The sequence below is a fragment of the Brassica napus genome, chromosome C7, assembly GCF_020379485.1.
Source record: "Brassica napus cultivar Da-Ae chromosome C7, Da-Ae, whole genome shotgun sequence".
Lineage (NCBI taxonomy): Eukaryota > Viridiplantae > Streptophyta > Magnoliopsida > Brassicales > Brassicaceae > Brassica > Brassica napus.
In genome coordinates this window covers 44,042,799-44,180,888 of record NC_063450.1, presented here as the reverse complement: position 1 = coordinate 44,180,888, position 138,090 = coordinate 44,042,799, and the positions used below count along the sequence as shown (strand labels likewise).

The 138,090-nt window shown below is 35.0% G+C and overlaps 19 protein-coding genes, 1 long non-coding RNA gene and 2 pseudogenes across 26 annotated transcripts; 13 read left to right on the top strand and 9 right to left on the bottom strand.

Annotated features, from left to right (window-relative positions):
- The first annotated feature begins 470 nt into the window (after positions 1–470).
- Positions 471–1,177, top strand: LOC111207455. The gene is made up of 3 exons (XM_022705501.2): positions 471–679; positions 775–932; positions 1,023–1,177. The coding sequence occupies exons 1-3, from the start codon at positions 541–543 to the stop codon at positions 1,038–1,040; spliced, it is 315 nt and encodes a 104-aa protein (XP_022561222.2). The 5' UTR covers positions 471–540; the 3' UTR covers positions 1,041–1,177.
- Positions 1,178–1,310: 133 nt separating this feature from the next.
- Positions 1,311–2,815, bottom strand: LOC106411619 (vesicle transport protein SFT2B). Of its 2 annotated transcripts, none has more exons than XM_013852411.3 (6): positions 2,586–2,815; positions 2,452–2,505; positions 2,283–2,356; positions 1,971–2,088; positions 1,771–1,829; positions 1,311–1,665 (listed from the first exon to the last, which is right to left on the bottom strand). In XM_013852411.3, the coding sequence occupies exons 1-6, from the start codon at positions 2,691–2,693 to the stop codon at positions 1,584–1,586; spliced, it is 495 nt and encodes a 164-aa protein (XP_013707865.2). In that variant the 5' UTR covers positions 2,694–2,815; the 3' UTR covers positions 1,311–1,583. The 2 variants fall into 2 exon arrangements, with proteins under 2 accessions (XP_013707865.2, XP_013707866.2); XM_013852412.3 differs by having other exon boundaries at positions 1,311–1,662; positions 2,586–2,814.
- A 1,927-nt stretch (positions 2,816–4,742) lies between these two features.
- On the top strand, positions 4,743–8,420 carry LOC106412326 (structural maintenance of chromosomes flexible hinge domain-containing protein GMI1-like). Its single transcript, XM_048764289.1, has 19 exons — positions 4,743–5,084; positions 5,200–5,232; positions 5,331–5,417; positions 5,500–5,555; positions 5,631–5,714; positions 5,895–5,967; positions 6,072–6,127; positions 6,200–6,308; positions 6,401–6,469; positions 6,586–6,672; positions 6,780–6,830; positions 6,911–7,022; positions 7,115–7,170; positions 7,273–7,401; positions 7,470–7,548; positions 7,665–7,699; positions 7,773–7,848; positions 7,935–8,123; positions 8,204–8,420. The coding sequence occupies exons 1-19, from the start codon at positions 4,743–4,745 to the stop codon at positions 8,389–8,391; spliced, it is 1,911 nt and encodes a 636-aa protein (XP_048620246.1). The 3' UTR covers positions 8,392–8,420.
- A 60-nt stretch (positions 8,421–8,480) lies between these two features.
- Positions 8,481–9,424, top strand: LOC111211847 (structural maintenance of chromosomes flexible hinge domain-containing protein GMI1-like). The gene is made up of 3 exons (XM_048761984.1): positions 8,481–8,677; positions 8,764–8,880; positions 9,007–9,424. The coding sequence occupies exons 1-3, from the start codon at positions 8,594–8,596 to the stop codon at positions 9,379–9,381; spliced, it is 576 nt and encodes a 191-aa protein (XP_048617941.1). The 5' UTR covers positions 8,481–8,593; the 3' UTR covers positions 9,382–9,424.
- On the top strand, positions 9,408–13,118 carry LOC125575487 (structural maintenance of chromosomes flexible hinge domain-containing protein GMI1-like). The gene is made up of 14 exons (XM_048761983.1): positions 9,408–9,511; positions 9,594–9,768; positions 9,878–9,986; positions 10,144–10,238; positions 10,335–10,433; positions 10,572–10,638; positions 10,720–10,805; positions 10,881–11,162; positions 11,243–11,509; positions 11,623–11,737; positions 11,824–12,040; positions 12,119–12,277; positions 12,355–12,672; positions 12,787–13,118. Exons 2-14 carry the CDS (start codon positions 9,724–9,726, stop codon positions 12,986–12,988), a joined length of 2,061 nt encoding a protein of 686 aa, XP_048617940.1. The 5' UTR covers positions 9,408–9,511; positions 9,594–9,723; the 3' UTR covers positions 12,989–13,118.
- Positions 13,119–26,670: 13,552 nt separating this feature from the next.
- Positions 26,671–30,985, top strand: LOC106413915 (GDSL esterase/lipase At4g10955). Of its 2 annotated transcripts, none has more exons than XM_022705700.2 (4): positions 26,671–27,071; positions 28,123–28,221; positions 29,523–30,145; positions 30,337–30,985. In XM_022705700.2, exons 1-3 carry the CDS (start codon positions 27,037–27,039, stop codon positions 30,067–30,069), a joined length of 681 nt encoding a protein of 226 aa, XP_022561421.1. In that variant the 5' UTR covers positions 26,671–27,036; the 3' UTR covers positions 30,070–30,145; positions 30,337–30,985. The 2 variants fall into 2 exon arrangements, with proteins under 2 accessions (XP_022561421.1, XP_048617939.1); XM_048761982.1 differs by lacking the exon at positions 26,671–27,071 and adding an exon at positions 27,088–27,702.
- Positions 30,986–31,444: 459 nt separating this feature from the next.
- LOC111207542 lies at positions 31,445–32,073 on the bottom strand. The gene is made up of 2 exons (XR_002659803.2): positions 31,667–32,073; positions 31,445–31,570 (listed from the first exon to the last, which is right to left on the bottom strand). It is a non-coding gene; the product is annotated as an uncharacterized LOC111207542 (long non-coding RNA).
- A 1,139-nt stretch (positions 32,074–33,212) lies between these two features.
- Positions 33,213–36,348, bottom strand: LOC106415491 (phosphatidylinositol 4-kinase gamma 3). Its single transcript, XM_013856222.3, has 3 exons — positions 36,096–36,348; positions 33,885–35,479; positions 33,213–33,804 (listed from the first exon to the last, which is right to left on the bottom strand). The coding sequence occupies exons 2-3, from the start codon at positions 35,226–35,228 to the stop codon at positions 33,424–33,426; spliced, it is 1,725 nt and encodes a 574-aa protein (XP_013711676.2). The 5' UTR covers positions 35,229–35,479; positions 36,096–36,348; the 3' UTR covers positions 33,213–33,423.
- Positions 36,349–38,336: 1,988 nt separating this feature from the next.
- LOC106412403 (calcineurin B-like protein 4) lies at positions 38,337–42,168 on the bottom strand. Its single transcript, XM_013853323.3, has 9 exons — positions 41,905–42,168; positions 39,859–39,990; positions 39,659–39,741; positions 39,475–39,534; positions 39,265–39,373; positions 39,122–39,174; positions 38,947–39,027; positions 38,724–38,836; positions 38,337–38,584 (listed from the first exon to the last, which is right to left on the bottom strand). The coding sequence occupies exons 2-9, from the start codon at positions 39,944–39,946 to the stop codon at positions 38,506–38,508; spliced, it is 666 nt and encodes a 221-aa protein (XP_013708777.1). The 5' UTR covers positions 39,947–39,990; positions 41,905–42,168; the 3' UTR covers positions 38,337–38,505.
- Positions 42,169–54,308: 12,140 nt separating this feature from the next.
- LOC106415214 (structural maintenance of chromosomes flexible hinge domain-containing protein GMI1) lies at positions 54,309–64,942 on the bottom strand. 2 transcript variants are annotated; one of them, XM_048761981.1, is made up of 39 exons: positions 64,691–64,941; positions 64,150–64,198; positions 63,110–63,445; positions 62,871–62,903; positions 62,709–62,795; positions 62,401–62,456; positions 62,243–62,326; positions 61,939–62,011; positions 61,721–61,776; positions 61,533–61,641; positions 61,380–61,448; positions 61,158–61,244; positions 60,850–60,900; positions 60,631–60,751; positions 60,469–60,524; positions 60,260–60,388; positions 60,057–60,135; positions 59,933–59,967; positions 59,774–59,855; positions 59,517–59,693; positions 59,153–59,311; positions 59,035–59,056; positions 58,842–58,956; positions 58,634–58,750; positions 58,230–58,559; positions 58,044–58,147; positions 57,786–57,963; positions 57,574–57,682; positions 57,400–57,494; positions 57,218–57,316; positions 57,035–57,101; positions 56,854–56,939; positions 56,498–56,779; positions 56,178–56,405; positions 55,960–56,074; positions 55,472–55,691; positions 55,218–55,382; positions 54,798–55,121; positions 54,309–54,695 (listed from the first exon to the last, which is right to left on the bottom strand). In XM_048761981.1, the coding sequence occupies exons 3-39, from the start codon at positions 63,443–63,445 to the stop codon at positions 54,476–54,478; spliced, it is 4,755 nt and encodes a 1,584-aa protein (XP_048617938.1). In that variant the 5' UTR covers positions 64,150–64,198; positions 64,691–64,941; the 3' UTR covers positions 54,309–54,475. The 2 variants fall into 2 exon arrangements, with proteins under 2 accessions (XP_048617938.1, XP_048617937.1); XM_048761980.1 differs by having other exon boundaries at positions 58,842–59,056; positions 62,709–62,903; positions 64,691–64,942.
- Positions 64,943–71,020: 6,078 nt separating this feature from the next.
- LOC106425111 (glutathione S-transferase T3-like) lies at positions 71,021–71,911 on the top strand. The gene has a single exon (XM_022706582.2). It carries the CDS (start codon positions 71,021–71,023, stop codon positions 71,909–71,911), a length of 891 nt encoding a protein of 296 aa, XP_022562303.2.
- A 6,275-nt stretch (positions 71,912–78,186) lies between these two features.
- Positions 78,187–80,956, bottom strand: LOC106416062 (annotated as a pseudogene).
- Positions 80,957–81,478: 522 nt separating this feature from the next.
- Positions 81,479–85,579, top strand: LOC106415281 (starch synthase 1, chloroplastic/amyloplastic). Its single transcript, XM_013855937.3, has 14 exons — positions 81,479–82,094; positions 82,517–82,947; positions 83,031–83,233; positions 83,317–83,398; positions 83,496–83,669; positions 83,757–83,838; positions 83,917–84,008; positions 84,079–84,141; positions 84,236–84,325; positions 84,414–84,538; positions 84,669–84,777; positions 84,864–84,919; positions 85,024–85,063; positions 85,174–85,579. Exons 1-14 carry the CDS (start codon positions 81,845–81,847, stop codon positions 85,330–85,332), a joined length of 1,956 nt encoding a protein of 651 aa, XP_013711391.1. The 5' UTR covers positions 81,479–81,844; the 3' UTR covers positions 85,333–85,579.
- Positions 85,580–86,374: 795 nt separating this feature from the next.
- Positions 86,375–89,530, top strand: LOC106412188 (protein ABIL3). Of its 3 annotated transcripts, none has more exons than XM_048761978.1 (11): positions 86,375–86,546; positions 86,621–86,694; positions 87,696–87,847; positions 87,939–88,021; positions 88,102–88,252; positions 88,330–88,429; positions 88,494–88,589; positions 88,674–88,719; positions 88,797–88,897; positions 88,977–89,098; positions 89,188–89,530. In XM_048761978.1, the coding sequence occupies exons 3-11, from the start codon at positions 87,752–87,754 to the stop codon at positions 89,371–89,373; spliced, it is 981 nt and encodes a 326-aa protein (XP_048617935.1). In that variant the 5' UTR covers positions 86,375–86,546; positions 86,621–86,694; positions 87,696–87,751; the 3' UTR covers positions 89,374–89,530. The 3 variants fall into 3 exon arrangements, with proteins under 3 accessions (XP_048617935.1, XP_048617936.1, XP_013708541.1); XM_048761979.1 differs by having other exon boundaries at positions 86,376–86,546; positions 88,497–88,589; XM_013853087.3 differs by lacking the exons at positions 86,375–86,546; positions 86,621–86,694 and adding an exon at positions 87,157–87,254.
- Positions 89,531–90,685: 1,155 nt separating this feature from the next.
- BNAC07G30130D lies at positions 90,686–95,222 on the bottom strand. Its single transcript, XM_048761977.1, has one exon. It carries the CDS (start codon positions 95,084–95,086, stop codon positions 94,862–94,864), a length of 225 nt encoding a protein of 74 aa, XP_048617934.1. The 5' UTR covers positions 95,087–95,222; the 3' UTR covers positions 90,686–94,861.
- A 248-nt stretch (positions 95,223–95,470) lies between these two features.
- On the top strand, positions 95,471–96,793 carry LOC106415415 (protein PLASTID TRANSCRIPTIONALLY ACTIVE 7). The gene is given in 4 exon segments (XM_048761976.1): positions 95,471–95,530; positions 95,662–95,731; positions 95,734–95,849; positions 96,300–96,793. Coding segments are annotated over 4 exon segments (567 nt in total). The 5' UTR covers positions 95,471–95,485; the 3' UTR covers positions 96,636–96,793.
- Positions 96,794–96,929: 136 nt separating this feature from the next.
- Positions 96,930–100,564, bottom strand: LOC106415414 (uncharacterized WD repeat-containing protein C3H5.08c). The gene is made up of 8 exons (XM_013856117.3): positions 100,224–100,564; positions 98,849–99,913; positions 98,571–98,661; positions 98,327–98,484; positions 98,194–98,245; positions 98,039–98,118; positions 97,867–97,960; positions 96,930–97,777 (listed from the first exon to the last, which is right to left on the bottom strand). Exons 2-8 carry the CDS (start codon positions 99,878–99,880, stop codon positions 97,269–97,271), a joined length of 2,016 nt encoding a protein of 671 aa, XP_013711571.2. The 5' UTR covers positions 99,881–99,913; positions 100,224–100,564; the 3' UTR covers positions 96,930–97,268.
- Positions 100,565–109,731: 9,167 nt separating this feature from the next.
- On the bottom strand, positions 109,732–111,314 carry LOC106414923 (histone-lysine N-methyltransferase ATXR6). Its single transcript, XM_013855506.3, has 6 exons — positions 110,991–111,314; positions 110,843–110,914; positions 110,523–110,755; positions 110,326–110,426; positions 110,016–110,231; positions 109,732–109,936 (listed from the first exon to the last, which is right to left on the bottom strand). Exons 1-6 carry the CDS (start codon positions 111,244–111,246, stop codon positions 109,777–109,779), a joined length of 1,038 nt encoding a protein of 345 aa, XP_013710960.2. The 5' UTR covers positions 111,247–111,314; the 3' UTR covers positions 109,732–109,776.
- A 304-nt stretch (positions 111,315–111,618) lies between these two features.
- Positions 111,619–121,538, top strand: LOC106414921 (MAG2-interacting protein 2). 2 transcript variants are annotated; one of them, XM_013855503.3, is made up of 13 exons: positions 111,619–111,775; positions 112,027–112,172; positions 112,264–112,315; positions 112,751–112,924; positions 113,133–113,331; positions 113,500–113,717; positions 113,992–114,928; positions 115,279–116,213; positions 116,310–116,395; positions 116,553–116,912; positions 117,034–118,234; positions 118,357–118,622; positions 118,702–121,538. In XM_013855503.3, the coding sequence occupies exons 2-13, from the start codon at positions 112,086–112,088 to the stop codon at positions 121,303–121,305; spliced, it is 7,119 nt and encodes a 2,372-aa protein (XP_013710957.2). In that variant the 5' UTR covers positions 111,619–111,775; positions 112,027–112,085; the 3' UTR covers positions 121,306–121,538. The 2 variants fall into 2 exon arrangements, with proteins under 2 accessions (XP_013710957.2, XP_013710958.2); XM_013855504.3 differs by having other exon boundaries at positions 111,642–111,775; positions 111,920–112,172.
- A 690-nt stretch (positions 121,539–122,228) lies between these two features.
- Positions 122,229–125,631, top strand: LOC106414922 (serine/threonine-protein kinase/endoribonuclease IRE1b). Its single transcript, XM_013855505.3, has 6 exons — positions 122,229–122,544; positions 122,722–122,950; positions 123,016–124,331; positions 124,411–124,586; positions 124,671–124,917; positions 125,015–125,631. The coding sequence occupies exons 1-6, from the start codon at positions 122,411–122,413 to the stop codon at positions 125,463–125,465; spliced, it is 2,553 nt and encodes an 850-aa protein (XP_013710959.2). The 5' UTR covers positions 122,229–122,410; the 3' UTR covers positions 125,466–125,631.
- Positions 125,632–126,486: 855 nt separating this feature from the next.
- On the top strand, positions 126,487–130,324 carry LOC125589671 (annotated as a pseudogene).
- A 281-nt stretch (positions 130,325–130,605) lies between these two features.
- On the top strand, positions 130,606–133,991 carry LOC106412086 (metal-nicotianamine transporter YSL2). The gene is made up of 6 exons (XM_013852976.3): positions 130,606–131,451; positions 131,532–131,704; positions 131,781–131,878; positions 131,965–132,099; positions 132,185–132,492; positions 132,879–133,991. Exons 1-6 carry the CDS (start codon positions 131,106–131,108, stop codon positions 133,817–133,819), a joined length of 2,001 nt encoding a protein of 666 aa, XP_013708430.1. The 5' UTR covers positions 130,606–131,105; the 3' UTR covers positions 133,820–133,991.
- Positions 133,992–138,090: the final 4,099 nt, after the last annotated feature.

The following is a 138,090-nucleotide window of genomic DNA, read 5'->3' as shown; positions in this document are numbered from 1 at the left end:
CCTGAGCTGGGATGAGCTCCTTTCTTGGATTTGAGCTTCACCATCAAGCAAGCTAACTCTCCTTCGTAAGCTTGTTGTGCAAACGGTTGTTTTCCACCTGTGGAAGCAAATGAACAATCTGATTCATAACCAGACATCAATTCCCCCGGCTTCAGTCTTCTATGGCATTGAAAAGGAAATGAGAAACATTCTATCTGCTAGAAGACTAAGCAAACAGTTCCACTCGCTTATGGTGATGTTGTTAAGATAGTGCTTTAGGCGTATGAGTTAAATCAATGACCCATCTTGTTTTTTATTTTCTTTATGTCAAGATGGCTCAAACTAGATTTTCTTGTAAATTTTTTGTTTTCATTTAGATAATATATACAGTTTAGCAAAAATATTATGAGAATATAGTTTTTGTTATACTGAAAACTGAATATTTCCTTTTTTAGTAGTATCCAAGTTGTATTAATTTGTACAGAAAGACCATCATAGGAACACTTGTTAGGCCCATTAGCCCATTAAGTTCAGGATAAAGATAAGAGTTTTGGTCCCTCTATGGACAGAAAAAAATCAAGAACAAAAGGCAAAGTATCTCTCAACTCAAGAATCAATAGGAAGCAGAAGATGAAGAGAATTCCTCGTATCAAATTTCCTCAGAGACATTCTTCATCTTCCTCTCCTTCTACTTCATCAGGTTAACATCTTTTCTCTTTCACTGCACTTTTTTATATTTTGGTTCTTGATTTATTAGATGCCAATTACACGTCACTAGCTTTTATTAATTCTCAGGTTCTGGACCAGCGTATGGATCTGTTGCCGGCGGAAAGAGGAACGTGACGGCGAGTTCAGATGTCCCGGCGGCGCCGAAGAACATTGCTGATGGAGGGAAAGCATCACTCCAGCCGAAACGCACTCCTGTATCCGACAAGGAAATCGAATCCATAATGGTTAGATACTTTCATTACAAAAAATAAAAAGACAAGAAACAGTATTACTAACTCAACTCTTGTTTTTTTGTTCTGCTTTGAATCTTGTAGTTGGGAGGTTGCATCTGACGTTTTGACGTTTGAAGATTTGATAAGACTTTGGGCTTCGGTCTTTTTCGGCTGGTGAACTTTTATTATATGTTTTTTTTTAATGCAAAGAAAGAACTAATAATGTAAGAGAATATGATGCTGTTTCTCGTTGTCAAGGCCTATCTTGTATCTAAGCATTATTGCCTTGACATTTTTTTATTGGGAAAATTAAACTATAAGGTAGTAAAAAAATTAAGCATATTCCAGGATAATGTGTATAAATTAAACGTAAGAAACTATAGAAAGCAATGGTAAATTGACAACTCCGAGGGATTATATGAATAAGTAATCTCTTATCAAACAAATGTCAAGTGACCGTTAAGTCTGAAGCAGCAAAAATACACACACAGCTTCAAGTCCCCAACCAAAGAAACTCAATTTGCGTTACTTCTGATTCATGTACAAACCACCGGATCAGATCAAACAAAATAAAAATCAACAAGTATTGAAGAAGAATCATATCTCAAATTCTTGAGACCAGTAAAAAAGGGAGGTCGTGTCATGTGTATGCCTCTTAGATGACTATAGCTCGGTGTCACAGAGACGGATCATTATTTCAGAGACCATTCTTCGTGCAAACGGAATATAACTGAGGCTGTACCTGCTAATTATTACCATTGTGTTAATGAATAATGTGTTTGAACCGAACTCAAGAAGACATTGTAGAAACAAATCGTCTTTTGGGCTGAATATAAAGCATTGAACTTACCAAATAAGTGCACAAGTCTCGCATAAGATCGCAATCACTGTCAAAATTTTGCTGTGGATCTACAGGAGACAAGATAAATGAAGTTTCAAGCTAAGAGGTATTGGAAGAAAAAAACAAAGTTGCAGACTTTGGAGATTACTAATTTTAGATCTAGCTTTGGAACTAAACATTGTATGAGAAAGGGAGAAAGAAGTTATTACCAAGAGAGCGCAAATGAGTGCAAGAAGGACGCATCCGCCATAGATGGAAGTAGCGTAGATACGAACAGGGTCCAACATCATGTTTATCTGTTGCTCAGGTCCCATGAGGAAGGCTGTGCTGCCAAAGAAAAAACAACGTCAAGGTCATCTAACTGGTTATTCCGTAATTTCATCCTAAACACAATAAAGGAAGGATCTTTGAGAGAAATGAGAACAGAAGAACCATTCAAAAACCTATTGATCTCAAGAACTGAAATCGCTAACAAATGTTTTTTAAGACAAAACCGCAAGTTCTTGTCGGACACAACATACCTTCCAATAGCGAGAACATTTCCGAATGTAAAGAGCAGCGCAAACTTGATGGGGATAGCAAACACGATCATGGACTGATGAAGAAGAAAAGAAACATGAATTACTTATTACAGATTGGTCACAAGACTCATTCCAAAGAGGGCATTGGATGTGTGAAATCGATATTTACCAGAAACATGAGAAGTAAACCAGCGGCCAAGGACGCGGCGAATCCGTACATTCTCTGCAAAAATCGTAGAAGAGATTCAGCAAACAGAGAATAAGAAGAAGAACGAACAAAAGAACACAGGAGGAGGAGAAAACCTGAGTTGTGGAGAGAGAACAGAGACCCTCCGATCCATCTTCAAGGAAGCTATCGTTTGCTCCTTCGCCGTCTCCGCCGCCAGAGAAGAGTTCGTTCAGCTTCTGCATCTTGTTCCGATGATTGATCGGAGGATATGATAAACAACAGTTCAATCTAGGAAGAAATGTTCGCTGCTTTGCTGGCTGGCTTTGAGACCAAAGTGGCCAAGTGCTAACCAATCATATTCATTTTTAAATTTACTTTGTATAAGTTTTGTTGACGAATTTTGGATAAAATATAGGCCCATCAGTTTCGGCCCATCAGGACCCTTGTAATTGATGAAGCTGGCCCACTAGAGTACAGAAATTTCCTAGTCAGATTCGAAAGCAGACAGAGGTAGAGAGCAACAAGTGAAATGTTAATTTTTGGCTGTCTCGGCGTATTTCCGAAAGTACATAAAGCTCTAGAGTACTTGTGTATTTACTCGTCCTGTTTCATTTTGGTTAGGAGTGTTCAATCCGGATATCGGTTCGGTTTCGGTTCGATTTTTTTGGTATTTCGATTAGTAAAATATAACTATCATTTTAAATCCATATTTACTTTGGTTCGGTTTGGTTTATATACCGTCGGTTTTCAGTTTATTCAGTTTTATACCAAAACATACTTCTTTAGTTTGAAATCATATTATATATATTTTCAAATAAAAGAAAAAAATAAAATAAAAACGCTTATACCTTCGGATGAAATAATCAAATCTAGAATTAAAATCAAAATTCAAAATTTTGAAAATAAAAATAAAAAACAAAAGAGAAGTACGAAAGAAAAGTTTTTCCACTCTTTCATATTTAGTGTTCATCAAAGTCATGCTTATTCGAGTGAAACTCTGTTCGTTTATAAATAAGAAAAAAAAAATTCATAATTTTTTTCTAGTTATTATCCATCAAATTTATAACATTCACTTCAATTTAATCAATGCTAAAAGAAAGCAAAATTTTTAAAAGAAGAAGACTAAGAAAATAAGAAGTCTCAGTTGCGATGAATTGTTATTTAATTATATTTAAGTGTTTTTCAAATTAAGATTATTTATTACTATAAAAAAAATATGGTAATAATTATTAACAAAAAAATAACTTATATAACAAATAGATTTTCATGTGACGTTAGAAAATATGTACATATTTACATGTTTCTACTTTTGATCAGTTTTGTTCGGGTTTAATCGGTTATAAACCAAACTATATCTAAATCCTACGGTTTTTATAAAATCATATCCATTCGGTTTATATGGTATATACCAAAACCACACCATATTGTCTATTTCGGTTTGGTTCGGTTTGGCACGGTTCAGTTATAACATATTGGACATGCCTAAATTTAGTTTTAAAACAAAAGTCGTTTTAAAATTTTAATATAATTTATTTTAACTTTATATGTTATATACTCCCTCCGTTCCATTAAGATATACTTTTTAGAAAAAATGTTTGTTTTGGAAAAATATATTTTTTGTGTTTTATATGAAAAAATTGTAAAATTCAAGAAAATTAATTGACTTTATTGAATTATTATTGGTTAAAAGTTATTGAAAATTGAAAATTACAGAAAACGATACATTCATTATAGTAGTTTAATGTGTTTTCTTAATATATGTAAAAATAATAAAAAAATATATCTTTATGGAACGGATGTAGTATATTTTTTATGGATTGAAACAAGATTAGATGAATAAGTAGTGATGATTTTATTTTAAAAATATTTAAAATTAAATATTTTATTAATCTGTGTGCATGAACATTAAATTAAATTAAAATTAAAAAGAGGGAGTAACAGTTTGCTTCTCTTGGGAAACATAGCACCTAATTAAAAGCCAATAAAATCTCACTTTTTATTTCAAAAAATTATATATATTTTAAAAAAAAATTGCTGCATGGAAGCGTGTAATATACGTTTATAATGAGCCTCTTCACTTACTCTCTCTCACACCACGTCTCTTCATCCTCTTGTTTCCAATACTAACTCGCTTCTCTCTCGTCCTCTGCGTCTTCTTCTCATCTGGTTGCGTTTTTACAGTTCTTTCTCTGCATTTCCCCTCAAAAGGTATATTAATATTATAGTTTCTCTTCTTCATCGTGAAAGTTTTTTTTTTCTTTTGTAGGTTTTCTCATGAATTTGTATTCCAGATGAGCAACCGGAGACCGCCCAAGAGAGCACTGGTTCAAGTTGATGATGATGATGAAGAAGATAAGTTTTACAAACTCAAGATTCTCTTACCAAACGGCACAAATGTGACACTCACACTTAATAACCCACAACCTGAAATGTCGATAAGGAATTTCGTTAATCTGGTGAAAGAGGAGTATGAGAAAACTCGGAAGAGCTGTGTGTTGTCAGGAAAGATGAGGAAACGTATTGATTGGAATCTGGCTGCTGAATCTTATCTTGACTTTAACGGTGAGAAGATTATAGGAATGGTTCGACTTGAGACTTTTAAGCCTGATTCGTGCAATATACTACGTCTTGATGTGAGCTGTTTACTTTTCTTTTGTTGCTTTCATTTGATCTTCTCTGATGTGTTGATTCTGATAACTATGATTTTTTTCTGAATGTATTTTCCATCAACTTTAATCTCTGGATCAGGACGGGTCTGGTGAAGCTACCACTATGTATGAGGTCAGTATTATTATTTAGTTCTTTGATATATGTATGATATCATTGACTTCTTAACTTGTGTTGGTGATGATGATTAGATTCTATGTTATTTTTTGCAGAATATGTGGGATTTGACTCCTGATACTGATATGCTGAAAGAACTACCTGAAAATTATAGCTTTGAGACAGCTCTTGCGGATCTGATTGTAAGTGTTCAGTTACAATTACCTTATAAAATAAGATTTCCTGATAAAGAACACCAGTTTTCATTTTGCTCATTTTTCACAGGATAATTCTTTGCAAGCTGTGTGGTCTTGTTCCCCTGGTAACAGAAGACTGATTAGGTTTGTTCTTGTCATAAGAGTTCATATGATCCAACTTGAGTTTTATCTCTGAATGCAATGTGACTTCTCTTGCAGTGTGGATGTTCTCGAAGATCGGATTTCAGTCTTTGATTCTGGTCCTGGAATGGACAGTAGCAAGGAAAACTCTATTGCTAAGTGGTGAGCCTTTTTCAAATGCTCTGAATACATTGAAGATGTTGTTACTATATATTAATATATTACTGAGACAACTTGAAAAACATAAGATGTTCTTTTTTTTTGGTCAAAACGTAAGATGTTATTATTTGCTTAAGTTGATACTGCAATTTTGAGCATCTTGCTTATTGTCAAAATGTGCAGGGGAAAAATAGGAGCTTCAATTCACAGGTCCTCCAAATCCAAAGCTATTGGAGGCAAACCACCATACCTTATGGTAGCTAACTATTCTTAAGAAAACTCAGGACATTTTCTGCTTGCATCAATCTTTATACACAAGAAAAAGTATTACTGCTGAATATTCAATCTTATGCTACGTAGCCATTCTTTGGGATGTTTGGATATGGAGGTGCATACGCGTGTATGCATTTGGGAAGGTGTGAGTTCCTGTTTTATCCATCAATGTTCCTTTCCTTATCATGTGCATTTAACTAACTTTGCATGGTTAGGCGTACTTTAGTGTCGTCGAAGACGAAACAGTCCAAGAAAGTATTCACCCTGCAACTCAACAAAGAAGCTTTGATTGACAATCGTTCTACCTCCGGAAAGAACTGGAAGGTTATTTATCATATACATTCATCTTGCAACTCCGTTTAGATTCTTATTACTTGTTAAAGTCTGAGTTCTTAAACAGTGTCTTTTTTGTAAAGGTCGACGGTGGAATGAGGGATCCTTTGGACGAGGAAATGAAGTTATCTCCTCATGGAAGCTTCACAAAGGTACATGTCATTTTGATATTTATTTTATTCATCTCTTTTTAATACTTGAGTTCTGAAACTGCAAGTTAAGATGAGTATATGCTTTATCTGAAACTGCTTTTCTATTTAATTTCTAGGTTGAGATTTTTGAATGGAAATGTAAGATCCCAGAGATATATCAACTTCAGTGCAGACTTAAGGATATTTATTTTCCTTACATCCAGGTAATTGTTTAGCTGAGACTACTGACATTATGTAATAAAACTAATCTCTTTATTCTGGTGGTTCATGGACGGAGTAATGTTTTTTCTTACTTTTGTCAACCTTGTAGTATGATGAAGTATCTAAAACGGGAAGGACTCTGAGGCCTGTTGAGTTTCAGGTTTGATACTATCATTCTTATTTTCGTGCTCTTAGTTACATTCATTGCTTTATCTCTTTTCTTTTTTGACATTTTCAAAGGTTCATGGAGAGGATTTAACTGAGATAGTGGGTGGAGAGGTTGCCACCACCAACCTAAACTCCAAGGGTGAAGAGTTTTGGTTTCAGATTCGTATCTACGAAAAAAGAAAAGGTACTAATAAACCTTGGACAGTTTAAGTTGCGCCTGGCTTGCTTTTGCTTCATCATGTGGTAGGTAAATTCATCTCATTGTTTGTCATGCAGGGACATCACAAGAGGCAAACGCTCGTCTCAAGTTTGTATATTTTCCAATCGTCCATGTATGACAAAAAATTTTCAAAAGAAGTGAACCCTGTTGACCTCTTTGGTTACCTTTCTTGAACTGAAAAATTTGTGAGCTCTCTTAACTTTGCATGCTGTAGGGAAAAGAGAGCACTGATATAATTATGGAAAGCTTAGAGAAGGAAGGATACAAAGTTTCTGAAAGCTTCCAAACTTTTGGTCGTGTTTCAGTAAGAAGGCTTGGCCGTCTACTCCCAGAAGTTCCTTGGGTTAGTCATCTCTAGTCTTCTCTTCTCTTAGACAAAGAACATTTTGACCAATGCTATTTTCTGTGTAGGCATCAATTCCGTTCATGGAAAGAGGAGCCAGAGCCTCTACTCTGCAGAAATGTTGCCAAAGAGTGAAATGTTTTGTCGGTATGTCAAGTTATATACATGCTTTTATTCATATAATGTTTTATGATTGTATGTTTTGTCGGTATGTCAAGTTATATGCATGCTTCTTTTCATAATATGTTTTATGGTGGTTGTAGATTTGGATGCTGGTTTTGTCCCAACACCCTCAAAGGTGAGCTTAAACACTATCCTCTAACTAGTGCCATCTTTGTTTGATTACTGATCATGCTTTTTTTTTTTTGCAGACTGATCTTTCAAGCCAAAACCTATTCTCTGTGGCTCTGAAAAACTTTGGTAATAAATCCAAGGAGAAGGATAACGGTTAGTTACAAAAAAAAATTCGAACTTATAATTATTTTTTGCTATTCTTCTAGTGACTAGAGTAGACTTAACTCTTGGTTCTACAGATGTTAGTATGGTGATTCATAGAGAAGGAACAAGTTTGACTTATGGGCAAGTGGAGCAGAGTTATCATGATTGGGTTCTTAAGATGCATAAGTCATATGATGAAGAAGATGCCATGGGTGAAGATGAAGCAACCGTTATATTTGATTCTTTGGATAAGAAAGCTCTTTGCATTTCTCATGATTGTGAAGGTATGTTTAGCCCCAAACACTTTATCGTTCTAACATATAAAAAATGGTTCATTTGTAATTGAATTGCCTTTGAGCTGTAGCTGTGAGGGTGCACAAGGTAATGAAGAGAAAAGGGAAGTCATGGGAACGTGGACAGAAGATCAAGATTATGAAAGGAGCATGTGGAGGAGTTCACAAGAACGATGTCTATGCAACAATTGACTATTTCCTTATAGAAAACTTTGAGGATGAAACAGGAGGTAAAGTTAACTGTCTCTACTACAAATGAGTATCGTGCTTTTTGTAGTCGTTGTGGATTGATCTCTTTCAATGTGTCTTCTAAGCAGGTGATGCTCGGATTATTTGCAGGTGACTGATTTAAACTAAGTTCTGATTTGTCGATGACTTCTCACTATTGTTACTAGTTATATTCTGACTTTTTTTTTTTTTAAACATGTAGGCAAATAAATTTCTGTGAGGAAGAAGGATGCATGCTTTCAACCATTAAAGGAATCTCAAAACTGAAAATCCGAAAATCTTCATCTTTCCCAATTAGTATTATAGACACTGAAAAGGTCAATAGCTGAACCTTGAAACCATTCTTTTCTTTTCTTCTGCATACTCTTTTAATATAACTCTGAGATGTGTTTTTTGTTTGCAGTGTGTACTTATTGATGATAATGAATGGAACAGAAAACTTGTCAAGCAAAAAGAAAAGGATCCATCAAGAATTGATTTGCTGGATGAGAAAGACTGCAGAACATTGAAATTTAATGGGGTAATAGTGTTTGATGTTATAATTTAGGACATAGACTGCTAGACTTAACTCATCTTTGTTCATTTTAATGCCTTTATCACCATCTACTTGAATCTAAGCACTTGTATTTCAATAATTATGTTACAGGAAACAACTATTGGTGCATCAGTGTGTGCTGGACAAACCCTACCACAACAGATTGTTGCAGTTGTTAGACCTGCTAGCTACACATCTTCAAAGCTGTCTAAAAAGTTGGACCAGAAACATTTTGTGAAGATGGATAGAGAGATGCTCATGGAAGTAGAACTACAAGGCACACAAATGAAATCAAGGGAGAAGAATGCAAAACCTTTGTATTCGGATCGATGTTTTCCTACAAACCGTGGAGGGTTGCATGGTCTTTACATCTTTCAACTTGAGTCCAAGATCCCACACTTGTTCAAAAAGGCTGGCACTTACATTTTCAGTTTCTCTGTTGAAAGTCTTACATGCCACTTAAAATATCTACAAGATATCACATAATCTAATTGATAGAATATATATTTTCATTTCAGGGTAATTCAGTTACTTGTAAAAAGAAGGTGATTGTTAAACCATCTTCTAAGGTGGGAAGCTGGAAACTTGGTGGTAATCAAGAGACCATTAATGTTAGGTAAGACTCATAACTGCATTGCATGTCAGACATTTCTTCACTTACATCCTTCTTTTGATCGATAGTAACTGTTTATCTACAGGGTGGGATCGTCTCTTCCACCTTTATCTATCTATTGTTTAGATGAGTATGAGAATCAGATACCATTCACTTCTGTTCCAAGTCTGGAAGTTAGACTGAAAGCCAGCCCAGAATTTGAAGTCCCGGTTTACATGATTGAGGCTAACCTGACAGATAGTGGAATTCTCAAACTCAAGGTATCTTAAGTCCTAATGTTGTGACTATACTTTTTTTTAATAAATAGATACTATATACAAAGCTTCTGGTGGTAGTCTATGATTATCTCAATTTCTTACACTAATGCAGAATATGGTCGTTGAGACTGATGCGTTAGATGACATCAGACCAGATTATGAAGCAACCTTAGAAATATGCTCAAAGGATGAACCATTTTCCGTCTCTGTTGCTTGTATAGGTAAGCCTTGTGCTTTGAATTTTTTTTATAGAAACATGTATTCATTTGTATGGAACTGGGAAACAGGAAATGTATTAATATACAACATAACCTGATTTACAAGTGTACTTCTGTGTAGAATTGATATTTTTGCTTAATGAGCTTTTCGTATTTTCAGTTAAACCTGGGCCTTTGAAGTGCGTTGTCGAGAAAGATGCACAGGCTTTAGAAAACTTGCTTCCGGATTCTACTGTTGAAAACTTCATCTTGGAGGTATGCATATAAATATGATAAAGGTTTATGCATGTAATTTTTTAAGTAATTAGTTTTTCCATCAAGTGAAGCTGAATGCACTAACTTTTTGCGCAGATGTTCGATGAATATAATAACCATGTTGCAGAAGGTACCAATGTTCCGATTTGTACTAGTGGCCTTTTTATCCAAGACAGGATGTGCTTAGACTTAAAGGTGCGATACGCTTATTTTCTTCAATTATTTTTTATTAAAGATGATCAATGACTAAATTTTTGCATGTACACGATAGAAAGAATAAGTAAACAAATGTTCGTTTCATTTAATATTTTAAGTTCTTTGATCACTTCATAGGTTGATAGTGATGGCTGCATTGATCTGTCTGGGATTCTCAAAGTCACAGCAGGCTATGGCAAACCCGGTATAAAATCTGGTGGCATTGTTTTGTAAGATGTAATAAAATGAGGTCTTCTGATTGTCTAATATCTTTGTTTCTCTGTAGTGTCACTCTCTATAATGTCTGGCAAGGAAGAGATCTTCAAGAGAGAGTCTCTAGTTGAGATAAGAGAGCTCAGGCTGTTAACAGAGGTAAAATATTTGTAACTGAGTTTATCTCCCTTGTTCTCCCTAAACAATTATCATGTTTTGTTTTTTTCCGATCAGCTCCCGGAGTACTGTACTGCTGGTACAAATCTTACAAACCTCAAGTTTAAAGTGACGGATTCATATGGAATTATGGATACTAGTATCAACAATGACGATAAATCCGAGTGTTTCCACACCTTGAGCATTGAATCCGATTCATGCAGCGTTGATAGTACAACCAGATATGCCTTTGTTCATGGCTCCTGCAAAATCACTTCTCTTTCCTTACCGGAGACTGAGGGTGCCTTCTCTTTCAAGGTTTTCCATTCTAGGCATCCAGAGCTTCATATGAACTTAAAGGTAGTAATTTATCTTGAAATATGTTTCTACCAATGAGAAGAAAATGCATGTTGTTAATATAATCTTCTATTAATTTTCAGATTCAGCTAACTCCTGCCCAAACATTTGAAAGAGATGAGATTCGTTGTTATGAACCTAATCCTAGGATATATCTAACACCTCTATCAAAGATGGGTTCAACTACAAATCCATTGGTGGTTCCAACTCAACAGACTCCATCTTCAGAGTTTCTAACTCAACAGACTCCACCTTCACAGTTTAGAGTTTTGTCCATTAGAGATATGTCATCGGCTATCAATAGCCAAACTGACCCAGTGGATATGGCACAGTTCAGTGAGTACACTGAGGTATGTATGATCATATTACCTATTTAAGCCACACAAAAAATGTAGAATGATGTAACTTGCATTCCAAGTTCTTGCCTCAGCTACTTGCTTGAAAATGCTTCTTTTTCCTGCAGATACTAAAAGCAAAGCTCAATAGTTACACTGAAAGGATATCTGAAGCAAATGAGTGTCTAAAATGTTTGGAGGCTGAACAAGAAGAGGCTGTGCAAGAGTTGAGTGCCTTGCAAGGTAACTATTAGTTGTTTAAACTTGGTTTAAGAGCTTCACAAATTGTTATTTATAACATACTCTCATTCATGGTGCCTCCATCTCAGCTTCTCTGGAACCTCACGGTGTGTCGTTCCCAGAGTGCCTATCCAACAAAGAATCGATGATGAAACACATAGAAGAGAATCATCATAACACTGCTGCATCAGTGTTCTGTTCTTTGTACAGAAATGCACCGGCTTCAAAGTCTATGCTTCTGTCAAAGGAAGGTGTGTTCGGCATCGTAGCGCTTCTTGGTTCAGTTGCCTCAACCCCTCTAAGCAGGTGATATCAATAGCTAGAGTTGATCATATTGTCTAAACTTTGTACAAAAACTTCAGTAACTTGATATGAGTATGACAGGGTATTGTCTGAGTATTTGGGAGAAGACACAATGCTAGCTTTGGTATGCAAATCGTCAAGACTTGGACCGAACATTGATCCCATGCTTCAAGCCGAAGCAGCTAGGCTCGAAAGATCAATTACCAGTCGGTTTCATGTTCTGTGCCTTGGTGCAACTAGGTAACGTGCCGCTCAAGTTTTGTTTTGCTAAACCCTAATGTGTTGTTTCTTGATGGTCTTTTTTTCCAAAGATGTAGTCCCTGGACTGGTGGAATTGTGGAGAATGATCCTCAGAGGAAACTAGCCATGGATGATCCAAAACTACCCGATGGAGATCCCATACCGGGCTTCATAGGCTATGCAGTGAACATGATCAACCTGGCTGAAGAAGAGTTAAACATCAAAACATACGAGGGCCACGGGCTTAGGGAAACGCTGTTCTATGATGTGTTTGGGAAGTTACAGGTTTATGAGACCCAAACACAGGCTAAAGAGGCTCTTGAACACATCAGTGGTGATGGTGCAGTATCGTTAGATGGATTTATAGCAAAAGGAAACAAGTTTATATGTTCCCGGTACAGATACTTGATCTTTATAACCATTGACACTTCCTTTCTTGCATTTGTTTGATCATTTGTGTATGTGACTGCTGATATGATTTTCGGTTTATTAATTTTGTTTTATGTCAGTAAACCGGAGATTCATTTCCCGATTACAGTAAGGGAAAACGAAGAAGAGAAGTGGAGCAACTTAGAAGAAGCAAGAAACAGAGTGAGAAGGGTTGAAAAGAAGATAGTGAAGGCGAGGTGTTTGTTGAGTAAGTTGGAGAAGAAAATGAACAAGGCTAATGAAAGATCTGACAGTGCAACAAAGCTTTCTCTAGAAAGCTAATCTAGAGCATGTCAGTCGACTTAAACCTTTGGCCTTTAGGACTTATGAGTTGAATAAGATTTTTAAACATTGGCTGACTCGTTGGTATGGCTATTTATGACTTATGATAATCGGTTTGGCTTTCTGTGTTTTTTGGGTAGTTTCTTTGTTCTCCTTGTTTTGGGTGCTAGCTGGGTTGACCGAAGTGGTCCTAACCAATCATATTGAAGAAAAGAAATTAAAGTTTACTCAAGTTTTCAACGAGAGTAGGCCCATGAGTTTACCTACCCATCATGCCCCTCATCATTTAAGATGATTGATCACTAGAATGCAAAGATCAAACCAAACTCTTCAATCCTTCTTTCTTTCTTTTTCTGAGAAAGACTATGCATCCTTCTTTCCACTTACCTAGCAGATGGCATGCACCTAACAAGAAATATACCTGCTCATGCACAACATAATCGAGACGTCCAAAGTCGAGCACCGACCAAAGTCAAGCACCAAACTTCTGTTTTATTACGTCTTTTAAAAGTCTCAAAAGGATTTGATCCAAAAAAAAAGTCTCCAAAAGGACCTCTTCGAATGATAAATTGTTCTTAATTACTTTATGAGTTATCATCCACATTAATGTTTAAATTGTACTTTCAACAAATTGAGAATCATTATTTAGTTTCTTAGTAGTGACTATCTTGACTTGAGCACAATCAAGTGAAGCTAGGGCTTGCAGCCCTAATATTAATATACGATTGTCTGTCTTGATTTTTACAAAACCTTTTGTTAATCTTGTGGAAAATCTTTTCCAATTGTTTAACACATCATGAAGTTTGGCAAATCTTCCTTCATTAATTTATTTTTCTTGACTTTACAAAACCCTCTAAAATTTTGCTTCCCAATCTATTTCCTCTTAAAGTTTTAGCTTCATCACTATATCCCATAAATTTATAATTTCCATCATTAAACCACACAAACTTTATTTCTAATTAGTTCCACATTTGCAACCATATCTGTGACATTGTGTGATGATTTTTTTCTTTTTGTGTTTTAGCAACTGCGCGTTTACACAAAATTGGTGATCAAATGTTCAATGTTCCAAAACAGTTTTTATGGGAAAATAACCAATCTCATTTAATATATTAATGTAGCATTAACAAATTTTTGATTTTTAATCTGGTTATCTTATATATTAAAAGAGAAGTCACAACCTATGAATCATGTGTGATTTTTTTTTAAAATGGACCCTCACTAGAAATCAGTTATCATTCATTTATTACTAATAATGTGGATTAATAATATATCATTCCTAATATAACATCGACTCCTAAAAACCTAGATTGGTTAACAAACTCACCTTGATTCATGTGTGATATTTTTATTTGGATCATCATTTAAATTTTTTAAATGTATTTCCTTAATGCTAATATATAATCTTTTAACTACTTAAATCATAATATAATTTGATATCTTCTAATTTAAAATATAAATATATATATTTAATTTTCTTAACAAATGTGTTGAAAAATATTATAAAAATATCTTAATTATCAAAAATTGTATATAAATATTTTCACTAATTTTTTAATTAGTGATGAAATTAATTTTATTATACATTAATATATATATACTCAGTTATCTTTTATAAAATGAAAAAATTATATCAAATTTTACTATTTTATAGTTATATCTATCATTTTAAAATAAAACATTGTATTTAACTAAATATGATAAAATTATTTTTAACTGATAAATTAATATATTTTATTTTCACAAAAATTAAAAATTTATGTTAGAAATATAATATGTTGGCAGAACGGATTAACATTAGTAAATTAGATAATTCATGTATAAAATTAACTTATCTTAAACTTTTATATATATATATATAGTTATTATCTTAATTAAATGAATAAACATAAAAAATATTGATAAAGGAAATCTAACGCTTTGAATTATGGACCATGACCATAACAATTGATTAAAAAATAATTCTAAAATATATATAATAAAAAATACCAAATATATGTGATGATTTGAAATAATCAATTAACTTAGAGCATGAAAACTATCAAATTGTTATATTTAAAATAATTATATATAAACATTTAAATACATAAGCAACTTTAAAAATATATTCTAATTATGCAAAATATATATAAATATGAAAATTAATACCCGCACGGTTGTGCGAGTCCAAATCTAGTGTTACTATTAAGACTACTATTAAAATATCATTAGGTAGCCATAAAAACATAACAATCCACCTTCTCTACTTGTCTTCATTTAGACCCATATTCAGTTTATCCAAATCTATCTTATTAAAATAGAAGTACTTTAAGTTTTTGTTCGGCAACATGGATAAAAAATAAAAAAGAGTAATCATGTTGTTTGGAAATATTGATATTAGTATATAAAGAAAAAAAGCAATGGGCTTATCTTATTAAGAAAAATTAGAAGGCCATTATGTTATATTAAAAAGTAATGAGTTTATGTTACTTGATACGCATAGTTCAAATCAAAATAAGAATTTAAAATTGATTTATATCAAAAACTTATTCGAAAATATACATATATTCAAAAATTGATTTTTACTAAAATATTTTCAAATAACCATTATAATTTTTTTCAATATATATAAGAAAAATACATTACAAAGCTTAATTTCAAACACCAAATTAAATTATGATTTTTATATTTCACATGAAATTTTAAAAATATAATATATGTGATTACTTATACGATGATACGTATAAAATACTATTAATTATATGGTTACTTGTATGATGGTAATTATAAAATACGATTAATTATATGATGACACATATATAATAGTGACTAGGGATGAGCGTTCGGGTACCCATTCGGGTTTAGGACGGGTCTGTTTGGGTTTCGGTTTTATGGGATCAAATATTTCAACCCCATTCGGATATTTCTAAATTTCGGTCCGGGTTCGGTTTAGATCTTTGCGGGTTTGATTTTGATTGGAATAACCCATTTAAACTATTTTTAATTTTTTAAAAATTCATTATATACTCTAAATTTTTCAAAATCTAAAAAAATAAATAACATATGTTAGAGTTCCTAAACTTAACATATAAATTGGTTTGGTTTAAATATTTGGACAGAGAATCAATAATTATTTTTAAGTATTTTTGGTATTTTGGGTATACTTTAACTATTTTATACATTTACTTTTGACTATTTATGTATATTTTCAAGTATTTAAACCAACTTAAAAGTATCATATATATTATGGATGTTTTTATGTACATTAAATCTAAAAATAATTAATATATATATAAGTATGTAAATTTATTTCTGATACATTCAGATCCCCGAAATACTTTGGTTCGAATCGGATTAGGTTTCAGTTCTCTAAATACCAAAATTTTGAATAATTCAGATATTTAATTAATTTCGATTTGAGTTTAGTACTACTTTTTTGGATCGGAATCGGTTCGGTTCGGTTCTTCGGATTCGAGTTTTTTGTCAAATCCTAAATAGTGATATAAAAACAAATAGCAACATATTTTTGAAAAATATATCAAAATTTAGTAACTAGTATTAAACTTCTAACACAAACCCATATATTTAGGATAGGAAAATGACTAACAAAACATGCTTAGTTAAAAAACAAGAACTAACAAAATATGCCGTATAACAGTTTTTTTTTTTTTAAATTTGCTGTTAAATTTTTTTACTGCGTCTACGGTGCATGTTCTGAAGCTTCTAAATTATGTTCTCATTTACAACTTTTGGTGAAAACGCAATGCTCGGATCTTCAAAGTCACTTCGATGACTGAGCAGGCTTTCTTCAAAGTTGTGGATTGTGCAATGAGAGACAGGTTGCTGTTTTTTTCCTTTGATGGTTGCGTTTTCGCCGTCTTGTTTGATTTATATTTTTGGTTTATATATCTTCATAGTTAATCTTCTCTCTTTTTTTGGTGTAAATGTTAAGTAGTTAATCTTCTCTTTATCTTCCTTTACTGTTTTTCTATTGTAATTAACTACTAGGTGATCACCCGCGCCCTGCGCGGAGTGAGAAAACTTAAAGAAATTATAAGTTTGAATATATAGATATTAGAAATGTAAAAGTCATAGACACAAATATTACATGTTATTTATGTTAAGGGATTCAACGAAATTGTGGATATGTAAATAAAGTAAGCTTCAAAGTTTTTTAAAACTTGTGTTATTTGTTTTGTGTGATTGAAGTATAGTTCGTGAAAATGAATCTGAGTAAACAAAAACTTATATAAAATTAATTATGAAATAAAGATAAAACGAAATATATGCAATATAATATTGCTTTCAGAAAATAAAATATGAATATAAGATAAAACGAAACATAGGCGATAAAATAAAATAAAATGTGAAAGCATATCCTATATAATAAGGAAACAAAATAAATAAATAAACTAAGAAAACTACGACTGCTGTGAAAAGTATCTTCAAAACTCTTCGTTTACAATCCTATAAAGTCCGCCATTGGTGTACTTCTGGTTTTGTTAATGATGATTCAGAAAGAGTGATGTGGTGAGGAGTTGTGTTGCAGACACAGCGTATTTATATAGAGTTTTAATGATGAAAACAAATAGCCAAAATTATAGTAGCAAATATTTACTAATTAATATTTCCATACTTGCCGTACAATTTACTTTAAAACTGGTATTTTCACATGTTGTTTTAAAAAACGCAGCTCTCAAATTAGGCAAAATTTGGATCTTGAATCGTATATGGAAACATGTTTCTCAACGACTATAATTGAGGTAAATTACTTGATGGTTTTAAAAATTCATTTAGTGAAGATTATGAATTGATTATAAACTTGATAAATAGTATTGTACAGCAAGGTTTGCATTATGGCGAAAGAGAATATTCAATATCCATATTCTTAGGTAATCCCAAATAAATTTAATTTGTAAAATAAGAAAATTTGAGGAAATAAAGTTAGCCGATGGCATTAATATGTTCGTAGTATATGACCAAATATTCACATTCCCTATAGCTTATAAATTACAAATATTTATACCATAAATAAGGAATTAATTCAAACTATATAGAAGTAGCTTAAATTTGGGACATATAAAATAAGGAAATCTGAGAAAGTAAACCTTGTCATTCTAAGCATTAAACTGTTTGTAGGCCAAGGGAAAAATATTGACTTGATTTTCAAAATCATCGGAAGAAAATCAATTATGAATTGATTACACACTTGACTCCAAAATTTAAGATCTGATTGGTACGTTTGTAAAATCTAAACTGGCCAAATCCTTGATTTTCTTCCGATGATTTTGATAATTAATAGTTTGATTGTATCAATTATGCATTGTTTACGGAAATGATAATTAATCATCGGAAGAAAGACATAATCAAATATTATGAATTGTTTACGGAAATTTAATGTATTTTCCTAAATTACTGTCGATTTTAATTGTTTTTCTAACTAAGATTAATAATTTTGAACATATATGTAGTTTCAAATATTGCATAGTTTTATGATTGGTCGAAATATTGCATAAATTTATGCATAATTTGATCATGATCTTCGAAGTATTAAAATATTTTTAAAAAATTGATTTTAAAGAATTCTTAGTTTAATATTGTTCACTTCATAGCTTTGTCATAAATATTTTTAAAGCAATATATTACATGTTTGAGAATTATTTTTCGAATCTGATGTAAAACGGTTGCACTTAGTCTGTCACAAAATCAAACGTGATGGTCACGCCAAAATCAAACGTGATGGTCACTCCTCCTTTAATACCGTATATACCACTTAACTAATTTTGTTATTGCGTGATGCGTTTTCGTGAAATAGGTATTATAAGATCCGTGATGGTCACGCCAAAAATATATCAGAAATATTCTCCTATCGATTAAGGTAAGTATTTCGATTCTTTGAATTTTGTTTCCTTTTATACGTTAACAATATTATTGTGTTTCCTTAATATTTTGACCAATTAAGCGTAGGTTATAATTTGGAATATCGAGTTTGCATCGAGTATATGAAATTCAATTGTGTTTCCTTTTTATTTTGACCAAATAACCAAAATATATCTGATATCCGTAACGTATAATTTTTTTTTTCAACGTTGACAAAAATGTTGCCTTTTACAAAAGAGTTAATATTGCATTATAATTAACGTTGACAAAAATGTTCATAAAACGTTCGATTATAATACGTGTTCCTAAAATAAGCATAAAATTATTCCTGTTTCTTTAGTTGCATTATAAAGAAATTTGATATTAGTTTAAAAATGTTCATAAAATGTTGCATAAAAATGTTCATAAAATATTGACTCAGTTTCAAAAAGGTTCATAAAACGTTGCATTATAATACTATTTGATATTAGTTTAAAAATGTTCATAAAATGTTGCATTATAATTAACGTAAACAAAAATGTTCATAAAAAGATTTGATAGATGTCGAACTTATTTTGTTGCCTTTTACAAAAGAGTTAATATTCTGCCTGTCATAAATTCCCGTTTTTTTTTCAAACCGGATTGTAATCATATAGTATAATGTATATGACCAATGGCATTTGGTTGTAATTATTCTAGTTCACAAAGGGTTTTTTTTTTAAGTTAGTGAGAGTGCATGAGGTGATGACACATAGGAAATGACACTCATGTAATAAACACATGAGACCAAGGTTTATTTCTATGAATGTTCTTCCTTTAATAAGAAAGAGATGTTTTTTTTTGACATCATTTTAAACTGACTCCACGAAGACTCTGCAAACCAAACTGCTAACTCTGCATCCATATGAACAACGAAAGACGTTTGTTTCCAGGCAGAGACTGTCCGTCTTTGTATTCAGCGTCAGGGTGATATGTAATTAACTGTGTTTTAAAGCTCGGAAAATTGATATGAATTTTAACATTTCGATTCAATTTTTTTAAACGGCTGCTTTAAGCCTAAATTTTGTTTTACAACTGATGCATGGCTCTTTTCCATGAGTGTTTTTAGAAAATGATAATAAAAGTAAAGAAAAGATAGAGAGAGGAAGAAAAAAAAGGCGAGAAGGCTAGAATCGATTCTTCTGGAAACTCAAAATCTTTTCGTGGAAAAGTTCAGTCAGGTCGTATTTTGGTCAACATTAATTGATAATCAAAAATTTATTCTGAGAAATTGTCTGCCATCAGGCATCAGCAATGGGCTGGTATCGAAAGAGTACGACTTCGAATGTTTCAGTCCGTCTCGCGTCGCACCGCAGTTAATAGTAACAAAAACTTTTACATATATCGTATATTTATATATTTTTATAACTGTTAGAACCGCACCGCAATTGTACTGCTTGTCCCGCACCGCTCAATCCGTTGTTATCATTCGGAGCCTATGTTATATATTTTAATTTTGTTATTACATTTTAAAATAGAAAAAGCTTAATCAGTAGGAGGAAAAAAAGACAGTTATAAAAAGGCATCATCTCGACTTTCTTTCGGTCACTCTGCAGAGAAAGCTTCTACAGGTTTGTTCTCTTTGCTTTTTTAAAAAAAAAATATTTAATCCTAAGAACTCTATTGAGAGATTGTCACTAATTATGGCCTTAAGTCAACTCCAAAACTGAGTTGATGATGGGTTCTTAACTAATTTAAAAAAAAAACAAAATACAAGATAAAATGTCAGAAAAGTTTCTTGCAGAACAACTTCAAAGAACTCCTTTGGAAACATTAATTACATATGTCACTTGTTAATTGAATATTCTTTTGTACAACATACAAATATTAAATGAAAACTAAATCATTATCAAAAAAGTTAATATTTTTTATCACTTCTATTATATTAAAACAGAAGTCACAACTTATCTTCATGTGTGATTTTTTAAAATGGACATTTCCTAGAAAATTATATTTCATTTAATTCTAATTAACATTATGACATTATTAAGATATCACATCTTAAATAATTGACATATATAACAACTCACCTATAAAATTGTCTTATTTTTTAATTATAAAAATATGTTGAAAAAAAATCTACAAAATCTTATTAGATATGTTAAATATTATTATAAAATGAATCATTGATTAATTTCGTGATTAGTACTCTAATATTATTATAAATTAATGTTAGTTAAGATTTTATTATAAAAAAAAAATTGTATACTATTTTCTTAAAATTTCTAATTATAATCTATATTATCTATTAAACTAGAAGTAATGAATTCTTTCATGTACTGTTTTATAATTTGGACCATCCTTTAATTTTTTTATTAAATATATTTTATTAAGACTAATAATATATAGAATCTTTGAACTACGTTAATACAATATCTTGTGATATCTTTTTATTTTTAATATAAATATATATTTTAAAAGTTCTAACAAGTATGTTTAAAAGATTTTAACAAGATCTTAATTTTCAAAAATTACATGTAAATATTTTCATTAATTTCGAAATTAGTTATGAAATAATATTATGCATCTATATATTTTAATATATTAAAAAAATAAATTTTATCATTTTATCAATTATATAATCATAATCAATCATTTTAAGAGAAATTATTAATTATTATATTGCGCTAAACATGATTAAAATATATTAAATTGTTCAATTTATATATTTTATTTTTTGTAAGTATTTATATTCCAAATGTAATATGTAGGTAACATGTGTTAATATTAGAAAACTATATAATACACATATATAAATTAACATGTATTTCATCAAAGTTAATAATACAAATCATTTTTGCATGATATCTTTTTTTTTAAATATAAATAAATATATACATATATATAATTTTTTTAACAAATATTTTGAAAATATTGTAACATTATCTTAATTTTCAAAAAATTTATGTAAATATGTCAACTAATTTCGTAATTAGCAATGAACTATTATTATGCATTAATATATATATATATATATATATGTATATATATATATTTAGTTATCATTTATAAAATAAAAAATTTACCTTTTTTATCATTTTATAATAATAATAGTTCATATTAAATGAGATTATTATATTGAACTAAATATGATAACATTATATTAAATTGATAAATTTGTAAAAACAGTTTTTATAAATATAAAATATTTATGCTAAAAATATAATACGATGATATAACAACTTAACATTCAAAAACTATATAATACATGTATAAAATTGACATATCTTAGAATTTTGTATATATAATAATATATTATCTGAAATAAATAAATGTAAAATATTGCTAATAGAAAACTTAGTTTTGAAGGTCGGTGGGTCAAAACTGAATATAAATTTAATACAAAAATAATATTTAATATGTTTTTAATGCATATATTAATTTTTAAAATAAATATATATATCATAAATGATGTAAAAAAATATTTATGTATATAAAATGAAAATAAACATCCGCACGGTTGTGCGGATCGAAATCTAGTCTAAACTATTAAAACAGAAGTACAATTTTGAATTAACCCTAACTTTTACCTAATATTTACAATCAAATGTTACTAGCCTTAAATACTAAACAACCTATTTAAATTGACAAAATTAACCGTCAATGACATGTTACAAAAACAATTAAAATTAAAATAACGTGTTTCAATGATTGTCTTCTCCAGATTCATGGGTTGTTGGTAGATGCAAATTATTTTGGCAATGTTGTCATTTTTACGAAGAAAGGATTCTCTTTTTTTTTTTAACACAATGAAGAAAGGATTCATCTTTTGTTTTATATGTAGTTTGGGCGTGAATAAGTAGCACAACAAATGCGAGTTTGTTCTTATTTGTCGAAAGAGTTGAATGTAGATTCGTGTAAAGTATGCCTGATTTTAAATGGTCTTTTAGGTGTGTAATCTTTAGCTTTATCTGTTTAGACTCTTGGGCTGTTGTTCTTACATGCAGTTTGGGCGTGAATGACAGGCCTGGGAATTTAAATCAAAGCCCGCGGGGCCCGCCCCATTTGACCCGCCGCGGGGCGGGTGCGGGTCGAGCGTTTTGAAAAAATCAAGTCGCGGGTGCGGGTGCGGGTTAAGACTATTTTTTGCGGGGCGGGTGCGGGTTGGTAGATTTTGATTTGCGGATACCCGCCAACCCGCAAAATAAAATAAAAAATAAAAAAAAAATTTTTTTTTGTAAAATTCGATTTTTTTTAGAAAAATAATTAATTTTTTTTATAATAATTAAATTTTTTAAAAATAATATAAAAAATTACTTATAAATATATTATTTTATAGAAAAACTAATTAAATAATTATTTTTTTAATTAAAAATATAACCCGCGGGTTACCCGCAAAATAAAGCGGGGCGGGTGCGGGTATTAGTTTATTTCTTTGCGGATTGAGCGGGTCAAAATTTTAACTAAAAAAAAAGAAACGATCCGCGGGTTGGCGGGTCGTGCGGGGCGGGTTGACCCGCGAACCCAGGCCTAGTGAATGAGTAGCAAAAACCTATGAGTTATTTTTCTTATAATTTGAGTTAGCCTTTTTAGATTCAACTATAGAATGTTCGATTTTAAATGGTCGCTGAGATGTGTAATGTTTGGCTTTAACAGTTTAGGCTCTTGGGTAGTTCTGTATCGCCACATCACATCGATCTCTTTTTTGTTTTGTTTGATATTTGAGGCTTGGATGTGAAGCGATACCTAGCTTGCTTTAATAGTAAATCTTTATTGATATGTATTAACTATTAGCTTTCTAATTAATGGTGCTCCTGCTTCTGTTTATGAATGAAAATGTTGCTTTGAAATCTTTCTACGATGGTGACGACTTAAGATTGTTTGTTTATATTTCTTCTTGAATTTTCTGGATATTCTTTTTTCCTGAATATTATTGACCGAAAGAAAAAGCCTTTCCTGGTATATTTTTACGATTAGAATACTAACAATTTTATATATTAAAAAAGAAGTCATAACTTTGATTTATATGTGATTTTTTTTAAAAATGGACTCTCACTAAAATTCAGTTATCATTCAATTAATACTAATAATATGGATTAATAATATATCATTCCTAATATAACATCGACTCCTAAAAACCCGGATTGGTTAACAAACTCACATTTATTTATGTGTGATATTTTTATTTGGATCATCATTTAAAATTTGTATTACATGAATTTTCTTAATGCTAATATATAATCTTTTAACTACTTAAATCATAATATTATTTGATATCTTTTAATTTAAAATAATTTTCTTAACAAATTTGTTGAAAAACATTATAACAATATCTTAATTATCAAAAATTGTATATAAATATTTTCACTAATTTTGTAATTAGTAATGAAATTAATGTTATTATACATTAATATATATATATATATATATACATACTCAGTTATCTTTTATAAAATGAAAAAAAATTATATCAAATTTTACTATTTTATAGTTATATCTATCATTTTAAAATAAAACATTGTATTTAACTAAATATGATAAAATTATTTTAAACTGATAAATTAATATAATATGTTGGTAGAACGGGTTAACATTAGTAAATTAGATAATTCATGTATAAAATTAACTTATTTTAAACTATATATATATATAGTTATTATATTAAATGAATAAACATAAAAAAATATTGATAAAGAAAATTTAGCTCTTTGAATTACGGATCAGGATTATAATAATTGAATAAATAATAATTTTATAATATATATAATAAAAAATACCAAATATATGTGATGATTTGAAATAATCAATTAACTTACAGCATGAAAACTATCAAATTGTTATATTTAAAATAATTATATATAAACATTTAAATATATAAGTAACTTTAAAAATATATTCTAATTATCTAAAATATATATATAAACATAAAAATTAATACCCGCACGGTTGTGTGGGTCCAAATCTAGCATTCTTTACTTCCTAAGATTTTTCCTAATATTTATAATATGGTTAGTGTATAACTGTCGGATTCCTAAAATTTAGCTATACCTTAAACGTTATCTTTTACTTATCAAAAGAAAATCTAACATATAAATAAATAGAAATTTAAATATTCCAATACTAATAGATACATATTTACAAACACGCTATGATATACAATAATTAATAATATTATCATAATAGGAAATTGAAATAACTTGGATACCTTTTCTAAACCTTATACATACAGTTTGTATATTATATGTATTTTCTAAACCTTATGCATACACTTTGTATATTCTGTAAATACCTTTTCTAAACCTTATACATACACTTTGTATATTTCTGCAAATAGGAAATGAAAATAACTTTATTCTGCAAATAGGAAATGAAAATAACTTTTGTATACATTTCTTTTTTGACGTCTATAACTTTGTATACATATATACTCGTGAGTGATTTTATTTTTGGATATTTTTCCTGTCTTAGAAAATGGAAATAATTGATCAAAAAATATTCTTTATGGTTTTATAGTCTGCTCGTCATTATTTATTACTAATAACTTAAACTTTACAAACCCATGTAAATAATCAATTTTAGAAAATTATATTAAATAAAATGACTGTTTACATATATTATTTCATGCATATTTTTTATATAACTATATGCCTAAGTCTAGACATAAAATCCGTAACCCGAAATGCGAACCGAACACGAATCAAAAAACCCCATCTGTGCCCCGTCTGAAATGTAAAAGATACTCAAATGTCCAAATTAATATGCAACATAAATATGTGAAACATAAAATATGTACTTAAAATATTCAATTTCATATTTATTTTGATACGATATCTAAAGATAAATATTTAAAATATAAATAAGTACCTTAAATACCCAATGCTATATAAATAAGTATATATTTTTTATGTTTTGCTTTAAAAAATTACATTTTACTTCGGGTTATCCGAACCGATCCGATATAACCTGAATCCAAACTATATGGTTACTTCATGGTTTTAGGATATGATACAAATTAAAACTGAAACCGATGTGTTATATCCGAACCTGATCCGTAATTATAAATTTACTAGAATGGAATCTAGAGTGTGACACAAATTAGAACTAAAATCTGAGAAATTCCGAACGCCGACGGATACCTGAATGCCCATGCTTATATATACCAATATAAATTAAATAATTATATTTATAAATATATATATAAACAACTAATTCCATTAACGGTTAGATAAATAAATAAAATTACTCTATAAGCAACTACAAATTTTTTGTATAAATATTATATTAAATTATTATTTAATACCGATAAATATCAAAAAAAATATTACCAAAAACTATATAAAAATATTGATATATATAAAAACAAATACCCGCGGATATCCAGGTCAAAATCTAGTATACACTGTGGATATCTCCACCGTTTGGAGGTGCCTTTAGTGACCAAGAGTAGGCGTGAGACTTTTATCCGAGATCCGGATTCGATCCGAGATTCGATTCAGATCCGATCCAAAAATTCGGATATCCGAAGGGGCCGAATCCGGATCCGGATAGTAAAATGTTGGACCCGTCAAAGCCGGATCCGGATCCGGATATCTTGAATTTTTTAGTCCGGATATCCGGATCCGTAAGTTTTATTAATAACTATTTTAGAAATAGTAATATATATATATAAACTAATTTTTAATATATTTTCATTTTTATAATAGTATACGTAAATTTTTATGTAAATTTTGTAATATTATACGTTGAAATCACTAAAAACATTATATATTTTTTTATTTTTAAATTATTTTTAATATTTTTATATATATTAATATTATTTATTTATTTATTTTAAGGATCCAAATCCGGATCCGGATATCCGCCGGATATTACAATTTTTAGAAAGATATCCGCCACCCGGATATCTGAGAACCCCGGATCCGGATAAAGATAGTAAAATTATGGATCCGCCGGATAAGGATCCGGATACCTTAAAGTTGTCCGGATACGCGATCCGTCCGAGGCCTAACTAAGAGGGGCTACCAAAATTTCTTTATAGTTTTCCTTTTTTCTTTTTTATCAGCATTTCTTCATAGTTTTCTTTTTATCTCTGTTCAGCGTCTTCTTTATTCTGCCTGAAAACCAGCAACTTTCTTCGTTTTTCTTCCCCGCTCATGTTGTGACTTGTGTTACTGGTAATTATCGCAGCTGTCACCCAAACGGAAAGTGCAAATGGGCGATGACTAAAAAAAATGGGTGATGACTGGCTACGAGCGATAGTTTTCAGGTAGCAAGAGGTTTTAAAGAATCGGTTAAAAAAAAAAGAGGTTTTAAATCGTCCTATTTTCTTTTCCTTTTTTTTTGAAAAAAATCGTGCTATTTTTTTTCCTTGCCTCATAGTCATGAAAAAGCAAAAAATAGTTCCTACACTTGAAATAGTTTGCCTTTTCTGGGTTTGTTTTTCCAGTTTCCAACAACGATTTTCCCACTTGTGTGGACTCAATACCGTCTTAAAAAATTTATTGACATTAGGCGAAATATAAAATAAAAATCTTTTTATATGTTTTTTTCTCAACTTTTATTTATTCCATTTTCATGAAGTAAATAAAAAATTGTGGTATTCAAACAAAAAAAATTAAAAATGAGTTTTTGTGTATAAATTAGATTTTGTTAATAGAAAAACTGAAAATGGTGTAAGTTAATTTTTTGTTCTTGTTGATTTAAATTATATTTAGTTAATCATATATTTTTTTTATTGTAATTTCACCAACTAATTGATATTTAACAAACAAAAATAGATTTTTTTAATTAGTAAAATAACATAAAAAAAAAATGGACCTAGAACCCATGGCAATTGTCCATGTTGCCATGGGTTAGAGCCGGCTCTGGTGGACTTCATCCCTCGTTATCCAGTGTGGGTCAGTGCGACCGCCCATGATCCACTTCAAAATTCACATTTTTTTTAACTTTTTTGTAAACATATAAATTTAGATGTAATATTATATTTAAATATCGATAGTGTTATAAAAATATGATAAAATATTTGAGAAAAAAATCAATAAAATAATAGTTAGTTTAATAATAATATTAAAACACTGACAAAAAAATAATATTAAAACATTTATTTTTTAAATAATAGTTTTAGAAAAAAATCTGCCGAAAGAGTCCTGAATTTTATCGAGCCAGTCATGTCGCTATCATTTTCACAGTGCAAAATAGATGACTTGCTAAGATGATAAACGTATCCATATTTTATAGATACATTTGCATTTTGTTATTTTTTGCATTTTTCTTTTGACCGTTTAACCCTAATACTAGTTTGGTTTTGTAATTGGCAGCGTAACATACAGGAAAAGAACAAGAAGAAAAATGGGAAGAGGAGCTACAAGCGATACTTTCAGCATTTCTGGCCCCAAGCTTCTTAACCCTATTTGTTGGTAACATTTTCTTTGTGTTCTGTATAATTCTATGGATAAGAAATATTGTTTTATCTTTTCGTATAATCTTAGAAAAGAAAATGTTAAAGAATGTGTTTCAGAAGATTACATAAAGCTAAAAAGTTTGTTTTCCTACTAAAATGAATTTGTGAATTAATGCAGGAACCCAAATTATATAGAACGTAAAGCGTTAAAATATATTATGACAGACGATGGAACTTTTTTGTGTGTAAACAGGAAGTTTTTTGTCAAAATTATACGATTTCATTTTAATATACGATTTCTCTCTTTCCTTTTGAGAAATGACTTTCATATTGCAGTGCTCTAAATAAAGTTATGACTATGAGTCTATGATTTTAACATCATAATATAGTTGTCAAAAAAAAAAAAAACATCATAAGGATAAAAATAAAGGTTGTGAAATAGGGACTGTTGAAAATGATTGACAACATCATAAAGATATATAGATTAACAACATCTATCCTATTAAAACAAAGACTTCATTTGAAACCAAATTTTTATGTGTTATTTACAAAATATGCCATTAGAATTTGTTGTTTTATATAGATTTTTATTAAGAACAATAATGTCAAATCAATTATAATTAATTAAAGAAAAAAAAATTTTGTTGTAAATGTATATTGATTTGACTATTTTCTTTAACTGATTAAAGAATAAAAAATAATTGATTCACAATATCTTTCAATAATCCCTCCGTTTTTTTTATATAAATCGTTTTAGAGAAACTCTTATGTTCCAAATTATATGACATTTTCAATTTTTTATGTAAAATTTATTAACACTTAGTGTTATATGACGAATGATAATATACATTCTATTTTATTATTGTTGATTTGTGGTTAGGTAAATAATTAATGATGTTTTTGTTTAGAAAATATAAAAAAAATAATGATCTTTTAAATCTATGTGCACAATTCTAAAACGACTTATATTAAAAAACTGAGGGAGTATCTTTTTAAAAACTTTTTTTTTATGTGTCAATTTTTAGTGGTTAACATTTGAAGTACAACCTAATTATACTATAAAATTATTCTATTTTGAAGAAAAGATAGAGTATCCATGGGAGGATCCGAGCACTCTCAATGTGTTTCATAATAATAAAAAGAGACATATATGAAAAAAAGTTCAATTTTATAAAAAAAAAAATCATTTTCCACTTGTCAACAATTTAATAATCTAATAATTAAAAGTATTAAAATTTATTACTTTCTCATATTTAATAATGCTTTTAGTTTTTTTTAGTCAGAATCTAAATATAGTAATTTCTTTATTTTTAATAGGAACAACTGGCACGACATAACCGTAGTGGTAGCATGTTTGGTAATGGGAGTCTCCACAATGCAACGGGATAAGGCAATGAAACGGGAGGCACTAGCCAACCCCTGGTATGAATCCTTCGGTTTCTCTTTACTCGAAACCTTGATCAACCCAGATGACAGCTCCATATACGGAGCCGTTTACATGTACAAGCACTACGACAGTTACCAGAAGACCCCTCTTTTGGGGAAACCTCCGCTTTACGTGATTGCGTTTCGCGGCACGATGCTAAGCTCAGTAACTTGGAAGTCAGATATGAAGCAAAACGTTCGATGCTTACTCAATATCCTTAACCAGGGAAAAAGGGCTAATAATGCCAAACGAGCAATCGAAAATGTGCTGTCCTATCCCAACGTCGATACAGAATCTGTCTGGCTCGCGGGACACTCTCTGGGAGCAGGCATAGCGTTGGTGGCCGGGAAGAACATGGCAAGATCTGGATCACCCCTCAAGACTTATGCATTCAACCCGCCCCACTCGGATTTTCCTGTAGAAGGAACTATTAGATAGCGAGAAGCTTAAACGCAAGGTTCGGATCGCCAGGAGTTTCATCAAAACCACCTTCGCCTCGCTCTTTAATCTCCAGGTAAATATGTATGACCTTGATACCGTACGTAAGAAGTTAAAACTTTTGTTACACCAAGATGGTTCATTTTGTTTGAAAATTCTCTTTAATTTGTCGGCCAGGAAAGTTATGACTTTCGTTTCCTTTTTAAACAACATTGTTAAAAACAACTAAACGGGATCTACTCTTTTAACATCTTTTAACTATAACAGATTCAAGAAGACGATCCAAGGACAAGAGCGTGGACACCTTACTTATATGTGAACCCAAGAGATCCAATATGTTTAGGATACATTAATGATTTCATACTCAAAAGTGAGAGTGGCCCTGCTAGAATCTCAGTTAGGAGTCGAGTTTTTGGAAGACGACGAACACCATCATCACCCGCAGGGGAACCTATTCAATTTCTTTCATCAGCAGATATGACGGTAAACAAGACGGCTTGTATTCGGACAGCTCATAAGCTTAAGCAATGGTGGAAGCCAGACCCAGTCCGTAGGGAAAATTTGGGAATTATACTGCCTGGGCAATTTACCCGATACCCGAAACCGCACCCGAACCCGAACCCGACCCAAAAAACTCAAACCCAAATCCGGACGGAAGTAGCAAAATATCCAAATGGGTATTGAGTCAGGAGAGATTTGGATATCCGTCCGAATCCAAACGGGTAATCGAACTCGAATGGATATCCGAAGATAACCGAACATATGTATATTTAACCTTATAAGATCATATAATATACATATAATTATGGATTGCTACTCACTTGAAATATATGTCAAGCTTCTTGTTTTGTGCATTAACAAAAATTGTATCCAAAATTTCAAAACAATAATAAAATTAGTATCTTTTTATTTTAAATTTTTGTCTCCAATTATATTAATCATTTATTCTATTAAAAATTAAAAAAAACAGTTAAATTAAAGGTATATTTTTTAATACAAAAAAACTCGAGCAATGAAGAATTTTTTTATTTTTCTTTCAAAATCTAAATATCCGAACCCGGTCCGAAATAACCGAAATCGAACTAAAAATACCTGAACCTGACCCGAAGTATAGAAATACCCGAACGGGTTCTATACTCTTATACCAAAAATTCGAAATACACGATCCGAACCCGAACGGGTATCCGAACACCCATCCCTAATTTGCAGGATTGGGCCCTATATCTAGTTCTATTTGTTTTGGTTAAAATGCATTTTCTACCTGTTAACATGGATCTTCGCCGTTTGGGAACCTTCTACCCACCCTTATTCGGCTTATTTTACCTTGTTTCTGGTTGTTGTTTTCCACATTTTTGAATATTTGTTGTCAAACCTCTTTGAAGCAATTGTACTATAGTTTTATTTAAAGTTTCTGTACAACTATTAAGATTTTTTTTTAATGAAAAATTACTTCCAGTAGTAGCCAGAAACTCCTTGATCTTCGAAGCAAAATCGTCTAATCCTGTTGATGTAGCAACAAGAGCACTGAAGTTAGCGAGGGAATGGATCACAGGATTCACAGCACAAGACTTCAAACCAAAAGTGAATAGATACCTACCGGATCTGACAAAGAACCGAGGAACATCGAAGAATCAGAAACAACATGCAAAACTGATTGTGGCGTGGAACAAACAATTGAAGCAGGCTGGTCTCGCTTGGATCTTCTCAGGAAGAGGATTCAATCGTCCTCTCCAAGGATCGAGCTCCCAAGGCTTCGTAGACTCTCCTCTAATGGCGGAAGCTTTAGCAATGCGACTCGCCATCATAACCCAACTCTCAGGATGTTCTCCGACAACTTAAAGCTCATTAGAGCTATCGATCATGATTTACAGGTGAAGGAAATCCATGGAATCGTGTGTGACATCCATGGAATTTTCTCTGCATTAAGCCCAGTTCTGGGTTGACATGGGCCTAGGCCCTTTTAGATATTAAATGTAGCTGTTCACAAAAAAAAAAAGTTGTGGTTCACTTTATCAAGTTTGAAACAAGTAACTAGGCCTGCGACTTTTGTCCTAACCAAACGCGCCGAACCGAGCCGAACCGAAATTTTCGGTTTTTTGTTCGGTTTCGGTTTTGGGTTCGGTTTAGTTTCGGTACGATTTTGAAAAGTAATTCGGTTTTCGGTTCGGTTCGGTTTTTCGATTTTCAAAAAAAAAAAAAAACCGAAAATGCCCGAAAATATCCGAAAAACCGAACCGAATTCAACCGAAAACATCCGAACTTAACCGAAAATAGCCGATTTTTTGGGAAATTTTGACCGGAATTAACCGAAACAAAAAAAACGGTTATTTTCGAAAATAATTTTGAATACCAAACCGAACTGAACCGAAATTTAATTCGGTTAATTTCGGAATAGGTTTTAAAAATTTCGGTTAACCGAAAACCGACGGTTCGGTTCGGTTTCGGAAAACCGAAGTCGCAGGGCTACAAGTAACATTCAGGGGAGCACAATAGTTTCTCTCTTTCTTATGTGATTTCCAAGCCTCCGAGTCCGAGTACATCCCCTCGAGGGATTTTAGAGGAGCAGGCCGGTTGTGAGGACTCTGTCGGAGAATAGAGTCAAAAGATTCACCGACTGATTCAGAAATCTGTTACAATGCATGCACTGACATTAGATAAGAAACACCGAGTTTATTGGTTTGAATCTTACTAGCTCTAAATATATTGACAGGGCCAAGAAGACGATTCGTTTATGAAACTAGCATCATGGATACCTTATTCATATTGTGAATCCTGCAGATCCAATCTGCTGAGAGTACATTGGTTATTTCCAGCACAGAAACAAAATGTTTAAGATTGGGACTGAAACAATAGAGAGGATCGCTACGAGGAACTCGCTTAGGAGTCTCTTGTCCGGAGAGGGAGGAGGAAGCTCGTGTTCGAATTCTTCATCCGAACCTCTTCATCTTTTACCATCGGCTTATATGACGATAAAGACTAGCCAATCTCCTGATTTTAAGAGAGCTCATGGGATCCTATGTTCCATGGTGAATATGTTTTGCACCAGTTTAATCATTGAATTCCACTTTTGTAGCTTCAAATGCTTAAAAAAGCCAACTCCAATTTTTGAGTTAAACTAAACCAAAAAAGAAAAAAAAAAACTGTGACCAACATCAAACCGTAGTTAAGTATATATGTAAATGACTTGTTCTGTTGTTCATCATCCAGAACTAAAATAAGTAACACGGGAACGTTATTGACCCAAAAACACCAAGGTTGAGTTCAAGACAGTGACACTTATTTATTATTACGGACACTGGATATACAACTCTTTAGCAGTCATAAAGAAATCCAGAGGAAACGATAACGATATTATTAGTTCCGAGAATATTGGTCGAGGCAGCAATCCATAATAGCAGAGACGGTGCTGATAAACTCCTCTTCTGTTGTCTCTGGGAGCACTATGGCTTCTGCGTCATTGATGATTTGTTCGATCACAGATTCTTTATTGAGTGTTTCTCTGCACATTATGCTTCCGATGGCAAAAGGTGTGAGACCCTTCACAGCACCTTTCTTGAGAAGCATGGTCGAGATGCGGAAGACACGAGCGCATGAAGGCGGAATCTCCCAACCGTGGATTCTTAGAAGCTCAATGTCTTGCTCAGCGTCCAATGATTTGATGTATTCCAGTGTCTCTGGAGAGTATGGCTCTTTTGCTTGAGGCCAGTATAGCCACTCGAATGTGCAGTCCTCAAACTGGACAAAAGTAAAGTGGTGTTTAGTCTAAATAATAGTGTAGCTAATTCCAATATTGTTTGGTTATAACAGTCGTTTACCTTATTTGGGAAGCAATAGCCGTGATCGATAGGAGTAAGCACGATCTGGCCATATTTTCCTTCTCGGCTAACCAAAATGTTACCACCGTGACGATCTGCATTAGCAAGCCTAATGTCTAGAACAGATATCTTGTGAACCTGATCAACTGGGAAGACTCCGTATCCCATATCTTCACAAGTTCCAACATTACTCACAAACATCTGCAATGAACCAATCTTTGTGTTTTCCGGAGAGAAGCTGTAACCATTGGGATGGTTGAAGTCTTTGTGCAAGCATTTGACCATTGTTGTTGGCGGAACTCCAGCGAAACCGGATTGGTCATGAGGAAAAGCTCTTGGTCCGGTCATGGGATAGTCCAACATGTAGGCTGCTACTTCTCTAAAAGCTCCCTCCCCAACCTGTGTGCCTTTCTTTAGTCCCTCCCCGTCAATTGAAACAGGCTGTCCGTGCGGATTGTTCACCGCCATTGGCTCCTCGTCAATGGGTTTGAAGACGGATACGTATTTGTTTCCGGATGGATCTTGCATGAAGTAAGCTCCCCCTGATCCATCGGATGATTTGATCGGGCCGTTTCCATTCTCCAAGCCCTCTATAGTGGAGCTAATAAGCTCTTTGAGCAGTGAAGGCAGTTCAATGTCTTGGTTAACAACAACAGGCTCCACGAAGAAATCCTTAGGCGTTTCTTGTGGTGAGATGAGTCTTCTTCTACCATCCACTGAGTTGTGATTGTGAGTTACATCATCGATAGAAACCTCAGAATCCTTCCCAACAGGTTTTGCTCTGACTTTAGCGGATTTCCTAATCAGCAAATGAATCACACTCTCCCCGTTTTTACAGAGATCAGTGATGAGTCTCTGGTCATCTAGCTCTTCACCATCTAACGTGAGTTCATGATCCCATGTATCCCCAAGCTCGCTCTCCCTTAAAGCTATTTTCTGCTTCACGTGACCAACGTTTCTGCTCCTCTCAACAAAGAGCTCAAACTCCTTCCCTCCCAAAGTCTTGACGGAGATTGCCTGGAGATCAGAAAGCCTAATAACCAAATGCAACAGCTCCCCATCAGCAAGACCACAATCTCGAACTTGGGAGTCATTCCGAGCTGGCTCCCTACCGTCATATCCCAGCTTCTGCTTCTTCACAAAAAATCCCTTGATACTCTGAATCCTCAGCTTCACAGATGCTATCAGATCCGACTCCATGACCCGCAAGGGGCTCAGAGATCCGGAAATAGACAGGAATATCAGGATTGGGTCGTCTAAGTCCAAACCGAACCGTCCAATAAAACCTGGAAAGTTGACAACTTCTTCCAGGGCTGGACTGAGAGCTACACTAGCAATTGACATACCAACTGTACAAACTTCTAACACTAAATCCTCAAGAGCTGGAGAGAAATCTAAGAGCTCAACAGGAATAAGAGGCGGAAACTCAACCTTTATCTTCTTCTTCCGTGTAGTTAAAAAAAAAAAGACCCAAGTTCCTGCACGGATTCAGGAACTCAGAAACGAAGAGCTTTGTAAATCACATCTTGCCAACTGAATTCATATTGAAGCTAAACGAATCCCAAAACCACCTACGCCTTCATTCAGCAACGAACCTGAACAAACGAAAGTAATACAAAGGGAAAGGTCAAACACACAGCAAAAGAAATCGTCACAGTTCACAGACATTACTCACTAATCAAACCAAAACTTATAAAAAATGTAAATTTACTCAGATCAAACTCAGAAAAAAAAAAGTTTATACCAACCTCTTCTCTCTCTCTCTTGTATGGATCAAGAGTTCTAATTATATCTAAACTATACAACCTTTTAAAAGCTTAAGGTCTCTCATATATATAATTAGTAATCGTCAAAAGCTAAAATTAGCTCAAAAAAAGCCTAACCATACAACGGCCACAAAAGTAAAGTTCCAAGTCAACAACGTCTTTATCAAAAAGCCAAACAAACCAGGCTGGCTTAAGTTTTGATCTGACCAACAAAGTTAATTATAGATTAATCCATTATCAACAACAGCACTATCCATTGTTTATCGCTAAATAACAAGTCTCCGATCATCTAACGAATATTCAGAACCGCTACAGAAGAGAAAAAAATTGGATTCTAGATTCTACTCACCTCTCTCGATCATCGAACCGATTCAACTACTCATTCATGATCGGAAGAGATAATAACAAACTAATCGATCGGAGCTTAAAAAAACATGATTCATACCTCGGAATCAAAATCCGTGAAGCCGATGGATCAATCGAAACTGGTTTGGTTAAGATCTAACCTTCGAGAATCTGGAAACTCTTTTCAGAGTTTTCCCGAGAATTCTCGAGAAAATTTGAGCGTGTGTACCCAGAAAGAGAGAGAGAGAGGCACAAACAGTATCAGCTAACGAGTCTTCTTTGAACAGCGGCGAATTTTCTGGGGATCTATTTATAGTCTTTGACCTCGCTGACTTTTGACGGAAGTTTTATTGCCATCTCTAACGTCGTTAGCTCTTCTCCACGGCGGATCTTGTTTCCGTAACGGACGCGATTTCCTGCCGTCTAAGAAGACCCTATAAGTTTAAAAAGACCCATTGGGTCTTCAGTCCTGGGCCCTTGTGTCGTTTTTTTTTTGGGTTAGGTTTGGCTTGCTACATATTCCTGAGAACCGACATTAACCGAGATACTTCACATGAACTAAACCGGTTTATTACAATGGACTAGCCCATTTTACCATAATGATTCAAAGCACCAATAACCAAAATTTTGTACAACCAGAATGTTTGAAGGACAAAAGAAAATAACAATTTTTATTATATCTTTCATACAAATAATATTATCGTCAATGAGTTGAATCAATATTATTAGTTTAATTTCTTTTGTGATGTATAAACAATTTAAATAGATAAAATGTTTCTAATTATATACTTACTCCGTACCAAAATAGATAATGTTTTGGAGAGTTTTTGATGTTTCAAAATAGATGATGTTTTGATATTTTGATATTAATCTTACTTTTATTGAAAATTGCGTGATCAATGATGTTTATACTTATTTTTAAGGATTAACTAAATTAATTTTAATTTATATTTTTAATATTACTTTTTAGAAAATAATGTATATCTTAATTATTTTCCATACATCCAAAACATCAAGTATTTTGGAGCAGAGGTAGTAATAGATTAAACCATTAACCACATATTGATATTAAAATGAAAATTATGACCAACTTGAATATGCATTAATTGTAATGGCATAATAAATCAGCGTTAAAAAAAATAATTTTTCATGAAAAAGAAAAAAATAATGTGAAAAAAAAAACAGAATAACAAAGTTTTTTTTTTATCAACGAATAACAAAGTTAACTTCATAACCTCTGATCTATAAGCTCTCGTATCCACAGTTTCCAAGTCTTGCCATGGCTAAACAGGTAAGTGATCAAACAGTCATCATCACTTGAGCTGAATGATGTTGGTGTTACATCATGATGATTATAGAATTTTTTTAAAAATAAGTATTTAAATCGTCCAACAAAAAATACAATTTATCAAAATTAACAAATAGTGGAAAATGCAATCAATCAAAATGAACAAACAACAACTCTATCCTTAACAACAACAAAAGATATTAAATTTGACCTAAATACGTACAATCTATCATTAAAAAGAACCATGTGTTATAACCAGTGAGAATCTTATAATTAAAGTATGAAATGAGAGTCACATAATTCTTCATGATTCTTACTACACAAAAATATCAAAAGTGAAAGAGGGAGAAAGAGTTTAGTATTGAAGTTTATCGAAGAAAGAAACAAAGTTTAACTCAATCTAGAAATTTCACTAGATAGATGAATTTAATCAAATGTCTTTCAAAGAATTTAAACTATAACTTGTTGTTACAAAGCCAAAACTTTAGTTATATAACCATCACTAAAATTCCTCAGCTAATAAAAAAACTAAAATAAAAAAAAATAACAATTAAAATAAGTCCAGATGAGGAAACGATAAATACGGAACTGAGGAGATTCTCTTCGGTTTAGTGATCTCACATCAACAAGCTTTACTTTATGGTATTTGTTGTTGTTGTCTAATTAGGCATAGTTTAAGTTGGTAGAAAAGCACTAACCGTATTAACCTATAACCACACCGTAATTTATTTCGGTTAATTTAAGCATGGTTTTAGAAAACCAAGCTAACCAAAAATCAAAAGAACCGACCAGTTTGGTTCGGTTTATATTTAATTTGGTTCACAACGCATTGGGTCTATTTCTTCAAACCCAAGCTTCATACCAACACAAAACAACACCACACTCTAACCTCCTTCAACTTAAAATTAGCTCTTTCTGTACAGCAACAGCACTGAAGCAACCTACAAACTACTTATAAAATATTTCTATGTGTGAATTGAAAGAACACTTGTTCACTCCACAAAAAAAAATGTATTGAAGCTAGCTAAGTATGCAAATATATACACAACAAAAGACAACTCCAAGATTGATTTATTGCAGCCATTTTTCAAATCCTAAACTTACATCTCTGTCGTCAACTTTACTATTTCTATACAAAAATATTTAGACAAGAAAACCAGAGAAGAAGGCAAAAAAGGTTGGGGATTTTATAATTTCTTCATCTGCAATCTGCATGGATTACTCAGAAATATAGGTTTTGCAACTCCAACTCTTCCTCTTCACAAGATGAAATGAAACTTGGAAACGTCCCGTGTATGTCCCTACATTCACCAAGAATCTTATCATCAATCCATATGTTTTCAATGCATCAGTTAAATCAGTTGGTTTGGTCAATCTATACGTGTAGTACCCAGCTATACCGAAAATAAAAATTTATTGAACTATTCAGTGTAGACTCACTTTAAATACGGTAACGTCATGTTCTTGATGAGCGACGGATTCTTGGACACAAAATCTTTCCATTCATCTAGATCAATCTTCCCGTCGTTCTTACGATCTGCTTCAATAAACGCCTGCAAAAATTACCACACATCTCCTTATAACTTCTTTATCACTAAGATAAATAACGTTCAATATCAAATTAACATATAGAGGTGTGGTGGTCGGTGAAGTAAAGGACTACCTTATCCACCATTACTTCGATTAAATCTTCAGAAAGAACGAGTTCAGATTCGTGAAGAAGCGCGATTACCATCTCTTTTAACTACACGTAAGAACAACAACCACACTTTATTATGAGCAAAAAAATGTAAATTAAAATCTCAAAGGTTGTAGGAAACTAGTGTACATAGACTCACTTCTTCTCGCTCGATGAATCCAGTTTGCCGCAAATCATACAATTTGAAAGCAACTGAAAATTCATGATAAAATATTGTCAGTTAACTTAAAAGATACAAAGAATAGTAAGTACCTAACGTAGAATGATTGTGAAGCAAGTTACATTTTATTTTCTCATGGACAGGTGCATTTGGATGGAAGACGCCTAAAGACCTGACAAACTCCCCAAACTCGATCACTCCATTTCGCTTCACATCAAATACATCAAATATCTGCGGATAACATATTATAAACACAAAACTTCATATAAATACATACGCATGTTATCTTTAAATGTAACTTGTTGTAGGTATAGTTAGTTAAATATACTTACCCGATCAGCGAAAAGGTTCTTCCGGTTCCTATTTCTGAATAACGCCAGCTGAAACTCTTCCTACAACATCACACTTAAAACTCTAAGCCATATACGACCATAAAAGATCTCAAAAACAAAAACAGTGGACTCTGTTTCGAATTATATTTGAATGAAATAGATGAAAAGGAGTGCAAGAGGAAACCTTATGGATAAGACCATCGTCGATAATCGAGCTGCTTAGCTTCTTGAACAGTTCATACAGCGCTTCCACTTCCTTTACCGTAACTATTGTCCCACCAAATATCAAAAAGTAGGATAAAATTAGAGTTTTCTCTAAAGTTTAGAACATGTTTTCGTAACATTTATGGTATATATTGATAAGATTACAAACTAGAAACTGACATGGTGTAACTGAGGCAAGAAGGTCAGGATCCTCATATCCTGGCGGTCGTAATGCATTGGTCTTCTTCTTCGACGGAGCGCAGCCCATACAAACACACCTTCTCTAAACTCTTATTAGTCTTTGCTTTCACTCTACAACCAAAACCACAAAAATGTTGGTTTATAAATATTTGTGTTTGTAATAATAAGGTGAATTAATACCCCGTATTGCAAAAACGTCAAAGAACACACCAATTATAAACGAGTGCAATTTATAGTTTTTAATGGGAATCGACAGCTATATGAACGAATTGTTTCATTGGCTTACACATAACAAATACGTAAGATGTATTTGGCCAAGTTACCCATTAAATTAAAGATAGTTGTAGTTTTCTCGACAGCTATATCAAGCTCTCCCAAACATCAGCTCACGTTTAATATAATACACGAATAACCAAAACTAGAACAAAATGACATTTTCATATTTAATCTATAATTTAGCAAGTGTTCCAATAAACAAAATGAAACCAACACAAAAACAAAAAAAATATAATTCATTAAGCCATAAAAATGACATATGAACAGACGTATAGATAAGAGATAACGTTTTCTCCTAGTTATCTTATTCGTAATAACAGAGAGATAGCTTATCAGAGTCTCCAATGATATATGCATGTAAATAATACATTAATACAAATTTTAATCGTCGTTAGTCCACTTTTATATATGCATAAATGAATCAGTCAACGGATTCTTGTTAATAGTTCCAAAGATGAATGTTTAAAAATGATTTGCGGTTGTGGGTAAGGATTTATGACGAAGGATATAGAAAGTTTCAAATGCAATAATACAAAGAGATGCTTTATTGAAAATCACGAAATTTAGACAAGATCTTGTTGCTTTATTCAGTTACTGTAGGAAGGGAGATTATAGGTGCCTTTTAAAGATAGTAAAATGATACTAGGGGTTTAGCTACACTGCTGTCTAGAGTATTCACTCTCACTCAAATACAATATCAGGTACGGTATATAGAGGAATCTATACATATGATACATATGACTCGAACACAATATGCATACGTAAACCAAGCTGCACCTATATAATTTAGATGCAGCGTTTTCATCTCGTTGTTTACCTTTTCAATCTATTTGCTTGCGTAACGACAAAAAGGTTCAATATTTTGTTGACTATTCAACGGACATGCAGCCAAGAAAGATGACTTTTGTGACTTTGTCTATTATTTAATCTCTCCAAGTATTTTATATAGAAAATGTCTTACATGAAATACAACTTGCAGGTGTTGACTTCCTATTTTATTTATATTATATGTAAATATTTGTTTTCTTGCACGGTAATCACGTAATACAAAACGTACGGCTCTTTGATTAAATCGATTTTTTTCGGAAAAAGGTAATTAAACACACACCACACCAACCCTCAAATTCGATATCCTGACTGAAGCTCAATACCAGATCGAATCGAGCTAGACCGCACATCTACCCCCACTAGATTTAATTGAACCAAACCGAATTTGACCCAATTCGCACCCTTCTTCTATTATAAAACAATTTAATGTATTTAATAGAACCAAACTAAAACCATTGCAAAATCAAATTCCATTTAATTATAAATTAAACCAGGCACTCGGTTCAGTTCGGTCTATGTCACTAATTGCCGCGTTAAATGAATGGTTTGTTTTTTGTTTCATTTACATTGAACCGGAAATTTGGTAAATCGTATAACTAGATTCCTTGAGAAGCGGACCTACGTTGACTCTATTAGAGAAGAAGAAAACCCAAAAAGGGATAAACTTCAAAGTTTAAGCCTCCATATTGCATTATAAGTCAGACTAGATCCATTGAATGTGATTATGTGAACTAAAATGGGATGTGAGAACAAAGAAAAATGCCATTGGAAAGGGAAGAAAGCTATTTCTCAGCAGCTTCCTTTTGGAACTTTCTGTTAAAGTATATTTTCTCGGGAAGAACAACAAAAAACACAGGGAAAGACAGGTGCATTCACCCAGGATCAAAATTAAAAAAAGGGTAGAAAACACGAAAAACTAACCAGGAATGATCGTGTGAATCTGGGTTCTTCTCGCCTCTTCGGTTCTTGGATCCTGAAAACTTTGGTGCTGTTTTGTGGGGAGAGGAAAAGGGCAAAACAGAAGTAATTAAATAGTGCGTTGGGCTTCGCAACCCCGGTTCGGCTTTTTGTATCTATCCATGCGTGTTGGATAGATAGCGATGTGATGTCAGTTTTCAAATCGCCTTTGATGATCTCTATAAAATAATTAAATATCATCGAATGGTTATGTAAAAAAAGTATAATACTGTTTTCATGTCCCACGAGTCCCACTGGATCTTTTCTCCTTTTCTCCTTTTCTCCTTTTCTCCTTTTGACAGTTGTGATTGTGAATGCTGATTAGTGTTCTAAAATATGTCAGGCCCCAGCTAGATAAATGGTTGGTTATTTATTTTATTTTTTTAAACATCGTTGGTTACTTTTTTTTTTTGAAAACATCTAAATGTATATATAAATATATGGCATATACATGGTGGATATTTTCTGAATATATATTATAATGTTATTTATAAGGTTATATATAAATTAAATAATTTATAATTAGTATAGTTTACGAGTCTATAAATTAGAATTGTTAAATATGAATAACAAACATAAGTAAGTCATATACTCCATTAGATTAGTATTTAGGTCATAACTAGACTTTGTATATTAAACAGCAAAATGGTGGAAAATAAAGAAAAATAACAATATAAACAATGAGAAGCGATTCATAATTTTCCTACTGATACTATTAGAGTAAATTTTTAAAAAAACTCAAACAACATAATATTGATCCTAAGACAAAAACATATTTTGTAAAAGTAATTTACAATATTAATAAATGTTCAATACCTGTTTACCTCAGTAGCTTTGCTCATACCGGCCCTACTACAACTTAATTTCTTTTTAAAATGCTGACATTTTTTTGTTTTGAAAACCATTATGTTGAAACTTCTAAGCTTGTACAATGGAGTTTTGGCCCATGAATAGAGATGCATCATGCCTCCTACTCTTTTCTTACATCAAAAGGACATGACAACACTGAAACTAGTGCTTACCTTTTCTTAGTTTCGTCATGATCAGCTTTTCTCTGCTTTCTTAAACATCAATTTTTGTTTATGTCTCACTTTAATTTAATAGTATTTCTTTCATTTAAAGTCGACCCATCTTTTCATTAAATTATTTCAAATTAAAACAAAATTAATTTGTAGTTCACATAGACCAAGATCTCTTAACGGAATTCATAGAGTCAATATGAATCTGTAATGCTCATGATAAAAAAAAAAACCAAAATTAGGTTGTGAAATCCCCAACTTAGAACATGATTACGGGGGTACTTTTTGGGAATTCTTACCAAAAAATAGGGGGTGGACCCCACCGAAATGCACAAGAATCGGTTGCAAAAATGCTGAAATAAGGACCGAGTCTTGCACTGCTCGTAGACTCCATTGACACGTGGCGGCCCGCGATTAATTTTTTTTTAATTTTTTTTAATGTTTTTTATTTTAATCAGACCAAAAAATAAAAAAATAAAATAAAAAATAAGAATCCCAAATGAGTTTTAGCGTTATTTATGCTCTTATATCTGCCTCTTCCCTTTTTCTCCATTGATCTTTCTTTTTGTCGAATGGACTGATACGTTTAAACGCCGAAAAAAACAAAAAAAAGAGTCCATAGCTGTGAGCCTGTGACCAAATTTAAAGTTTGGTGTCACGCCATATATAGGCTTTCAATTTAACAAGAAGTTTAAGATTTTATAACTGCATATTATATTATCATTTTAGTTGGGAGAGTGAACCGAAGCATTTTATATAAGACCTGTTGGATTTGGTCAGCTTGGTTTCGTTAATTCTATTTTCGATAAAGTCAATTTACTTTCGTTCAGCTTGTAAATTCATTGTCAAATTAAACTGAAAGTTGTGGTTTTGGTTAAATTGTAACTAATTTTTCTTAAATTTATGTATTTTAATTTATCTCAATTAAATTCAGCTAGTTTGATTTTTTTCGTTTGAAATCTTCTATATAATTTCAATTTTGTTTGGCATAAATCAATATAATTTGGATATATCTCTATTTTATACGAGAAAAAAATCAAACTAAAAGTAGAAGGCCTAGATTATATGCATTAATCGCAACAAACCATCATAAACCCAAAACAAGGAGAACAAAGAAACTAACCAAAGGATCCCTCATTCCACCGTCGACCTTCGCAAAAAAAAGATGTTAAATCATTGTTTAAGGACATAGACTTTAACAAGTAATAAGAAGTTTAAGGACATAGACTTTAACAAGTAATAAGAAGCTAAAACTGAGTTGCAAGATGAATGTATGATAAATATAAACCTTCCGGTTCTTTCATGAGGTAGAACTATTGTCAATAAAAGGTTCTTTTTGAGTTGCAGCCTTGCAGGGTGAATACTTTCTTGGACTGTTAAGTCTTTGAAGACACCTGAGTAGGCCTATAAGACCATCTCCAATGGTCCACTCTAAAATAGAGTAACTCTATAATAGAGTTGAGTTATATTCTAATGGTATTCTATTTTACAATAGAATCATGCACAAAGAAAAAAGAATTTAGACCATCTCCAATGGTTCACCTTATTTTTTCTCTAAAATAAAGTAACTCTATAATAAACTTAAAATATACTCCAATGGTACTCTATTTTAGAGTAAAAATAGAGTGATGAACAAAAAATAATAATTTACTCTATATTTAGACTAAACTCATTTTTACTTTATTATAGAGTTAAAAATAGAGTACTATTAGAGCATTTTTACTCTAAACTCTATTTTAGAATGGAAAATAGAATGGAGTGCGAGATTTTTTTCTACGTAAACATATTTTTTACTCTATTATAAAGTGAAAAATATAGTAGTATTGGAGCATTTTTACTCTAAATTTTATTTTATAGTAGAAAATAGAGTGGAGTTGGATATGTAAGTAAGAGAAGTGAGTTAATATTGGAAACAAGAAAATGAAGAGACATGGAGAGAGAGAGAGAGAGAGAGAGGGAGAGAGAGGGAGAGAGGGAGGGAGAGAGAGAGAGAGAGAGAGAGAGAGAGAGAGAGAGAGAGAGAGAGAGAGAGAGTCTCATTATAAACTTATATTAGACGTTTCCATGCAGCAAATTATTTTAAAATACAATTTTAAGAAATAAAAATAGAGAAAACAGTGAAATAAATATTGAATTTGCACATTTTTACAAAAAAATACAAACTTTTCATTAATCCCAAAAACACATGAATACACACTTGTGTTGACTAAGTCAAATTATGTATAATTTTGGTCAACATTAATTTTCACTTAATCAACATTAATTCTTTAACGAAATCAAAACAACGTCATTTTGCTAAACAAAAAAAACTAGTAACACTCATCGTAAAATATTGAACTTACACATTTTTGCTAAAAGCATGAACTTTTTACTGATCCAAAAATATAAGCTTGTTCGGTTCGAATTTTTGATTTATATATAATTTGTCTCAACCAAAATAAGTTTATATTTTTGGATCAATGAAAGTTGCATGCTCTTTAGAAGAAATGTGTAATTTAAATATATTTACTGTCAGTTTATTAATTTTTTTTATTTTAGCAAAACAAAGTCGTTTTAATTTCTGCTAAAAAGAAATGTTGGTTAAGTGAAATTTAATGTTGACTAAAGTTATACGTAATTAGGCTCGGTCAATACAAGTTAATATGTTTTTGGATTAGTGAAGAGTTAATGTTTTTGGCAAAAATGTGTAAGTTCAGTATTTATCTGATCGTTTTCTCAGTAAAAATGAGATTTTACTGGCTTTTTAATTGATGCTCTGTTTCCCAAGAGAAGCAAACAATTTTTTTTTCAACGAAGAAGTCAACTAATATTTACAAAAGTACTCTACAGTTTTCTGTACTTCCGAAAATACCCAGAACTTCACACATTTAACTAAGAGTTTTTTACACTGCAAGGCAGTTTCCAAATTTTTATTACAAGATAAGTCAATTTCTCCTACTGGGACAGTTTCTGCTAACTTGGGATTGGTGGGATGTGACTTGGTTCGTTTCCTTTTTGAGTCTGGTTTCTTTTCTCACAGCTAGTTGGGCTTTCTAGTTAAGGTTTTGAATTTTAAATTTCAAAAGTTTTGCTGGACCCGATTTTAAACCAAACCAGATTTTGTTTATTTATTTTTAATCTCCATTACACTCCGACAGTAGCTTGTGGTGGTCGTGATGCTTGGAATCGGCTGCGGTAGTCGTCGCTTCAGTTGCACGATGAAGCTCGAGCAACAATGGCCAAATCTCACAAAAATTTCAAAATCTAAAGTTAGAAATTAGTTTAGAAGTGATAAATAAACAATCTTGAAGTGTAGTCTACACGTAAACGAAAAAGAATGAAAAATACATGAAAGAAATCAATGGTGGCTGCAATGTTTGTTGCAGGAAACCTTAAAAAATCTGGAGAATACGAAGATATATTTACTAAAATGCCATTCATTAAATGTACAACATGTAATATATGTACATGTGTACATGATTACATGTGTACAAAGACAACATGTGTACATTGTATATTACTAAGGCAATGTATTGTAGAATCATGTATTCTCATTAAAATATTAAAATCATGTTTAATTTCTTAAATGCATTAGAAAATAAATAAAATGAACTAAAATCAAAGCTAAAAATCATTAGATATGAATAAAACACAAAATCATGTGTGCACCTATTGTCATAAACACCATTTTTAGTTTGACTTGAGCTATTTGTTATGTATTTTGGTATTGTTTTAGTAAGCAACCACCAATCCACCTATATTGGTTCATTTACGATGTACACGTGTACTCGTCAAAAAGTATACACAAAAATAACCTATATGTGTACAACCTCTTCACATATATTAGTTCATTTTCGATGTACATGTGTATTCGTCAAAAAGTGCACACAAAAATAACCTATATGTGTACAATGTTTACATGTGTACATTATATATTACTAAGGCAATGTATCGTAGAATCATGTATTTTCATTTTGTTTACAATTTTCACATGTACAATGTTTTAATACTATATATGTGTATATCGCTTTACATATCCACATGTACAAAAGAGTATGTGCCAACTGGCTGTACAACGGTTTACATATCCACATGTACAAAAGGGCTGCGCGAATTGGATGTACATCGATTTATATATCCACATGTACAAAAGGGCGTTCAACTTTTCTTCCTTACAAACCATTTAAAACGATGTAATCCAAATTCTAAACTTCAAAAAAATTAATCTGAAAATTAACTCACAACAATGAGCGACAAATCAAAATTAGTGGCTAACTAGTGACATCACGCCACAAGCATAAAAATCACCATTTTTGTTCTCAAGTTTATGGAGACAGTTGGAGGCACGTCAGAAAGGAACGAAGGTCATGACGACGATGAATTACCACGAGGAAGCTTGAGTTGAGACACAATGAGGATAGAATCGAACTGAGAATGCGACGAACTAGTTTCAATCACAACAAAGCACCACAAAGAAGACAAATGTGGTGGCTCGAAAATCGAGCTTGACTGAGGTTTGCCAGCGTTTTCGGAGCAGAAGCAGAGGACAGCAAAAGAAGCCAAAGTCGCTATAGTTGAAACGACCTCCTTCGTTGATGTCGGTGAGGTATACATCACCATTACAACACTATCAAAGATGTAGCTTGACATATATCAAAAGATAAAAAAAAATGTAAATAATAAGTAAATATAATTTTTTTAGAAAATATAAACTGAAACAGCAAATTTCATTTTACAAAAAAGATGCAAAGCTTAGGAGGAGGAAGACAATGAAGAGAAATACATGGGCCTACTTTATTGTGGTTGTGGTTAAATTCCGACAAAAAAGAAAATATATATTAAATATAAGGAGTGATTGGTTAAGCTGTAACTGTAGAAAATTTACTTTAGAATTTAGTCCGTATGATTTTTTGATTTAGCTTTAAAATTTCTTACAGCCAAAAAGATGAGGCATGTTATAAAAGTAATGGAAAAATCTCTATTTATTCAGAACATAGAAGTTCCTTATATAGGAGATTACACCGTCATAGATAAATGGAAAGATTACAAATCATAATCTCTTGGTTATGAGCCATCCACAATCTGGTTCATAACACTCCCCATTGGATGTCATAACCATTTAGAGCTTGTAATGTGCTTTAATGTTGCCTCATTAAAACCTTACCAGGAAAACCCAATTGGGACAAAACCATGGTGAAGGAAAAAAAATACAACACACATTACTCCCCCTGATTTGAACATCACTGAAAGTCCCTTGGACCTTTCAAATTTTCTGCAATCCGTGGGTGATGAAGATCTTGGGCAGAATATGCTTCGTCCTCGAACATGATAGTTGGTTCTTCTTTACCATCGGCCATGCCACAATCTATCGAACATATTGAGTCATCGACCTCAAATACACACACACGAAATCTTGGATGATGTTGCTGTGATATGCGTGTACCACCATGTGTAAAACATAACCTATTTGAAAACAAATCAACAAAACTAAATAACCCCTATTTGGGCTGGTTAGTATAAAATAAACCAAAATCAAAGGCTTATTCATCGTCTTTCTTATGGACCAATCAGATCAGTGTCTAAAACAAGACTTTTGCATCGTCCATCTCAGGACTAAATGGACTTCTTTATCGTACATCTTTGGACTGAATGGATCAGTGTCCAAAACAAGTGATCTCACGCCCATGTACTAGATAATGGGTGAGACTGGTCCATATTAAATCTCTTGAGTACCCTTTTCTGTATATATTATTTGATGCACAAAGATTTCATTGTTAATGTACTCAAGCTGTAATCTCAAACAAAACTTTGTTTTCCAAGATCTTTCATCTCAAACTCTTTCTTGAGATATTCAACTGTTTGAGAAATTGTATCCATAGGTTCCTAGGATATTCAGATCATATACTTTGATGATTATCAATATTGTTCTCGAGAACTTGTTGTTCTTTCAGCTCAATACCCTCTAGTACTTTCATTATCCAGTAGACCATATAAATATGCAGTCACTACATCAATTTGCTGCAAGTCTAATTTTCTCTCTTATATAGCCAGACTTATGAGAAATCTAAAAGTAGTTGCATCCACCACATGGGAGTATATCTCCTCATAATCTATTACTGGCCTTTGTGAGAATCCTTGTGCAACATCAGCTTTATATCTCACGATTTCTATTCCTCACAAGACCCATTTATATCCACTGGTTTTAACATCATATGGCGTCTTAATCATATGGCCAAATACGCCTTTCTTCTTTAAACTATTTAACCCCACGTTTCCATTCAATCCAATCTGTTCTACGAGTGCACACTCTTATATTGACATGGGTTCATGATCCTCGCTTATATTCATAAATTCAAGTGCTACCTTGTATGCAAATAAATCATCTTATGTCGACATTCCTTATTGGTTCCATTATGCTCCAAACATGATATAATCAATTGAGATTCATTATTATCAGGACCTTTAATACTTTGCAGCTTGGCGTCCCAAGCTACATTGTTTGATACCTATACCTTAGAGCCGACCGGCCTTATCTCCATGTCTGGGATGGTTTCCTTAGTATCCTCGGATATAGATTTTGATTATCATTCTCTGCATTTTTCTTTTGTTTCCGAGGATTCTTATCTTTTGGAACCTATTGGTCTACCACGTTTCATACGTTGTCTAGACTCTGTAGCAACTTGACTGTGTCTCTTCTTGGACATCAAATTCGTTGGTGCTTTACAAGTTGGTTTATATATGACTTAGTCATTCTTTTTCGGGTCAGCAAATGTGTCTGGCATTTGATTAGCTAGCTTTGTAAATGTATAATCTTTGGACGTCTATTTCACATTCTTTAGTCCGAGGATCTTGCCAAGACATTGATGGTTGATTCCATTCTATTTCTTTTACTATTCTTTTACCAGCTTTATTATTTTTCTCCTCCTGGCCTTAAAATAATCCGTGTACCTGGCCTCAAATATAATCACACATAGTTGGCTCAAAGTACTTTATTATTGTGAGAGAATCATATCCAACATATATCTCCATCCTCATTTTGAGGTCCCATCTTAGTTCTCTGTGGTGGAGCACTTAGTACATAGACAGCACATCCAAATGTATTATAATGGGGTATGTCTGGCTCTTGACACGTTAATAATTGTGATAGGGGATATCTATGCTCACTGAATGGCATGATGCCTATTAACTTAGGTGCATGTAAATTTCGTGTGGCCCAAGCTGTGAATGGGAGTTTTGACCTCATAAGTTATGGTATATCAATCAGCTATTTGCGTTTTAAAAGATTTCGGCCAAGCCGTTATTGGTATGCACATGTATCACAGAATTGTCCACACTTACCCCCATGGACATACCATAAGCATTTAAACGCTTGAGACATGTATTCACCAGTATTATCTAGACATATAGTCATGAAAAAGGAGCTCGTAGCCGTTTTACTGGTGATGGCCTAATGAGTTTCCCTTGTGTACATGCTACACACGTGAGATTCTTTGGGATAACTCTTCTTATCTTTTAATGTGTGCCTTTTGAATATCAATTTTCGCATCATGTTTGGACCAGGATGGTCAATCCGATCGTGCCATAAAGTGTATATATATATTTTTTTTTTGAATTGAATGTTAAATTGAACTAAAAAAAAAAAGACCTTACATCAAGTGTTTTCCAAAAATAAATTGCAACATTTCGAAAATTCTATTAGCAACTTCAAACTCAAATAATTTCCCTCCCTTCTTTACTCTCTAGTACCAAACCAAAAAGACATCCCTTCTCTATAGTCTTTATCTCCTCTTCTTTGTATCACAGTGAACTGATTTCTCACATTCTTATCCAACCTCCTTATCATAACTTCTGCAGGAACTGCATCTTCTCCATTTCTTCGTCTATTTCGTTCTCTCCAAATAGTATGAACTGTAGCCTGCAGAATATATCTCATTGTTAACATCTGCGATAAAGTGTATATTTTCGCAGGATTTTAGCCTCTTTCATACTGATCTATGCATAGTCTAGGTCAGTAGAGAATGCAAGTATAGTCTTTAGGACTTATTATGGCCTTGGGCGATTTTATACATATATCTGAAGGAACTCTTTGTTTCCTTCGCCAATTGTTTCAATATGGAAACCATTCATTCTTATATCTTTAAAACTCAATAGGCTGCTCTTGCTCTCAGAGCTGGGTGAATATAAGACATCACTGATTTCTAGATGTATACCCTTAGGCAATAATATATTGGCATGGCCATAGTCTTCTTTCAGACTGGCGATACCTGCTTTAGTACTTATATTGGCGTTTTTCAGTGTACTCATACAGAAAAATCATTCATTCGTTTAATCTAAGTAGACAATGTAATTGAAATAAATTCAAGGAGATAAAAATCAGAGAAAGCATACAAGCAAAGCAATCACACAAGTTTGATGTCGAAATCAGATTATCAACTTGATTCTTTTAGGCAATCATAAGTCTCATATTCCATAAGATCATCTTGATCATGTTCGAAATTATTTTCACCATCTTTATAAACCAAGTGGGTTTCAGGATTCTTCTCTTTCACACTATCTTTGATAGAGGTCACATAAATGTTTGGGAGTCCTTCATATCTTAGCCCAATGGTTCCCCATTCCACATCTGTGGCACACTGATTTGGTCGAGCTTTGTGGTTTAAAGGATATACCACAGCCACTGCCTTGACCATGGCTCAAATTGGATTGATACTCACGGCCTCTGCCATAGTGATTCCCACGGCCAAATGTGTTATAGTGGTCATGGCCACGTCCTTTCCACCCTCCACGGCCATGACCGTGTGGTCTATCATTCTGGACATGGTTACCTTTTTTCTGCTGCCTTATTGGTATCAGATAATGGGGTTAATCCAGGAGGTCTCAATTCACTGTTTCTCATCAGTAATCCATTATTTTGTCCAGCTAGCAATAATTAATATTGCCCTGTATCAATCTTTCTCATTGGCATTATTGCCTTCTATGATACATTCACAAAGTTCTTTTGACTTTAGGATAATCTTTGTATCCAATGCCCACCGTAAATAATTATCTCCAGAGAGATTTAGGGCAGCAAAATCCATGTTGATTTTCGACATCTCAAATCATATATCACTCAATATTTAGGTATAATTTTCATGCGGTCTTACTCTTAAAAACAATCAATTCGGATTTCACTTTTGTGAGGACAATGAGACTATCAATCTTAAAGGCATTTAATCAATCAGTCAATTTCTAGCAAGTCTCAGCAATACTATTTTTATGTGCTCATAATATTATATTATCAAGACTAGCAAAAACAGATTCAATTAATCATGCAATTAGGGTTTAACAATCAATGGATTTTAGCAAGACTAGTAAAAAGATTTATTAATCACTCAATCAGTTTCAAGGCTGATTTTAGCAATAGTAGAATATAGATTCAAGTATAAATTTCAATGAATCAGTTTCAAGGCTGATTTTAGCAATACTAGAATATATATTTCAAGCATGAATTTCAATGAATCAATTTCAAGGCTGATTGGTATTTAGCATAAACCATGTGTAAATAATTTATCTAGTATCCGAATTTATCAAACCTCAAAAATATATAATCAGATCAATCAATTTAATCGAACTTAGCATACAATCTTAAACCTCAAGACATTAGATTTTATCATGAATCTATCAACCTAGCATACAGATTCTCAATTCTCAAAGACATCCAAATCAGATCAATATAACCTATCATACGGATTATTTAGGGTTTCTATTAAAAACAGATAAGATTACAAAACTATCAATCCTAGCAGATGAAATTAAACCTTAAGAATCATGCAATAAGATCATTCGGATTTTAAACAAGTAAACTTCAATCAATCTATCAACCTATCGGATTATATAAGCAAAGCAAGCTAGCAACCTATCGGATTCAATCAATGTTTTAACAGGCTGGTCGGTTTAAACAATTTTAAATCAGATGAACAATTAACCAAGCAGGATGAGAAAATAAATCTATCAATTTAACGGTCAAACAATTCTAGCAACCTAGCATCAGATTCAATCAGATTTAAAACCTCAATGATCAAAACCGAAAACAATTTTGATTTCAAAATATTCTATTAGGGTTTTAATATGTGATTTGATAATTATAATATAATTAATTCTGATACTTATATTATTTGGGGTTTATAGATATAAGGTTAGGGTTTATTGGATTTTAACTTGTAAAAACCGATTTGGGGTTTTAATCATGTAGGAACATGATTTAGGGTTTGGGGTATCGAAATTTTAGAGCTTCGATTTACTCAATTAGGATTTTTGATCTATTACCCTATGGTTTTGATTCATAAAGATTAGGGTTTTAGGGTTTCATTCTTTATCAATCAATCCATGTTCGATTATGGGTTCTTAGGTTTTGAATTACCTTTTAACCTTAGATGATTGTTGAATTGGACCACCAAAGGAGTTGAGCCGTGAGCTGGACACGAACGGGACGCGAGCTGGAATGGATCGAGTCGCTTCTATCGGGTCGCGGACATCCTTTGTTGCTTGATCGGGAACGCCTTGATCGTCGGACGCGAGCTGTCTGATGCTGTCGCGAACGAGGAAGAGGTCGCGTGCTGGAGCTGCTCTCGGGTCGCGAACGTCTGAGCTAGGATCAAGAACGCCTTGGGCTGAAGCTGATCGGGGACGCGAGCTGGAACAGATGCGTGAACAAGAGACGCGATCGGGATTTAGGGTTCGTCGGATCGCCGGCTAGGGTTAGGGTTTTATTTTCGATTTGGGTATTAGCTTTAGGAATTAAGTTTCGTGCTGATAACGTGTTATAAAAGTAATGGAAAAGTTTCTATTTATTCATAACATAGAAGTTCCTTATATAGGAGATTACACCGTCATAGATAAATGGAAAGATTACAAATCATAATCTATTGGTTATGAGTCATCCACAATCTGGTTTATAACAAAACATTTATTTTTTTCTTTTGTTGGCTGTAGCTTTAATTTTTTGGTTGTAACTTTAAAAACTAATATAAAGTATGATTGATGGTTTTTAAAGTTGTAGATAAAAATTAAAGCTAAAGTCACTTGCTACATCCTAGCCAATCATCCCCATAGTTAGTATATTGTTCATTTAGTTAGATTTTTAGGTGGAAAGTGGATTTGATTAGTAAAAACTACTTTAGTATTGTAAACTGCTTTATAGAGTAATAGAAACTTAAAAACTGTCTTTGAGTGCAATTGTTTCTTTAGCTAAGATACCGAAAATGAACATTTCACTTCGCATTGCTCCAGCTCTGTTCTACTCTTTTCAAAATTTACTAGGAAATTTCTTTATTTATAGAATCATATGTGGAAGATGGAGTGTGCTTCTCTGGCAAATTGCAAGAGTGTACCTTATAACAAAAAGCTTATATAAACGTGAGAACATAGACTGTAGCAAAACAACGAACACAGATCATATTCACAAAAGATCAGTCCTAACCGACACAATAATAAACAAGCAAGATCCAAGTTTCATGAACTAAAAACTAACACCAAAACGACTCTTCTTTCATGTCCCATTAACATTTATTTATACGGTCCTGAGAGTCAGCCATGGCTGAGAAACGTTCGTACTTCTTCGTTGCCTTCTTCATCTTTTTCTCTATCTTCCTCAACAAACCTCTCTCCTCAACTAACTCCTCCTCACGCTTTCTCTTCTTGTCCCTTTTTATTTCCATCTTCACCAAAGTCTTCTCGTGATTCTCTGGTACTGTTACTGGAAAATGAACATCTGGAACGCTGACAAACCCCAAAAAACATAACAAGCAGAGAGATCAGTATCAACAGTCATAAATAACCAAAGACAGATGAAAAATAACCGAACTAAAAAGCTGCACGTACCAGCATCCAGAGAATAAAAACCCATCTCTGTTGGAGATCACACCATCTAGAGACACAGCATCTACACCATCTTTGATGTAAGGAAGGGCTGCTTCAAGATCCTTCCCGGTCTCGTACACTTGCAAGTCTCCAAAAAGTCCATAGAAGAGCGTCTCTCTAAGCCCATGACCGTTTGTTCCTATATCCAGGTCCCTTACAGCCAACTCGATCATGTTCACAGCGTAACCTTTGAAACCCGGTATAGGACCTCCATTGCGTAGGGAAGGGTTAACCATGTCCAATCTCCTCTGCGGATCATTTTCCACAAGTCCACTTCTCCAAGGTCTACATGTTTTTTTCACCAAACAAGAGTTGGCTAAGCAATAGAATCAAGAACTAGCAACTAATCCAAAAAATCAAGAAAGAGTCGAGATTACTTACGTGTATGCATTAAGACAAATAACCTGCGGAGGATTGGTTATGGAACGTCCGAGCCTAGCTGCTTCATCTTGAAGCCTCAGGTACTCAGCATAGCTTGCTCTATATGCTGATGATTTGCATACCAGCGCAAGCATTTTTTCTTTCCCCAAATATGCAGATAATATCCTGTCATATCAATTAACTTGAGAAATTGAAGATTCGCTTCAACTGTACAAGTAAAAAAAAAGACAGTTTGGTTTAATAATTGATGTCACCTGCTTAGTGAAGTGGAGGCAACAGAACCAAGAAGGGCTACAATGCCAAACACTCCTCCTTTGATTGACAGAAACAAAGACCGCGGAGGGGGAACCTTTTTGGTCAAAGAACAGAAGACCGATGCTGCAGTGTCTTGATGCTCCTCTTCAATGTGTTTCATCATGGACTCTCTGGTGGATAGGCATTCCGGGAGCGCCGCACAGATAGAATCCAGAGAAGCTGAGATGAAATTTAGATGAACAGGTTAGAAACTTCCGGTTTCTATTCTCGCCATTCTTTTGGTTTAGACTATTATCTAACAGACAATGTCGAAATTAAAGATGTAGGCAATGTTTTACACCAAATGAAAAGGGATAGTGTTTCAAAAATCAAAAATCAAAAATCAAAAATCAAAAATAAAAAGTGGAAGGATCATCAATGGTGCTTCAACCCTCAATATCAAACTTCAGGAAAAGAGACAAATCTTAAAACCAAGATAGTAGTTTACCTTGCAAAGTAATCAATTCTTGCTCGGCCTGTTCTTGTTCACCCTCCAAACATTTTATGCGCTCATCTATTTCCTCTTGCTGTGCCTCGTATGTACTGAGTTCTTGTTTTAGACTCTGCAGGAGAAAGATACATTTTTCAACACCGTTCAGATGAGCTTGGAATACAAATATCAGATCAGTGTAGATATCGTGGCATAAATAATGGTGATAATCATACCTTAGTGTACTGCGGTATATCCATCACGCCAGATGGGCAACTGCCATCCAATGACGGTGACCTAATGGCCAAAACTCCAAACTGTGAACATGGAGTTCGTTCCAATCCTACCCTTGGAAACGGAGTGGCTGAAGCCATCCCTGATTGAGGTGTTGATGTCATCCTTGAGTAAGGTGTTGAACAACCAACGTCATCTCTTTCACTTGTTGGAGCAGGCGTTATCAGAATCTGAACCAAGAGAATTAACATGAGGATGAAATGAAAATCAGGAAGAAGTTAAAAAGAGGTACAAACATATATAAACTCAATTCAGAAATTACCTCTAAGTTCACATGAAGCTCAGGATACCGAGAATGGAAAACCTTGACGGAGAAGATACCCTCGGTCTCAGGTAAGGAAAGAGAAGGAATTTTGCAGGAGCCATGAACAAAGGCATATCTGATTCCACTCTCAACGCTGCTTGAATCAGATTCAACGCTCAGGGTGTGGATACACCTGGTTTTTTCGTCATGATGGATACTAGTATCCAAAGAACCATCTGAATCCGTCACTTTGAAAATGAGGCTCGTAAGATTTGAACCGGCAGTACAGGACTCGGGCCGCTGATTTAAACATAACAATTTCAGGACAAGAAGTCAAAGTATGTAGGGAGAGAGATAAGTTGGAATATTTTTACCTCTGTTACAAGCCTTAGCTCTCGTTCCTCGATTTGAGACTCTTTCCGGAAGATTTCTTTACAATCAGACACAACAGAGAATGAGACTGTTGAAAACAAACAAAGACACTATCAGAATCAGAAGATAATCGTAAAAGGGAATGACACCAGAAAAATATAGAAATTGAAAAGATCATGTTACCATGTTTTCCATAGCCTTCTGTGACTTTGAGGATGCCAGAGAGATCAATGCAGCCACTACCATCAACCTATCAAATGATCAACAAAGTGTCGAGAGTAATTGAAATCAAAACCCAAACCATCTAAGAAACTGCACCGTCCACATAAGATCCACTCAAAAAATCAATCAAAGAATGCTATCCACCTTACGGTTGACGCCCATCCAGTCTTCGATACAATAGCCCTCAGTGTTTATCAGAACACTGGTCCCTTCTGCAATGTGGTTATTGAATCCATCGAACATCTGCATGAAAGTTATGATCAAACTTGAATTGAACAAAAAAACGATTACTGTATAAACAATGTGCATAGACATGCAAAATGTACCTCCAGAATCAAATTTTCAACAGTAGAACCTGGAAGCAAATTTTCAAAAGCCTGAGGATTATTCACTTCAACTCGTTTCAGAGGCCCGGGGTTCACTGAAACAAAACAAAAAATTGTTTAAATGAAAATAAATTTTCAGAGAGATTTAACCAGTAACATAGAATTTTAGCTTACCTTTACAAGCAATCGAGACACTTAAAGGTTTGTCTTGTGCGCGTATCTCCAAGGTTGCATCATAACTTGGGCCGATCTTGTCTAATGCATCAGTCTCAACGAGCATTTCCTGCATTAGGTTGAGAACCACGAAATGAACTTTCAGACCATTTTTAAACTGTCTTTAGTAATCTGTAGTCGCTTTACCATTAACCATGGACACAGCAATATACCTTGATCATGAGAGTTGATCCTCCATCTATCAGGTTGGTCTCAAAGTCATCAATCTTGAGATCAAATCCAGCGTTGGCTTTCAGTTCAACTTCCAGGCTTGGAACAGAAGTGAACTGTATCTGATTTTCATACTCATCAAAGCAGGCTATACGGAGAGGTCCAATACACGAACCAACTCTGTAGAAACACAATCATATTGATCAAGTTCGACACTCCAAAATTTCTATATATATGCCATGTCTGAAGAGTTTTCTTACCGAACATTGCACGGCAGGGGATCCAGACTATCATCAAGTTTCCACTTTGCTGCCTTAGAAGAAGGTTTAACAACAACAGTTTTGTTGCACCTAATCGAGTCCCCCTGAAGGTAAAAGTGTTTGGGAAATTACATTACATGATTACTCGAAAAAAAATTGAACTGGCAGTACGGAAAATTTACTTACGATAGAGAAAGAAAAGTTGTAAGTGCCAGCTCTCTTGAAGAGGTTCGGAAACTTGGAGCCAAGGGAGAAGATGTAAAGACCACCAATCCCTTTACAGGATGTAGGAAACACGCGCTGCGAACATACTGATTTGGTGGCAACCTTAGCATTTGGTTTCGTATTTGGGTCTACCAGTTTTACTACCATGACCATTTCTTTGCCCTCCATACTAACAACATGCTTCTGTTCCAACTTCTTTGACGGTGTAACAGATGTGAAGGATGCAGGTCGGATAACTGCAACAATCTGCTGCGGGGGAGCTCTCCCAACACGCACAGAAACTGGTAGTGCCTGTATAAGATATTGATATAGAAAACGTTACTCTCCGTGATAAGTTTGACTTCAAACTCTTTAAACGTTCTTACCCCATCAATGTTCAATTCTCTGCAATCCCTCTCATCCAGCAAATCAATTTTGGAAGGTGCCTTTTCCTGTTGCCTTTCAAGTTTTCTAGTCCATTCGTCTGCATCTGCATGTAGGCACTGTAACAAAAACGTTTCTCAGATTAAAATCCTTAGCTGTATGAAGAAGAGGAGAATAATAAAAAAGAAAGAAATAGTTTAAGTGGTTGACCTTTCCAGAGTCGATTATAGTAATAGGCAATGTTAAAGACTTCTGAAGTTCCAGTCTCCAACTTCCATCGATGCATGAAAGCTTGCATCCTTCTTTCTTAGGGCAATCGATAGGCCTAAAATTAAAGCTATAAGACACAGAGCTCCCCAATAAATACTCAGAACTAGGTAGATGGAAGAAGAAAAAAAACCACCTGCATAGAATCCGAGTATCACCTGCTCATAAAGCATTATAAAAAGAAAGTTTCAGCCACAGAGAATACCAAACATGATTCCATTTGTAGTTAAAATGAGGGTGGGTATGGTACTAACCGCCTGCTTCGTCTTCAAACCCTTCTATTAAGAAATAGTCAATGGTAGCATAGATATTACCATTGTGAACCCCACCACAAGCTCCTTTCAGAAGCTTTATATTCTGACCACGTTTCCACAACTTTCCGTTTCTCGTGACTACCTTGTGCACCCTCACAGCTATTAGATCACAAGAGCATTGGAAGTAATTAGTACCCAAATTAGAGACAAGGAGAATCATCAAGCACGTTTCTACGACAGCATCAATACCAGTAAGAAACTCTGTCTAGAATCAACTAACCAAATTAGACAAGGAGATATAATTTTTGAGGCGATAGCTTTCCAAACAAAGTTTCTTTATCATCCATGAAAAGCTAATACATACCATCACGCAAAATGCCAAGAGCCTTTTTGTCCAAGGATTCAAGAACGAGAATAGCTTCATCTTCACCCGACGTAGCCTCTTCATCATGGGCATCATGCATCTTCATAACCCAATCCTGATAATTCTGCTCCAATTGTGTGACTGGTTTTCCTTCTCGGTGAATCACCATTTTGACATCTGCAAAACAAGAATTCATTCTAATCTAACAACCAAAAGAAGAGGAAAGTTAGCAGAAGGACTTTAAAGTTTAAACTGACCAGTATCCTTATCCTTATCTGTCTGTTTACTACCGAAGTTTCTTAGAGCCACTGAGAAAGGATTTTGGCTTGCAAGGTCGGTCTGCAAAAAGAATGTGCGGTGATCAGATGATAATGTACTAAAATACTTCAAATAATCTAGGATTGTGTTTAGCTCACTTTGGAGGGCGTTGGGCTAAAACCAGCATCCAAATCTGCAACCAAGGAGTGTATACATTCATTCATCAAACAATAAATAAACCAGAGGTGCATATACAATTGAATAAGCATGAGCACTTCGTACCGATAAAGCATTTTACTCTTCGGCAAGATTTCTGCAAAGTAGACGCTCTGTTACCTCTTTGCATGAACGGTATTGAATCCTATACATATTTATTGGTAAAACAAACAACACAATAAGTGAAGTCCTTTTTTCAAGCACGTTTGAAGAACTACATGTCCTACACACCATAGTTAGCATGCTAATGGTGACAAGAAAAGACTAACCCAACGGACTTCTGGAAGTAGACGACCAAGCCTTCTTATTGAAACACGACCAAAAGTCTCGAAGCTTTCGGAAACTTTGCATCCTTCCTCTTGTAATCCCTCCAAAATTTTCTCGATGCTTTCTTTTCCCTGTAGAGGTTATAACGTGTTCTGTTAAAAAAAGGTGACCAAAAGGTAATGTTTGCTTCTTCAGAAAAGATCTGTCACACCTGGACGATTGGAAAATAAACAAATTTGAGGCGAGCATTTGCTTGTTGAGGTTTCCCTGGAAGACAATTACATAAGTCAGACTCCAAAAAAAAGATATAAATTTTTGGGATTGTGAATCGAATTGAAGCACAAGCAGCCGGGACCTGAAGAAGAGTTTTTACCTTTTCGTTTTTCACTTGCAAGACTGAACCGAATCTGAAACGAAAACTCTTCACCCTTGGAGTTTAGGTTGGTAATGGCAACTTCACCACCAGCTATCTCAGCTAAATCTTCTCCACTGACCTGGAAAAGTAATTCAAAGTTATTTAGCTACAAATGATACTTTAGTAAAACAAACGAGGAACACAGTTATTGAGTCAATGATGATGATAAAGACAAACCTGAAACTCTACAGGCCTTTCAGTCCTCCCAGTTTTGGAAAGTTCGTCACACTACAGGTTGATAAATCACATTTGAAGAGCAGTGTGACATTTGATTAGAACCAAGACAAATGGTCAAAAGGAAGGACTATTAAAAACTTATATTAGCGAACAGGAATTCATGCATTTTCCTTTTTTATAGCACAATACTTTCAAGCATCATTGGACCCAAGTAGACAATAATGTACTCTGGTGAATATTAACATGCTAAAAACCGATACACTAAACACGTATTATGACATATTGTATTATTGATAGCCTAAGAATACCTGAATGTAAGGAAAGTAAATATCCTTAAGCCTGCACTGTAGTTGATATATTTTGGACATGTCGAATTCTGATTCAAATATCTCAACCTGGAAAGAACATAGAGCAGGAGTTTCAGATTAGCATTGATAACATATCATAGCCCGCAGTTGCATGAGAGTAAATGTGAAAAGCAAACGGTGATATATAGGACTAGGAAATTTAGAAGAAGAAAAAAAGTGAACCTTTGTGAAACTGCCATGAGGCGATAACTTATTTTCTTCCTCTGTCGGGTCCCTCATGCCACCACTAGTCTATACAATGAATTCGAAACTCGGTAATAGGAAACGTTGGCAACCACAAGCGACATTTAATAAATGATGAATCAATCATATTACCTTCCAGTGTTTTCCAGAGACTGAGTGGTTGCCAATCAAGGCTTCTTTCTCGAATTGCAAAGTGAATACTTTCTTGGACTCTTTCGTCTTAGAAGACACCAAAGTACGCCTAATAGAGGAAGAGAGTTAAACGCAACATGACAATGCAAAAAGATCATAGTTTGACTAAAGAGAAGCTGAAGTTGCACCTTCCCAAGAACATACAAGCATAAGGGCCTCCATATCCAAACATCCCAAAGAAGGGCTACATAGAAAAAGAGTGAATCATTCTTCAGATCAGTAAAATAGCAGGCAGTGTTGCAAAGAATAGTCCGATGTGCTTAACTATCCAGCAAAAATTTTAGACACAAACTTTATAAGTTGGAAGAAGAAAATGAATCTAAGCTATTTTCCACTAGTGAGTTACCTTAAGGTATGGTGGTTTGCCTCCAATAGCAAAGGTCTTTTCAGATCTATGTAATGAGCCCCCTATTTTTCCCCTGCACAATAAAAAAACAAACATGAAGAATGTTCATGTTAACACCAAAAAATTAAACCTGCTCAAACTGAGGAAACCAAATTTAATAGCAGTATCAATCTTATTAATATATAAAACATGTGAAGTTGTATACTTGTTTGTTCTTTAGAACAGTTTCCCAGTTCATAATCATAACTCAGTAGCCGCCCCAAGTTTTGTAAGCATTTGAATGAAACTGAAGAAGAAATCTCACCATTTAACAATAGCATTTTCCTCACTACTGTCCATTCCTCTTCCAGTATCAAAGACTGAGATCCGATCAGCAGAAACATCCACACTGCAAAAACAATAACATGAATTGAAGGATCACACTCAGTTTCGTTCATCTAACCTCTAATGACAAGTACAAACCTAATGAGCCTTCGCTCTCCGGGGGAACAAGACCACACAGCTTGCAAAGAATTATCCTGTGATATAAACAACATGAGCACTCGAGTTCCATATCAGGAATAAATGAGAAATCTAACACACAGTCAAACCCCAATTTCATCAACAGATCCAGAGAAATAATGTAAAAATCATGTTTGTAGTTGACACAACAAGGATAAGATACTGTCACCGGTTTGTAACACGACACAGTGTCCACTTTGACCCACACACACACATGAATTTTCCAAAAGGCATTTCACCTTTTTACTCAGTAATACTGAAACACTTACTATTAGATCCGCAAGAGCTGTCTCAAAGCTATAATTTTCAGGTAGCTCTTTCAGAAGATCAGTGTCAGGTGTCAAATCCCACAGGTTCTGCAAAACCAAGAGTGAACCTTCACATACCAACATAAGGAGCAAGTGTATATGTTTCAGAATAGTAACGCTGACCTCATACATGGTGGAAGTTACACCAGAACCGTCCTGATCCAAAAGTAGACACAGAGAACATCAGAAAACAAGAAGACAGAAATGGTTCAGGAACGAATCTCAGTTTTGTCTGGTTATTCTCATGAAACAAAGATATTATGAACAAAAGAAAGACATGGTGCTAATGAATCACCAGTTGTCAAAGACTGGAACAATAGCTGAATCACATTGTAACAGAACAAGTGGGAAAAGAAACTCACATCAAGACGTATTATGTGTAACGAGTTGGGCTTGAACGCAGCAAAGCGAACCATTCCTTCCATCTTTTCACTATCTGACTCAAGATGGAACTTTCCACCCAAGTTCCAGTCAACCCTTCTCCTCTTGGTCATCAACAAACAGCTTTTACGTGCTTTGTCATACTCCTCCTTCACCAGGTTGACAAAAGTCTCCATCGGCATCTCAGGTCCTGGGTTAGTGACCGTGAGTGGCACACTAGTGCTGTTAGGTAAGAGAACCTTGAAGCTGTAAACCACATCATCCTCATCGTCCTCATCTAGAATCAATGCTCTCTTGACCAATCTCCTAAAGCTCATCTGAAATGTGAAGACAGGATTCAACATGAAACACTAATAATCTAGAATTACAGGAAAGCAATGGAAGCTAAACATGGAGAACAATGATTCCTAAGAACAGAAATAGGCACACAGCGATCCAATGATACAAACTTTCTTCCTTTGTTTATGAATTTCATATTAAGTAAGTAACTTGTGTGTTTGTGAAATGTTTGCTGACTTATAAGACAAGTAACTTAAAGCTACATGTATACATACAAGAACCAGTTTACAAAAGGAAAGAAAAAACAACGGTTCAACATTCCTACTAAAACATAAAAGGGGTGTACACAGCTGAGCATCTAACATAAGAATGCAACACATGAAATAAAACCGGTAAAGACTTAAACTTTACCCATAGCACGATAGCAGAGGAGGCAATAGTTTAATGATTAATCTAAAAAAATGCAATTTGGTTAAGAGAGTGGGGACTAGTAAGAAGACAAAGACAATAAAGTAAAGTAATGGCATTTGTATACATTGAAACGATCATTGAAGGACTATATGACAGAGATATAGTTGGGTATTAGACATTTTTACTAACCTAAGACAACAAAACTCAACTCCTAGGGTTTGGTTGTCTAAATCAATCTCAGATCAAAGGCAAAACCGCATTCAAACCTTATTAGATAAACACAGCGAGTTCGGAGAGAGAAAAAGGAAAGGAAAGGAGATGAGAACAGTACCGTATGAGTACTCTCCGAGAAACCCAGTAAAAGCGGAGGAAACAAAAACCTGAGAGAGAAAACAAAGAAGATGAGTGCGAAGAGAGGAAGAAAACCCAAACTCGGAAACCCTTTTGAGCTAAAATTAGTGTTTACAGTGCCGATCAAGTGTAAAAGAGCACAAGGGTTTCGTTAGTTAGTGTTTCCAAAAAAAGAGTAAAAACTTTTTTTTTTTTTTTTTTTTTTTTTTAATCCAGATATCCGGACCTCTCAGACTATCCCAGCGCGTCCAACCGGAACTGGCGAGGAAGGTCCTGGAGGCCAAACAGAAACCATGTTAAATCCGCTGTGACCGAGGTTCAAACTCGTGATGGCGAACATGTCAGTCGAGGTTTCTTTACCACCAGACCACGAGGCCGGTTAGAGTAAAACTTTTTGTTTGAGAAGCAGACAAAAAGCTTCAGACTTTGAGATGAAGATAAAAAAAAAAAAGACATAATATTTCTACATAATATTCACCCAAAATCGCGGAGAGACGATGGAGTGAGTGACGTTGTTTTACCTTTGAGCGAGTGAGTGACTCTGTTTCTGAAAAACCCCCAGGAGAGAATAATGCTTCTTCTTCACACTAAACGACAGGGAAAGAAAGACGAAGCGTTTAAGAGTGAGAGAGAAACTATAGGAAGAGAGATTTTAAAGTGAGAGAGTGGGTGAAAGCTTCGGGCGCACGCAGTTCTCTCTGCCACTCCTGGGACACGTCACCGCCAATTCTTTGGTTTGTATGTATTATCGGCCTGACATCACTTAGGTGTAATGTGTGTATTGGCTCAAATCTATTTTCAGTTTTATAAAAATGGGTAGTACTGGACTACTGATTAATCAAAAAAGGAGAAACTCCAGCTGTTAACCAATGTGTATTTTTGCTTTCTTTCCAAAGAGATGTTAACCGTGAGTTCTGACTGTGTTAACTCAGTGTTTAACTAGGTGGTTGAAGGTAATTGTATATCCGTTCGTTTTTTAATCTCTTAAAAGTTAAATGGTTCATTAGTGGCTGTGTGCCTGTGTATACAGTTATAGAATGTTATCTAATAAAAATGGAGTGTTTCAAAATTCAAACAAAAAAAAAACTAATAAAAATGGAAAGAGTGCTTATTTTAAGTTTTGACATAAAATACAATAACGACTAATAATAAATACGGAAAGAACCAAGTAAATTTAGTGATGATTGCTACAACCCACCGAGATATATGACACTTTTATACTCTAAAACTACAATTTTTGTAACTTTTGCAAAGGATTAACCCGCTACCAGCTCAAAGAATCCAATCACGGACAAAAACCCACAATATAACTCTCTTAATAGTTGAGAAACAAATGCTACTATGAACCCTCTAAAAATATTAGTTTAGATAGATATATAAAGCTCAAAGGCGTCTTAAGCCCATCCTCCCTTCCCTGATTGTTCCAAACCAAACAGCGTTCGTAAAAGATAGATTGATTGTGGAAAACACTACCTTGGCGGGGGAACTTGTGAATGGATACCATAGGAGACATGGACCGAAAAGAATCACCATTAAGGTGGATATAGCAAAGGCTTTTGACACAATCTCCTGGGAGTTTCTCTTCAACTGCCTTCACGGATTACACCTGCCTCCTCTCCTCATTGACTGGCTGAACGCATGAGTGTGTTCCACAAACTTCACTGTAGGGTATAATGGGATGGTTCATGGATACTTCAAAGGGAGCCGCGGACTGCGTCAAGGTGACCCACTTTCCCCGTATTTGTTTGTTATTGCAATGAATGTCCTCTCCGTCATGCTCAACCGTGCAGCCTCAGAGCTAAAGGTCAAATATCACCAGAGATGTTCCTCTTCAAGACTCACCCATTTATGTTTCGCTGATGACCTTCTGATCTTCATTGACGGATCTATAGACTCTGTACAGAATGTCCTCCAGGTGCTAAAGGAATTTGAGCTTCGTCCTGGTCTTGCGGTTAGTGTACAAAAGAGCTCCTTCTTTGCGTCTGGCCTATCTCAGCAGGAAATGGACACCATCAAAGCTTCAACAGGCATGCCGAATGGGATCCTACCTGTCCGTTATCTTGGAGTCCCGTTGTGCACAAAGAAGCTCACACTAGCTAACTGCGAGATCCTAATACAGCAAGTAAAAGCTAAGTTTAACTCCTGGACGGTCAAGACACTCTCCTTTGCGGGACGGCTACTCTTAATTAAAACGGTTATTGCTGGGATCACAAACTTTTGGTGTTCTAACTTTCTGCTTCCTATGGCCGGTATTGCGCGAATCAACTCTCTATGTGGCATGTTCTTATGGAAGGGATCTATTGAAGGGCATCACACTGCAAAAGTATCATGGGAAGTGGTTACTAGGAGCAAAGACGCTGGAGGACTAGGAATCAAGGACTTAGGCGCTTGGAATCGGGCTTGATGTATCAAGTTAATTTGGATGATGTTCTTTCAAGGTGGGTCAGTGTGGGTGGCTTGGTTCACTTCAGAGGTGCTTCAAGGTTCGCTATCTAACTACTGGACTGTGAAAACCAGTGTTAATAATTCTTGGCTAGCAAATAAACTAATCAAGATGCGTGGAGAAGTGTATACATGGATCAAATGCGTGTAGGCAATGGAGCAACTTGTCGCTTCTGGACAGACCACTGGTCCCCTTTTGGATCATTGCAAGACTACTTCTTACAAGACATGGCTTCTAGACAGGGTATCCTCCTTGATGCTACTTTATCAGATCTCTATAGGTCAGAAACCTGGGTACTTCCAAGAGCTCGATCTGAAGCGATGGTGCAGGTGCAAACATTCCTAACAACAATGGTGCTGCACGAAGGGATGGAGGACGGCTATGAGTGGATTGTCAATGGAGTGAGGTCTAAGAGATACAAAACTGCACAGATATATTGGGAGATTAAAGGAGTAGAAGCACAGGTACCTTGGGCGAGTGTGGTATGGACTAAAGGTGGAATCCCAAAGCACAATTTTCTGGCTTGGCTGTTTATGTTGAACAGATGTCCTACACGCGATCGTCTTCTGGCTTGGGGGCTGCCTGTTGATGGCACCTGCTTGCTCTGTAACTTGGGGCCAGAATCTAGAGACCATCTGTATTTTCAGTGCCCTTACTCCTATAGAATCTGGTCGGAGATTTCTCGGAGATGCTCGACTACGCCCTCCCGATCATGGCAGGATACGGTGACTCAAATGTTGGCTTTATCAGGGAACAGACATGCCAAGCGCCTCATCTTATTATGCTGGCAGGCTGTGATCTACCTATTATGGAGGGAGAGAAATCAACGATTGCACAATCAACGCTTCCTCTCAGAGAATGAGATGATTGCTTCCTTGAATCGATTGATAAAGGACAGAATCCTCAGCTTCCGATCCTCGTCGCCTTCGCTCTCATCCTTCCTCATGCAGAGATGGCTTACAACGGAGGTGATAAACACTACGGACCATTCATAAGGACCCTTCGATTTTCTGGAAAGCCAACTTCACCAAATTATCCATTTAACTACCTGATCTTAATTATGGGTTTTTGACTATGTACGGGTTAAAATGTGGGATTAGCTATAGCAATATGCTTGTAAAACATTTTATTCTTTTTCTATAATATATGCCTTAAGTCAAAAAAAAAAAGTGACGTATTTATATATGGTTTAATATCATAATTCATAAGTATAATCTCGAGAGAGACTCCATTATAAAATACAAACCTCGAAGATGAATGACCTTTATTACAAGGATGTCACTGGTTCTAGCTTTTTTTAAGGAAGTTCACTTTGCATTTACCAAAAGAATGAAAGAAACAATTATTAGACTAAGCGATGCAACAGCAAAGCTGATCTGACCGGTTCATAGATCCTTCTTTCACTGCATCGAAAGGAAGTAAACCGGTATTCTTCTGGTTTACTTCCATCAAATGTTGAAGCCAAACCAGCCTTAATACCAATCAAGCGTTCCAATATGGCTCTCCCACGATTATCTCCAACAACGTTGAGCCTTTTTTAGTGCATCTTCTTTTTATCTTTTTTCTTTTCTTTGTCAAATCAGTGTCTTTTACTAGTTCTATGTGTACACACTCAACTAAACTCAAAGAGATACTCCATTATCAAATAAAAACCTTTTACAAAAGTCCGGAGAGACTTTGCGATGAAGATAAAAAAAAAAAGGACATAATATTTCTACATAATATTCACCCAAAATCGCGGCTTCGCGAGAAAGATGTGAAGGGGATGAGAAAAAAAATCAACCTTTTTGTTTCACTGTATCAGGAGAGAAGATGGAGTGAGTGACATTGTTTTTACCTTTGAGCGAGTGAGCGACTCTGTTTCTGAAAAAACCCAAGGAGAGAATTAGGCTTGGGCGTTCGGGTCTTCGGGCCGGGTTCGGGCCGGGTTCGGGCCGGTTTCTTTCGTGTTCAGGCCGGTTCTTTTAGGGTCCGGGTCTTCGGGCCGGGTTCGGGCCGGTTTCTTTCGTGTTCAGGCCGGTTCTTTTCGGGTCCGGGTCTTTTCGGGTCCTAAATATTTAGATCTAATAGGTACTTAGAAATTTTCGTTCGGGTTCGGGTCGGTTCTTCTCGGGTCTGGATCGGTTCGGGTCTATAATTAAAATACTCATAAAATACCCGTTATTTTTCGGGTCCATATCGGGTCCGGGTCGGGTTCGGGTATTTAGGATCTGAAAAGAACATGATATACTCAATTCCATCAACTTTAGTTGAATATTTGTCATATATATCTAAAATTTTACAAAACAACTTAAATAAAACTATTAATAATTAAAATAAAACATTTTAAAACTCTAAATTTTACATTTTAAAGTTTTATATTACTTTTAAAAAGTTAAAAAATAATAACAAATGTTGTTAACAAAATATATTTTAACTAAATCATAAAATAATATATATAAAATAGAACATAAAAACATCATAGTTTTAGATATACATGTTTTTAAGTCGGGTACAAATCGGTTCTTATCGGGTCGGGTCTATTCGGGTCGGTTCTTTTCGGGTCTGGGTCTATTCGGATCGGTTCCTTTTCGGTTCCGGTTCTTTCGGGTAAAAAAAATTTAGACCTAAAAGGTACTTGTAAATTTTCGGTCAGGTTCCGGATCGGATATTTTTGGGTCGGTTCCGGTTCGGGTCTTCGGGTCCAGGTTAAAATGCCCAGGCCTAGAGAGAATAATGCTTCTTCTTCACACTAAACGACATGGAAAGAAAGAGGAAGCGTTTAAGAGTGAGAGAGAAACTATAGGAAGAGAGATTTTAAAGAGATGCTCTTTTTAGACCAACCCTTAGACCAACCGCAACGGAAGCCCTTAGCGATTCCTAAGGGTCATTACCAAAGTTAATGGTAATATAAAAACTATATTTCAGCATAATTATCTAAGGATCAACCCGTAAGTAAGGGGTCGAGGGAGCTGAACCTTGGGCGACGTGGCAGGTGGGTATTGACGGAAGATTCATTCGTCTTTGGTGTAGACGGAAAAAAAAATTCATTTTCGACGAATGAGAGAAAAAAAAAGAAAGCTGTCGAGAAAAGGCGATTTCCAATCGATTTTGATGAAGGTAAATTGAAGCTTTCTTTTGCTGTTTTTTCGATTTAGATTAGGTTACATGTTGTTTTCCTCTGAAATTAGGGTTCTGATTTGTGTCTTCAATCGATTTGTGGACAAAAACGTTTGAAATTAGGGTTTCAAAGATGGGGGTTTTCAATCGATTTGGGGTTTCAGGTCGTTTGAAATTAGGGTTTCAAAGAAGGGGGTTTTAGATCGGTTTGTAGTTTGAGTTTGAAAACGATTTTCGTTTCAAACAATTTGTCTTGTTTTCTTAAATCAGTTCTTACCCTAATGATCTTTGATTTCTTCCTCACTTTATCTTCCTCGCTTAATCTTACATGATTTCTTTCATGTTTACAGAGACATAATGGGGCAAGATTATTCGTATACACAGCCTTCTTCTTCAGCAGAGTCGCTTGACATGACGTCCCTTCTTGAAGCAGAATGTGAACTGTACAAGGATGAAGATGACAGCAGGATCTTGCATCAAGTGTATGGAGACGAAGCTGATGATGGAATGCCTTCGACATGCTACTGTGGTTCTGATGCAGTAGTTGCAACATCTTACACGCGTAAAGATCCAGGGCGCTTGTATCTGACGTGCGAGAATGTAAACTATGGGGACTGCCACATCTGGAAGTGGTGGGAAGTAGCTGTTACGGAGGAGCTCAGAGACGTTCAGACACAGCTTAGGCTGGTGAAGGAGCAAGCATTTGAGTGTGACCAGAAGCTGATGAAGCTACAAAAGGTGGTGTGTGAGTTATCTAAGAAGAATGCAGTGCTTAGAAATGGCTTTGCGTTGCGCGTCTGTGTAATGGTCGCTGCACTACTCTTGTTTGGTTTGGCGGTGATGTTTCAGTCTGGTAAGTTTCAATATTTGAAATTGTTGTTCTTCTTTATTCAATTTTGAAAAACTATTGACTGTTTGATCACATTTTTTTGCAGGAAGAGTTTCGAAGAATTAAACCAGAGCCCCTTCCGTGTCTGTATAATTAAGGTACTACAGCTACGTCTCTCTGTTTTATCCTAGTGTCTTTTGTTAGTCTAATAATAAATATAACTTCAAAAATAATAATACTCTGTCGGAGCAATTGTGAATGTAATTAACTTTTTAAAAATATTAGCTTGGTTAAATGCTAGTTCTAGTTTGATTGGTTAAATTCTAGTTATAGTTAGCTTTTTTAAATGCTAGTTTGCTTTTTACCTTCCTACCGCCAAGGATTTGATTGTTTTAAATGTTTTAGAGGTGTTATTAGTCTGATTTGATTGGTGTTGAATGCAAGTACTTTGCTTTCCACCTTCCTAACTGCTCGGTTGAAATGTATCTTAGGTTAAAGGTCGCCTACTTAAGGCTATGTGTTGCTATTAGAGTGACACAGAACATTCTCAAAACCATGGATCCTAAAACTAGTTACACAAACCTCTTGTTTAGTCAATCTCAGACTACAGTGGACCTTGATTCACCCGAACCTTTTTGGTTGGGTAGCCAAGGTCCTAATGAGTCAGTTATCGAGCCTGTTGTCGAGTCTGGTGGCGACCCTAAGGAGAGGAGGAAATGGTCTCCGAAGGAGGATAAAATCCTTATTGGTGCTTGGCTTAACACTAGTAAGGATGCTGTCGTAAGTAATGACCAGAGGGCTGGTGCATTCTGGAAGCGCATTGTCGACTACTACAACGCAAGTCCGCAATTGGCTGGGACAACACCGAGAGAGGTTTGTTCCTGCAAGAAGCGTTGGGATAGGATCAATGCTGACGTATCCAAGTTTGCTGGATGCTATGACGCCGCTCTGAGGGAGCAGAGGAGTGGCCAAAATGATGATGATGTGATGAAAGCTGCCATAGACATTTTCTTCAAAACTAACGACTACAAGTTCAGCATGGATCACTGCTGGAGGGAGCTGAGGCATGACCAGAAATGGTGCTCCACCTATGGGCCTAAAGAATGTGGAAAAGAAAAGCGCAAAGGAGACGTGGAGGCTGATGGAGGAGATGAAGCAGAGGGCATACCTATTGGGGTCAAGGCTGCTAAAGCTGCATCTAAGAAGAAGAAAAGTGGTAAAGAAGAGTCTTTGGCAAAGATACACGCAATCATGGAAATCAAAGAAAAGCTGTCTAAACAGAAGGTCTTTGAACGTCTTCTTGGCAAAAAAGAGCCACTCACTGAGATGGAAACATCTCTTCAACTCAAACTCATGGCTGAGATGTTATGAGGTTATGTCTTTGATTGTGAGTAATTACATGTCCTTGGTTCTGAGTAGTTACATCTTGTTGGTATTTCACATGTGTTTCTTTCCACTTCAACACTAAAAACTCTTGTCTTTCTTTTCAGGTTCAGCAGTAGTCAGGTCCAGGTAGTCACGGGTTGTGAAGATGGTCACGGGTTGTGAAGATGGTCACGGGTTGTGAAGTTGCCTGAAGTCACAGGCCCTTCTTTTATCTAGTTTCTGTAGTATAAAGTAGTAGTCTCTTTGTTGTTGCTATGTATCTCGTTCTCATACTCTCCTCATCATCAAACATCTTCTGTAATATTTGCCCACCTACTTCTTGTAATATGGAGGAAAGACCTTGCTTCTGTAATATTCGACTTGCTTCTGGAAACATCTTCTGTAATATTCGACTTGATTAGTTTATCTTTTGGTAACATTTCAAATTCTATTTACTTACTTCTCTTTATAATTTTGTCCGTTTAACATTTTATTAGCCAGTTTGATAACAGACGTTGCTTTTCTTTATAATGAGAAATACATAAATAGGTTTCATAACCTCTTAACATATACTCAAATTTGACATATACATAAATAGGTTTGGCATTTGTTTATCCTTATCTAGTGAACAAACTTGATTTTTATTCATGTGTTTTAAGAATAGATGTAGCTTTTATAAAGTTGCTATTTTGTCTAAAATTATTACATTTTTAGAAGTGTATTAAATTTTCATAATTCAAATGTTTTTTTAAAAAATAGCATTTGTTGTTGATTTTAGATTAACTTATTGAATGTTTTTAGATATGTCGTCATCTTCATCTGATGAAGTGGAGGAAAGACTGGAAGAAATTTTGGAGGAATACACAGAAGATATATTTAACGAGATTGTGGAGGATCAAACCATCCCGCAAAGGAGACGTACTTATAGAGAACGACACCGTGAAGGAGGACACGCGCGCTTATGGAATGACTACTTCAGCGAAGCTGCGACATTCTCGTCTGATCAATTTAGACGCCGTTTCCGCATGAATAAGGAATCATTCTTGTGTCTTGTTCATAGCCTATCAGAGTGCTTTTCATTCTTTCAGCAACGAAGAGATGCAACCGGAAGGCTCGGTCTTTCTGCACTTCAAAAATGCACGGCAGCAATTCGTCTGCTTGCTTATGGTACTGCGGCTGACGCTGTTGACGAATATCTCCGACTTGGTGAGACCACCGCACTTTCATGTTTACATAATTTCACTGACGGAATAATACATATATTTGGAGAGGAGTATCTACGACGACCCACACTGGAGGATCTTCAACGACTACTCGATATTGGAGAGACACGAGGGTTTCCTGGGATGGTCGGGAGCATTGACTGTATGCATTGGAAGTGGAAAAATTGCTCAACTGCTCGGAAAGGACAGTACTCACGTGGATCAGGAAAACCGACAATTTTCTTAGAGGCTGTAGCTTCACACGATCTTTGGATATGACACGCTTTCTTCGGTCCTCCAGGTACCTTAAACGATATTAATGTCCTCGATCGCTCTCCTGTTTTTGATGACATTTTACAAGGTAAAGCTCCAAGGGTAAAGTACATGGTCAACAGACACATGTATAAGTTGGCGTACTACCTCACAGATGGTATATATCCAAAATGGTCAACATTTATCCAATATATCACCCTCCCTCAAAGTCCTGAGGAACAGTTATTTGCTAAATTTCAAGAAACTACCCGAAAAGATGTAGAGCGGGCTTTTTGAGTATTGCAAGCTCGATTTGCGATTGTGAGAAACCCGGTAAAAACTTTGGATAAGGAAAAGATAGGAAAGATTATGAGAGCATGTATCATCCTACACAATATGATAGTCGAAAATGAACGGGACGGATACACTCGTATCGATATATCTGAATTTGAAGAAGGAGACAGCACTAGAACTTCACAGGTGGAAACGGAGAGACCTACAAATCTGAATAATATGTTTCCCAATCGGAATGATCTTCGTGATAGGAATATGCATGCCCAATTGAAACATGACTTAATTCAAAATGTCTGGAACAAATTTGGTGATGAATATTAATAATTGTTGTATCTTTATTCTGAATTATTGTGATTTTAAATTTTTTAAAAAATATTTAATTCTAAGGACTTCTTATTAGGACTCACCATTGTAAACACTTATTTGGTTCGGATCCTTAACTATTTAACAAAAAAAATATTTTTAAATTCCCAAGGGTTCCACAATGGGTGCCACCATTATGGATGCTCTTAGCATTAACAGTATTTTTGATTTATATTTCAACACTACTAATTTATATTTTAACTTCAATAGTTATAAAAAATCATAAACGTATTTTTTTAAATCTTATTTCTTTTGATTTGGTATAACTATTTAAATTTTATTTTATTAAAATTTTAATAAAGGTAAAATTATATTTTATAAAAATAGTTTTAATTATATTATTGTGTTTAATGATTACTTATTTTAAATATATATACATATATATATCTATCTTCCCATCTAATTTTAAATATATACATATCTATATATATATATATATTTACATATAAATATAAATTATAATAAATTTGAGACTTTGTTTGTTTTGGTTGAATTGAAAAATCTTTTTGTTAATTTAAATGATGAAGAAGAAAAGACAAATTTAAATAATGTTTAAATATTTAACTATCAAATTTTTTTTGGATTAGTGTTACTTTATTTAGTTTATTTTTATTAATGTGAGATACATATATATTATTATTTTAATTGTGATATATGAATTAATAATATATTTAATAGTTTACCATAAATAAATATTTATATGGAAAATTGACATTAATGATGATATATAAGTTATTTTTATTACCATATTTAAAATTTCTGCAAAAAAAATTTAAATTTTTATAAAGAAATTTTACATCTCACAATTAACATGATGTCATGTCACTATTTTTTAAAATCATGTCATCTATTTTAAGTGCCATGTCATTTTTTTTTCAGCGACAATGATTATAGTGACGACATGTTTATAAATCACTTCGCAAATATAGTCTAGGGGATTTCTTATGGCATATATATGGTGGATATTTTCTGAAAATAAATTATAATTTATTTATAAGGTTATATATTTATTAAATAATTTGTAATTAGAATAATTTATGAGTATAAATTAGAATTGTTAAATATGAATAACAAACATAAGTAAGTCATATACTCGATTAGATAGTATTTAGGTTATAACTATACTTTGTATATTAAAAATTAAAACTGTGGAAAATAAAGAAAAATAACAATATAAACAATGAGAAGCAATTCATAATTTCCTACTAATACTATTAGAGTAAATTTAGAAAAAAAAAACTCAAACAACATAATATTGATGCCAAGACAAAAACATATTTTGTAAAAGAAATTTACAATATTAATAAATATTCAATAATATTACTGTTTACCTCAGTAGCTCTGCTCATACCTGCCCTACTACAACTTAATCTATATTCTTAAAAGAAAAGTACCCATTAAAAAATACCCCTAAGTTTTCTAACTTATTTACATTTCCATGCTACTGAGAATTAAATTAAACTACCTATTTTAATGCTTGTCTTTTCCAGTTAAATTAATGAGTTTTCCTTAATCAAATTTAAACTTAATGACATTAAATGAACCTACATATTTTAATGTTTATCTTTTCCAGTTAAATTAATGAGTTTTTCTTAATCAAATTTAAACTTAATGTCATTAAATGAACCTAAAAATACATCATATTTAACGTAGCTTATTACGGGCGAGTACGACCCAATAATGAACTTGAATTTTATTTTTACGAAAACGTGAATCACTTGACTTATGTAATATTTAAAATATATTAACTACAATATAACAAATGCATATAATCTACCTATGCTTTAGTTTGAAATGATCATGCTCAAGTTTTATATAGTCAACTTACATCATGCATCGATCGATGTACAATATTCAAACCACCTATAGCTTTCGTTTTCTTTATAGGATGTATCAACAAACCAATCATCTTATTGATTTTCTAAGCTTTATAAAAAAAATCAATAAATACAAACTCAAAATCCAATATCTTCTATTAATCAAAATAAAATATCTTCAATGTCGTATCTTTAATGTACCTATTAAATATAGAAACTATAACCATAATTACACTAATTATAAGAATATATTTGACTCCAACCAATTGATCTATTACTTCAATAATTGATTTGCTTGCAGAAGATGAAACAATAAATTTAAAATTTATAAGAATATAAAGATATAGAGATTCTAACCAATTGTCTATATTTGCGTATGATTTTCGCATAATAATTTTCAAATTGAACATTGAAAAAGATAGAGAGATTTTTTTTAATCTTTTACCGACACAGAACTTAAACAAAACGAGTTAAAGGTAATTTTTTTTTGTTACACTTCCCGGAAAAAAACGGTTACAACATGAGCTTTCATAATATGGTCTTTTAATATATTAATGTTATGGACATTTAATAATTATCTTGACGAAAAATGAAGACTATAAATAATTTATTATTAATAAAATTATGAAATTATTTACAACTTGATGACTAATTCATCGCCCTTTTTTATATGTTAAATTTTTCATAGAAGTTTAAAAATCATTTTATTTTATTTAAACATGTATAACTAATTTATAATCTTTAAAATCATACTAAGTCATAATATAATATTTATTCATATTTTACATTAATAACTATTGTTTTTATATATCGTCTACAATTCTCTAATTACGTCTATTTGTTCAATTTTTATATGATATCGAATATTTGTCATAAATGGATGGTTTAAGATGACAAAAAAATTATTTACTTGGTAAATATAATACATCAAATATTAAAAATACATCATTTAGTTAAATAAATAAACAAAAATCAAAAATTCATATTCGCGCTGGCGCGGATCAGAGTCTATTCTTTTTAAAATGCTGACGAAAACCATTATGTTGAAACTTCTCAGCTTGTACAATGGAGTTTTGGCTCACGTACAGAGATGCCTCATGCCTCCTACTCTTTTCTTACAGCAAAAGGACATGACAGCACTGAAACTACATGTGCTTACCTTTTCTTAATTTCGTCCTGATCAGCTTTTCTCTGCTTTCTTAAACATCAATTTTTGTTTATGTCTCACTTTAATTTAATAGTATTTCTTTCATTTAAAGTCGACCCGTCTTTTCATTAAATTATTTCAAATTAAACCAAAAATAGATTATTATTAATGATCAAAAAAATTATTTTATATAAGAATTACAAAATAAAGATAAATGAAAAATATTCAAAACCTAAACTCATTAGTATTAGGAAAACTACTAATACATAATAATGGAAATATTACATCTACTAGAAAAAAGAAAGAGTTTTCTTTTCTCTAAACTTTGTGGCCGCCTTTTTCTCTCCTGAAGTCGGCTCTCTCTCTCCTCTCTCTAGGCTTCGGCCATCTCTTCATTTTCTAGGTATTGGGCCGGTCTCGGTCCGGGCCTGGTTAATGGCAATACACTCTATGATTTATAACACTCCTCCTTGGATGCCATAACCATACAAGATTTGTAGTACGCTTCATGTTGCCTCATTAAAACCTTATCAGAAAAACCGAGTGGGACAAAACTATGATGAAGGAAAAAAAGTACAATACGCACTACTCCCACTGATGTGAACCTCAATATAGGTTCCACATTCTACGCATCTTGGTGCGTGATATTTTCTGTATGTACAGGACAAAAACCACAATATAACTCTCTTAATAGTTGAGAAACAAATGCTACTATGAACCTTCTAAAAATATTAGTTTAGATAGATATATAAAGCTCAAAGTGAAGTATTTATATATGGTTTAATATCATAATTCATAAGTATAATTTCGAGAGAGACTCCATTATAAAATACAAACCTCGAAGATGAATGACCTTTATTACAAGGATGTCACTGGTTCTAGCTTTTTTTAAGGAAGTTCACTTTGCACTTACCAAAAGAATGAAAGAAACAATTATTAGACTAAGCGATGCAACAGCAAAGCTGATCTAACCGGTTCATAGATCCTTCTTTCACTGCATCGAAAGGAAGTAAACCGGTATTCTTCTGGTTTACTTCCATCAAATGTTGAAGCCAAACCAGCCTTAATACCAATCAAGCGTTCCAATATGGCTCTCCCACGATTATCTCCAACAACGTTGAGCCTTTTTTAGTGCATCTTATTTTTATCTTTTCTTTTCTTGGTCAAATCAGTGTCTTTTACTAGTTCTATTTGTACACACTCAACTAAACTCAAAGAGATACTCCATTATCAAATAAAAACCTTTTACAAAAGTCCACTTTGCATATACCAAAAGAAAGAAAGAAAAAAAGTATATTTAGTTGAACACAAATATACAACGCTGATCTGACTGGTTCATACTTCATGGCTCTCTCCCTTTGGCTACGTTAAAGGGAAGTAAACCGGTATTCCTCTGGTTTAATTCCGTCAAGTGTTGAAGTCAAACCGGTCTGGTATAAACTAAACAAACCGAGCTTTCGGATATACTCTCCCACGATTTCTCCAACAATGTATGAGATTCCAGAAGAGACAACAACAATAGACGTGTAATAAGCAGCAGAGTTGAGATAAGGTTTAGGGGATGGACGTACGTTGATCGGTTTGCGGACGTAGACCTTGATCATACCGAGCATGATTGCGCAAACCAAAGAAACCGAGAAACCCGAGACGAGCTTGTAGTTCTTGATTCCGGTTTGGTAGAAGGAAAATGCGTAAACCAGCGGAGCAATTAGGCCGAAGAAAACGTAAGACAGGACCGCTACTAGTACATGCAACCGGATATTGTCACGTCTCCCTAACAACTCATTGTACCGATCTTTCTCTTGATCTGAACTGTTTCTTAGATCTTGTAGCTGCAAGAATAAACCAGAACCGGTTAAAATCAAGATACCGGTTAATTAACGTAAGGGTTTATAGTCGTTTATTACGTTTTGAGCAAGGACGATGAGACCACCGGCTAAATTTGCGACCGCAAGAGCCAAGATATTCTCTGAAACAATCAAAGTTTCATAGATTAGATCATTTATTTATGTTACTAATCATTTTTTCTTATCAACTTTATGTTACTAATCATCATGTAGAATAAAGACCAATAAGATGACTGGTGCATACCGGTGGAGGATCCGGAGGCAGAGGCGGAAGATACAACGACGAGGCTGGTGATGGTCTCGGTTAAACCGCCGTAGACAGTGCTCTTCAATAGCTCAACGAGGAATCTTTCACGGTCCAGTTTATTTTGAGGCGGTGATTCTGATTCTGTGGTGTTACTACTCTCCCTAGACTCTAAAAGTACTTCAACTGCATACAATTGTAGATAGTGTGATGCTTATACAGTTCAATAAAATTAGATGACATTTATACCCAAAATAAATAAAAATTGTGTGTCATTGTTAATAATATGTTTCTTTCAATTCATGATAACGTACCTGGCTCATCATCTCGTCGTAAGAACCTGGTTCCTGAAATTTAGTATTAAGAACAGGGGTCACGTTCTAAAAGTATTAAGATTAATATGAGAAGAAAAAAGTTTAGAAACAGATTGATTTTACCTAATCTGATGTAGTACTTTAGGCAGGCCAAGCAAGCGAAGAGATAACCCTCCTCTTTATATTCTTGATCTTCATTCTCAGTTATAAGCTTCTTAGGGGTATGCACCTTAACATGTGGTTCAATCTCCTCGATGTCGCTTGATTCATCAACGAGCTTCCCATGTTCTTTTTTCCTAAGAATCACTTTCCTGGTGATACAAGAGCTACAGCTTGGACAGTAAAGCTCGTACTTTTCTTGTATCGCAAGCAATGTCTCTAGGTTTGATTTTTCTTCCGAGTCAGATGATGTTCTCTCGCTGTTTTTATTTTCGTCTTTTTCTTCTTCTTCTTCTTCTTCTTCTTTGTCTTTGTCTTTGTCTTTGTCTTTTTCTTTTTCTTTTTCTTCTTCTACTATCTCACCTTCGTCTTCGTTATGGTGCCTTTCATTCTCTACACTGGGTAAGTTTGTGGAGTTCGACTCCAACCAATTATAACCGGATTCTTCGTTTGAAACGGGTTCGTTAGGTGAACCGGTTTCTTCGTTTCAAACAGGTACATTATTTGAACCGGTTTCGCTCATATCATCCAGTATTACTGGATCCGAACTGGAAGATACCGATCCTATGCTTTCACGAACAGACGCGTCCCCTACGAGACCTAATCAGACCACAAAATAAACGAAAGTTTGGTCTACCGGTTATGCAGGATTTTGTCCTGTTAAGAAAAACTAGGTGTAATTTGCAAATTCAAAAAATACTAGACGCAATTGGAAATTAAAGATATCTAAAAGCACCATCGCTGTAAAAAAAAAAAAAAAAACGTAAATGAAAAGGACAAGTTGACTAAAAATACCTTGAGATCCATCATCCTGCTTCTCGGTGGTCTTGTCCTGCTGCTCCGTCGCCGATGTAACCTTTGCTGGCGCATTTAACACATTTTTTATGGCGGGAAGATTATATTTGCCAAATCTGAAGGTGTCGAGAAGACCCACCAAGAAATCTGCATCTACGATTTCACCTCTCTCCCCAAACTTGCTTCCGTCAGCTGGTCGGTCCATATAGACACACCACCAATGTAATGAAACCAATGCCACAGATATAAAAGGAGAATTCAGCTTTTGCAACTTTTTCTTTTGTCCTCTCGAATCATCTTTTATCTTATATAGTATATAACATAAATAATTCCCACGAGGGAAGCACGAGGCGTTAAATATTTTGTTATTATCCTATAACGAACATCTTTTGGATCTTTTTTATTTTCTTCGTAAGTTATTTCTTTTGGATTTTTATGAGTTGATACATATCACTTAGGAGTAGAAAATGTACAAATACGAATCAATTTAAGCTTACGTTAGCTATAAAATTTCAAGAAAATATGTACATTATGCTAAAAGAAAAGATTAAACATTCTCTTGGCAGTAGAAAGTGTTCTAAATATTTTTAGCAAGAAAAAAAAGTGTTATAAATACTGGAATTACCATTTACCCAATATAGTTCTCACATCTGTGATTAGAACTCACCATGTAACGTGATTGTAACATGAGTCGCACGAAATGAAAAAAGAATCTCACATACAATTAAAATTCTTAGAATGTGTGGTCAACTCGCTAAGACAACGCATAATGACAGGGTGGTGTACCAAACTCTACAGTTAGTTGGTCGTTAACTAATATGAATTATCCATATTCAAAACGTGTAGAAAGAACAACAACTGGTATGTAGCCCATTAAACAAATAACGAGGCCTATATTTTGCACTTCACAAACTAAGCCCATATCTAATAATAAACTAAAAACTTATAGCCCAATGCTTTAAAATTAGTTTTAGCCCAAATCCGAGTTTCAGTCACCTGAAATAGTGGAGCCCCACTAAACTCCACGTGGCGAAACGTGAGGCTTTAGTTTCACATGAAGTGTGATTGCGATCTTTCTAGTCGTCCTTAATTTTCGCGCTTTTTCTGATAGATCCTTGGGGAAATAAAAATATTAAAATACTGGAGTGAAACTTTTATTGATGTAGTTCTAACCTCCAAACAATTTTCAGAATTTTCGCTTGGTTCGAGTTCGAAAAAGAAATTGAATTTGATTATGTTTCAATTCGAGAAGATACCGAAAGTTTAGTCCTTTTGAGATTTTTTTTTTTTAAATTGTTTTTTTTTTTAAAATATTCGGACAAGAAGTAAACTCTGTGGTAACTTTTTTTTAAAAAAAAAGGAGTTTTGGAAGCATGTCGGCGAAGGTGGAAGGATTCTTTCCGTAGTAGATAGGCCACAGGTGGTTTCAATCGAACGAGCGGAATATCCGAAAAACCCCTTCTCAGCATTGTTTGTCGTCAATTCCTTTTCTCAGTCATCTATCAATGGCTTCCCTCCAGATCAGCGGCGGCTCGGTTAGGTTCGTGGCGGGATTCAACCGGACCGGCTGCATCCGTCCGATCTGTAGCCTCGGTTTCCCTCGTTCCCGGCGGAGAATCAGCATCGGACGGCCCTTGTTGCTCCGCTGTTCCACCTTGTCTGGAGAGTCTGAAACTGATGAGATCACTGACTCTGACAGAGATGGCTCCGGCGCTTCCTCTGCCTCTCTTCTCGGCTTTCAGCTCGCTCCTCCTGGTACTACTTTTGTTTTTTATTTTATTTTGTAATTAACTGTTGTGTATATATAATATATGGTTTCATTTTGTCCAATGTGAATAGTTCTCAGATTCAGAGCTTCTCTCAAATTTCAGAATCACTGATCTTCAAAGTTTGTGATATAAAGTATCAAACTTTATGTTTGATTTGATTTGGTTTATTTTATTTTTTAATTCTTGATTTGATTTATTCATTAGTCTTTCTTTTTGGATTAACAGTTTATTTATTCACACTTGTGTATATAATATGGTTTCAGTTTTTTTTCAAATGAGAATGATTCTCTTGAGAATTTGCTTTGTAGTCCTCTTCAGAATCATTAATCTTCAAACTTTCAGATATAAAAGTAGCAAACTTGGTTTAGAATTAAGAAGCTGAGCTCAGTGTTTTCTTCTCTTGCACAGGTGATCAACAGATCATCAGCACTAACACAACAAAAGAAGCTACACATCAAGAAGAGAACACAGACGCTACTGATGAATCCGAGATGGCTGACTTTGGTGTACCTGGCAACAGAGCTGTTGAAGAAGGAGCTGCAGAAATCGAATACACGACCGTCAAAGCCGAAGTGATCAACAACCTCGTTTTCGTTACTTCCGAAGCTGCTCCTTACTCCAAGACAGGAGGTCTAGGAGATGTCTGTGGCTCTTTGCCGATAGCTCTAGCTGGACGTGGGCACCGTGTCATGGTCATCTCTCCTCGCTACCTGAACGGAACCTCTGCTGACAAAAACTACTCCCGGGCTAAGGACTTGGGGGTCCGTGTCACCGTTCATTGCTTTGGCGGCTCTCAAGAAGTTTCCTTCTATCATGAGTATAGAGACGGTGTTGATTGGGTAACCCTCTTCTTGCATAGATTTTTTTTGTGGAGTTTTGATAAATCTTTTCTCATTGCTTTTTGGTTACTTTTTTTTTACAGGTTTTTATTGATCATCAGTCTTACCATAGACCTGGTAATCCTTACGGAGATAGTAAAGGAGCCTTTGGTGATAATCAGTTTCGGTTCACTTTACTATGCCATGCGGCGTGTGAGGCTCCTCTCGTGCTGCCTCTTGGAGGGTTCACTTATGGAGAGAAGTCTCTCTTCCTTGTCAATGACTGGCATGCCGGACTTGTTCCCATGTAAACGCTTTCCTCATTCTCTTTACCTATAAGATTTATCTTTGAACATCAACTTATATCGTGTGTATCTGCTTTGATTCCAGACTCTTGGCTGCAAAGTATCGCCCATACGGAGTTTATAAAGATGCAAGAAGCATCCTGATCATCCATAACCTCGCTCATCAGGTGAGAAGCCTATAGTATTTCTCTTGGCATAATGCCCTTTTGCTAGCATACCGTAATCAGTTGTTTTTGTTTGTGTTGTTGTACTGTGTTTGACTAGGGAGTGGAGCCAGCAGCTAGTTACAGCAACTTGGGATTGCCTTCTGAATGGTATGGAGCGGTGGGGTGGGTGTTTCCAACATGGGCGAGAACACATGCTCTAGACACCGGTGAAGCGGTTAATGTTCTCAAGGGTGCTATTGTAACCTCTGACCGTATCATTACCGTGAGCCAGGTGATGACTCTTTTGGAAACACAATCCCTTAATTGCTAGTGACCACTTTCACTAATGTTGATGATTCTCTTGTCCTCCTCTTTTCAGGGATATGCATGGGAAATCACTACTGTTGAAGGTGGATATGGTCTTCAAGATTTGCTTTCTAGTCGGAAGAGTGTTATTAATGGTACCCTTACTATACCTCATCTTTTACAAAATAAAACATTTTTTTTGGGGGAGATGATGTAATGGCGATGCTTATCAGGGATCACTAATGGAATCAATATTGATGAGTGGGATCCGTCCAAGGATGAACACATTCCTTTCCATTACTCTCTTGATGATTACTCCAACAAGGTGATGTGAAACTTCTCTTATGTAGAGAGGTGCCAAAGTAATGGTGATATTGACCTTTTGGTGATTGCAGGTCAAATGCAAGATGGCACTACAAAAGGAGCTGGGTCTCCCCATCAGGCCTGAATGTCCTATGGTGTGGTTTCATAAGCCAAATTATTTTGCTTCTTCTGTTTTGTCTTATAGTTAAGACTCATGTTGATTGTCTTGTCTTAACTTCTTTTTTACAGATTGGGTTTATAGGAAGACTTGATTACCAGAAGGGCATTGATCTGATCCAAACTGCTGGTCCTGATCTCATGGTGGATGACATTCAATTCGTAAGTGAGTCTTTTAAAAGTATTTAAGTGTGAACCCAAGTGACTGCTGCTGTGATTACACATGTTGTCATGTCCTATTTTCTTGCAGGTCATGCTTGGTTCAGGTGACCCTAAATGTGAAAGCTGGATGAGAAGTATGGAGGAAACATACAGGGACAAGTTTCGTGGTTGGGTTGGGTTTAATGTTCCCATCTCTCATCGCATCACGGCCGGGTAATAAAAAAATATTCTCTAGCTTAGAGTCAATTCTTTAGATTACCACATAACTTGTGTGAAGGAGTTTGTTTGTCACAAACTATTCATTGGATTTTTTGTTTGTTTTTGTGTAAATTTTATAAAACAGATGTGACATTCTTCTGATGCCATCAAGATTCGAACCATGTGGTTTAAATCAGTTATATGCAATGAGATATGGAACCATTCCAGTCGTTCATGCCACCGGAGGACTCAGAGTGAGCTTTTCAAATTTGTTTTTAGAACAGCGAATTGTTTTATAGTTAAGATAAGGCTTATATATTTGGATTGTTAATGTATTCAGGATACGGTTGAGAATTTTAATCCTTATGCAGAAGGTGGAGCTGGTGCTGGTACAGGGTAATACAAACATTATCCTGTTTTGATAAAATGAATAATTGTGACTGATCAATGATCAAGTTCATATGACTTTCTGTGATCTTATAATGGGTTTAATGTTTTAGGTGGGTTTTCTCACCATTGTCAAAAGATAGCATGGTGTCGGTAAGCCTTTCTAACTTCCCCATTCCTCTCCAAGATTTGTGGTTGTGTGTTTCCAGGTTTTTACAAGTGAAAATCACTAAAAAATTTACCTTGTGGTACCTTGGTTTCAGGCATTGAGGTTGTCTGCAGCAACGTACAGAGAGTATAAAGAGTCATGGGAAGGGTTGATGAGAAGAGGAATGAGCAGAAACTATTCTTGGGAAAACGCTGCCGTTCAGTACGAGCAAGTGTTCCAGTGGGTGTTCATGGACCGTCCCTACATCAACTAGATCCAACCAATAATATCCGAACCAAACAAGAGTTGGACCGGATCAGACCAGACCAATCCCAAAATCTATGGTGATCATTTGCACAATGAACCATGTATCTATGTTATATATAAATTATAATCTATGATTATTTTTTTGGGGAAGGTATAGGATTTTAGTTGTGATGAGGCAATACTTTGGTTCATTTCTCTGTTTATGGGAATAATGCTTTTCTTTGAGTTTGATATCTATTGACTATTTAATTAAAGGTACTAGTCTTAAAAACATGAGAAAACAGATGGCCAAATGATTAGTAATGATATGATTACATAACCAAATAATTAGATGAAACTTGAATGATAATAAGATGGGAATGAGTAGGAGAGCAGCAAGTAACACACATTGAAAAGAAAACGTAAAATATAAATTAAAAAAGGTCCATTAGAGACGTGCTTACCTCATTCAATCAAACATTATCCTTCAAGCACGCACGATCCTACTTCTCTATGATTGATTTATCATATAGTACTATATTAGGAGTTCACATATTCAAAGAGCATTCCTTTAGTTGACCAATCAGTTCACATTTGAAAAAGTATATGGTGAACAATGATTGTCTTGTTAACTATTCTTATCCTTGAAACTAACTATCAACATACTAATCCATCCGTTAATAACAATTTACAATTCAAAGTGGTTATTGTTAGAACATTCGTTTATCATGTTTCATAGTTGAGAAGTTTTTTTTTTTTTTTTTTGTAAAAGAAAAGGGTTAAACCCGGGTCTATTAAAGACACAGACCTAACCCCCGGGTGGGAGGTGCAGCCCACGGATAGACCCTCTCCCGGGTATTCAAATGGGCCGAAATGCAATAGCCCATATCCGTGTAGGTGACCAGGAAAATATGACTTAGTTTCGCATGGTAGGTGGATCGAACTTGAAATGTGGTGACATCCCAAGCCCTTCCCCTTACCACTTGACCACAAGCTCCCGGTCGATAGTTTAGTTGGATTCAGTTTATTTGTTTTGTGAATAATTTGTTAGTAAAATTCAATAAATAATGAAAAAAGAAATGATGAGCAAAAATAATAGTTAGACCGAGGGTTGCTCCGGAATTGAAGGGGACAAAAGTGGGTTCGAGTCATTGTCTGATTGATATACCAAACTCAAAACTCACTTTCTTCCTCTAATCACTCTCTCCGTCGCTCCGCTTTCTCTCTTCTTTGGTCGTACGTGTAAGTAAACACTTGTAAAAAGATAAAACACAAGTCTTTTTCTCGGTTGGTCTTTAAATCCCCATTTTTTGCAGTCATACATATCCATTCTGTTTTGCTCTCTCTCTCGAGCAAACAAAAGCGAGAGGCTTGCAGTGACAAATCTCAGGTTAGTTTCTTGCAATCTTCTGCCAGTCCCAGTTACCTGTTTTGTTTTTTTGTGTGTTTTCAGTTCAGTTAATGTTGAAAGGCTTAGACTTTCGATAACTCTGTTGCTTTTTTTTTTTTTTTTCTGTCGGTAAATACTATTTTCAGGATGTAATCTGTAAATTTGAATTGAGATTTTTGAGAGCTCTGCTAGAATAACAAGTTGAAATCTTTCAATGTTCTTGATTGAGGGGTTTATGGTTTAATGATAATCACGGCATTGGAACTAGCTGTATGGGTTTGAGTTAGGGTTTTAGATTATTATTTAACTTGAACTAGTTACTGTATGTTGACTCCATTCATTTGCTATTGAAACAAATAAAAAAATTCAGTTCTTGATTGGTAATTGAGACATGACAAGCTGATCTGATTTTGATCTGGGTTTGGTTGAAATTGCAGCTTTTCTTTATTTTTATTTGGTTATTAAACAATCTGTTGTGGTCTACTTCCTGGGAGATTTTTGCAAAAGAGTATTATTGAAGATTCAGACAAAAATCTGTCTGTTTGTTTCATATAAAACTGGTGGGTTGCTTTAGAGCTGTGGATTCTACTTCTTGTCTGTTTCTTATTCTTTTATTAGATTATATTAGTTAGCGTGTTCTTGTTACCTTACTTAATACATCCACAGGAATCCTTAATATCTTTCTTTAAAATTCCTTAAGAAAAGCTTTTTTACATGTTAGATTCTCTGAGATCTGCGGTCCAGTTACCATAGAAAAAGCACCAGTCTTTAGCTTTCATATTGATCTAAAAGAAAAACGCATAGCTGCTTCAGTTTCATTTTTTGATACTAGCTTGAACAAATCAAATTTCAATTGCAGCTGATAATCAACAAGTCTATTAGGGTGTTTAAGGATCAGAGATAACCTTTTGTTACCAAGATTCTTTATCTTGTCTCTTTGTCCATATTGTGGTAACAAGTACAATTCTAGTCATTCTTATTTGATCATTGGGTTTCCACAGTGGAAAGGAGAAGGGGTTCTTGAGACTCCATTGTTAGTTAAAACCTTTGAATCAAAATGAGTGCAGCGGCTACAATGCACATGCCCAGAGAAGGCTCAAACTACGATGAAATCTCTATGCAACAGAGTTTGCTCTTCTCTGATAGTCTTAAGGTAATATCCTAAAATCTTTAAGCTGAGAGTAATCTTTCACAAGTCTTGATGATCATTACTATTTGTTGATATGACATATTTGTTTTTACAGGATCTGAAGAATCTGAGAACACAGCTGTATTCAGCAGCTGAGTACTTCGAACTATCCTACACAAACGATGGAGACACACACTCGTCAGTGAAAAATTTATCCCTATTAGACTTTTTTTCTTACATTTTGGGTTCTTATAAAGGTTTTACGTATGTGTATGCAGAGTCGTGGAGACACTGAAAGATTATGCGATAAAGGCTCTGGTGAATACAGTTGACCATTTGGGCTCAGTTACATACAAAGTCAATGACTTCGTCGATGAAAAAGTTGATCAAGTAACTGGAACCGAGCTACGAGTTGCTTGCATCGAACAGGTATATCACATTTTCTAATGCTCTCTACTCTAGCTTTAGTCGACGTTAATGAGTTTTTATATTTATACATTGTATAGAGGCTAAGGATGTGCCAAGAATATATGGACCATGAAGGTCGTTCTCAGCAATCACTTGTCATCAACACTCCAAAGTTCCACAAGCGATACATTTTGCCTTGTAAGCTTCTCTTCTTCCACGTTTCTTTCTCATTTAACCATCATAAACTGAAACTTCTCTCTAGCAGCCGGTGAAATCAAGAAAGGTGGTAACCTAGCAAAGCTCAAGAGCGTTGAAAGCAGTATTGGTGAAGAAGCTGACTGGAACCAATTCAGAAACGGTATAAAACTCAACTCCCTTTCCTCATATATACTTTGTCCAATATTTAACACTGATTCTTGATTTTGCTTTTGTTTCATAAAAGCTGTTCGTACTACAATCCGGGAAACACCTCCACCACCACTACTTAGGTATATAAACTTGTCTACTTTTAGTAAGTTCCATTATTAAGTGATTAAACTTTTTTGTTGGTTCTACTTTTTTGCAGAAAACCGGTACTTCCGTCTCCACCACCTCAACGTAAAACGCAACGTTCAGCAACCTTTTCGTTCTCCTCCATCTCCAACACGGCACCTAAGAAAGAACAAGGTAAAAAAAGCAACCCTGTTTAGTCTTTAATGTGAGAACACACATACAAATCCTTAAACTGTGTGTTTGGTAAAACTAGATAAACGAGCAGTATCACCGCACCGGTTTCCGCTGCTAAGATCTGGTTCTGTTGCTATCAGACCGACATCGGTTAGCAGGCCAACTACTCCTAGCAAGAGTAGAACAATCACTCCTAAACGGGTAAAGCTCTTGTTACTGTACTGCTTTTGGAACGTTTCTTTTCTTTTACTTTGACTGGTTTTGATTCTTGATTTTTGTTATGAGTTCAGTATCCATCAGAACCGAGAAGATCAGCTTCGGTTCGGGCTGCGTTTGAGAAAGAAGCTCAGAGAGAACCAGAGCAGCAGCAGCAGCAACAACAACCGAGCAAGAGCAAACGGTTACTTAAGGCGTTGCTTAGCCGACGCAAAACCAAGAAGGATGATACGCTTTACACTTACTTGGACGAATATTGAACCAGAAGCCGGTTTTGTATGTCTCTATTGCTAAACCGGAAATTTGATTCCAGTTTTTAATTGCATTTTCTGTTACATAATATCAAATATATATGCTGTGTGAATTTTTGGGTACCGCATCTTCTCAAAATATGAGTGCAATATATTCATACACATATATCGAAAATGTACAAGAAAACATCTAAACGAATAAGCTAATGTCTGATTAAATAAACCAAACTGAAAAAATACATTTTTTTCTGTCATGTTCGGTTTTGTTGTCTCTTTTCCTACTCAGAATCAATTAGTAAGTAGTAGATTATTTTTAAAAAAATTATGAACTTATATCCTATCAGAAGTTTTAATATGGGAGAATATTCTTCCATACTTTTTTAACATCTATTAATTTTTATGTAATTTTAATACTCTTTTAGATTGTTTTCTACCCACTAATCGTGTAGACCACTAGACCATTATTCTCAGATCCGAGAGTACAAATCACTTCTAACCGGATTACAAATGTTTGGATCGATTAACTGAACTTGTAATACTTAGGTTTAGGCCTGGTCAAAATAACCGGAGCCGAAGAACGAATCGAAACCGAATCGAAATACCCGGAACCGGAACCGGACCAATACCCTCAAATACCCAAACGGTTCCTATATTTTTATATCCGAAATAACCGAACCGAACCGAGAACCGAATGGATACCCGAATATATAAAATATTAATTATATATACATATAACATCACTAAATATATATATTTAATTTAAAATTCTATTGAAAGTATTTGAAAATAGTTGAGGATAACTAAATTATTATAAAGTATCCAAACTACCCGAAAGTATCCGAAACTATCCGGATATTTTTATCCGAAATATCCAAAGTAATCCGAAATATCCAAATTTTTTATCTAAATCATCCTAATTATTTGATATTTTACCTTAAATAACCGATATTTTATCCAAATTATCTGAACTACCCTAACTATCCGAACCCGAACCGGATCCAAATGAGAACCGAACTTTTTCCGGATATTTTCCGGTTCCTACATTTACTATCCGAACCGAACCGAACCCGAAACTATCCGAACCGAACCGAACCGAAAATATGTCAAGTACTAAATGGATCCTCTAGCCCCTATCCAAACTACCTGAAACCCGAAATACCCGAACCGAACCGAACCGATACCCGAAATGCCCAGGCCTACCTAGGTTTATGTTTTTCTCAAAAAAAAAGTACTTAGGTTTATGTTTTGATACAATGTTAAATTCTTTTTAACTCATAATCTACTGACAATTAGTAGATTGATTCAAGTGTTTTATATATTATCTTTGTTCCATCAAAAATTTGATCTGTGAGTAATGTTCTTAAATGCAGTCTTTAGAAACTAAGGCATATGATTCATTAATCTGTGTGTAATGGCAGTAAAAGAAGACAACAAACCTGGACCAAACATGTTGAGATTATTCTTAAGGCCAATTCTTGTCCTCTTAGTTTTTGTTTTATCCAGCGAAAAATGATTGCTGACTACACGAAGTATTGACCATTACATGGTTAACTATGCAAACTAAACAAATGTATACTTAGCTACGCGGAATCAGTGCCGGCTTAGAGCATGTGCTCACAGCACATTTGCACATGGTCCTGATTTTTTCTTTACAAAATTAGGGCCCTATTTTGTTAAGACTTGTAAATATTAGGGTCTTAGTTTTTAAATTGACTATGGATCCGATTGGTAAGGACTTTCGCTTTACGCTTTTCCTTTAGAATTATGGCTGTAGAGAATTTGGCTGTCAAGACTTAGCTGTTAGTTTAAGTTTTATTAAAATAAGATTGGTAGTTAAAATTATAGAAGTTTGGAATTATATTTAAAATATTTTATTTAAAAAGTAAAATTATGATACTATTAAAAGTTTAAATATAAATGATTATAAAATAGTACAATATGGATCTCAAATGAACAAGAAAAAAATTCAATGATTAATTTGTCAATTTTAAATTTTAATAAAATTGTTACAAACTTAGATAAGTGATTTAGTTACAAAGGAAAAAGAAAATAAAAGTCAATTTTAAATTTTAATAAAATTGTTACAAACTTAGATAAGTGATTTAGTTAAAAAAAAAACATTTTTAGTGAAAAAAATAAAAAAAGGAAAAAGAAGTTGCAAAAGTCACGTATTGTTGGCTTTAGAAAAAACAACACAAAAGAGGAGAGATGAACTTATAATGACTTTAGAGTGATTAATTTAAAAAAAAAAAACATGATTGGTAAAAAAGAAGCTTTAAAGACTTTCTAATCCCACAAAGCCCTCAAAGTCCTAACAACAATCAGACCCTATAATATAACTAAAGGTTGAAGAACATCTAAGGCAACACATAGCCATTTTAATATTTGAGTCGGGCCTCCACATAGTATATATTATGCATGACAACATCTTTCAACTTTATGATGTTATGTAGTTAACATCACTAATTTAATTTCATATAAAAAATGATGTGTATGTCAGAGACCGTTTACATCTCTCGTTACATCAATTAAAATGTGACGTACCTGACGGTAATTTACCTAAATTAGATTTTGATCCGTATTTTAAAAGCGTAAAAATATTTTTAACAAAATATAATTTACAAAATCAATATGTTTTATAAATTTTGATAAGTAGTGTTTTAACATTTTTATTTTAGTGTATTTGAAAACAATATAATTATATTATTTTTATATATATTAAATATAAAAGTTATATAAGATATTATTTAATTTATTTTTTTAATTCTTTTAATCTGTTTTGGTATGAATTTTTTAATAAAATTTATGTAATTCATTTGATTAATTGTATGATATATACTTATTTGATAATACAATTTACTATAAAACTTCTTTGATGTCAATTTATTGACTCTAACATTTTATTTGTTTAATATTAAATTATTAAGTTAATGAATTATTTTATATATTTTTTCATAAACAAAAATTTCATTCATTTATATTTAGTAAACCTTTCATATTAGATTCTTATTCTTTGATTTTTTTATTCTTAAAAGTTTATAATTTATAATTATATACGCAAGATTATATTTGGTTTAAGTTGACATCAAATAAGTTTTAAACAAATAAAATGTTAGAGTTAGTAAATTGACAGGAAATAAGTTTTATAATTTAAAAATTATCAAACAATTATATATCACACAATTAATCAAACGAATTACAATTTTTTTAGTAAAAGTTCATAACAAAACAGATTAAAATAATTAAAAAAACAGATTAAATAAAAATAATAGAATTATATAGTTTTAAAAGACACTAGAACAACAATGTCAAAACACTAAAATAAAAATTTTAAAACATTACTTATTAAAAGTTCATAACAAAACAGATTATATAAATAAAAATAATACAATTATATAGTTTTAAAGTACACTAAAATAAAAATGTTAAAACACTAATTATCAAAAATGTTAAAACATATTGATTTTGTAAATTATATTTTGTTAAAAATATTCTTACACTTTTAAAATGTTGGTCAAAATCTAATTTAAGTTAAATTATAGTCGGATCGATCATATTTTAATTATTGAAACAAGATATTTAAACGATCTCTAACATCCACGTCAGTTTTTGGATAAATGAAATTAAACTCGTGATGTTAACTACATAGCAACATAAAGTTTTTTTTGTTTTTTGGTAAAATGTTAAATTATTATACCAATTTTTGGATTTGTGACAGAAGATACAAAAACAACTTGTAGCGGAGAACAGAAAATAAACTAAACAACAAGACGAAACGGAAATTGACGCAGCTCAAAACATAGCGGAACAAAGCCTTACAACCAGCTAAGCAACGAGAACTGGTCGGGGTCGAGCACCGGGCACCACGAGCTACCGAGAGAAAGGTGCCCTCAAACCTTGATGCTACGGCTCCTGCAGCTTCCGAAAACCCCACCTAAACCCTGAAACGGACCAAGAATCCAAGCACAAACACACACTCAAAGCACCCGACATAAATACGTCCGACGGCACGAGAGAAAACCACCTAGCGACGATGCCATCATTCGGAAAAGTGTCCTGAAGATTGCCGCCTCCAGTCCACCCCACCGTGACCGTTACACCCATTGAACCAAAATCTCATATAGAGAGAGTGGACCGCCAAGTAGCTAACCCTCCGGAGGCACACCGCAGGAGAGAGAGCGGGTCGAATGTCCAACTGCCGCTCGGCTAGACAGGCAGGGTCCACAACACCATACGAGACAACCAAAAAACCGTTTACTTTATTGAGAGTGTGGGAGAAAAGCGGAACCAAGGACACGGCCAGGAACCCACACCGATACACCGGAGCCACTGCCAATAAGCAGCGAAAATGAAGATCTCGCCGGACACACGCACTGCCACTCGCGCTGCCGTACGCGCTGCCACACGCGCCGCCGCGTCCACGCGCGTTCTCACCAGAGCATGCCGGAGTCGGGAAGACCAACGACCATCACACTCACACGCGCTCACCAGAGATCACCAGCAGGAAGAAGAGATAAAAAGCTCGAGATCCGCGCAGTCTAAAGCTCAACCCGAGAACGACCCATCGAACACCACCGCCGCACAACCAAACCAGTGGATCTGACAGAGGACGAATCGGGATCTCATTACCACCATGCTCCAACACTCAACCTGATACGCGCCAAGCTGGAAAACCTTGTCAGTCAGAGCTCCCCCTATGCCGAAGACACAGAGCCGTTGAGGTGCATACGCAGTCTTCAAGCGCTGCTGCACACTACGGCCTGACCCATAAGCAAGAGAAAGTTCTAGATCTAAACCGAACAAGAACCGTCGACGTAACTCAGGTAGCCGAAGAAGACGAGGACATACGAGGGAGAGAGAGATGGAGGAGACAAGTAAAAGAAAAGAAAAACGAAAGGGACCCGGCGGTCGCCTTGAACGGCACGTGGTGACCGCCGGAAAACGGTGAGAAACGACGGAAACCCTAGTTTGGGGAAGAGAGAGGCGAGATAATTTTTTTTAAATAGAGAGAGAAAACTCTATAATCCAGATGTGCTGCTTTTCCAAGTCTTCCTTAGCATAGTATCGTAAACTTGAAAGATGTTGTCATGCATAACATATAGTTCTATACATTAATTTAGTTTGCATGATTAGCCATCTGGGGACCAGTACTTCATATAGCTAGCAATCATTTTTCTTTTTATCTAAGCTATATGTTCAACCAAGGAAGCAAAGGAGGATCGTATCATCGAAACTTTCCGGTGTATTGTACAAAAAAAAGAAAAAAAGAAAATTATTTGAAACAATTATCTTTATTGTCACCAATGTTGAAGGTGGTACACGAAATATTGCTTTGGAAAACATATACCAAGTGAAAACATAATCTTGACGAGAAGTGAAAACATTAGACATATCTTGAAAATAGAAAACAAAGATGAGAACGTGTATGCTCTTTCCAAACATGACACCAACTTACACGAGTCTGCTCCACGACCAGTGGTTTCGGATTCTGTCTTTTCTATATTTTTCTTGGTGGTGGTGGAGGTGGTGATCTCTTGTAATACTGAGCACCAAGTGAACGGTGAGAAGAAGGAAGATAATCTTGACTAGAATCCATAGGTGGATGTTTGAAATGAGAGTATGTTCTGTTGTTGTCAAGAAGTTTCCGGTTGGTTTGAGCCTGCACGATCGTGAGTATAGCTAGAAGAATACAACATTTCAAGAGATGGTTCCAAGAAGCCATTGTTTTTTTTTTTTTTTTGTTGTTTTCTGGTGATGGATGGAGTTTTCTTTGCTCACCACAGGTCTATGTAAAGTACTCATAGAGATTAGAGGCTTCCCACTAACAACTACTAGATTGTTTTTTTTATAAGATTCTTTGTTCAATAATTAATCATCAACCTGTTGGTTAATCCTTTGTTTAATGATCATCAGCTTAGGATATTGGTTATAGCCGCACGGATTGTTGGATATATATTGTTCCTTCTGATATATTAAGAGAGGAAAATAAACCGGTTTAGTTAGGGGTGATTAATTACTTTTCCGGTTTTCGGGTTTTAATAAACCGAACAGACAGGATTGTACCGGGGAGGGTATATATTTATACATTCCGGTTTTATCTATTACCGAACACAAAGTGGTCATGTCTTCTTCTTCCTTCGTCTCCTCCTGCTCTTCGATTTTACGTGTAAATCTCTCTACTCTTCGATCTGACATCGTTCGATTTAGATGTGATTGGTCTTATGGGTGTTGTACACTTCCATTTCGTATTTTACGAGACTAAAAAACGACTTTTTTTTTTGTTTTGTTATATTTCAGATTGGTGATGCGAGAAGTGGGAACTCACGAGCTTCAAGCTTCACATTCCAACCTCAGGTCTGTCCTTGTGGTTGATTTTTGTCATAAATAATGAAAAAAATCGATTTGATTTTTGTATATTGTTGCAGGTTTCTTGCGGGATTCAAAGGGATGATAATGGACGCCGTATCTGGCGGAGGAGAACACTTGTAAGCAAGAAACTCTCTTCTTACTGTCTGAAACTAACTTTAAAGTTTTCTTTATTTTCATGAGCAAAAGCGGAATCAAAAATCTTATGACCGTTTCTCTTTCACCACTTTGAGACTTTGCTGAAAAAACTACACTTTTAGGAACACACAAGGAAAGCATTGCTCTTCTCCTTTTCCTGTATTAAGCTTTTAGAGGTTCTATCCTGTTTCAAGAGTTTACTGAGTTACTACTCATAGCCGAAACTAGCTTGCAGTAATGTGTTCTGATACTGTCTATTGAAGTAAAAAGAAACTAGTCTTTATGCTTATTAGAGTTAGTCTTCACCTATTAATGGCCATACCTATCATTTTCTGTAGTTTGATCTTCTGTCATGTTGATGACAGTCTCATTCTTTGCTCCAAGCCTTCTCGAACAAATGTGTATGTCTTTATCTTGTTTTGTCTTTGCAGACAAAGAAGGACGATATGCTGCGTTACAAACTGCAGAGAGTTCCGTTTGTGGAAGAGCAAGTGAGGAAGATACAGGAAGTTGGGAAGGTAATGACCATGGACATTGAGCGTTTGCTTTTGAGCGAAGACAACCGCTTTGAGTTCGTCAACAGTGTAGCAGCTGAGGCGACAGAGTACGTTGAGAAAAACAGAGACGAATACGGAGGCACCAAGAAAGCCATCTTTCACGTTCTGAGCAACCGTGTCAACGATCTCGGGTTTGATCGCCCCGAAGCTTATGCCGAGTCAGATCCTTACAAACCTGGTCCTGGCTACTTGAAGGAGTATTACACTTGAAGAGATACTACTACTGTAACAAGAGTTCAAATGTTTTCAAACAGCTTTTCTTTGTTCTTGTACTATTACTATTACCAAATCATATGTCAATGCATTCACAACTTTGTTCTTGTAATTTTGGTAGAACAATATTATAAGCTTATAACAGTTTTAAAATAGTGCAAGTTGTTGATAAGTCATGCATACTTGTTTAGTATTCTTGTATAACCAAACTGATGAAATCTAGTCATACATTTTGGAAATTGAAATTCAAGATTTCACCAGTCTCTTCTGTACCAAAAAACAAAATTGTAATGGAGAGAAAACCATGGTATTTACATGAAAAAAAACAGGCCTCAGTTACAGTTCCCTATATATTGTTACTTACAAAAAGGCAAAATTATAATTATACTAATAATAACTTTTACGATTTTTTAAAAGGCAAAAATCTGAGTTCCCCCCTTCTATATGCCTCTGAACTCTGAAGGCTTCAAGCTCCGACCTGGTGAGACCCAGCTACAAACCACCGGGTCAAAAAACGGGCCAACGAGTTAGGCCCAGCCCATACAACACTCCTAAACATCCCCACGTGATAGCGGAGTATGTATATAAACGGCGACGTTTGAAAAGGAACGAACCGTAGCCGTTGGATTTTCAAACGGGAACCGGTAAACCGTAGTTATGAAACAATCTGATCCGTCCATCCCACCCGCCGGTGACGATAACCAACCCCCAGAGATGAGACGACTCCGCCGTTCTCCTGCACGACGACCGGAGGAATCTATAATGCGATCTTCTGATCGCCCTCACCGGAGAAAACGAGCTCGCCAGCTTCTCCTCCGGCCAAGTCGCAGCTCCCTTGGGAGAATCGAGAACGTACTCTCTCCCCAACGAGAACAGCGACGGAGATAGCTCCGATCCGCCGGAGATCCCGGGGGAGGAGAAACCGCACCACGGGATCGCGACCGAGACGTCAGCGGAGAATTTCTCGAAGGATCGGATCTTAATTCGTTTCGTGTGGGAGAAGAAGCCAGGAGACGGCGGCTCGGGATCGTGCGGGACGCAGTTCCAGACGTAGACGGAGGAGTCGTCACACGCGGAGATGATATGCTTCCCGTCTCCGGTAAAAGACGCCGAGATCTGATTTCCCGCGTTTCGTGATCCTACAAGAAGTTAAAAAAATACATTTCAAAATTTGCATAAGTTGCTTTTCGAACCCGTGACCTCCAAGTAAAGTTATCAAGCATATTACCTTTGTATTTGTGGACAACGTTGCGACCGCTAATGATCCTGACTTGCGAATCTGCGGATGCTACCATGACTCTGCTTGGATCAGTGGAATCAAACTGCAATAAGAAACTACCAGATAAGCAATCATGTGATACAAACTTGTATCTGTAACGATTTGAGAACAGTATACGAACCTGAAAGCTGATTATTCGTTTATTTGATGATTTCTTTTTGTTGTGCAGACATATATGACCATCGAGTTGAAGGCAGTGGCCTGAACCATACACAAGAGAGCAAGTGTTATACTTCAGATCCTCTAGGGAAAATGTTTTGTAGAAGCATTCATTACCTGTTACATTGTAGAAGCGACACTCGCTCGTCAAAGTTCCAATAATTACTCCCTGAAATAGTTAAAAAGTAAAGAGAACTCTGAGCCAGTGTCAAAACAGAACAAAAAAGGATTTTTTGGTTTTGAGACTGACCTGACCGTCTGGGCGGTAACAAACTGCGGTTACAATGCTCCTAGCATCGACCCAATCTACAACTTGGTAGCGAGAAGCTGACCAGATACGAACTTTCCCATCTATGGAACCGGTGATGAAGTGATCATCATCAACCGGGTTGAACTGAACAGATGTAACTGCAAACCAAAAAAAAAAGGGTATTATGGTCATCTGATCAACTAGACTAACAAGGGAGGTTGTACAAGAGGGAGAAGAGCATTACCATAGTTACTGTGCGAGTAGATTCCAAGACAATCCTCACAACCAATCTGCCAAAGCCGAACACTACTGTCTGCTGAAGCTGACAAGAGACGCTGCCACCAATATCAGAGAATGAGCAACTCGGTCTAGTTTTTTTTCTGTTCAAGATTACACATACAGGGACTGAATCTACGTTCTTGCATGTTTTTATAGGTCTCAAAACATAAGCTAGTTCTTTAAGACGAGGAGGTCAACCTAGAGTTTGGTTTTAAAGCATTAAGTTCAAGAATGCAAACTCACATTGTTCTTGGACCACGATACATCAAGGATATCACCACTGTGCCCGAGAAACTCGTGCACAGGTTTATCAACCACACGAAAGATCTTCGGAGGGATAATAACACAAGCTGACTCCGTCGTCTTCCTCGGACTCATCAACGAGCCGCCATTAACACCATCTTTTTCCACAGCCACAGGTCTCAACTCAGAGAGATTACTCACTTCGAAGTATATACAAGAGGGATCCATCTTGGGAACGTCGTGTTCTTCGCATCTTTCGTCTTCAACAACGCTCCAAACCCGCAAAACTTTATCTTCACCCGCACTTGCTAAGTACCTCCCGTCAGGACTGAACTTCATAGCGAGAATGGCTCCTTCGTGAGCTTGTATCTCCTGACCCTTGAATAGAGCAGAAAGCTCCTTGGCTTCTTTCTTGTACTCCTTCACTTTAACTCTCTCTATCCTACCACTCCCTGAAACCTCAGCTTCACTAGAATGATGATGATCCTCTCCTTTCTCCTTGCTACGCGCTTTATGCAGCCGGCTCAGCCATTTCTCCTTAACCCTCTTCATGATTCCTCCAACGTCACGCTGTTCTGAAGCTGAGATCATCACGTTTAGCGACTTTGGCTCAATCTCTCCACCGTTTACATTTGCAGGTGATTCAGAACAAAGACTAGAGCTAATATCATCATCCTCGTTACACAAACTCTCCTTCACAATCCTATCTACATTATCACTCGGACTAAAGACAGAGGAATCACAACGGCAAGAGCTGAACTCGTCTTCGGATCTCAAACTCCTCAAAACAGTTGTTGCTTCGTTGACAGAGGCTGAGAAACGATCCACATTGTCTGATTCCTCCACGTTAACTCCCATCCAGTGCAAGAACTTCTCTCGACGCTCCTCGGCGTTTCCTGGACTTTTGATCCAGACGTCGTAGGCGGAGATGGACGGTGGAGATGCGTCGAAGGCGATTGCGGTGGAGCAGGACGCGATGTCTTCGTGTGCGTCGAAGAATCGAGATTCTTCGTCTTCGATTAGTGATTCCATGACTCCTCTGGTTTGGATTGTTCTTAAAGCTGCCTGCAGAGGAACAAAACTTTTATAAGAAGAAGAAGAGAAAATAGTAAAATAATCAAAACAAGATGAAATTTAAAAACGAAAATTAAATACAAAAATACCTAGAATCAATCGAACAGCATAGATCCCGAACAAAATGTAAAGAATCGAGGATTAAGAAAAGAAAAATCTGGATCGAAAATCGAGTTTTAATTCAAAGCCATGAAAGCATAAAAACCTAAGCTTTAATAATAATAATAAAAAAAATTGAAAAATCAAATCAAAGAACGAAAGGACAAAGACATGCAGGTTCCGTTTTGTGTTAGTTTCTTACATGTAGGGATTTGTTTTTTGTTTTTTGTTTTTTTTTTAATTCCGTTGCTTTTATCTGATGCTGGGAAGCTCACGAAACGAAGACAGCGAAGAACAAGAAGAAGATGAGCACATGAGACAATCTACAAGTTCTTTTCACACTCTCTTTTCGAATAAACAAAACAAGTTTTTTTATTTTTTGATATTGGTTTTTTTTTTGTCTGACAAAGAGATAAAAGGAGAAGAAGAAGAAGCGTAGATTGAAGGAAAGGGAAGATCTGTGGCACAGACAGAGGGAAGAAGAAGGAGGAAATTAATATAAGTTTGGAAGATTGTCCGACTCTGTTTTTCGGGACGACATTTAATTTATTTTTAATATGTGCGGTCGTATTGTTATTAATATTATCGCTTTTTTTTTCTTCTAGTTTTATCCTCCCTACCGTCATTTTAATTATTTTCTTATATCATTATCTACTCTTAAGTCTTACCTCTCTTTTTTCAGACAGACAAACAAAATACAAGCATTGTTTTTTCTTTTGTCAACTCCGATACATATTTGACCAAAATAAGGAATGATATAATACCCTACTATAATAAGGTATAGGTAATCTAGTCTAACCAGAAACAAAAAAAAATTATGTATTCCTTACCATCTATACATAATACATATATAATACTTAAACATCTAATACTTAAACATAATGTGTATTCAATACTATAATGAAATTTGGTCAAAAAGTTACTATAATGAATTTAATTACTTCTTATCTTAGAATGATCATCCAACAATATTAACCCATCAATCAATTGAAAGTTACTCACTAATTATGAAATTCAATTTTTTGTAGACACATGTTTCTTTTTCTTGACTATTGCAAATTTTTCATGGTAAGTGTAGATTCTGGATATATATGTTTGAATTTTGGATTTTGGATTTTTTTTTTTTGCCATCATTTGAATTTTGGATTAAAGACAAGTAAGTGGTTATCTAAAATCGCTCAAAACCACTACACTAGCTGGGGAAAAATAACCATAAGATATTAGACCACTATTAAATATCATGATATCCCTTATATATTAGTTTAGTTGAGAAATATTACAATATTGTTTTGTAGCCCCATATCACCATGAGAATGAAATTCAGAATTCTTAAACAAATAAGTTGGTTCATCTTAACTTACATTATACTAACTATTAATTTGATAAATAGTGTACAAAAGAATATTTTCACACTTTCCTTAAATAAAAACTACGGAATTGCCTAATATGGTTAACGTATATATGACAATTAATGATTACGAATAATAAATATTTGATAATAATTTTTGTATCTTAGTTTTTTTTGTTTAATTTTATATTATTAAAAAATATTAAACAACCACATTAACCATATAATAAAAAAAATTCTTATATGTTATATTTTGAATTTTAAAATAACTATAAATTACTAAAACGTTAAATGTCTTATACTAAAATTTTGTGATCAGTAGTTTAACTTTTTTGTAATAACAAGATACAAATGATAATAAATCGTATGAATATGAAGTCTCATTTACTAGACATTCATATTATATATTAATATAGTTTAAAATTAAACTATATAACATAGAAAAATACTTAAATATGATAATTTCTAAATTTGTATTGAAAAAGTATTGAAACCTTAATATTTAAATTTTGAATTTTGCATTCAAAAAATCGCATATTAGAAATTTTGTGTTTATCACATGAGTATGAATTCTCAATAATAAATATTTATATTAAAATATACTATATATCTATGTCCATGTTATTAATTTAGTTATTTACTAAAAAAAATATCGTAAATAAACAAGATGTATTGTTTTGATTTATGTGTTTAGTCTAATTTAATTATATACATAATGTAAACGAATACAAGTAAATAATAATAGATAAAAAAATATTTTTATATATAACATTCAATTGTGCGGATCTTAAGCTATTCTTATTTATTTGCGAACTTATTTAAATCATGGTTACAAAACTGTATAATCCATTAAATCATATATATTTTTGCGTGTAACGAACGCGGCTTCGCTCAGCATTTGTGTCGATATAGCACTACACTTCCACATCAACACTTTCATTGAACCCTTTCCGCATCTTACTATGTCTCTATCTTGACCTGTTATTTTCATCAATGGTGTTGCCAGCAGATTTTAGAATTATAACAACTATATGCCAGAATTTATTATTATTTTCGAATGTATCCCTTTTTGTTATTGATTATTCTTATAACTACGAGAGTATCTTGACAACTTACAAGATGCGATTTACAGTACGATCGAAGGCTTTATACGAAATGTAAACATGGTGGGGTTTGGTGCGTTATGCTTGCATATACAATTTTTTATAGTGCGTTTTTTCCAAGCTTATATAGTTTATCAAGAAAACATTAGGGATAACCGAGAATCTGAACAAGCTATGCCAAAACTAAGAATATTAAACGATGCAGATATGTTACTCATCATTAATAAATATATATAGTCCATGCTAAAGAATGAATCCCTCAAGTGCGGACCTTTATATTTGACTATCCGAAAACAATTTAAACGATAAGAATTTTCAAATTTATACGAAGTCAAAACTTTGGCCTAGGGCGATCCTAGTTACCATAGTAACAATAACAACGTTGCTCCTATAAAGAGCTAGCTAGCGTTGGTTTATTAAGCAACATAACCCATATACGTTAACTACTCCCTAATCGAGAGTGTTATGTCTATATAGTTTATGGTTATAAAATATAAACAGTTTTAGTTTACAAAAAATATATATATATATAAACAGTTTGATTAGGAAAATAAAAAGTTAAGAGCATGTGCATATTGAAGAAAGGTTGATGCATAAGATTACTTTACCTTTGATTGCTTGACATACGATAAGGAGAATAAGAAATGAGAGTTTGGAACCACGAGTTCGGTGGACACGTTATGTGGTGAAGCCATGTCAATTATATACTTCCTATACTTCAAAATCAAATGTTCGTTATGTTTGCATTGTTACGTTATATATATATATATATATACATTTCAAATGATTCTAGCACCCTATATAAATTCCAATTGTTAATTTTCAATTCAAACATCAAACACAAATAGGAAAAAAGATCTTACATTTGTGTTTGTATTTTGCGTAAATGTTAGTATGTTATGGGATCGCTGAAAATATTTTAAACTTTTTTTTTGTAACAAAAAATATTTTAAACTTCGAAAATAAATTTCTAATAATCTTACATATATATAACGTAAATGCAAAGTTAGTGTGAAACAATCTAGGTTCTACTATTGCTGCCGATTCTAAACTCAATGGAAATTGCCACTTGAAGTCTTGAACTGATAACTTATGTGTGTGCGTGTGCGTGTGCGTGTGCGTCGTTATTTTACAGATTAGGTAAAAGACACCTTTGAACATTAAGAGCGAAACAAAACCGACGTGTGCTCATAGAATTAGTTCATTTTTACTATATTAGTAAAACTAGTTTTTGTTTCCTTTGAGCCCGACACAACCGCTCCAGGATTTTTTCCTTTTCTTAAAAAACAACCTGTAGTTTTGTTTATTCCAGTAATTGAGGTATAACAAAAGGGACAAAATGATTTTGACTAGTAATTATAGGCTCCTATGTTACAAATGCTTGGATATGGCGTTAAATAAAAATACATTGATTAGTTAGGTAGATGGCAGTTTTTGGAGTTTAAAAACGACACACAGTTAAAATTGTAAATAACTAAGTGCCGATGATTTTAAACGTTTTAAACAAATCGTGTGATATGATATATTAAGAAGTACCTGTTATCTATTGGCTATTGCCATACATCAAACAAACGAATTTTAAATTTTTACTTTTTTTTTTGCTAAAAGTATATATATAGTTTACGTGTTACATAAGATTTTAAGAAAAAATGTTTTAATAATAGACATGCATATTGGACCATAATAATGTTACGATACTTTTTGAAAAGTGGTAGCACAATGGAAAATCATCTGGCTAACTCAAGTTTTTGTTTCTAGTCTTTAAAGTCAAAAACACTGTCAATTGTGTCTAAGTATTAGTGAAAATCATGTTCTATTATTCCAACTTTCCTAATTCTTTGGCCGAAACCCATTAAGCAATGTATATACATTTCAAACACAGTCATAATTTGTTTCTGAAACATGATTACATATCCAACGTTGGTGATTTGATTCAGAGATCAATTCGTAGCAGTATGTTTGATCAAACGGATTACAAATTAATCTAAAGTAAAGAGAATAGTAAACGTCGGTAATCAAATGGGACCTACTCCCAACCGTGTACACATTATAGTCATCATTTAACCCTAATCAACGAGACTTACACACCTACTCAACAAAGGAGGGGTAAATCAACATAAAAGTTCAAAAATAATAAAAGTGAAATTATTTAGTAATATGTGTGAACTGTTTTACAACAATCACTAAAATATATTGTCAATTACTTATCAGCTTAGTAATTAGTCTATGTATCATCCATCGATCGATCAGCTAGACAACTAACAAGTATTTAAAATATAAACATTATTCATGTATTTTTTCTGAGTCTATTGACTTGTAAGTTTGACGTTTACTTTGTCCAGTACGTAGGATCGCTAAAACGTAGAAAGCAAAAGCAGTGTCGTGTTTAGCAATGAGAGCTTTTTCTTTTCTAAAGAAAGAAATGATCATGATCCCAATTAGAAACACTAAACGTAGGGACAAGAGGGGAGACACTGATTAGCGATTCTAACCCTAATTAGAAGACAGCCTGACGACATTAATTATTTAATAATCAAAGTTGCACGGATAGCCATTGTTTTCAAATGTGACAATGATTCTTGTCTTTCTAAAAGAAGGGAACAAGAGAAAGTAATGATGTCGGTAATAGTTGGTTTGTTCTGATAACCTAAGTCTTAACTACTAAATTCCCTCTATTTGCTTTACTTTACAACTTGAAACCAACAAACGTTGGCATTTTGTCTTCACTTATGTGGTTGAACAGTTGACTTGAGATGAAGAACAAAAATTTCAACTTTCATTAATTATTATTTTGGATGTAATTGTTAGGAGATGTCATCTTTTATTTATTACTGTTATATTTAATTTAATTAAATTTCACTTCAGAAAGAAAGCAAATGTAAAGGAAACACTAAATGGATTATGATTTAATTAGGATCCAAGGTTAAGATATAGGTTTGTAAGATTTTTTTGGGAATAAAATGTTAAAAATTATTATCGATTTTTAATTTTTGACTAATTATAGGATATAATTTGTAGTGGACTAATCAAATAAAAAACGAGATAACACCAAAATACAAAATAAGAAATACTAAAAAGTTTAAACATTAAAATGTAAGGGAATTCCTGCAACCCTGAAAATCAAACCTTAAACTTCTGACGACGTTCATGAGTATGAATCCTATTCACCCAACAAAACTGTAAGGCATAAAATCATCACGACCGACGACAATCAACAACACGAAATTAGTGAAGACCGATAACAACCATCTTTAGCACGAATTCAACGACAACTGACTATACACTCTAAGGGGCGAATGCAAAAAATAGGGGTGGCCAAAAAAATAAACCGAAACCGATTCAAACCGAACCAAAGTCTATTTCAAACCATTTGGTTGAAGATTTTTCCAACCCGAATTGTTCGGTTTAAACCGAACCGAATCGAGAAACCGATGTGTTTTGTAATTATTTAAATTAAAAATTTAATTTAATTAAATTTCACTTCAGAAAGAAAGCAAATGTAAAGGAAACACTAAATGGATTATGATTTAATTAGGATCCAAGGTTAAGATATAGGTTTGTAAGATTTTTTTGGGAATAAAATGTTAAAAATTATTATCGATTTTAAATTTTTGACTAATTATAAGAAATAATTTGTAGTGGACTAATCAAATAAAAAACGAGATAACACCAAAATACAAAAGAAGAAATACTAAAAAGTTTAAACATTAAAATGTAAAGGAGTTCCTGCAACCCTGAAAATCAGACCTTAAACTTCTGACGACGTTCATGAGTATGAATCCTACTCATCCAACAAAACTGTAAGGCATAAAATCATCAAGACCAACGACAATCAACAACACGAAATTAGTGAAGACCGATAACAACCATCTTTAGCACGAATTCAACGACAACTGACTATACACTCTAAGGGGCGAATGCAAAAAATAGGGGTGGCCAAAAAAACGAACCGAAACTGATTCAAACCAAACCAAAGTCTATTTCAAACCATTTGGTTGAAGATTTTCCCAACCCGAATTGTTCGGTTTAAACCGAACCGAACCGAAAAATCGATCTGTTTTGTAATTATTTAAATTAAAAATTTAATTTAATTAAATTTCACTTCAGAAAGAAAGCAAATGTAAAGGAAACACTAAATGAATTATGATTTAATTAGGATCCAAGGTTAAGATATAGGTTTGTAAGATATTTTTGGGAATAAAATGTTAAAAAATTATTATCGATTTTTAATTTTTGACTAATTATAGGAAATAATTTGTAGTGGACTAATCAAATAAAAAACGAGATAACACCAAAATACAAAAGAAGGAATACTAAAAGTTAAAACATTAAAATGTAAAGGAATTCCTGCAACCCTGAAAATCAAACCTTAAACTTCTGACGACGTTCATGAGTATGAATCCTACTCATCCAACAAAACTGTAAGGCATAAAATCATCAAGACCGACGACAATCAACAACACGAAATTAGTGAAGACCGATTACAACATCTTTAGCACGAATTCAACGACAACTGACTATACACTCTAAGGGGTGAATGCAAAAAATAGGGGTGGCCAAAAAAACGAACCGAAACCGATTCAAACCGAACCAAAGTCTATTTCAAACCATTTGGTTGAATATTTTCTCAACACGAATGGTTCGGTTTAAACCGAACCGAACTGAGAAACCGATGTGTTTTGTAATTATTTAAATTAAAAATATTAGTAATACCAATATATTAAAATTCTAATACTATACCACATATTTTCTAGTTTTCATTCATTAACATATGTTCTTCTAACCTAATATGTAATCATCAAAATATTTGATTAAAAAAAATAGAAAATTTGTATTTTATATTTTTGTATATGTAAACGTGGATGTTAAATCTAAATCTAAAACCTAAAGCAAATTTTATTAAAAATAAAAGTTTTTCTCCACAGCGTCACATGGAAGATGATTCATTATATGCTTTTTAATAATGATATAAGAGACATTACTAATGATGTTAGTTTTTTTATTTTAGTTAACTTTCATTTGTTTTAATTTTTATATACTTTTTTTACTTTTAAAAAAAAATTGTTTCAGTTTTATATCGAATTTAGTTACCATAATTTATGTTTCAAAACATATTTTTTCTTAAAAATATTAAACTAAGAAGAACCTAATTAAACTGATCCAAAAAACAACCCGAACCGAATATAAACCAAACCGAACACAAACCGAACCGAACCAAACCAAACTAACTACGGTTTATTTTAGTTGGAAAAATACTAGAACCGAACTAACCAAACCGAATCGAACCCGAACTGAACCGAGAAAATAACTGAAATGTCCACCCCTAGCAAAAAAAGACCAACCCCACTTGTAATATATTATTGTAAATAAGTAAATATCAGTTTAGATTTATTGTCAATAAATAAATATCATTTTATCATATTTATTAATAATCTACACCAAATTATGGTAAAACGTTAGTCAGAAAAAATAGAAATTCAGTATGAAGTCTTTGAATAAAACTAAAGAAAGACATGTTTAATTTATAAAAAGTTACATAATATATTTGCAGGTAAGTTTGAATATTCTTATCTTCAGAAGTGTAACCATACATATAGAATGTAATTAAACATTTTGTTATAACATGCTTCCCCCGACCGAAATAAAGGGCAAGAGAGTGAAAAGAAAAAGAGAGAACAAAGAAGAAATAAAAGCCACAAAAGATTGATGAAAGACAGATATTTCTGCTCTGATAATCGAAGATAAGACTGAAAGTAGCCAAAAGAAAACGGGACGTGGTAGCTCGTTTGGTAAAGGCTTTGGGGTCCAATTGTCATGTTCCCGGATTCGACGCATGCGGAGGGGAACTGCCCATCCTGTCATCAAATGCGGTACTGGGTGGTGGACCTTATCCCCAGCCCAGGTAAAGCCCTCCCGGATGAAGTGGACCGCTGCCTAACCGGGCCCAGGGGAATGATCCACGTAAGTGGAGAATCCCTGGATTATCAAAAAAAAAAAAAAAAAAAGTAGCCAAAAGAAACTGAAAAATAGAATTGATCGAAATGAGTTTAGAGAAAAACCCATTATGAAATATATTATATTTACGCATGACATCACGTCGATTGGAGAAAGAGTGGCGTGAATCACGTGAAGACAATATCCGATGAAACTTGCCAAAGAGCCTTCACATCCCGTTCATTATCATACGTATCCGATTATAATAATTAAGCTTTAACCACTTACTCCTTTTCTTTTCCTTTTTCTTGTTCTATGGGCTACATAAGATTAAAAATATAACTAACATCAAATAACGAATTAATCACTTGAAAATCCATAATGGTTTGATGTTAAGGGGAAAACAATTAGTAATGATGTTGTCTTTTTAACTTTGTAGAAAATTACAATTTACAAAATTTTGTGATGGCGTCTGTTAGGAGTTACGAGTGCCAAATATTAAGGAGACAACAAATGGTGGTGTGAAAAGTAGCTTTAGCAAATAATAATCATTTCTATCTTGGGGACCAAGCATGCAAATATGTTTCTCTTTTTACTATTACTGTTAAATGCACTAAACTCTTAAAACATTTTTAATCCCACCCTTTTATTTAAGTATAATCAACAGTGCCCTTATTAATTAACCTAGATTAATAAATAAACTATTTTATATCTCAAGTGTTTTACACAGAACTACATTTTTTATTTTAATGACTAAGAAGTTTTGGATCCGAAAACCTGTACATCCCTCTATAGCGAACCCAATTTAGCATTCTTTGTTGACTGATGTAATAAGCTTTCACTAAAACAATAAAAATCAAAAGACACCACCAATCTTACAAATATATATATACCTCAAAATAAGATTCCTAATTTTAACTTATTTTATGTTCTTACAATTCCAATTTGAAGTGGTGATAAATATATGTGGTGGGGGTGGGGGAAAGAAAGAGGTTGGATACCTCAGTGATGTGCAGAAATGAGAAAGGAAAGGAAGTGTTGTTTTGATGCTAACTCTCAAAGTCTTTCAAGGTACTGTCAGACTCTTTAGGTGCTTTGGATGGACCATCCTACTCTCCTCAATTATTCCTACTCTGTTTTCTTGTGGTCCTTTTCTCTTCCTTCCCACCAACACTCTTTATTTTTCTTCCCCTTACATATTTTTTTGGTAATTAATATAACAAAGGCTTCATGTTTAGTGGTCCAACTTGAAGTAAGGTTTGCTTCCTGGTCTAGGCCAAGTTAGAGCATATGAGGAGGTCAAAAAACACTAGAGACAGTTTTGGTTTTCTTGTTGAACAATATTATAAATATTTATTCACTTTCTAGTGTTATACAAAATGTTCAGTAGGATATTCATGTTCATATCCGTTGTAATCATAATACAATCGCTCCCCTTTAGATATGTCTCTATTAGCTACCAGAAGAACTCTAGCTTCTCCGTTGATGTTGAACCTCACACACTTCAGGTTCTGCTTCTTCCTCCCTTCTCTGCACAGTTCACAAAAATGAGGATCATCATGTCGGTTCTGGTTGTGTTACTATATAAGAAAGGGAAGAGAAAACTCACAGTGTGTGATTGTTGATGCCGCTAATGAAGCGAGCAATGTTACTGCGTTTGTCAGGACAAATAACTAGACATTGCAAAGGATCAGAGGCATGGAGTAGTGTCATCATGCTGTCTCCATCATAGTCATCTTCTCTGTTACTCAAATAATCAACATCTCCAACATACTCGGTGATTATTGTTAAGTCTTTTATACACCTGTCCGCCTCTACTGTGAACCTGTTTCAAGTTTAAAACCATCTAATTCAAATATCATTCTACATTGTTAAAAATACATATCTCTAAAGAGAAGCTTATAAGGAGGTTAAAGTACCCTTCATAAGGATCAAAGACGACCATAAGTGGCGGGCATTCACCGCGGTCCATCATGTTCTTGCACAAGGCTAAGGTCTCTGCGTCTTGTTTACTTAGAACCTGTTTGACATTGAATACAAAAATCATCCTTTTAGTGATGGAGACTATTAACCAAATCTATCAAATGTGATTGAAGAACAAGAGCGAACTCAATACCTGCATGCCTCCTTTCTCAAGGACAGCCTTGTTAGCAGATCTTGGAGCCCTGCCAGATACATAAGTGAGCTCGTTCCTGAACTCAGTGTTGGAGGTTCTCAACGCAGTGGCCAGAGACGCCATCTGCTCGAGCCTCCGTTGAGGATCAACGGTGGGAATGTACGGAAGAAGCTTCCTCTTCTTCTTAGACATCACCAAGCTTGTCCGTTTCCGTTTCTTCCCAATGCAGCTATCTACAAACACACATCACTCTCTAGACTGAGATTACTTATCACAACACAGAGGTTCTAGAAAATAACAAAAGGTGTAAACTTTTTTACCTGGAGAAGTCGAGTCCGGACCCCGCTTAATCCGGAAGAAGTCAATTAGTTTGGTCTGAACAAGAGGGAAAGCTGCAATTTTTTTCACAAACATTACATCAGCTAAACGATGTCGTATAACGGAACAAAGATTTGTGGTAAGGCTTACATTTGGGGATCTGGTGTTTAGAACAGGAAGGGCAGAACCAAGAGCCTTTGGGAACTGAGACGAGGATCGGCCTTAGACAGAAGAGATGGAACCCTTTATCGCATTTGTCGCAGAGAAGGAGCTTCGCCGGTTGTTTCCCGGAGCTGCATTCCTCGCAAACCGTGTCCAGCTCCGAATCGGAATCGTCTGCTATGGATCGGGGAAGATCCGATCTAGGGTTTGTTGCCTGGGTTCTTTTTCGCAGCGAAACCACCATCGTCGATTTTTTACGATTACCAGATAGAAAGAGGGGGATTGAGAGAGAGAGTGAGAGATTGAGATCTAGCAGCAGAGGTAAATAAACTAGTAGAGTTCGCGCTCTGGATTCGCGCGGGGGGGAAATTTTGACCGGGTTTAATTTGGCGCCACTGTTACGGTTTGCAATTTAGATTCCGGTTTAATTTGGTTTTTAGCAACGATTGTTCAGAAACATGGACGAACCAAAAACTCAACCGAAAAGATTTATCTGGTTTAATCCAACTACACAACCAGTCCGGTTACAGAAGACGAGATAACATTAAAACTACGATGAACCGGATTTTTCGGTTGAACCGGGCCGGCTTTTAGCTAAAGTGAACACTGTAGTTCCCAATTTTAATAAACCGTCTTTAAGTTTTTTTTTTTAAATCACCGAGTCGTCGTGCTTTCTCTGCTCGTCGGCGAAGCTTCACACGATCTATAACAGTCGCCATTGTTCACGGTTTCATTCCCGAATCCTGAGAGGTTAATTACCGAATTGTACTCAGGTATTCTATCGATTCTTGTCTCATACGCTCGATTGCAATCTCACATTCATCTTTCAAGCATCTGAAGTATAATTTTGTCAATTGGGTTTTTCTGAACCATTTAAAACTTTGTGGCTCAAAAGATGATAATGCCTGATGTGTTAGGGTTTAGTCTGTGAATTAGAGAGAGAAAACGATCGTCTGGAGTTTCGTTTTTCTCCTGCTAATTAGATCTCCGATCAATTTAAACCCCGAGTCGATTCGTTGCGCAGAGAACTTCACAATTGAAGAGGCGTCCTGATCCCAAGACGACGGTGTCTCGATCGAGATCATGGAAAGTCGTGGGCAAAACGTTCTGTACGAGATACGTAATCATGCCTCATTGCCCTTTGTTCCTAGATACCCTCCTCTTCCTCAGGTACAAGATTCATCCTTTACTTACTAATCCTCTGTGCTCTGCTGTTTTTTCACATCTTACATTTTTGCTTTGATCTGATGATGGAGTCCAGGCTGATGGAACGGGTTCCAAAGGAGGGCTTCGGTCTCTTGTCTCTATAAGAGGTCAGTTGCTTCTCAATTTCTTCTACCTGCTTTGACTTACTACTCCTGGTTGGTTGATAAAGCATGGAGCTATGCTTTATCATCTTCTCTTGCTTTGTTAAGTGATTACTTCAGTGTATATATGTATACTGTTAAAACTTTTATTGGCACTATAGCTGACATGCTTTCATGATTGTTTTCTCAAACTTGCGTATCAAAATACTGTGATATGTAGTAGATTACATAGGTGAATTTCAATGGCCAGGAGTTGTTATGATTATTTGTTGTCTTTTTAGCAAAGTCCATGCACAAACCCTTAGATCTTGTGAGTTTGAATGTTTCGTTTGATGAGTTCGTGGTGTTCATTCCGTGTACATCTCTTTGAAATAGCATTTTATAGCCCATTGTTTGACACATGCATCTTCTTGATCGCTATCCTTTTTTATGGTTATTAAGGTGTTAGTCAGCTCAAGGAAAAGTGGAGTGGATATTGGCAGCCGAGGAAAAATAATAAACCTGTTTCATTATTTATTTCACCGAGAGGAGAATTTGTGGCTGTCACTTCGGGGAATCACGTTACAATCTTGCGGAAGGATGATGATTACAGGAAACCTTGTGGCACTTTTACAGGTTATCTTCCTTTGCTTCACAAATGCGTTTGCTTACTTTTCTCCTTCAAATTTGGTTTGTGGATTCAAATTTTTGTGAAATCTTAGACTGTTCCAGTCTCTAATTCTCCTCATTTTTCCAAATGAAGCTCTCCTCACTATGCCATTTTTCTTTCACGATCCTTTCAACACTTTCACTATGGTCTTATGACTTTTGTTCTCTGTATCAGCCAGCATATCAGGATCATTTACTTCTGGAATATGGTCCGAAAATCATGATGTTCTTGGTCTTGTGGATGATAGCGAGACCCTCTTTTTCATCAAAGCTAATGGTGAAGAAATAAGTCAGGTCACAAAAAGAAATTTGAAGGTTTCTTCATCAGTATTAGGACTCATGGAGGATGACGATGGTTCGCAAACATCATGCTTGTACGTTTCCTTTTTGTCCCTATATGAAAATATGTTATTTGATTTAGACTCCAGAAGCACTGGGATCCTAATGTGCCATTCAGCACCACTATATGCTTGTCTTCTTAAGCCTGTTAGTGATATGAAATAGTGACTGTTGATCTTATCCCATTGACATTTTCCCTACAGGTGTTCATTCGGTGTACTTACATCAGATGGACTTATTCATTCTGTCGAGATCAGTAGGGAGCCAAGTGCTTCGGTCTTCTCCAAACATGCTTCAAGTAGCAGCCCAGCTTTGAGAAAGCAGTTCCCCAACCATGTTTTCTGCTTTGATTACCTTCCAGACCTTTCTTTTCTTGTCATTGTTGGCAGTGCTGCAGGCGTATCATCGACAGGGAGTTCTGGTAGGTCTTCTACAACTTGTTATTTGAAGAAGTATCGAATTATTAATACTTATCGTAAGACTTGTGTAAAAAAGACTTGAAAGCTACACGTGTGCTCGAAACCAATCAACTCAGAATGTTAATACTTGTGTTATTTTATATATGGAGGCTGTTCATACTTTATCAGTTTTTGTGATTGTTGAATGAAAAAGTCTGGTTGTTGAAATATTTTTATGGGCGTAGATGTTGGATTTACAATCCTGCGGGGATTAATTTGTTATCTATAAACTGTCAGGTTCATCGTGTATTTCCCTTTGGCGCAAGTGTCAGAATTCAGGACTGGAGCTGTTGTCTACCTCAAAATTTGAAGGCGCGTATAGTGACGGAAGAGAGTCTCAGGTGGCATATCCAAAGGTTTTGATATCACCACAAGGGTCACATGTTGCGAGTCTTGATAGCAATGGGCGCCTCCATCTGTTCGAGTTGGACAAAGAAAGATTGATACTTTCGAGTTGTCCTTCTGAAGACAGTTCTACCTCACTAGAGCGTTTAAGCAATGTTGTAGACTTTACATGGTGGTCTGATCATGCCCTTACAATTTTGAAAAGGAGCGGTAACATTAGTATATTTGACATCCGTAGATGTGTTATAGTTAAAGAGGATGCCACCAGTTATTCTATGCCTGTGGTGGAAAGAGTTAGGAAATTTGAAGGACACATTTTTCTTTTAGAAAGTTCAACTCAGGAAGCAAAATCAGCTCTGGCCAAGGATGACAGGGACCCAGGTGAATTACCTCATAGTAGTGATCGTGGTATGTTATGGAGGCTAATATCGTTTACTGAGAAGACGATTCCTGAGATGTATAAAATCTTAGTTGAGAACTGCCAGTATCAGGAGGCCTTGGATTTTGCGGATAGTCATGGCTTGGACAGAGATGAAGTTTTCAAGTCAAGATGGTTGAACTCAGAAAAAGGGCCAAGTGACGTGAGCATGATTCTATCAAAGATAAAAGATAAAGCTTTTGTGCTCTCCGAATGCTTAGATAGAATTGGTCCAACAGAGGATTCCATGAAGGCCTTATTTGGGCATGGACTTCATCTTACTAACCACTATGTATTCTCCGAATCTGAAGATCAAGAATCCAAAGAACTTTGGGAATTTCGAATGGCTAGGCTTCGTCTATTACAGTTTAGTGAAAGACTCGACACATATTTGGGGATAAGCATGGGCAGGTATATGTCTTTACGTTTGCTATCTCCTTTTCCTTTATGTAGATAGGCCAAACTGATATGCCATATAGTAATCTAGGTTTTCCATATCAAACATTTTTTTTTTTCTATGGTTATCCAAAATGGAATGAGGGTCGTTTACTTTGTAACATTGATTCTAGAGTTTAAAATGATTTCTGGATTCAATTGCATCTCGAGTAAACTGGCCTCTTTGTCCAATGTACCAGCTCATAACGTTTTCTTCTGGCTTGCATATGGGTGCTGCATTTTAGAATTTCTACTTCTTGTCAGTATATCGTTAAACTACACTATCTAGTTACATCTAAAAATGATTAATGCATTGTCTTTTATAGATATTCAGTGCAGGATTACAGAAAATTCCGGAGCAGTCCTATAAATCAGGCTGCAATATCACTTGCTGAGAGCGGGAGGATAGGGGCCTTGAATCTGCTCTTTAAGAGGCATCCTTATTCGCTTGCTTCTTTCACTCTGAAAATTTTGGCAGCCATTCCTGAAACAGTTCCCGTTGAAACGTATGCACATCTTCTTCCGGGGAAATCTCCTCCGACCAGTATGGCAGTGAGGGAAGAAGACTGGGTTGAATGTGACAAGATGGTTAAATTCATTACTAAGTTGCCTGAGAGTGAAAAAAATGATTCTCATATTCAAACCGAGCCAATTTTCAAGAGGTGTTCGGGGTATAACTGGCCATCATTAGAAGAACTCACTTCATGGTACAAGAATAGAGCAAGAGATATTGATTCTTCCACTGGGCTGCTAGACAACTGCATTTGCTTGATTGATATTGCATGTCGAAAAGGCATATCTGAGTTGGAACAGTTCCGTGAGGACCTATCATACTTGCACCAGATAATTTATTCTGATGAATTTGGGGGCGAAATCTGCTTCAGCTTGAGTCTTGTTGGGTGGGAGAAATTACCTGATTATGAGAAATTTAAGATAATGCTTGAAGGGGTTAAAGCAGAAACTGTGGTTAGTAGATTGCACGACAAGGCAATTCCGTTTATGCAGAAAAGGTATTCGGGGACAGCCAAGCATAATGAGGAGTCCTTTCTCGTTAAATGGCTGAAGGAGATTGCAGCAAAAAGTGATATGGATTTGTGCTCCAAAGTTATAGAGGAAGGGTGTACAGATTTGTATACTGTTTGTCTTTTTAAGGATGAGGTTGAAGTTGTTGATTGTGCTCTGCAATGTCTGTATATGTGCAAAGTTACGGATAAGTGGAATGTCATGGCAACAATGCTCTCGAAGCTACCAAAGATACAGGGTTAGTTATCCAGATTAATTGTAGTCTCTACTCTACATAATTAAATAATAAGATGTCCTTACCCATTGCTGAACAAAAGTTCCATAAAAATTGCAGATATTCCTGGTGGTGAAGACATTCAGAAAAGGCTTAAACTGGCAGAAGGTCATATAGAAGCAGGGAGGCTCTTGGAACTTTATCAGGTCAAAATGCCTCTGCATCTTAATTTTAGCAAAAATATGTTTCGTGTAATTTGAAATGAACAAACTTAAGCTTATATAGACATGTGTACACTTAGAAATGGATTTTTTACTTGAATATTTTGGGAAAGTTATACTATTGTCTCTTCTTGTTCCACAGGTCCCTAAGCCAATTAATTATTTCCTTGAGGTTCATTCGGACGAAAAAGGTGTTAAGCAGATCCTTCGACTCATGCTTTCGAAATTTGTTCGTCGTCAACCTGGAAGATCTGACAATGACTGGGCGTGCATGTGGCGTGATCTACGACAGCTGCAAGAGAAAGCATTTCCTTTCCTTGATCTTGAGTTCATGCTGACGGAGTTCTGTAGAGGACTTCTGAAGGCTGGGAAGTTTTCTCTAGCTAGAAATTATCTCAAGGGTACGGGCTCAGTTGCTCTGCCATTAGAGAAGGCAGAGAGTCTTGTTATTAATGCGGCAAAGGAATACTTCTTCTCTGCTCCGAGTCTTGCTTCTGAAGAAGTAAGTGGTGTTTCTTTGTCAAGGGTGTTTCTTCGTTCTTGTATAAAGCTTTTGTTTTGTCCCCATATATATGCAACTTGTCATAATATTTTTTCATTCGCAAATTTGCAAATTATTTCAGATATGGAGAGCAAGGGAGTGCTTGAATATATTTTCTAGTAGCCGGACTGTTAAAGCCGAGGCCGACGTCATTGATGCAGTTACCGTTAGGCTTCCAGATCTTGGGGTTACTCTCTTACCAGTTCAGTTCAAACAAGTAAATGACCCAATGGAGATTATTAAGATGGCAATCACAGGACATCCTGGGGCTTATCTACATGTTGAAGAACTTATTGAGGTTGCTAAACTTCTTGGGTTGAACTCTTCAGAAAATATATCGTCTGTTGAAGAAGCTATTGCTAGAGAAGCTGCAGTTGCAGGGGATCTGCAGCTGGCTTTTGATCTATGCCTTGTTCTAACCAAAAAGGGGCATGGTCCTATTTGGGATTTAGGTGCTGCAATAGCAAGAGGTCCTGCACTTGAGCACATGGATGTGAGTTCTCGAAAGCAGTTGCTTGGCTTTGCTTTGGGTCACTGTGATGATGAATCAATCAGTGAGTTACTGCACGCATGGAAGGATCTTGACCTGCAAGGCCAATGCGAGACTCTAGGAATATTATCAGAGTCAGATTCTCCACAGTTTCACAAGATGGACGGTGTTTCTTGTCTGAAAGATAACCCTCAGATGCTTGATGGGCTAAGCTTTGATCAACAGCTAGATTTGGATAGAGTCAAAGCTACACTTTCTGTTGTTGCTAAGGACTTGCCGGTTGATAACAGTGTGGACTTGGAATCTCTTTTAAAGGATAATGGGAAGCTTCTCTCATTTGCTGCTTCGCATCTACCTTGGTTGCTTAAGTTGGGTAGAAATAGGCAATTGGATAAAAATCTAGTGCTTGATTCAGTTCCTGGAAAGCAGTTTGTCAGCACAAAAGCAACTGCTCTCGTTACCATTCTTTCTTGGCTGGCAAGGAATGGTTTTGCACCAAAAGATGAGCTCATAGCCATGATCACAGACTCGATTATTGAACAACCTGTAACCAAAGAGGAAGACATTATAGGATGCTCTTTTCTGTTGAATCTAGTAGATGCATCTAATGCAGTAGAAGTGATAGAAAAGCAGTTGAGAATAAGAGGGAACTACCAAGAAATTCGAAGTATCATGAGTCTAGGGATGATATATAGTTTGCTACATGACTCTGGAGTAGAGTGCACGGCTCCCAACCAGAGGAGAGAACTGCTGCGAAAGAACTTCGAGAGAAAGCAGATAGAGAGTCTCTCTGGTAAGGGTTATATTAAAATACCTGGCTGCTTGGAATTTTTTTGACATCTTGATACAGTCTTGTATATATCAGTAATCTTGTGTGCTTCTAAATTTTGTCCTGCTTGCTCTATTTTGGTTCAGATGATGTGAGCAGGATCGACAAACTTCAATCAACTTTCTGGAAGGAATGGAAACATAAATTAGAGGAAAAAATGCACGTAGCTGATCGTTCTAGAGTGCTGGAGCGAATCATTCCCGGGGTTGATACGGAAAGGTTTTTGTCCCATGACATTGAGTACATTAAGGCTGCTGTTTTCTCACTCATTGAATCTTTGACGTCGGAGAAGAAGCTTATTTTGAAGGATGTGCTAAAATTAGCTGATACATATGGCCTGAAGCAGTCAGAGGTAGGAAATATACATATAAACTCTTTAAAGCTTTTCCTTAACTGCATCTACTATATATCTGTCTTTGTCTTCCCATCAGGTGATATTAAGGTATTTAAGCGCTATCGTTTGCTCTGAGGTTTGGACAAATGAGGACATCACGGCTGAAATTTTACAAGTCAAGGAAGAAATACTTGCCTTTGCTTCGGACACTATACAGACCATAAGCACATTCGTGTACCCAGCAGTTAGTGGTCTTAACAAACAACGCCTTGCTTACATATATAGCCTCCTTTCTGAGTGCTATTGCCGTTTGGAAGAAACCAAGGAAGAGTCATCGTTGGTGCAACAGGTTCAACCGCATGGTTCTTTCGCTGGGTTATCAAATTGGTATAACACTCTTCAGCAAGAATGCAGTAGAGTGTCGTTTATCACAGATTTGGATTTCAAGAATATCGTAGAATTGGGAGGTTTAAACTTCGACAGCTTCAACAATGAAGTGCATGCGCACATCAACGAGATGAACTTGGAAGCTTTGGCCAAAATGGTAGAAACTCTCACCGGCTTCTTCGTGGAGAACTCACCCAAGGGTCTTATTTCCTGGCAAGATGTCTACATACAATATATTATGAATTTATTAGATACTCTGGAAAGTAGAAGAGATCTTGATTTTGGAAGTGCAGAGAGTTTCCAGGGCTTCCTCAGTCAACTTGAGCAGACCTACGACCACTCTAGAGTATATATCAGGGTCTTGGAACCTTTACAGGCTCTGGAAATCATGAAGCGGCATTTCATGTTAGTTCTACCGCCAAGTGGTTCCTACGTGCACATCCCTGATAGTTCGACATGGCAAGAATGCCTTATCTTACTGATTAACTTTTGGATAAGGTTAGCCGATGAGATGCAGGAAGTAAAATCTTCTAGTCCAAGTCTTGTGGAGAATCTTATCTTAAGCCCTGAATGCATTAATAGCTGTCTTACCGGTCTGATAAGACTAGTAATGGACGACAGTCTGTCCCCAAGTCAGGCTTGGGCTGCCATACTTGGCTACCTTAGGTCTGGCTTGGTTGGTGATTACGCCACTGAGATCTTCAACTTCTGCAGAGCTATAGTCTTCTCTGGTTGCGGCTTCGGGCCTATTTCTGATGTGTTCTCACATTTATCATCTCGGTATCCAACATCTTTGGAGGATCTTCCACATCTTTATTTGAGCGTACTTGAACCTATATTGCAGGATTTGGTCTCTGGGGATCACGAGACACAGAATCTTTACCGGTTGCTATCTTCTCTCAGTAACTTGGAAGGAAACCTGGATGAACTGAAGCGTGTTAGGCTTGTAGTGTGGGAGAAACTCGTAATATTCTCCGAGAACCTGGAGTTGCCAAGTCAGGTTCGCGTCTACTCCTTAGAGCTTATGCAATTCATCTCCGGTAAGAATATCAAGGGCTCATCGTCTGAGTTACAGTCAAATGTTATGCCATGGGATGGTTCGGCTGAGTTACTATTATCTAGGCAGAAGACTGAAGACACACTTAACCAAGCGTTGTTGCCTGACCAGGGTGATGGCTCTAGCAGGCTCACAAACACTCTGGTCGCACTTAAATCATCTCAGATCGCTGCGGCGTCCATCTCTCCAGGCTTAGAGATCTCCCCAGAGGATCTATCGAGTGTTGAAACATCCGTTTCATGCTTTTCTAAACTCTCTGCTGCTGTTACCACAGCTTCACAAGCTGAAGCTCTTCTGGCGATTTTAGAAGGATGGGAAGAGCTGTTTGAAGCTAAGAAAGCCGAACTACTATTGCCTTCTAACGAGGCAACCGACGAAGGAGATGACTGGGGAGATGATGCTTGGAATGATGGATGGGAAACACTTCAGGAGTTAGAACCCGAAGAGAAAGAGAAAAAGGAATACGTAGTCGCAGCTCATCCTTTACATTCGTGTTGGCTGGATATTTTCAAAAAACACGTTTCTTTGGGTATGCCCGTACACGTTCTACGTATTATAGATGGATCGCTTGAGAAACCCGAAGGGGTCCTGCTTGAAGAAACTGAAGCAAAAAGCCTGACTGGTATCTTGGCCGGGACCGACCCATATCTCGCACTAATGATATCTCTTTTGTTTCCCTACGAAGGGGTAAGATCGCAGTGCCTCGGTGTTGTTGAAGACAAACTGAAGCAAGAAGGCCTTCCAGAGTTATCGAGTCAGAACCATCACAACGTTCTGCTTCTGGTTATATATTCTGGGACTCTATCAACGATAATTTCGAATTCTAGCTACGGCTCTGTCTTCTCTTTCATCTGTTACCTAGTTGGAAAGCTGTCTCGGGAGTTCCAAGAGGAGCGGATAAGAGAAGCCGGCAACAAAGAGGCCAATACAAGTTCTGAGAGACGGCTTCTGTCATGTTTTGGGGAGCTCATGTTCCCGTGTTTTATCTCGGGGCTTGTGAAGGCCGATCAGCAGATATTAGCAGGGTTTTTGGTAACCAAGTTCATGCACAGCAACCCATCACTGAGTCTGATTAATATTGCAGAGGCAAGTCTGAGGAGATACTTGGAGAAGCAGCTCGAGTCTTTGGAGGATTCATTTGGTGAGACCAGAGAAGTTGAAACGCTGAAGAATACAGTGTCAAGCCTAAGGGTTAACTCAAAGGAAGTCATACGATCTGCCTTGGCATCTCTTTCTAGCTGTACAAACAGCAGATGATATGAAAAGGATGGTGTTTCTTGCGAGGTGAAAAGGGAAAACCTGATATAGGAGAGGGTAAATTTGTTTATGCGTTTTTACATTTTTTTTAATTTTCATACGGAAGAGATTGTGTTACTGTCTACTGATCAGCGGTTAGTTTGACTTGTTCTAAACCAAACCAAACATAATTATGGTCGGAACAAAATGGTACTGAGCTTGTTAAATGTCGCAATAGCTTAGTGGTTGATTTATACTGTGATTAGGTTCAATTTTCCGCAAGTGAAAAATAAACTACAACCTTACGTTAACAAATGATCTCGTATCACTGTAGACTGGTTGCCTAGTTTGACGACTTAACTCTTGTCCTACGATATGATTTTCAGACAACTCCTACGATATGATTTTCAGACAACATTTTACACGGTCTTTGGCGTGAGCGTAATGGAAGGCAGCAAGCATGGTGAAAGATCTTGGTCTTCATTATGCTATGCTTACAACAGGACATCGATATACAAATCCGGAATAGAATCTCAGCAATGCCCCACTGCAAAGGAAGATTTAAGGATGCAGTGACCATTTGATTTGAATCACGCTGATATCATTCTCCTTCAAATTTTAAGGTTTTTTTATTTTATTTTATTTTGATCTTTAACTATATGACAGATTTTAGCTTTTCTTCGTTGCATTAGTTGTAAAAAGATTTTTTAAGATATATTTAAACATTTATTCAAAAAAAAAGTTACTGAGCTTTTGCAGATTTGTTGTTTAGCTTTAGTATTTGAGTGAGGATACGAAAATCTTTTCTTTACATTAAAGCTATTTGTGGAGATGCCAAACTAACCGGTCTCGACCGAGAACCCAAAAAGTATTAAACCGGCCGGTCAAAGTCTGTTACTATCCATTATTCGAGCTTGATTTGGGGGATCTATAGATTCTCTCTCTTTAGACCTGTCAACATTTTTCTATTCCGACAGCAAGTTTCGCGTTATCCCTACAAAAAGAAATCACTTTCTTCTCCGTTTGATAAATCGGCAATAAACCCCCAACCCTCGATCCCTGCAGCTGAATCCAATTCGTTGTTTTTCTCTAAATCTCAGAGAAGACATTTCATGGTTTCACAGCGATGAGAGGAGGATCCGCACTACTTGATCTGATCGTCTTCCTCCTCGTTTCTCCATTCGCCCACAGTCTCAAGGGATCCGAACTCTCCAAATTCTCCGACAAATCCGTCTCCAATCAAATCTCCCAACCCGACCGGTTAGTCTCTCTCTGATCCGGTTTAATCGATTCGATCTGTTGACTTCAACTTTATTGAATCTAATTTTATTTTGCGAATGTCAAAATCTGATTTTGATCATGTGGGTTTGTTACTTAAGTCATTTTCCCAGTGATTCCAATCTAAAAGTTGGCATCTTGATTGTGATTTATTTGTAGTTATGTGTTGGTAGCTACGGTCGATGGAGCTATCTCATTGGTGGACAAGTCTTCTCGGAAAGTTGATTGGACTTTCGACACCAACGAGCCTATCTACTCATCCTACAAGGCTCCTCACTATCATGGTGGCGAACGTGCGCCTTTGCTCAGTGATGACTTTTACATGGATTGTGATAAAGATTGGAACCTTTACAAAACCTCTATACGAGAAGGGAACCGCACTAAAGAGGTATTAATAACAACTTTTGTTAGTCTCATATGATCTTTATTAAAGAAATCTTCTTTTTATTTCAGATAGTGGATGCTTCCGAGTTTATTGGAAGCTTGCCTTACTCGTTGACGGATAGGATTGTTTTGGGGAAGAAGGACACGTCTGTGTTTCTACTGGACGGGAGGACTGGAGAGTTGGTTACTAGGTACAGAGTGGACGATCTGTATACTACTAACTCGGTAGTTCAGAATGGTAAAGACAAGGCTATTGTTCTGTCTAAAGAAGCTCCGGTGGTGTTGGGTCAAGAGCATCTTCCGGAGATGGTTTACGTCGAGAGGAGAGATTTTAAACTCCAGTGTGTGTCGAAGTTTGGAGATGTTTTGTGGAGTGTTTCTTACGCTGAGATGGAAGCTAAACTACAGCATCATGAGAGCGTACAGCTCATTGGTGGTGGTGGTGGTGGTGGTGGTGGGTTGTCGATGGTAAACGCTACTGTGATGCGGTTCCGTGATTATAACTTTGAGAAACTGTTTCCGAGAGTTGGTTTTCTTGATGGAGCGTTGTATCTAGCGGTTCCAGATAGGAAGCAGAATCAGTTGGCTCCTGGGAATGGGAATCCTTTGGCACTTCCGAGCAACAAAGAGGCTGAGCGAGTCCTCTCCCTTCCTCTCGCCGAGACTACAATACATCAGATCACTGATGGTAATGATGGAAGCACTACAAAGAAGGGCTTCGCTAGCAAGTTGATTGTCCTGCTTATCGGCTTTTGTGTCTCTGTTCTTTCTGTCTGTGGACTTGTCTTTCGTCGTATAAGGCAAAGCAAATGGAACAAGGAACCTTCCGTGTCTGAAGTGCCTATAGTGGCACCTAAGAAGAAAAAGCCTAAGAAAAATGGGACTGTAAAGGCTGTTCAGAAGAAGACTGGGAACATATCTGGAGGGAACAAAGATCTCTCATTCGAAGAGAACGAGAAAAAGCTACGTATAAGCTTCCCTGACCTTAACAATAACGCACTGGAGGGATATAGAGTTGGCAAACTGTTTGTTTCCAACAAGGAGATTGCTAAAGGAAGCAATGGAACCGTTGTCCTTGAAGGATCCTACGAAGGCCGTCTTGTAGCGGTTAAGCGTCTAGTACAAACACATCACGATGTGGCTCAGAAGGAGATTTTGAATCTCATGGCTTCAGACAAGCATCCAAATATCGTCCGGTGGTACGCGGTTGACCAAGACGAGCATTTTATCTATATCTCGTTGGAACGGTGCGCTTGTAGCTTAAACGATCTCATACATGCTTCCTCTGGACTCCTTGAGAGTCCAACGGCTTCAGTCGTTGATAATGGAGTTGAACTGTGGAAGGGGAACGGACATCCTTCTCCTGTTTTGTTGAAGCTAATGAGGTTAGTTTAGCTTTTCTCAACACTTAAAATCAAAAAAGGTTGCAGCGTTCTGATTTTTTCTTGTATGTTTATGTCACAGGGATATAGTAGCTGGTCTAGTTCATTTGCATGATATAGGAATCATACATAGAGATCTAAAGCCTCAAAATGTGTTGATTGTTAAGAACAACTCATCTCTGTGCGCAAAGCTATCAGATATGGGTATTAGCAAACGTTTGCCAGCCGACACAAGTGCACTGACTAGAAACTCAACTGGTAAGAATCTTTGAAGCCTTTGGATGATACAATATAGTGACATAAACAGAAAATGAAATTAATTTTTCTTTATAATAATGATAGGTTCTGGAAGTTCTGGGTGGCAAGCACCTGAGCAACTCCGCAATGAGCGACAAACTAGAGCAGTTGATCTCTTCGGTTTAGGATGTGTACTCTTTTTCTGCATGACTGCAGGCAAACATCCTTATGGGGATAATTTTGAGAGGGATATAAACATTTTGAATGATAGAAAAGATCTTTTCTTGATTGAGAGTATTCCAGAAGCTGTTCATCTTCTCTCTGGTCTTCTGCATCCTAATCCAATTTTGAGGTAAAGAAATAAATCATCTTCTCTCTATGGTCTCTGTTCATCTATCTCTATCTGGGGTTAGTGTATCAAGATTTACTTTTGGTTTGTGAAAATGCAGACCGACAGCACAAGAAGTTCTGCACCATCCATTGTTCTGGAACGCTGACATGAGACTGTCTTTTCTCCGGGATGCAAGCGATAGAGTCGAACTGGAGAACCGAGAAGAAGGGTCACAGCTCTTGGCTGCACTTGAAAGCACAGCAGCGGTTACTCTGAACGGGAGGTGGGATGAGAAGTTGGATAGTATATTCCTAGACAACATCGGGCGTTACAGGCGGTACAAGTTTGACAGCATCAGGGACTTGTTGAGGGTCATAAGGAACAAGCTGAATCATTATAGAGAGCTTCCTGGTGAGTTACAGGAACTACTTGGGAGTGTACCTGAAGGGTTTGATCGGTACTTCTCAAGCAGGTTCCCAAAACTGTTGATTCAGGTTTATACTGTTTTATTTAATTACTGTAACAACGAAGAGTTCTTTTTCAAGTACTCTAAGACCTCTGTATTCTAGGTTTCTCTTTTGTCTTCTTTTGTTGACTATGTATAATAGATTTTTTTTTTTTTTAGACTATGTATAATAGATTTAATCTGATAAAAAGAAAAACAAACATGTGTTACTATTGTATGTTGTTGTAAATGCACGCGATGTTGTTTTAGCAAGTTGGTTTTTAAATCCAGATGCATAACCAATTTCAATCTAAATGCAAAGTTGACGAGGAAAGGAGGAGTTGCTTCTTGCGCAAGCAGTCTTTTTTCTTTTTGAACACGCCCACGCCCAATCAGTTGGTTAACAGCACCCACATTGAGGGTTTTAATGGGTCTGTCAAGAATAAAATAACTTAAAAGCAGTGTTTTGAAACCCGATCCGGATCCGCGGTTGAACCGGTAAATCCGGCAACCCAAAAAAAATCCGGTTTGAGTTTTGTGAAAAACTTAATATTTAGAAACCCGCAAAAACCTACAAAAACTCAGTAGAACCCGGAATCTGATACCTGTTGAACCACTGGTTGAACCAATAAATAATTTTTACTTTTTTTTTTAATTTTTAATTATGTTTTATATTCTAAATTTCTAATTAAAAAGTTATATACTGACAAAAAAAGTTATGTTTTTCCTTTTCAGTTTTATATTTGTGATTTTTAGATTTTAATGAAGATTTTACCATGTCACTTGAAGAAAATAAAGTGAACGATGGTAGAGAGAACCAAAACTAGTTGATGTGATTTGGTGTTTATTTATTTCCGTTATTGATAATTTATAATTTTTTACTTTTGGTTTATTTTGTATTTGAAATTTAATTTATTATTCACATTAAACATTTAAATATTTATAAATTTTATGTCTTGATTTTTTTAGATGTCATAACTCTTACCTTGTTAGAAAAAATTATAAATAGTCTAAACTATTTTTTGATATTTTGTATATCAAATGAAAATAAAAATATAGAAATTAAAGTTAAGTATTTTATGAATGTTATTAAACATAAAAATATACATATCCAAACTATTATTTTATGTTTATAAAAACATTTAAAAAATATTAAACTTTAGTTTCTATATTTTTATTTAATAGCTGATATATTATTATATAATAAAATTAATTCATTTATTAACCCGCGGTTCGCCCGCGGTCGACCCAGTGACCCAACGATCCGGTAAATCGTCCGGGTCGGATTTAAAAACATTGCTTAAAAGTAATAAAAGTGTATGAGTGAGTGTCAAAATAAAAATTGAGAACCTCTTGAAACACTTGTTTTAATTTCACTGATTTATACAATTTTCTGTTTAATTTAACTATTCACCTAATTTTTTTTTATTATATTGGTAAAGATAATTATTTTTACCACTGATGGGGCTTTAAATCGCGTTATAATTTATAACTAGAAATTTCTTATTTTTAAAATCGTGCACTTTTGTTTTCTTTCTATGGAATATTTCTTTATATAATTGTTATTAATTATTTTTATGTTTAAATCTATCATTATCTACATCTTATCTAATGTAGAACAAAATCTAGAAAATATTTTTTACTAAAGAATTGAAATTTGTAATTAATTATACTGAGAAAACAAAAAATAAATAAACAGGTAAAAAGAAGGAAGGATTATTTTTTTTTTTTTAAGGAAGGATATTTTAATAAGTAAATCAGGGAGAAAACGTTCTCAGCAACAAACCATGGAGACTCTTGATTCCGGCCGCTGGTCAGACCTCCCAGTGGACATCTTGAGATCTCTGTTCGAACGTTTGAGTTTTATGGATTTCTACAAGGCTAAGATGGTATGTTCGAACTGGTACTTGTGTTCCAAGCAAACGTTAGGGCCAAAAGGTGGATCATCTCCATTGCTGTTGCTCTCTCCAGAAGAGGGTGGTTGTCGTCTCTACAACCCAGAGGAAGATAGGGTTTACGTGCCGAGAAGGGACTTTTCAGGGTGTCGATTCCTCGGAAACTCAGGTAAGTGGTTCCTTGTGGCGGATTCTCAATCCAATCTCTATATCGTAGATGTGTTTAGCGATGAGAAGATAGATCTTCCACGTCTAGAGCTGGTGTCGTGCGAGGGTTGCGTTCATAGTCTTGAGCCATTAGGAGATGGAGATTTTAACGAGGCGTTGGTTGGAAATTCTGCTGGGATTCGTAAATCTGCGGAAAAACTGAGAGGTGTAGTGTGGGTGGACGAGGAGACGAGAGACTACGTTGTCGTGTGTCGTTTCGACAGATGTGACTTTATTCGGTTTTGCAAGAAAGGGGATGATCGTTACAGTGAGATTCAGACACGGGTTGGTGTTAACGTGTTTTTTAAAGGCCAAGATGATATGGTGCTCAATGGCTATAACCTTTACGTCTTTACTCCCGCACATAGATTTGTCTGGAAAAGACGGTTTTGAGGATGTCATCGAGCAACCCATGTTTACATGGTATAAGCCATTTCCAAGTGCAGAAGAAGAGGAACGAATGAGAGCATTTAAGGTCATCTCAGAAAGCTATAACATTGCTGTTGTTACAAGATCAGGAGCGGTTTTGTTGGTCCATAACTACACTTACGAGTCTACTACTACCTTTGAAAAGCATAGGATGTTCGGCGTGTACAAGAGGCAACTTAAAGATCTGGACCCCGAGACCTACAAGCCCTGTCTTGTTGAGGTGGATTCTCTAGGGGATGAGGCACTGTTTCTAGATTTGGGTATCACCGTGCCTGCTGACGCCACATTTGGTATCGAGCCAAACTCCATCTATTTCACCCGTGATGACCGCTTCCGTCTCATACCACTTTCATTCCTCGACATTTGTGTCTACAACCTTGCAACAAAGAGCATCAAACGCTTTCCCACCCTCTCCTCCAAGTTTAAACTAAAGGACGCTCAGTGGTTTATCCCCTCTTGATTTGTTTCTTTCTGATGCATTATGGTGTTGTTGGGTCATTTGTTTTGTTAGCCTTTTTTTATTTCTTCTGATAATATAGATAATCTATGACATTGTCAGTGCTTAATCATGGAGTTTGCCCAGCAATTCACTGTGATTTTAATTTACCATTATGGAAATCACCTACATTTAGTCTTTGATAAGATATTTTGTATTCAGTTAATTAGCATACCTCCGTAATCATATTTCACGTAAATTGTTTGGTTAATCATACCAGACATATTATATATATCAAAATAATTGGTTTTCTCACTTCAATATACATACTAGTATTAAGTAGCAATAAAAAAATATATTCTACTTCAAAGTAAAATTAATCTAGAGAACTATATATGCAACTAGTATTGATTTCATTTTCACAAAAGTGTAAAGAATATACCAGTTCTAGAAATGTGGAATGGTTTATACGTATGCTGATGCTTGAAGTAAAGTTCTTAAAAGTATGCCCATAGTTTGTTAGAATATCCTTTTTGGATGACGATGATGATATTAGTTGTTAGTGTTAAGTTTTGTATGAAGGTAAATGTGTAAGTCATATGATTTGGTGGTAATCCGAACCTAACTAACTATCGGGGCAAAATTATACTCCCTCCGTTTTTATTTATTGTAACTAGTTTAAAGAAATTTTTTTTGTTTCAAAATGTAATTAGTTTCCAAATATCTAGATAACTTTTATATTTATTGGGTATAGTGTAACCAATCAAATAATATCAAAATTTTTATAATTGGTTGAACTAATTAATTAAATATTATTTTTTTAAAATATCAAACTTTTTTAATATTAGTGTTTTTAGTCTAAACTACTTACATTGTGAAACGGATTATTTTTTTTAATGAATTGTATATGATAAAAAAAATTATGGGCTCAAAAATTTGGGAAACCCTTTTATCATTAAATTTTATTATTTTTTAGGATGGATCCCGAGCAGATGCACTGTTTGCTTTCTTTCCTGGGCCAGCCCTGCTAACTATCTCTTAGGGCTATATATATAATGGTTTGATAAATTCAATACCCACTTTTTACTTTTAAATATTACACATCAGTTTTTTTTCCACATAATCATTCATTAAAAATTAACTAAATCATGGTAAATTTTTTTTTTGTTTCATATCCAAATCAAATAGAATTAATAACTTTTGATATAAAACAAAATGAAAAATTAAATTTATTTACTATATAAATATGAGTTATAAACCATTAGGATGAAAAACAAATACAAAAAATTACTCCTTCGGTTCTCGAAAGTAAGATTTTTTAGAGTATGTATGTTTATTAAGAATTTAATAAATATTTATAATTTAATTTAATTTTTATTTTATTATACAATTTCCAATAAATTTTCACCAATGAAATTTAATCAATTCAAATATTCTAAATTAATGTTTTTCAAAAGTATAAAAAGTACATTAACAATATAGAAAATCTAAAAAAATTTAAAAAATTTTATTTTCGGAAACAGAATAAACTGATGGAGTATCAATAACTGTTACCAAACTGGCACATGTCTTGTCTCTCTCCTCTTTCCATGTTTTCAAAATTTAATCCATATTAGATTTAACAATTAATTCAACATCTCGTTTGTGTCTATTTAACAGTTGAATATTGTTTTCAACAGACTCCACTGTAACAATCTAAAAAGAGTTAATTAATATGATAGCCAAAATTGGATGGTCATTCACTTAATTTTACTTCACTTGATGGATATATCTTCTAATTTTCCCCAAAAAATTGTTACGAAAGTTACTTTGGAATATTTTGAACAACTATAGTTGGATGAGAATATCGATTGAAAACAATTCTTATGGGAAAAGAAACCGACGACACATAAAAACTTCGATGGGACAAATCAGGTAGCAACTGAAGTCAAAGATGCACCCACCCACTAAAGTCAGTGCCTTTCACCTTTGTGGGGTTACTGTCGACACTTTCAAGGGACTCCAAATTTTTCCCTATTTTATATTAAAATAAAATATTTCTACCGTTTCATTTTAGTTGTCATTATAGGTTTATGCACACGGATTAAGAAAACATATGATTTTGTATGTTTCCAAAACAAAAATACAATCACTTATACACCTAACCATATTTCAACCAACAGAAAAATAAAGTGGATAATCTTTTTAATAAATTTTGCATTGAAACTCTAAAACGATGTTTATTTTGAAAGAAATTTTTTTCCCTACAACGACAATTAAATCGAAACGGAGGGAGAAAAACACATTTTGGAATTGTGTACGATCTCTTTTTTTTGGGCTAAGAATTGTGTACGATCTCTTCTTCCCTATTATGGTGGATACTAAATAATAAAAAACGAAATAAATTATATTATTACATGCAATGCAAGGTTTGGTAATCAGACCAAACAACCATATCTCCAGCTTTGTCTGTTTTACTCCGATACGCGTGTACTTTCCTCATATTAAGTTTACGACACTTTGAAATCACACCTATGTTCTTTCTGTACTGTCATAAAAAAATACAAACCCTAATTTGTACTTCCATGCAGTACACTTTTCTTCCTCCTCCTCCTCTCTCTCTCTCTTCATTCAATTTCATTCTTCTATAAATCTCTTTACCAATTCAACGTTCGTTAAAATGCGATTCTCTCTTCTTCTTCTTGGATCTTACGTGAAAATCCGTCTCTTGGAATCCTCTTCCTCTCCCGGATCTTGAAATTCACCTACCGTGTGCCACAAGCAAACCAATCGATTTGTAGTTTTCTTGACTTTCAGAATGGAAAACGAGAGGAGTGTCGAGAGAGAACACAACCAATGTTACGAAGACGACGAGTCTACAGATTCGAGGAAACCACCTCCGTGGAGGAAACAGATCACGGTTCGTTCCATCGTCGCGAGTGTATTCATCGGAATCGTGTACAGTGTCATCTGTCTGAAGCTAAACCTAACGACAGGACTCGTACCGAATCTCAATATCTCATCAGCGCTTCTAGCCTTCGTCTTCCTCAAATCATGGACCAAGATCCTCCAGAAAGCAGGAATCGTCACCACTCCTTTCACACGCCAAGAAAACACCATCGCTCAGACTTGTGCTGTTGCTTGTTACAGCATCGCTCTTGCAGGTTCTTTTCATTGCCATAAAAAAAACAACAACGTTTAATTATTATATATACAAAATATTAGACTAAGTTTGGTTATGTAGGTGGATTTGCGTCGTACTTGTTGGGTTTAAATAGAAGAACATACGAGCTAACAGGAGTGAACACACAAGGAAACAATCCTCGTGGTATCAAGGAGCCTGGTGTTGGGTGGATGACGTCATTCCTCTTTGTTACTAGCTTCATTGGACTAGTTGTATTGGTACCTCTTCGAAAGGTAATTAGTGACTTTCTTAGGAGTTATGTTGATGCTATAGCGTGAGTGCTGATTATGAAATGGTGTTGAAAAACAGGTGATGATCATAGACTATAAGCTCACTTATCCTAGTGGGACAGCAACTGCTGTTCTTATCAATGGGTTTCACACTAGCAAAGGAGACAAGACAGCCAAGTATGTGTTATATATGTTCTTGAATCCTTTTCTCCACTATAAATTATTGGATATTTATTGATGATTCTTGTTTTTTCTTCTTATAGGAAACAGATTCGTGGTTTTATAAAATCGTTTTGCTTGAGTTTCTTTTGGGCATTCTTTGGATGGTTCTACTCAGGTGGAGACTCATGTGGCTTCTCTCAGTTCCCTACTTTTGGATTACAAGCTTGGAAAAAATCGTGAGTTTTGCTCTGTTTCCTCTGTTTTTGTAGCCTTATCATCAAGTTTTGATTAAAACGTTTTATTTCTTTGTGGGGGATACAGTTTTTTCTTCGACTTTAGTATGACATACGTTGGAGCTGGGATGATCTGTTCACATTTGGTGAATCTATCGTTGCTCTTTGGTGCAATCCTCTCGTGGGGAATAATGTGGCCACTGATAGCAAACCTCAAAGGAGAATGGTTCCCCGCTACTTTGCCAGAGAGCAGCATGAAGAGCTTAAACGGTTACAAGGTTTTTATATGCATTGCGTTGATCTTAGGAGATGGGCTTTATAACTTCCTCAAAATACTCATTTTCACCGCAAGAAACTTTCACTCTAGACTCTCCAAAACCAACACCATCAACACATGTAAGTTATCAAGATACTGTTTGATGCAATCTTTTAAAACCAGACTGGAAGTAAATTGGATAATTATTTGGATCACGGTTTAATATGGTTCAACCAGATCAAATCTAGTTCACAAATTTTGCATATATATTAGTCTCTAATATATAAATTTAAAAGTAATAATAGTAAGTATGATTCATAATTAGAACATGAATAAATAACAAATATAAAACATCAAAATTACCAACTACTTTTTTTTGTTCATCCAAATTTTTAATAGTTATAATGGTTTTTATCCGGTTCAATAACTTTAATACCCAATTTAACTACGTTTCTGGTCCAACCTGGTCTAGCCATTGGTCGGTCCGGTTTGATGTGAAGATATATAATAACCCATTGTTTTTCAGTGGCAGAAGTTCCAGGAGAAGGCACAAAGGAATCTGAAAGGTTGAAACGAGAGAACGAAGTGTTTGTTCGTGAGAGCATTCCGTTATGGATGGCTTGTGTGGGATACTTATTCTTCTCACTCGTCTCCATCGTTGCGATCCCTCTAATGTTCCCTCAGCTCAAATGGTACTTCGTCCTCGTAGCTTACCTCCTCGCGCCGTCTCTCAGCTTCTGTAACGCATACGGAGCCGGTTTAACCGACATGAACATGGCTTACAACTACGGTAAAGCGGCTCTCTTCGTGATGGCAGCATTGGCTGGCGAAAAAGATGGTGTGGTGGCGGGAATGGTCGCTTGTGGACTCATCAAATCGATAGTCTCCGTCTCTGCCGACTTGATGCACGATTTCAAAACGGGACATCTAACTTTAACCTCGCCGCGCTCAATGCTTGTGGCGCAAGCCATCGGGACAGCGATAGGCTGCGTGGTTGCGCCGCTCACTTTCTTCCTGTTCTACAAAGCGTTTGATGTTGGGAACCCTGACGGTGAGTACAAGGCTCCTTACGCTATCATCTACAGAAACATGGCTATTATTGGCGTTCAAGGTCTCTCTGCTCTCCCTCATAATTGTCTCGAGCTTTGCTACGGGTTCTTTGCGTTTGCGGTTGCTGCTAACCTGGCGAGAGATTTTTTGCCGGAGAAGGTAGGGAAGTGGATACCACTTCCTATGGCAATGGCTGTACCGTTCTTGGTTGGTGGCTCGTTTGCAATCGATATGTGTATTGGGAGCTTTGTGGTGTTTATTTGGCAGAAAGTGAACCGCAAGAAGGCAGAGTTTATGGTTCCAGCAGTTGCTTCAGGTTTGATATGTGGAGATGGTCTTTGGATTCTGCCTTCTTCTCTGTTGGCTCTGGCTAAGATTCGACCACCTATATGTATGAACTTCACACCAGCTCACTAGTCTCTAAGGAGAGACTTATCCAGACAGAACCCAAACTCATTGCTGAAGAAATGTATAATAGCTGCGGTTAGGTTAGGAGTAGTCAGTTAAAGAGTGGGTTTTAAGTAAACCACATATACATGTCTTACGTCCTATTGATTTTGAATAAGAATGAAAAGAAAAAGTTTGGTTATCTTTGAAGATGGGCCTAGCACAAGGTCCAAAATCAGTCCCAGCTTATATTAGAAAGCTGATTTTATTAGATGATAATATTACATCACTATTCGTTAAAAGGGGAGGAGAACAGGACAGAAACGCGACCACAAATCTACTACCACAAATCGATTAGCACAATAGGCTTGGACGACCTTAATCTCCTCAATCTCTATGATTTTGACTTTCTAATATATGTTTAAATCAAACAAATAATATTCTTAGAGCATCATTAGTGGTAAAATTCTTCTCTTTATTATTATTATTTTGTACACAATTTAGTTATTTAATTAGTTTTAAATATTTAAATAAAAACAATCTATATCGTAACGCCATGTGTCATTACGGTCTCTTTTACAAAGGTTGAGAGTTTCTTCCCAGTCATATATCTCTCTTACTCTTTTTTCTTTATGCTTTTTTTCTTTCTTACTTTTTCATCTTCTAATATTTTTTAATTTGTCAAAAACGCTGTAAGGGACTTACGATGCGATGCGAGTACCCTTAGGATATAATTAGTGATAAAATACCAAATATAGTTTATCATTTGTTATGAAATAACTTATAATTTATAGTATCGAGAAATTTAAATAAGAGTAGAATTTAATACCCGTAGGAAGCAAATAACACTAATATGAGGGAGAGAGTTTATTATAAGGAAGAAGAAGAAGATGTAATGGTTCTTTGATTATAAACTCTTGTTCTTGTTTATGGTGTACAAAAGAGTGAGATGAGTGATGGTATTTATAGTGAACAACAATACATAAAATAACAAAGATAGTGCTTAATTTGGTAAATGAGTGGGTGATCATAGTGTTTGATGAGTAGATGATCATAGTGCTTGAGTTGGTAAAGGAGTGGATGATCATAGTGCTTGAGTTTGGTAAAGAATTGGATGATCATTTCAATGCTTAATTTATAACACTCCCCCTTGATCATCCATCTTGTATTACGTGGTGCCTCGTTAAAAACCTAGTCATGGAAAACCCAATGGGAAAAACCGTAGTAAAAGTAAAAAGAGTACAACTACGTAAGCTCCCCCTCGAATGAGTAGTCATAGAACCTTTAGAACAATGATAGATTTTCATCTCTCAAATTGTAACATTCTCTTTGGTTGTCTATCTTTTGTATGTTCTTTGTTGCCTCGTTAAAACCTTGTCATGGAAAAACCCAATGGGAAAAAAAAAACCATGATAAGGAAAAAGAGTACAACCACACTTACTATCATATTTCTTTCTCTGGAAATAATATCTTCAGGATATGCATTCCAATCAACTCTCTTCAGAGAATTAAGCTTAAGAGAATAAACTCTATTCATTTCTATTATGATATCTAGGGCCTTTAGACTTCTTGTCCATAATTCTCTTTTGACTTAGACAATAGTTTATTGGTCTATTTGGATTTCAAACCAAATTTCTTACATATAATTGTATAGAAATTCGTCTCGTACATACGAATTATTCATTTGTAACTATAGAAGTTACTATTATGATTTTCTTTCTTTTCATATGAAATTACATCTTTCAGTAATGAAAAAGATTAATAATTTTCTTAAATAACACTCTTACGTATGGTATTTCAGGACCAAACATATACGAGCGTCTTAAATAAAATACTTTAAGGATCTTTATGATAACATCTCAGTTTTAGATCTCCAGTTTAGAATACATAAAACAATATAGTATTGTCAAGAGTTTTCTTCCAAAATATAATTTTTCTATAACTCTTCAGGAGTTTTGATTATATTCAAATCATGATTCTATTGATTTATAATCTCTTGATAAATACAAATGGATACATTTGTTAACCTTATAATATTTCATATATTCCATAAAATAGTTTGTTTCAATTCGATCGAATATGCAGAGTTCCCGGGAACATGATTTTGATATCATCAATCCTTCATGGATTATACTTTCAGGGATTAACATTTTTCAAGTGGATTGTTTTATTCAAGTTCTTCCTTTATTACCAGACTATAAGGAACTTGAAACTAGTTGCATCTACCATATGAAATTATGTCTCTTCACAATCAATTTCATATTGATCCTTCTTTGTGTGCAACGGTTCATTTACATCTCACTTGTTTTACACCTTTTAGTGTATGGACTACTGGTCCAAATACTTCTCTATTTCACAAGAAGTTTATATCTTTGTCTATTGCATCTTTCTGATTTGGCCAATCATTTCTTTGTGTACACTTTTCAATAGACTTTCTTTCATGATCCTCTTTCTCATTTATTATATCAACTGCTACTTTGCATGTATAATATCATCGACGTCAATTTTCTTATCGGTTCCATTTTGTTTCATACATGACATAACTTATTGAGATCTCTTCATTTGTCTCAGGTACCTGAATTTTCGTCAGTCATGTTTAATTTCTCTTCTGGAGATCATACAAAACTATATTGCCTCGTTTTGACCATTATCAATATATGCTCCTTTTCATTTACGAGGATTTATCTTGGGAACCAATCTGTCTACCACGCTGCAGGCGTGACTAGCAGTTTGATATTGTTCTTGTAGAACATTTATTTTATTGGAGCATTTACAGCTGGTATATGTGACTTGATCACTATATTTATATGGGTCGTGTCTGGCAACTGCTTTAGTAAGTTTTGAAATGAATTATCTTTTGGACTTCTATTTCACATTGTGTTTAGCCCGAGGATCAATGATAATTCATTTCAACTTATTTTCTTTTCCAGCTGTTTATTTTCTCCCCCTTATGTTGGAAGTACTAACTCACTTTTAGAATTCATGTATAGCCTTACTTATATTTTTCGGGGATGGCTCTGGATTCTTAAGTGTCAATAGAGATTTATATCCAACATATATTTCCAACCTCATTTGAAAACACATCTTCATTTGAAGCTCTGTGGCGGAGCAACATCCAACATTCTTAGATGAAAATGATTGGTTTCTGATTCTATACCAATGATGGGGAGAACTAGTGAATATTTATTGGCTTGATGCGAACCAGTGTTGCTCAAAATGTTTAGCACTTATCTCAGTGAATGTGCTATAGTCGTTAAAGACTTTAAGAAGTGAATTCACCAATATTATAAAAATGCATAGTGGGTGATCAGTCCACTAACATCTTCGTTATTTATGCCAATATCTTATTTTGGCTGGTGAAAACCATATTACCCTTTTATCTTATGGGTAAGCAACATATGTCAAATCATTCGGAAGAATCTTCTGGTTCCTATGCATATGACCTTTAAGTATATATTCGCATTATTAATGAACCAAAATGGTCTAACTGATTCATGCCAAATGTAAACTTCTAGTTTACTATACATTTATCTTCATTATACTAATCTTTGTGTAGTACAATATATAAGAGGCTGTAGATATTTTCTCTAAAATACTTATACTGCTTTGAGAATTATTTCTGATTGAAATGTATATATCATTTCGTTTGCTTATTGTCTCAACATAAGTGTCTCAAAATCTCATGGATTTACTTTGAGAAAAATTCATCAATCTTAGTTTTAGTGTAAACATAATCTTCTGGATGTTTGACTTATCATAAAAAGTGAGATTCTTTAACTCTTCCCCTCGAGATGATAATACTACAGGTTTATCAATCTCGAATGTATCTCATTTTCTTAATCAACAACATATCCTACATGGGTTATGTATTTTTCGTAGATCCTTTTAACTTTTGATACTTATAAAAATACAATACCTTAAGAACTTTAAATTGCATTCTTAAGAACTTTAAATTAAATTTTTATGTGCAGTAATACTATGTATACTTCTGGAGCATCATATATATCCTCTTTTTAAGCATTCTATAAGTTTTTACTACCTTGTATTGTACACACAATAAATTTTCTTTCATCTTCAGATGAATTCATAATTTCTTTTCTTTATTACCATGTTTATTTTCTCAACTTTAAGTGAGAGTATGAGTTCTATAAAGAAACTCTTTGGACCTTGACCTCATTTATGCTCACGTCTAAAACCACTATTTATGAGTTTTTTAAATGTCATATTCTCTTCAGGAGAATGAATCATAATCAACTAGACGTGATTTATCAATAGATATTTTTCAATATATATGCATCATA

Coding starts and splice junctions, on each gene's coding strand:
- LOC106414923 (XM_013855506.3), bottom strand. CDS start 111,246: ATGGTGGTTTCGCTGCGAAAAAGAACCCAGGCAACAAACCCTAGATCG. Junction 110,915..110,990: donor TAAACACCAGATCCCCAAAT/GTAAGCCTTACC, acceptor AAAAAATTGCAG/CTTTCCCTCTTGTTCAGACC. Junction 110,756..110,842: donor TCCGGACTCGACTTCTCCAG/GTAAAAAAGTTT, acceptor GTGTGTTTGTAG/ATAGCTGCATTGGGAAGAAA.
- LOC111211847 (XM_048761984.1), top strand. CDS start 8,594: ATGCTTTCAACCATTAAAGGAATCTCAAAACTGAAAATCCGAAAATCT. Junction 8,678..8,763: donor GTATTATAGACACTGAAAAG/GTCAATAGCTGA, acceptor TTTTGTTTGCAG/TGTGTACTTATTGATGATAA. Junction 8,881..9,006: donor GAACATTGAAATTTAATGGG/GTAATAGTGTTT, acceptor ATTATGTTACAG/GAAACAACTATTGGTGCATC.
- LOC125575487 (XM_048761983.1), top strand. CDS start 9,724: ATGATTGAGGCTAACCTGACAGATAGTGGAATTCTCAAACTCAAG. Junction 10,639..10,719: donor AGCAGGCTATGGCAAACCCG/GTATAAAATCTG, acceptor GTTTCTCTGTAG/TGTCACTCTCTATAATGTCT. Junction 12,673..12,786: donor AACAAGTTTATATGTTCCCG/GTACAGATACTT, acceptor GTTTTATGTCAG/TAAACCGGAGATTCATTTCC.
- LOC106414922 (XM_013855505.3), top strand. CDS start 122,411: ATGAGAGGAGGATCCGCACTACTTGATCTGATCGTCTTCCTCCTCGTT. Junction 124,587..124,670: donor ACTGACTAGAAACTCAACTG/GTAAGAATCTTT, acceptor TAATAATGATAG/GTTCTGGAAGTTCTGGGTGG. Junction 124,918..125,014: donor CATCCTAATCCAATTTTGAG/GTAAAGAAATAA, acceptor GTGAAAATGCAG/ACCGACAGCACAAGAAGTTC.
- LOC111207455 (XM_022705501.2), top strand. CDS start 541: ATGGACAGAAAAAAATCAAGAACAAAAGGCAAAGTATCTCTCAACTCA. Junction 680..774: donor CTCTCCTTCTACTTCATCAG/GTTAACATCTTT, acceptor ATTAATTCTCAG/GTTCTGGACCAGCGTATGGA.
- LOC106413915 (XM_022705700.2), top strand. CDS start 27,037: ATGGGTGATGACTGGCTACGAGCGATAGTTTTCAG. Junction 27,072..28,122: donor CTACGAGCGATAGTTTTCAG/GTAGCAAGAGGT, acceptor TGTAATTGGCAG/CGTAACATACAGGAAAAGAA. Junction 28,222..29,522: donor CTTCTTAACCCTATTTGTTG/GTAACATTTTCT, acceptor TATTTTTAATAG/GAACAACTGGCACGACATAA.
- BNAC07G30130D (XM_048761977.1), bottom strand. CDS start 95,086: ATGGCTTCTTGGAACCATCTCTTGAAATGTTGTATTCTTCTAGCTATA.
- LOC106412086 (XM_013852976.3), top strand. CDS start 131,106: ATGGAAAACGAGAGGAGTGTCGAGAGAGAACACAACCAATGTTACGAA. Junction 131,879..131,964: donor AAAGGAGACAAGACAGCCAA/GTATGTGTTATA, acceptor TTCTTCTTATAG/GAAACAGATTCGTGGTTTTA. Junction 132,493..132,878: donor AACCAACACCATCAACACAT/GTAAGTTATCAA, acceptor ATTGTTTTTCAG/TGGCAGAAGTTCCAGGAGAA.
- LOC106425111 (XM_022706582.2), top strand. CDS start 71,021: ATGTATCTTAGGTTAAAGGTCGCCTACTTAAGGCTATGTGTTGCTATT.
- LOC106411619 (XM_013852411.3), bottom strand. CDS start 2,693: ATGCAGAAGCTGAACGAACTCTTCTCTGGCGGCGGAGACGGCGAAGGA. Junction 1,830..1,970: donor CACTCATTTGCGCTCTCTTG/GTAATAACTTCT, acceptor TGTCTCCTGTAG/ATCCACAGCAAAATTTTGAC. Junction 1,666..1,770: donor GAGACTTGTGCACTTATTTG/GTAAGTTCAATG, acceptor GGTAATAATTAG/CAGGTACAGCCTCAGTTATA.
- LOC106415214 (XM_048761980.1), bottom strand. CDS start 63,445: ATGAGCTTTAGGAGATTGGTCAAGAGAGCATTGATTCTAGATGAGGAC. Junction 61,777..61,938: donor GCAAACCACCATACCTTAAG/GTAACTCACTAG, acceptor TTTTCTATGTAG/CCCTTCTTTGGGATGTTTGG. Junction 61,642..61,720: donor GCTTGTATGTTCTTGGGAAG/GTGCAACTTCAG, acceptor TTCCTCTATTAG/GCGTACTTTGGTGTCTTCTA.
- LOC106415414 (XM_013856117.3), bottom strand. CDS start 99,880: ATGGAATCACTAATCGAAGACGAAGAATCTCGATTCTTCGACGCACAC. Junction 98,662..98,848: donor TATCGTGGTCCAAGAACAAT/GTGAGTTTGCAT, acceptor TATTGGTGGCAG/CGTCTCTTGTCAGCTTCAGC. Junction 97,778..97,866: donor CGTTGTCCACAAATACAAAG/GTAATATGCTTG, acceptor AACTTCTTGTAG/GATCACGAAACGCGGGAAAT.
- LOC106415281 (XM_013855937.3), top strand. CDS start 81,845: ATGGCTTCCCTCCAGATCAGCGGCGGCTCGGTTAGGTTCGTGGCGGGA. Junction 83,839..83,916: donor TCGGAAGAGTGTTATTAATG/GTACCCTTACTA, acceptor GATGCTTATCAG/GGATCACTAATGGAATCAAT. Junction 85,064..85,173: donor CAAAAGATAGCATGGTGTCG/GTAAGCCTTTCT, acceptor CCTTGGTTTCAG/GCATTGAGGTTGTCTGCAGC.
- LOC106412326 (XM_048764289.1), top strand. CDS start 4,743: ATGAGCAACCGGAGACCGCCCAAGAGAGCACTGGTTCAAGTTGATGAT. Junction 5,233..5,330: donor AAGCTACCACTATGTATGAG/GTCAGTATTATT, acceptor TATTTTTTGCAG/AATATGTGGGATTTGACTCC. Junction 6,673..6,779: donor TTTATTTTCCTTACATCCAG/GTAATTGTTTAG, acceptor TCAACCTTGTAG/TATGATGAAGTATCTAAAAC.
- LOC106412188 (XM_048761978.1), top strand. CDS start 87,752: ATGAGTGCAGCGGCTACAATGCACATGCCCAGAGAAGGCTCAAACTAC. Junction 88,022..88,101: donor AACGATGGAGACACACACTC/GTCAGTGAAAAA, acceptor ATGTGTATGCAG/AGTCGTGGAGACACTGAAAG. Junction 88,253..88,329: donor GAGTTGCTTGCATCGAACAG/GTATATCACATT, acceptor TACATTGTATAG/AGGCTAAGGATGTGCCAAGA.
- LOC106412403 (XM_013853323.3), bottom strand. CDS start 39,946: ATGGGCTGCGCTCCGTCGAAGAAGAAGACCAATGCATTACGACCGCCA. Junction 39,028..39,121: donor GATTCATCGAGCGAGAAGAA/GTGAGTCTATGT, acceptor TCTTACGTGTAG/TTAAAAGAGATGGTAATCGC. Junction 38,585..38,723: donor ATGACGTTACCGTATTTAAA/GTGAGTCTACAC, acceptor TGGTGAATGTAG/GGACATACACGGGACGTTTC.
- LOC106414921 (XM_013855503.3), top strand. CDS start 112,086: ATGGAAAGTCGTGGGCAAAACGTTCTGTACGAGATACGTAATCATGCC. Junction 116,913..117,033: donor CGAGTCTTGCTTCTGAAGAA/GTAAGTGGTGTT, acceptor AAATTATTTCAG/ATATGGAGAGCAAGGGAGTG. Junction 118,623..118,701: donor ATGGCCTGAAGCAGTCAGAG/GTAGGAAATATA, acceptor TCTTCCCATCAG/GTGATATTAAGGTATTTAAG.
- LOC106415491 (XM_013856222.3), bottom strand. CDS start 35,228: ATGTCAATTGCTAGTGTAGCTCTCAGTCCAGCCCTGGAAGAAGTTGTC. Junction 33,805..33,884: donor GCTATTGCTTCCCAAATAAG/GTAAACGACTGT, acceptor ACTTTTGTCCAG/TTTGAGGACTGCACATTCGA.